We start from the raw sequence: 137,500 nt of genomic DNA, 5'->3' as shown, positions 1-137,500 counted from the left end.
CTCAAGGATGGATCAGGGGCACCTGGATGCTTGTTGGGGCCCTGAGAGCTTGGTTCTAAGCACCTGTAGCTCCAGGGTTGCCAGTTGCCATTCACTCGATACTTGGACAGTGGACCCCATCAATGTAATGTTTCATCTGGCAAAAGCACCAGCAATGTGATGCAGGGGTCTACAGAGGGCATGCAGTCCAGAGTATTATCGTATGACATATTAGCAAATCATCACAGAGCTCCTGTTGTGGCTGCTTTAACATTTGCCGGTTGTGTCTGTAAGTTGCTTGATTCTGAACCCTTCCTATTGCTGCCAGAGCCAACTATGTAAAGTGTAGCTCAGCTGTTGGTTTGGTTTCTGGTTAAAAAATATTCCAGAGGCGCTCATGGGCATGCCGTCCTTATGCATCTCAATCGAGCACTACCAGGGAGCTCAGATTTTTGGAGGGTGTAGTGTAGTGGCGTCTGAGCCACTGTTGGCAATGGCAGGAGTACCTTCAGGATTATTATTTCTGTTAGTTGGTTTTGTGAGGGGAGCTCCAGTCTGAACTGGTGCAGAACTGGTGCAGTCCTATGGGCAGATCAGTGTGCAGGAGAACAAGAAAAAGGCACAACATGTTGGGTACCTACAGTAATAACTACATCACTGTTGTCACATTACTTTGTGAAATGGTCTTGACATACGTGAAAAAGAGAATATCCAGGTGTGAATCACACTGCCCCTGGTGGTTAGGAGGGGTGAAATAGTACTACCACAAACATGCTAGGATGATACACAGACAGACATAGAGTGCATCCAGAAAGTATTCACAGCGCTTCACTTTTTCCACATTTTGTTTTGTTACAGCCCTATTCCAAAATGGATTAAATTCATTATTTTCCTCAAAATTCTACAAATAATACCCCATAATGACAATGTGAAAGAAGTTTGTTTGAAATCTTTGCAAATTTATTAAAAACGAAAAAAGCACATGTACATAAGTATTCACAGCCTTTGCTCAATACTTTGTTGAAGAACCTTTGGCACCAATTACAGCCTCAAGTCTTTTTGAGTATGATGCTACAAGCTTGGCACATCTATTTTTGGGCAGTTTCTCACATTCTTCTTGGCAGGACTTCTCAAGCTCCATCAGGTTGGATGGAGAGCGTCGGTGCACAGCCATTTTCAGATCTCTCCAGAGATGTTCAATCGGGTTCAAGTCTGGGCTCTGGCTGGGCCACTCAAGGACATTCACAGAGTTGTCCTGTAGCCACTCCTTTGTTATCTTGGCTGTGTGCTTAGGGTCGTTGTCCTGTTGTAAGATGAACCTTCGCCCCAGTCTGAGGTCCAGAGCACTCTGGAGCAGATTTTCATCAAGGATGTCTCTGTACATTGCTGCATTCATCTTTCGCTCAATCCTGACTAGTCTCCCAGTTCCTGCCTCTGAAAAACATCCCCACGGCATGATGCTGCCACCACCATGCTGAGTGATGAGTGGTGCCTGGTTTCCTCCAGACATGACACTTGTCATTCAGGCCAAAGAGTTCAATCTTTGTTTCATCAGACCAGAGAATTTTGTTTTTCATGGTCTGAGAGTCCTTCAGGTGCCTTTTGGCAAACTCCAGGCGGGCTGTCATGTGCCTTTCACTGAGGAGTGGCTTCCATCTGGTCACTCTACCATACAGGCCTGATTGGTGGAGTGCTGCAGAGATGGTTGTCCTTCTGGAAGGTTCTCCTCTCTCCACAGAGATGATGATGGAGGCCACTGTGCTCATTGGGACCTTCAATACTGCAGAAATGTTTCTGTACCCTTCCCCAGAGCTGTGCCTCGATACAATCCTGTCTCGGAGGTCTACAGACTATTTTTTTGTTTTGTTTTCCTCCAAACACATTCAACTTGTTTTTGTTGCATGACTTTCAAGCACATTTCTCATGGCTTGGTTTGTGCTCTGACATGCATTGTTAACTGTGGGACCTTATATAGACAGGTGTGTGCATTTCCTAATCATGTCCAATCAACTGAATTTACCACAGGTGGACTCCAATCAAGTTGTAGAAACATCTCAAGGATGATCAGTGGAAACAGGATGCACCTGAGCTCAATTTTGAGTGTGATGGCAAAAGCTGTGAATACTTATATACATGTGCTTTTTTTGTTTCTTATTTTCAATAAATTTGCAAAGATTTCAAACAAATTTCTTTCATGTTGTCATTATGGGGTATTGTTTGTAGAATTTTGAGGAAAATAATGAATTTAATCCATTTTGGAATAAGGCTGTAACATAAAAAAATGTGGGAAAAGTGAAGCGCTGTGAATACTTTCCGGATGCACTGTACAGACATACCGACTCATGATGAAGTGTGGATCCAATAAACACTCTGACAAAAATAAAAAACATAAATGTTAAAAAAATATAAATTAAATGTAAATGTACAGTTTAAACAAGATCATATTTATTTATTTATTTATTTATTTATTTGTTTGTATGTATGTATGTATGTATGTGTGTGTGTGTGTGTGTGTGTGTGTGTGTGTGTGTGTGTGTGTATTACGGAGCTATATTTCATTTGTCCTTATTCATTGTACTGTTTGACATTGTCATGGATATGCTGAAACAGGCACTGGACTACAATTCCCATTAGCCAGGGGCAACTCACATGATCACATCACGTGACTGTCTGCACCTGATTCATGTATGGGGTTAATTAGCACTTGTCTATGAGTCACATTTTGCACTGCACACGTTGTCTTGCGTTTGTCTTATGTTGTCGATTTGTGCGTTATGCTTTTATGGCCATGTGTCTTTTCTTAGTGTCATGTGTATAGTTTATGTTTATAGTTCGTAGTTTATGTTTGGTGTTTTGTTTGCGACTTAATAAATTATATCTGTACTTTCGTCCAACTCGCCTCCCATGGTGTAACAGGGATGAAAACCTTCAGCCACTTTAGTCGTTTACAAATAAATAAGGCTGGACTCTCCTGACCAAGCTCATCAACACTGTGCTGATGTTAATATAACTGTAAAACCTATAAAAATATAAACCCATCCCAAATTACTTTATCCATCAGTCTAGTAAACAACTCATGAAGACCTGTATAATTACACACAACTAGGACACTGACTATATAAATGGGGGTATAAGGATGCACAAAATTCAAATTCGGAATATACAGGTGCATCTCAAAAACTTTTTATATTGTGGAAAAGTACATTTTTTCTGTAATTTAATTGAAAAAGTGGAAGTTATAATCAAGATGAAAACAAAAAAGGGCTTCAAATATTTCACTTTATGTGTAATGAATCTAGAATATATGAAAGTAACCCACTTTTGAATTAAATTATGGAAAATATTATGATAGTAAAAATTTTTTGAGATGCACCTGTACAGCAAATACCGCATAAATAATCATTGCTATAAATCCTAAAAACAACCAACCACGAAATGTGTATAAAATTATTAATTTATTGACTTAACAGTATAATGTGAAGTCCATTTTTATTATTATTGCAATAAATATTTAATATACTGTATACATCCCCATTCTATACCACTTATCCTTCAGGGTCACAGGGAACCTGGAGCCTATCACAGGGAGCATCGGGCACGAGGCGGGGTACACCCTGGACAGGGAGCCAATCCATCACATGAAACAATCCCATACCCATTCACACACTACGAACACTTTGGACATGCCAATCAGCCTACCATTGGTCTTTGGACTGGGGGAGGAAACCTGAGTACCCAGAAGAAACCCACACAGCACGGGGAGAACATGCAAACTCCACACATTCTCTGGTGGGAATCGAACCCCCAACCCTGGTGGTGTGAGGCGAAAGTGCTAACAACTAAGCCACTGTGCTGCAAAAATTTCTATAACAACCAAAAAGATAAAATGGTTTAAATGGTTTAGGTGAATAATCTATGAATGGCCAAAACACAGATCTCAGCAGGGATCCAAAACCAGTACAGATAGAATTGCTGTTTATCCGGAAAATAGACAGATACAGCATGCGCATACAGCATCAACGTTAATTGTAAACAGTTTAATGTTTCAAAGTCTTAAAGCAGTATTTTAAGATCAGCAGCACATGCATTCTCTTTAACTGATAAACATGGATAAGAAGTAACTAGCAGGCCCTATCCATTAACAAAATCACAGTTTATCTGGCGAGGAGGCATTTTAATGTGATTGGACAATCATTTTAATGTAATTGTTAATTTATTCTGAAATACTCAACCCAATCGGGCAACAACAGCCATGCCACTGAAAAGTAATTGAGATCACGTTTTCCCCCATTCTCATGTTTGATATGAACATTACCTGAAGCTCCTGACCTCTATCTGCAGGATTTTAGGCTGCTGCCAATTTATTTATTCCAGCTGATTGGACAATTACATGAATGAGCAGGAGTACATATGTTCCTATTAAAGTGGCTGGTGAGTGTACAAACTGTTGCCCGTTTATAGATATCATTCCTCAGTCTTTTCTTTTGAACTTGGTGCTTGTCCCAGTTACATTTGTGATACAAAATGAAAACAGGTCTAATAACATGAGCAAATCAATCATTAATAAATGTAATATTTAATTGTCATTACTGTGTTGGAAAGTAATTATTTCACTCATAGTTTGTTGACTATTTGTCTTATATACAATTTATACACGCAATTCATTCATGTCTATAGTGGTCCATTTCTGTGTAAACCATTTTAATTGGCATCCAGACCTGCTTCCATCTATAGATTGAAATGATACTGAGGACTATCTGTCTAGAGACATACATTTACATTACATTTACATTTGTTATTTGGCAGACACCCTTATCCAGTGTGACAAATGCTTTGTAGTCTCTTTCAATAAATACATTCTGAAACCGTTTCACTAGTTCATGGACAAGGAATACTGGTCGAAAAATAGTTGGGAGGTAATATAGTAAGAAAAGCACACAGACAACACATTTATTTCTTACAGGGAAAGTTCACTCCACCACCTATAGGTGCCAAAACAGAGAATACTCTTGAAGCATGCCTTCTTTGTATCCTGAGAGATGGTGGGACCAGTTGAGCAGTGAAACATACATTTACAGTATTTGGCAGACGTCCTTATCCAGAGCAACTTACATTTATTTTATACAACTGAGCAGTTGAGGGTGAGGGGCTTGCTCAAGGGCCCAGCAGTGGCAGCTTCACAGTACTGGGATTTGAACTTTCAAAGTTTTAACCACTGAGCTACCACTTCAATTCAATTCAATTCAATTTTATTTGTATAGCGCTTTTTACAATAGACATTGTCTCAAAGCAGCTTTACAGAAATATCAACACGGTATACAGATATTAAAGGTGTGAATTTATCCCAACAGCAAACCACTGAGTGGCGACGGTGGCAAGGAAAAACTCCCTAAGATGTTTTAAGAGGAAGAAACCTTGAGAGGAACCCGACTCAGAAGGGAACCCATCCTCATCTGGGTAACAACAGATAATGTGAAAAAGTTCATTATGGATTTATATGTAGTCTGTATGGCCTTAGGAGTAGCCGTAGTCCCAGCAGTCTGGAATTAGAGAAGATTTGAGCTCCATCCAGAGGCAGAAAGGATCTGGATCTCTAGTATCTCCATAAATTCGTGTGGGGCTCGGCGAAAGGAGAGAGGGAGAAAAAAGATTATTATGACTGCGAAGTAGTAGAACAGAATCTAGTCAGGGTAGGCTTGACTTAACAAATACGTTTTAAGCCTAGACTTAAACACTGAGACTGTGTCTGAGTCCCGAACACTAATAGGAAGACTGTTCCATAACTGTGGGGCTCTATAAGCGAAAGTTCTCCCCCCTGCTGTAGCCTTCACTATTCGAGGTACCGTCAAATAGCCTGCATCTTTTGATCTAAGTAGGCGTGGTGGATCATATAAAACCAAAAGGTCACTTAGATATTGTCGCGCAAGACCATTTAGTGCTTTATAGGTTAATAAAAGTATTTTATAGTTAATGCGAGATTTTACTGGGAGCCAATGCAGTACTGATAATACCACTGCCCGTGTTTTTTGGGGTATTACAAACATGTCTGTCTTTTCTTTGGAAAAAAAACAACAACCCAAGAAACATCTTTAAGCACCACAAGATGGCAGCATGTTCGCATGCTGCAAATGTTTCTTGCCTTGCAGCGCTGGAAGAAAGCAGCAACTGTGGTGTCTAAGCTGCAGTGAGTCAACATTCATTGCCTATGAGATGTGTGAGGGGCCTCGGGAAGGGGAGTCAGAGGGAGGAGAGATGGAAAAGTGGGGAAGGAGAGAGGAAGAAAAGGAGAGGGAATAAGAGAGCTGAAGCACGAAGCAGCCGCAAAAAGTCCTCAAGACTCAACAGCTAATGGACAAAATATTACTGATGGTGGGTCCCTCATTATCTTATTCATCATCATGGTTCTCTGTGACTCTAGAGTCCGTATATTATATGACTTCTTTCTATTCATCCAGGTTTTGCTTTCTTAAACATTTCATTCTCAGAACCTAAATGTATCATACATATATAATATATGCTCTGACCTTTACCTGGATGTTATTTGATTTTATAACTGTTTTGTTTTGTTTTTGAAGAAAATGGGATCTTTCTGCAAAATCTAATTCAGGGATTCAGTGTTAAGTGAGCAGTTCCCAGCAGATGTTTCACTTTCATCAGTGAAGGTCAGTTTTCACTGGCACATACACATTAGAGAAATTGTCATATTTATGTTTTTTTTTTTTTTTTTTTTGCTCTGAGAGCCATCAAGGACAAATGCTGAATGTTTAGATGTTGGTACATTTTGGAGATCAAAGTAATATCTAGAAGTTGGGATATGTTGAACAAATTGTGTGGGTGTGTGGTTATAGAAAGGGTGGAAATGGGAATGTAAGGGTAGGTGCTTGTGTGGTTTTATGATGTCAGCTGACTGTCTGCCATCTTTTTTTCCAGTTCTCTCAAACCTACAAAGAGCATCTGTTAGCATTTTCAAGACTTACAGCTTTTTATCCGATTATATTTTGCATATATTCACGTAATATTCTTTTCTGCTTCTGCAAATATTAAAAGATACAATGCACCGCATGAATGACATAAAAATGAAAAGAAAAATAATATATTTGATATGTTTATTTGTGCCATCAAAAGCAGCAATGTGATTTTATATTATTCTCATTTTACTTAAATGTCTTTAATTTCTCAAATACATATCATATATCAAATCCTGCATGAATGCACAGGAATATTTTTAGTAAATTAATTATTAAGCATATTGATAATATTCTCACTATCAGTTCTTTACAGTTCAAATAATTACACCTATATATTTTTTTTAATGTAATTCTTGTTATTTTGATGGAACTTAAAGAAGTTTCATAAACAAGTCTGTTCAGCCAATTAAATCTGTTAAATGGGATAATTATATCAACATGGTAATTTCATTCTTCAAATTGATGAAAATAAGCTAGAACTAAAGCCCTATGTACTTCTGGTTCCTGTTTGGGCCAGTAGTTGTTGTTTTATATGCAGTGGGAAAAAACAATAGCAACCTTGCTCTCCTTATAAATCAGTTTATATAACTTCAAATCCATCCCATACATTTCTGTGCTCATGCAGCTTGAGTTAAATATGTCATTTTGCTCCACAGACTACAACATATGTTTAGAGAAGCTTTTCTGGGGGGTTAATGGTCCTGTACTTCAGGTTCTACCTGATTTACCAGTACCATGTAATTGGAAACAAATAACTATATTTTTCTCACAAAGTATGGTGCCTCACAAGGCTCTGAGTTATTTGTAATAATGTCCATGTCCAATGATGATAACACATGGCTATGTATGTATGGAACAGCCAAGCCATTCATATGCTTAAAGATAGATTTAAAAATAAATAAATAAATAACTTTTTTCTATGCAGATCTGTTTGTAATTTCTAGAGCCTTTTACTGACCAAAACTTCAATTCAACCTTTATGCCACCGCTTTATTTGCAAACAAAAATATTGAGACTTGAACCAATATACCACAAAGACCACAATAAATTACTTAGTAAAATAGGTTAATGTTAACCTTTATTGATATTCCTTTGTATTTCCCTCTCTAAAGGACTACCAACAGTTTATAACAGTTTATATTTATTTCAATGATGCATATTGTGGACCAGAGTTACTTGTTTTTTGTCTCGCAGAGACAGGTCATTGAAATGACTGGTGCTGTACTGCACTGTCTGAGCGGCATATTCCTAAAGTGAGTTTTCTCCAGGGTAAACATTAGCTGTTAGGAAAGTGACATAATCATGAAGCAGAAGGCAGTAAAGGATTCTTTGTGATCATGTCACGTGTTGAATCATTCAGATCAACCAACTCATTTGTCCTTTTAGGCCAATGGCAGCAATGGAAAGTCTGTCCTCCTTCCCCAGAAACTTTTATTATAGCAGACTTTTATTTCTTTTACTTTTCCTGCCAGTTTTAACAAGGCTGAATACAGCCGACTCAGAGCACAGTGTGTTTCAGTTTACGAATTTAATGGCCAGCTACAGTATAGACTATAGTACAGCTGGACTGAAAACTAGAACTTCTCCCTTACTCCTGGGTTAAGGGCCCAATAAAATATATCAAGATCTGCATGTAAGGTAAGGTTTTAATTGCCAGGCCTGTCAGTGGTGGAGCAACAGTTGGAATATGGCTTGTGTAGTGTTAATGTTTTTATGAGTGAGGGTGGAAACTGGCAGTCAGTGCAGAGTTCTGGAAATGATCATTGATGATGGCCTGTAATATATTCACAGTGTAGCCAGCATAAATACATTCGAAGAAAAAGCACATATCTAAAAGAATTAACAGAAATTCCATAGTATCATCAAAATTGGTCATTTACGCAAATACGGATTAGTGAAAAAAGAACATATAATGAAGTCAGTAAGGACAAACATCTTGACTTTACACAGAAAATCAAAATGTTGTATTAAAGGAAAATAGCCTTTATTCAATTTTTTAGGCCAACACTTTTTCAATAGTTAATCATGAGCTTATACTATGCAGTATATGGTATGTGGATTAATAAATGAAATGGGGAAGAATTGTAGAAGACGTTAAAACTCCCACAATAAATAACTTTATAACCTTCTCTTTTCCAGCAAATGTAAACAGGACTCAGGATGTAGGCCTGGTATTGGTGTGAAAATGCTGCTGTCTTGCTTATGGCATATCTTGTGCATCCTCCTCCCATTACACTTTGTGGAAACTCAGCATCCCCACCAAGCCAACAACACACTAGTGTTCGACAGCTCGGACCATGCCGACCGCTTATGCAGCTGCAGCTGTGCAACGGCGGTGCGCAGTTGTGATGAAGCTCTTGCCAACCTGATGTGCAGCTGTGCCACCGTGTGGCGCTCGGCTCTGTCGCCTAGCACCCTGGAGGCGGAGATGCTGACGGTGTGGGTGTGGCAGCCGTGGGTGCTGAGGGAGCTGCTGAACGGCAGCAGGGTTGCAGAGCTGCAGCTGTCTCTGTGTAGCCCTGCCTCATTTCTCGGACCCTCTCAATATCTCACTATTATGGGTCTGAGGAAGCTTCAGATCTCCAATAAAGGGGTGCTACAGCACAAGGGTGAAAGAGTCGTGAACTTCGGTCTGAATGTACAGGATGGGAATCTCAGCGTTGCGTTTTTGGACTTGTGGTCACTGAACAATCACTTGAAGGCCTACAGTGTCATTGGACCTCCGCTGCAGATGCTAATGAAGCACTTTCCTTACCTTCAGCAAGCGAATATAAAGATTACTGACTTAGAAGAGATCCACAAGCCATCCATCCTAACTTTTATTTACTAAATTAAATAAACTAAACAGTTTTGTACTAAACAGAACTTCAAGAGCCAATCAACTGTTCTTATGCTGAAGAACATAGAAAAAGAGCTTCTTTCTACACTGGACTAACAATATAATCATACCTGCCCAACAATGCCCTGCTCCTTATTCCAATCAAACCTATACAGTATATGCATTATGAGTATTCTGTCCCCTCTGGGGTATATTTGCACATGAACCCATCGCAATGGGATTTCATGAGTGTGTTGGATATTTCCTCACGTGGTTCTTCAGGCATGACTACAAAATAGAAAACCCCTCAATATCATTTACCTTTTAGTGAAGAGTGTGCCGTTTCAGACATGTGAAGGTTTACTGTAATGGAAATTTCTTCCAGTTTTAGATTTTCTACCAAAACCACAGCAAGATAAAAAAAGAAATAGGCATGAAGGCACTCGGAATCACTTCCTTTTTCCTTTGAAGCTGCACATTCAGATAAACAACATTTGTGGCATATTCCTGGCACCAATTAATTTCTGAAATTTTACCATTAAGGCTTAAATTCTTTTACTTCTTCACATTTTTGTGAAATCATATACAAAGGTCATGGAGACATAACCTGAACTGCTTCCTTATTTTCTCCATTTGAACCAGACGTATAAATTTTTCAGGTGAACTGCAGGTGTATTTTGTACGTAGAATCTTTGTTCCTGTGTGTCATGACAGGTATATTATCATACAAGCATTGCAATGTTTAGCAATAAGTTAAACATAAAACATTGATTGCACCTTATCATTTTAAAATTGGTCCTCTAATACTACTAGCACTACTAGCACTTAACTGAATCAACAAAAAATATTGTATGTGAAGGTATCTGAATGAAAAGTCTAGGTTTTCAGTTAAAAAGAAGAGAATTGTGCTTGGCATTGCAACATATTAGGGTGCACGGTGTTCACCTCACACCTCCAGGGTTGGGGGTTCAATTCCCACCGTGGCCCTGTGTGTGCGGAGTTTGCATGTTCTCCCCATGCTGCAGGGGTTTCCTCCGGGTACTCCGGTTTCTTCCCCCAGTCCCAAGACATGCATGGTAGGCTGTTTGGCATATCCAAAGTGTCCGTAGTGTGTGAATGTGTATGTGATTGTGCTCTGCGATGGACTGGCACCCTGTCCAGGGTGTACCCCGCTTTGTGCCCGATGCTCCCTGGGCCTATCCAGGTTTCCCTGTGACCCTGAAAAGGATAAAGCGGTATAGAAGATGGATGGATGGATGGATTGCAACATATCTGGTGATGAATCTTGCTCAGTTTATTATTGTTAGCATGTCAGGATGTAAATAGAGAAGTGTGATGTAGAAAATTGGCACAGTAATTGAACATTATTATTATTACAACTGAATATAGTGAGAAAATATTCTGTAAATCTTTGAAGCATATGTTGAGTAACTGACTGAAGCCCTAACTACAGCCTTGAATAAATGACAAAACAATGTCCACCACAATGTCTGATTTTTGTACAAGTGCCGAGTTTAAGGTTTTAGGATGTGTAAATAACAGAAAAACAATATGATAGCCACTAATATCAATGTTGCATCATAAATTAATCAGGCGTTTCAATTATTTTAAACATTAATCAGAGCTGTGGTATGAATTTAGATACCAGTTTCTCTTTCCGTTTCCCTCTGTGCCTTGCCATATATTACAATGACTAAGAAACAGTGAGTCTTAGGAACGATTCTTCTCTCTTGTTTTACATATAATCATAAGTCTGCAAAGTGACTACTACTGAATTGAGTAATCTGGGGATTTTTCCTCATCTAGGCAGCAATCATATCTTTCCCAGGAACTAATATTTTCATCTACAGCTCAGCCCCACACTTCTTTACTAAATAGCATTATATATTCTTTACCAAATAGTACATTATAATAGCCACTCTGACGCTTGTAACCATGGTAACTCATGGCGTAGTGTTATGATGTTTATGCAGGCGGTGTGCGACTGTGTTAGTGCGCTGACTGTGGATTTAATGCTGCGTTCATGGACTCGATGTGTGTTTTCCTTCTTGTAATCTTTTTTTTATTTATTTTTTTTTTTTTTATAAAGTCCTTACATTAAAAGCAGCTGGACTAAGCTATTTTAATCCCTACCTAAACTCAAAACTTGGGATTTCCCCACTGATAATGAAAGACTTTTTTTTTTTGCTTTTTTAAATAGCCCATACTGTACGAGACTGCTAAAAGTCATTTAGAAAGAGAACCGCCTACTGCAAACCACTGAAACTTACGCTGCTTTAAGTCATGACTAAAATGTAAAACGGCACGAAGTTAAACATTATTATCACTGTTTAGTTAGAAATTATTATTATTATTGTTTCTAAAGCTCCTACGTGTAATTACGACTTGACGGGATGTTTATGTGCAGCGTTCAGGTTGGGAACGTATGCGAGTATTTACCCAAATTCAGAGAGCAGTTGAATAGAGCACGAGGGAGGAACGCGAAGCATGGTCACGTGATTCGGGGGAAAGGAAAACGAGTTTGGTCAGATAGCCAGTCAGCTTGTGTTTTGGTATATTCACCGGTCAGCTGTCACTCACTCACCACATGCTTCTCTACGTTATACTCCAGGATTGTGAGACAGCCAGAAGAGGAACCCTAAAGCAGTGAGTGTGACCTTATATGACTGATTACAGATTACATGTATAAATTGTATAATGTAAATAACTGTGTGTGTGTGTGTGTGTGTGTGTGTGTGTGTGTGTGTGTGTGTGTGTGTGTAAGAGAGAGAGAGAGAGAGAGAGAGAGAGAGAATCAGCCAGCTCTTTCTATGCTTTCGTTATTTAAATCACTCTCATACACGGATCCTTTACATATTTAGTGTTGTTTTAGGATGTAGAATTCCACATTGTTTCATTTAAAACAATTCCTGTTTTCAATTCCAATCTCCTGTTTGTTTGTTCCTCTTCATTTCTTTTCTTTTTGGTTGAAAGTTTAGCCTTTTTTTTTTTTTTTTTTTTTTTTTTTTTTTTTTATATATATAAAGTTTAGAGGTTAATATTTAGATCCAAATTAACGGCATCCATTTATTTGTAATTATTAAAAATGTTTTAAAAAATAAATAAAAATACAACACCATACCAACGATATCTCAGAAAAATATATATCATGTAATCATTTAACACGATATCGATATTGTATTGATATATTGCCCAGCCCTACCTGTGGTGAAAACATCCAAACTTCCCAGTTTATTAAAACTCTCTAAGCTCCTGAACACTCAGATCTGCACCTTTACCTAAAAGAAAGAGAGGGAAAAAGAGGGGGAAAAAAGAAAGAGAGGGGGAAAAAATCAAAAGGCAGAATTAACAGAGGTGTCCAAATAGATTTAAAGAAAGGTAAACATATGTAGTTGCTATATTTACATGCACAGTAGTGGTCTGATATTAATCTAAACTACTATTGGGCATGATCAGTTGAAGAACTAAATAGTCTTACTGGAGAATGTCTTTAATTATTATGAACAGTTCACATTGGGATAAGACATTTCTGGGGGAAAAAAATGTTTCTGCATGATGTACACATTCTCACACTAAAGAGTTTTATTTACAAGCTATATGCCAATCCTACACAGACATGTCATATATTCAGTGTTTTGGCCTTTATTAAAACTGTCGAAGGGCTTGATTAATAATAGGCAACATGCCCATAAATTTGAAAAAGTCAGTATCTGTGATAGAAACATAAAACCTCTGACAAGTCCTTTTAAAAACTGTCTATATTTAATAGTTTGGTTTGTTAAAACTTGGCTCAGTTTCTGTAGGGGATTGAATGCACCGATGCTCTTTTGATTTCAGTGCAGTGTGTATCACCTGACACCCGATACTAATGTCCTCACAGTAACCCGATATAGTCACATGAAATATGTTCTTAAAGGAAAGATGTTTCCTTTGTTCAGTCTGATATAAAATACAGCGGTACTTGAAAGTTAAAACATCATCAGATTTTCACAGGAGTTCTAAAAGTAGACAGCAAGAACCCAGTGAAACAAATGAGACAAAAAATATTATTCTCGATCATTTATTTATTGAGGAAAATGAATTTTTGTCTCATTTGTTTAATTGGGTTCTCTTTGTCTACTTTTAGGACTTGTGTGAAAATCTGATGATGTTTTACGTCATTTATGCAGAAATGTAGCAAATTCTACAGGGTTCATAAACTTTCAAGCGCCACTGTACATCAGTGTATTAAAGATCCAATAGTGAACCAGGGCTTCAGATATCGATGCTCAGCATTGGATTGGTGCATCCCTAGCTATACAAAATAACTTGTTCTACAGTGTCTCTGTACATCTTTTTCACAGTGTCTTTGCCAAAATGTCAGATACAAGAACATAGACACTGTAAAAGAAAAGAAGAAAAAAAACTACTTGCATGATAGATTCTGACTAAAATCACAGAGGTACTACAGTAATACTCCCTACTTCGTCATGTATAACGAAACCCATCTGAAGAAAGGTTTATTAGATCTAAGCATAGCCTGTGGTACATGTGGTACAGACTGATTTTGGCCAGACTATTTAAATTAGATTTACATGTGTAAACACTTAGACTGCCTTATTGACTCTCAATCTCCGACTGTTTGTCAAGTAGCATCTTTCAGCTGTTGTTGCCTGACTTACATTCATTGTAAAGTAAAATTGCTGAATGTTTTAAATACCTACATCGCTATTCTTGTCCTGTTATTTGGATTTTTGGTATGTGGCACTTTCTGGTCTTTTGTTGTGCTTTGTTGTGTGGTGTGTGGTGATTATGTTACTTTAAAAAAGGTACAGGAAATGAAACCTGGAAGAAAATTCCTCATGAAACCTTTTCATGATAATCATGCTTGTCACTGCATATTTCTTACTTTAATGTTTGGATTACAACCACATTGACTGGCTGCCAGCCTACAACCTAACACTCAATACAATACAGGCGTTTTGCTTTTTGCGACACGGACGCAACCTAATATTTTGTAATAACAACAACAGAAAGTGAGATGCTTTGGCAGGAAAATGTTAGTTAGAAATGTTAATAATTAAAATGAAAATTTTATTTTAGATAACATCTTTAGTGAGGCATAGCTCTCTGGAAATGAAGGTCAGCATGATATTTTTTAAAGACCTTTGTGTGATTTATGAACAATAACGATAATGAAGGGAAATGCATTTTTATCAGAAAATAACACAGGTCTTCAACAGCAATATTTGAATATTTATTTGTACTTTAATGAAATTTGATATTGACCAGCATGAATAAGAACTGCATGATCGTTTGAAGCCAAAAGGGTGGACTTTTTTACAAGAATATTTTCAGATATTTTCACGTCACAGTAAAAGGGAGGATCTTTAAATAGTTATAAGTGAGTTATGACTTATGAACTAAAAAAGTACCATTTTAGGACAAGCAGAACAGGTTTGTGATCGATGATGTCATTAACAGTATATTCAGTCTCTCCCTAGACTCTCCCTATGTCAATAGAGGGAACGAAAATACCCACACGAATGACTAATGGCTAACAAGACTTACTACCAGCTATTGAACATCATAAATCAAATATAATATATATAATATGTGTGCACAGCTTGCGTTACATTTTGACATATTTTTATGTAGATATTTGTGTAAATCATAATGAAAGTGAGTTATGTTCAATTATTTACTGATTTTTGTCATTGTCTAATTTTGCTGCTACGTAGTGTATGATTTCTCTCATTTTCAAATATTCCTGAAAAAAAAAATCTTTCGAAATTTAAAACATCAGGAAGAAAACCCAAACATTGTTCAGTGAACATCACTGCTCCAAATAACAATAATGTTCTCAGTGTTTAGACTAGGGTTATGCAAGCTGTGTAATTTTAAGGTCTGGGCAGAGGAATATAAAAATTTACCTACGTGCAGTTTGTGTCTCTAAGGTTGCAGTTTCTTTCATGTGTAGAAACCAGTTTTACAACAATGGTCTAGACAGCCATCTCTAATGCGAAGCACTTTCCTTTAATTAAAAAAATTAAAGACTGCATTTTCCCCTTTGCTGTCACTGCAAGGGAGTGTAGGATAAAATCAAGAAAGAATATTAAATTCAGTTTAATTATAATTTGATAATATACAAATAGAGAAATAGGCAACGTAAACATATAAATAAACATTTAATGTAATATTAGTTATGTAATATTTTGCGAATGTATTAAGTCTGATTATCATGAACAGGACACAGAAAGTATCTCAGTTATGATCGTCATGTTACCACTGCAAGTTCTGGGCAGATTTATTGCCAGTCTATAAAATAGCTCTTGATACAGCACTTCCTCTTTTTACACAGTGAACTAGATGTAGGCCAATATTGTGTACTAATGTGCGAAAGCAGAATGTTTGAAATCAAAATGCAGAAGTGATGCACCATTTCTGTGCTTTCATTATGCTATTTTGAGATTTAGCATTAATGAATTGTGGCCATGTTTCGGGTAATGTGAGTGTTTTTTTTTTTCTCCAAAAGAAAATTGTACACAGTTTAATTGCTAAGCTAATGCTGCAGGGTGGAGTTCCTTATCTTACTTTGCCATGTAAAATGTGGTCTTTGAGTTACCATAAGCACTGTGTCCCATTAAGATAAAATAAAAAATGGTGTGTATATATCTAATATATCCAATACATATCTACAAAATACTTACACAAAATTTTTAGGCACCCTATTTTTTTTAGTACGAACTTTGTTATAGATGTTTTATTTTATGAATTTTACATTATCAAGTCTGTACAAAAAACATTTTAGATTCCCAAACATTAGTTTTCTAGCACAAAAGTAAGTTTACAGAAAAATGTTTGTATGTCAGTAAAGAAAGCAGCATATTACACACACACACACACACACACACACACACACACACATATATATATATATATATATATATATATATATATATATATATCCCATGTATCTGAGACACTCCTTTGTTTTCAGGCAGATGGTCCTATGTAAAAGAATTTATTGCATTGCCGATTGAATTGTTTTGTGTTAAAAAAAAACACACACAAAAAAACTTTTTTTCTCCCAAATTGAGGATTTTACTCTTTTGTTTAAATTAATCTTACATTTTTACATGACTAGATAAGTTGGTTTGTCAAATCAGTATTATGGCAAATTCGTGTTCTTCAACTGGAGTTTTTTTTTTTTCTCCCCCCCCCAGGGATAATATGACGTTGTGGATCTGATTCCCAGTTAATATGAGGATACTGTCCCTGCTATATGTTTATTTTATGGTTATTGACTCTCAAGGTATGTAATAATTCACAACACAAATCTCTTTAGCATTGACAATATACTGGTACAACAGTGCAAAATGTCAATATTAAGGTTTGTATATATACTGTATATGCTGTATCATGTATATCCTGTTTTATCTTTTAAAAAATAATATTCTTAATCCCTGGTTTTGCTATCTTTTTTTAGTGCAGTAAACACCTAGTTTAACTCAATGTAAAGTGCTGCTCTTTGTCAGAACATCATGTATATCATTGACGTTAAAGGTTATGTTATGCATAAGATATTATGGGAGACTGATTACTAACCTGATTACTTTTGTTTCATACCAACTTTATTTAGGTGAACTTTGACGTTTTTTGAATTAACTCTGTGAAAAACTATAATGCAATAGAATAAGCACACTGCTTTACACCTAATGACCAGTTGAAAGACTCACTGCCAGCTTGAAATAGCAACACTGTGATAAAACTTATTAGATGCACAAGTTACAGAACATTTGGTTGGTCTTGCTATATAAAATATATCTGAACATTTTTGGCTCTATCTGTTTAGGTATATGGTTTCAAAAGAAAAACTACACAAATAATTTATAGATTTATAATGGCTATGTAAGTGTATGTCAGATCTATTGGTTGTCCACAGTAGAGTAGTAACAGTAATTGTGGCCAAACACCTTTTTCTGGTTTGTTTTGTTTCATTTATTATTTATATATAAAAAAAACAACAACTCCTGCACCTTTCTAATGGCCCGAGGAAGTCCATGTCAGTTCTTCCGAAGGGGGCCTTGATTAATGGAAGATGGCACAATGGTCACGTTTGGGAGGGCTGGCGAATTGAACAGCTGACATTTGTGACATGCTGCACACCACCGATGAACATCTCAGCGAATGCCTGGCCAATGGAAACGGGCATGGAAGAGAGGTTCCCTACGGCAATAACATCTATGTCGTCTCTTCCTTAGTTTGAGTGTCACTCGATATATCCTATCCTTAACAATTGAAAAATGTCGGTGGAAGAGTGCAACATTAGGCTGAATTTACTGACCATCGATTACTTGGTCAAAGGCGTTGCCTCAGGGACTCGTCACGCGACTGTTCCGAGGGGAAATCCCTGAGGGAAATCCCTGCAAATCCCTAACCACCCTCCGTTTCCACTTTATGCTTTTGCCCCGCAATTTAATATAGACTGGCACCAGCGGATATTTGTGGACATCCCCGTTCCCATTCCTCTGACCTTCACCAATCATGCATTCCCCAATGCCCCACATTGAATCATGCTTTGATGGACGGTGGTCTGGTTACACCCCGAGTTCACCAAGGCCTGATGTTAACTCCCTAGTATACGCACTGACATGGCTTATGTTCCTGCTTGATCGGGAGAGGCCTGTGGTGCTTCAGAGATCTGGATCATTATTATGAAGGAACACTGATCCTGGAAATGCCCGGCCTCCCCACCGCTCCTGCAAACCTGCTGGGGTTTTGCCTTGGTCCGGTGGGCGCAGAAGGTTCTACATGTGTAGAGAGCCAAGAAGTTAAAGGAGACATCAGAGGTAAAGGACCAGGGGAAAAATTATGGGGAGGAAATGGGGTTTGGGGAGCTGATTTTGGGGGCCCTGCACCTAGGTTATGGGGAGCTGGGACAGGGAGAGGAGTAAGGGAAGAAAGTGAGGAAAATAAGAGAGGCCTGGCCTAGTGACTGCCTCCAAGTAATACTCCGCCAGCTGCAATGCTTGACCATGCCTTCGCTGTCACTAATATTGCTAAGAACATTAACGCGCATGTAACATTAATGTGTACCTCTTATGAAACGACTATCGGAAAGTCAAGTAGCTTTTACTTGTCCTTTTCAGGCATTGTTTTGGTTCCGGCACCGGTAAATGTTGATGTCTTGTCTAACAATTTCATCCACATCTTGCGGTGGAGTCCAGGAAATGGGACACAACCTGGTACAGTCTACAATGTGAATGTTAGGTGAGTTGATAAAGAAAATGTGTCAGAAATGATAATACTAGCCTAGAGAGGGTTCTGCTTATCCACAAAATTTGCTTTCTTACAGTCGTCATAATGCAGGTGATATAACTGCACCCAATGCACATTTATGTTATTGTAATCTCGGTATATTATAATGTAAGCAGACATGATCATAAGACATAATAAAACCTTGTTTTACTACTATTGATCTATTTAAATGTACTACGGTGACAAATTGAGTAAAAAAGAAAAAAAAAGTAAAATAAAAACAGATGTCTGTTATGCTGTGGGAGGAATTTTGTTAGCATGTTTTGAGTCCACTTAGAGACATGGGTCACCGCAAATCAATACAAACAAACATGAGAGACATGAGGGCTCACTGAATGGTTTGACGAGGGTGAAAATGGCGTGCAGTAAATGATATGATCTGGCCTTCACAGTCACCATGTCTCAGCCCAACTGAACACCTATCGGAGATTATGGAGTGATGTGTTAGACTGTTCTCTCCACCATCACCATAATTAAAACACCAGTTAAGGGAATATCTTTTGCAAGATTCGTGTTCTTCAAAGTTTATATGTGGAAGCCAATGAACCTTCCTTGGAAATCAGACACCTAAAGCTGGCCCTACAACATGCAACCAAACTGAAAACAAATAAAGAAAATCCAGCGTATTCAGCAGTTTTCTCAACTCAACATCCACTACTATATGAAAGAAAGCCGTCACATTTGTCCTACGTATAAAAAGCAACTGGAGAATCTGAAAGTGGATTTAAACACTCTGGAGCAGACACATTTTTGCAAAATCCCCTCATGGGATCTCAAAAAGCCCAAAATCCATCTGGATTTAATGAGAAACCAAAAATCAAAAGCTCATCTGAATAAGTATTACCAACAATTCCTGGATATAAGAGCAGCATTCCCACAACATATCCCAGGATACAAACATGGATCCAAATCTGGAAATCAAGTGGCAGCAGCCTTTGCACATGTAAACTGCGTCAAGGTATACACATTCCTGACCAAAGTTCAGTTTTTACTGCAGAGGCAAATGCTTTATTACATGCACTGAAGTAATAAACTGAAATCATGTCATCTCAAGCATTGGAGTCAATAAAAACTGATCACCTACAATCGTGAAGATGTTAAACAAATTGTCATCTCTGGAATCAAAGAATTTTAGTATCATTTTCTGCTGGGTACGTGACCACTCAGGAATCTCTCGTAATGAACAAGCAGATAGAGCTGCCAAAGAAGCATTATCCTCAGAATCAGTAAAATACTCTTTTCTGTTCACAGACCTAAAACAAACATTAAATGTATACAAATGGCAATTAGAATGGGATCAGTGTTTAAACAACAAATTACGGGAAATAAATCCTGTTGTTGGGACAAGACACGTATTCCCTTACACTTGCTGGCATGGCGTTAAAAAGGAAAGAAAGAAAGAAAAGTGTGCGCACACACACTCATGGCTGAGGCCAACTGAGCAAAACCTTGAAAGTAAAACCTTGAATAATAAATCAGAGCACAAATGAGACAATTTTTAAATAATTAACAAATTAATCTTTTTTTTCTCTGATATCCATTTCCTCATTTTTTGCTGTTCCTGGGTATTGGATTTATGCCATCTAAAAAATCATCTTGCAACCTAATGAAAAGTAAATAAATGATATCTGACTGTGATGAAGGTCATGTGATGTATGTACTGGGATATAAAAAGTCTACACACCCCAGTTAAAATGGCAGGTTTATGATGTAAAAAAAATAAATTAAAACAAGATATATAATGTCCGAATTTTTACTCTCAATGTGAAATTACAATGTATAAAATTAAGTGAAAAACAATCAAAACATTTTATGGAAAAATAAAAAAACTTACAATAAACTGGTTGCCTAAGTATGCACACTCTTTTATAATTGGGGATGTGGCTGTGTTCAAAATGAACCAATCACATCCAATCTCATGTTCAAAAGTAATTATTATACAGCTGTCATCAATTAAATTATTCAGATTAACCCCAAATAAAGATCAGCTGTTTCTGTATCTGGTCTTCTTGTTTCATCTGACTGCTGAAGCCATGGTCCACAAAGAGCTGACAAAGCATGCATGGCATTTCATTTGTTGAAAGGTATCAATCAGGTGTAAAAGAATTTCCAAAACATCAGATGTACCATGGAACACCATAAAGGCTATCATCAACAAATAGAGAAAATTGAACAACACAGTGACATCACCAAGAACAGGATGTCCCTCCAAAATTTACAAAAGGACAAGACAAACCTTACCAGGGAGGCCACCAAGAGACCAGCGGCAACGTTAAAGGAGCTGCAGGAATATCTGATAAGTACTGAGATTACTCTCTGCATGTGACAACAATCTCTCATATTCTTCACATGTCTAGGCTACGGGGTAGGGTGGCTAGACAGAAGTCCTTTCTCACAAAAAGCATCTAAACCCAACTAAATCACCCCAAACCATGTGGCAAAATGTGTTATGGTCTGATGAGACTAATTCCAAAAGTGATAATAATTCCATAATTTTAAAAGGTATGTTTGGTGCAAAAAAAAGCACATCACCAAAAGAACACCATACCCATGTGAAGCATGATGGTGGCAGCATCATGCTTTAGGGCTGCTTTTCTTCAGCCAGAACTGGTGGTGAATCCAACAAAAAAATCTGTGGGGTGACCTGAGGTGGACTGTGCACAGGAGATGTCCATTTAAATCTGATCGATCTAGAATGGGAAAATATTACCAAGTCAAGATGTGCCATGCTGATAGGCTCTTACCCAAAAAGACTGAGTCATGTAATTAAATCAAAAGGTGCTTCAACATAGTATTAGTTTAGGGTTGTGCATACTTATGTAGCCAGGTTATTGTAACTTTTTTATTCTCCCTATTTCCCACTAAAATGTTTCTGATTGTTTTTCATGTAATTTTTATACATTGTAATTTCACATTGAAGGTGGAAAAAGTTCTGACATGATTTATCTTAGTTTCATTTTTTGCATCACAAAAGCCTGCCATTTTAACAGCGTTGTGTAGACTTTTTATATCCATTGTATGTAAAGTTGTTTTTTCCCTTTCCGTCCTGATAGTAATAATCGGGCACGTAGCATCAGTGGTACATCTTTTGACATCTCTGAATACATGAAAGACATATACCGACGACACACGATCGAGCTTTGGGCATCATTTGGCAACAGTTCATCGTCCATAGTCAACACTCATTTTGAGCCGTACACTAGCAGTAAGTTGCACTTTTTCTTCTAAATACAATTGTGTGGCTTTACTTTAGTACTTTAGCAAGCACTCAATATTTCTGAAAGAAAACTCCTGCATTTGTTTGCATTAGTGTGTTGTATTTTTTCCTGTTTTTTTTCCAGCCACTATTGGGCCTCCCGAGTTAACTCTGTCTGGCTGTGGTGACTGCCTGAATATCAGCATTGATCTACCAACTCGCCAAGGTGCCTATGACAACTTTTACAAGGCAATAAACTTTGACATACGCTGGAGCAAAGTCACAGATGAAAAGGTAAACCTCAGCAGACTGCTCAAACGGTTATGCTGTAACTGTTTCACTGGAAGAAAATAAATAAACCCTATAATTGTCTAATGTAGAATCACCTTTAGCAACAATAACTTGAAGTAAACATTTTCTTTAGGAGTTTAGCAGTCTCACATCATTCTGGCCCACTCTTCTTTACAACATTGCTTCAGTTCATTGATGTTTGAGGGCATTCATTTATGCACAGCTCTATGACAGATCCTGCCACAGCATCTAAATGGGGTTGAGGTCTGGAATTTTACTTGGCCATTCCAACACCTTGATTCTTTTCTTCTTTAGCCATTCAGATGACAATTTGCTGGCATGTTTAGGATCATTGCCCTCTTGCAATTTTGGTCCAGTTTAAGCTACTGGGCAGATGGCCTCTCATTTGTCTTAAGAATATTCTGGTATAAAGTGGCATAGTGCAAGTTTCCCAGGTCCTGTGGCTACAAAACAAGCCCAAATCATCACCTCTCTACCACCATGCTTGACAGTTGAAATGAGGTGTTTGTGACAATACTCTGTATTTGGTTTTCCCCAAACATGGCACTGCGTGTGATGATTAAACATCAACACCATGGTCTCATCAGTCCAAAGGATATTGTTCCAGAACTTTTGTGGCAATTTTGCAAACCTCATGCTGCCATATTATTTTTGGAGAGAAAGGTCTTTTTCCTAATCACCCCTCCGTGAAAGCTATACTTGTTCAGTTTTATGTGATTGTGCTGTCATGAACATAAACATTTACTTACAGAGGCAAGATGTACACATGATGTAGCTCTTTAGGTTTTCTTTATATCGCTGAGCATTAAATGGTCTGTCCTTGGACTGAATTGGGGACACCCACTCCTGATTGGCAACTGTCTTGAAGGCTGTCCACTTGTAAACAGTCCTTCTTACTGTAGAGTGGTGAATTTCTCATTTGTTTGGAGATGGCCTTATAACCCTTCTCAGATCGATGAGCAGCAACAATTGTTTCTCTGGGGTCATGGCTGATGTCCTTTCTTTTTGGCATGGTATAGACACACACCTGAGTGCTGCAGAACACCAAACCTTTTTGACCTGAGGTTAATGGTTTATAGAAGTTGGGGAGGACCACACAATTGTTATTAAGGCCCTGAACAATAAAAACAGATAACTGAAGGATGGAGTACTTTCTTTTTCCGCATTACTGTACACGAACACCTACCAGACACTGACTGACGAAAGTCCTACTTGAACAGATTGTTACTCATTTAGAATTATATAATGATTTGCAAATGTGTAGATGATATAATTTTTGTTCCTTATTTGATGTTCATTCACCCTTTCATTCATCTATTCTAGGATGATTGCCATGAACCATTTACCAATTACCAGAGTATACATTCCCTGCCATACTCGTATGTTCTGCGATATCTTCAGCTGGGTGAGCGCTACTGTGTGCAAGTCCAGCCAGTGATCATGTCCATTCCCAAACATAAACTACTGAGCTCCTGCTCCTGTGAATTCACCAGTCGAATAGAGCCCAGGGGGGGTAAGCTGACTGAACTTTTAAACATTTTTGCTCAGATGTGTTACTTTTTATTCTCAGACATTTGTTTCTAGGTTCTATATTCTACACTGTCCTTCATGCACTCAAGCACTCATCTACTATGCTTACAGTGAATAATTATATGCATTAAAAAATTGGGCCTTGAGCTAAGTAAGCACTGACTCAGATTATGATTCTCTCTCTCTGATATCCTCCACATAAAAAGAAACTCCACCCTGTGTACATAATACTTGCATAACTTATGAATAGCAGTCTAGAGGTCTAAATAGCGATATGCACAATTTTGGTATTTAATCCTCACTACATGCTCATAACGGAACTCTGACCTGTAATGTCATGTACAAGTTAATGTAGAATTCAGACCTGTAGTTACAAACACATTACTACATTTAGTAAACTGTCTTCTTATTTCTATATTTCTGTGCTACATTTGACCCCATCGATAACAGTATACTGTACTCTGGAAATACAGTATATACACAATACTTGTTGATCTGAACACTTCTCTGAAAGACACAGTATTCTCTTCAGTGTATCTCAGGTCTTTGGTATTAGAATGACAGTTTGTTTACTTCTAAACAGGCTGAAAGAACATCCACAAGTGACACTGACACATTTTAAGATCTTAAACACGTTACAACAAAACTGCTTTAAATATGTAACCAGTCATACTTAAATTAAGCTAAACACCCAAGCCTCTAAACAGTACAGTGTACTCTGTCCTCATGTGAGGGGGCTGTACTGAGTGGAGGTAACAGCCATCAGTGCCCTTTCAAGCATTTGTTTTTTTTAGCATTTCAGTTAGAAAGAATCCCAACAGTAGCCACATTCTCCACTCAGTGTCCCCTGTGTAGGTTTCAGGGGTTTTTTGCAATTTCGCCTGCACTGTTGTGCTTTAGCAGGAAACACACTACTGAAGTTCTCAGAAGAAATTGTTTTCTTTGTGAAAGGCGATATGCACAAACCACAGTGAGGTATGCGAAAATATAAAGCTTGTTTCCTGAGTATACAAATATAGTCCAAAGGTACAAAAATGACAGCATTCGATGAGAGTGAAGAACTGCGTCTGTCAAATGATTCATGGATTTCTCCACCATTGTCATATATTGAAAAATGATCACATCATGGCCCAATCGTTTACATTTGCTTTGTTATTTTTGTGATCATCAGCACTTTCAGCAGTTTTCTATCACTAGATGTTATTTCAGTATTATAGTGGGAATGTCATAAACACAGAGAAATTGATAACAAGTGCTCATGATTTCATTTTGAATGCGAACATGGTTAAATATACATATTTTAGATGAATACAGAGATCTTAATTCGTTAAGGGGAAAATGTGATGAATAAAGAGAGAATGCCAGAGTTCACCAGCTGTGCACATGGCACAGTTCCCTTAGCATGGTTTACACAAAACACCTTAAAATACAAAATTCATGTTAAACTGCACAGTCTAGTCCTGGAATTAAAACTGTATAAACTATATTTAATCGTTAATCAGTTAACAAATTATACATGAATTCATGCCAGATTCATGCTTGGTGTTTTTAAGCAATGCAACTGAAAGGTCTGGTTACAGTATAGTGCGCTAATTATATGTAATCACATTACTTAACACCTGCACAAACAGCACACCACAATTTCATGCTGTAACTTAAAACAGAAAAAGTGAAAATCCTACAAACTGGTTTGTAAGGAATGGAATGTTGTGTAAAGCCTTTCTTCAAGCACGTAATAGGGGGTAATTTTGATTGTCGCTCCATGTCAGCACAGAGGGTTAGTTTATGATCAGGAAAATAGCAGCAGAGTGAAAACAAAATTTAGTAACATATCAGAGTTACCTAGCAGCTTATGCTTGCACAAAAGTAGAGCCTCATTTCTTTATCCATAAAACAAATGTTCCAACTGTTTTCTGACATTGCCTTGTCCTAGTCATTTATTTCCTTGTTCTTTTTTGTGTTGTTTTTTAATGTACTAATGTAGCATTATTAGATTCCGATTATTTCCCCTTTTTAAACAGTACCAAACATGAAACCTACTTTTGCCTGAATACACTGTACTGCCTTTAGTTGTGCCTCATGAGGTATTTTTATTCTTCTTTCTGTCACTCTGCAGTAGCGTTCTTGGCTGGTTGGGTTATCGGCTCTGTACTGGTGGGATTGTGTTTGCTGAGTCTCATATTCAGCCTCATCTACACTGGCTTTCTGTGCAAGTCGAATGTCAGACTTCCCAAAGCATTGGTAAGCGCTACAAGACTACAAAACCATTACAGACAAGCTGTACCCATTGTCTCTTTAAGTTTGAATGAACACATGTACTAGAGGTCAACTGTTAGTGGATTTTACCGCTACCAATAACTAAATTGGGCGGTACCTCCCGATGACCAATTGATCATTTTTAATATTGATACTGCATGAAAACACAACATTCATTTATTAATAAATACTAAATAAAAGATATACATCCAAACTGAACCAAAAAGTAACACTCAAAGTAACAAATAAAAATAGAGACATTCAAAATGAATTAAAAAACACTTCAAATAACACAACAAAATTTGTCAGTGATAGTTTGTATTTCGCCTCTAGAGGCCGCTTTCATACTCTATAATGACAGCGGACCCTTCTCAGCCGTTTCCACAGCGGACGCACCCAGGACAAACTGTTGGTATGGATTTTTGCAGATAGCCGGTAGTTCCAGCAATCAGTTATTGGTGCCGATTAATCGGCCGACCTCTACGCTGTATGTCCAGGGTGATGCTGGTTTATTAGGTATCCTGATCTATTCACTAATAAACATACACCACTTCATATGTGGTTAAGGCGGTTGGGAAATGCCTACATTTCTATGTCAATAAACATGACAAACTTTATTAAAACAGGGTCTCACAAAACGCATGTACTTCCAGTGAAGCAGCTTACCAGCTACATAAGGATGTGAACTCTTCTGTCAAAACACAATTCAAATCACACATTTCTACTTTCTATACATTATAGAAACTTTATAACACAGTGCTGTTGAACTGTCGATTCTGTTGATTAATTTCTTATCACAGCAGCTCTGACAGTAATTCCAGACTCCAATCTATGCCTGATAAAAAAAAGGACAAAATATTCCTGTATATAATATATTTTACGTAACGCATTCAATATTTCTGAATATATAATACAACCCCAATTCCAAAAAAGTTGGGACGCTGTGTAAAATGTAAATAAAAACAGAATCCAATGATTTGCAAATCTCATAAACCCATACGTTATTCATAATAGAACATAGAAAACATATCAAATGTTTAAACTGAGGAAATGTACAATTTTAAGAAATAAAATAATTTAATAATTTTGAATTTGATGGCCGCAATACGTCTCAAAAAAAGTTGGGACTGGAAAAGTAAATGTAAGAAAGTGATCTCCTTATTGTGGTAATAAAGAGCTCAGGTGTATCATATTAGTTATCATCACTCTAGCTTGTCCCCAGACACATTCCTTCCAGTCCACACACGTTCTAAACCACCTGCTGTATTAACTGACAATGTTCTCTTTGTGTTCTGTCACTGCAGTGCGGAGTGTGTGTACAATTATATTTAGCATTATTGTATATGGAGACTCATGTGATCACTTACAGCTGCCCCCACCCTCCATGTTTTACTAACATTGTTGTACAGATGTGATCCTTTTCTTGTTAAAAACAAAGCTCTTTTCCCATCAGCAGCGTGCTTATTAAAAGGAACTGTCGATGATCAACGTGGGTGAATGTTTCACATATGCTTATGGGTTACTTGTTGGAAATAAAGAATCAGAACTGAAACATGCAAAGAGGGAGACTAAAATCCATTATTAATAATCCTTTACACTCATCTCCCCCCACCCCCCTATGCTGTCATTCGCTTGGTTAGCATGCAGGATATTGCAGTAAAATGTACAGTAATTAAATTGATAAATCTGTTCTTTGCCTCTTCCCACCCAATTTATGTAATCATGTGATAGATAGATAGAGCTCTTATTCACCAGTAGTTAGTGGATCCAGTGGAGATTTACTAATTACAGAACAGAGCACAACGAAAGTCAACAAACAAGATAAAGAATATACTGACGAGCAAAATGCTGAAAGTTTAAGATTGCAAGAGGAGAGTCTGCGATTTCACTCCGTTTAATGGTACTTGCGAAATTTCCTTCAAAAGTAATATGATCATTTTCTAAAGCCCTATTCATTTTGGTTTAGTTTTACATTGGGAGATGGTGTAATGTAATTATTACTGCAGTATGTCTGGGATTGCATACTATATTTTACCTTGGTAACCTGCAAAAAGTTAATTGAGGCTAGGCAAAACACAAAAATCAGAGAACAAAGGTCAGGCCAGGATATCAGTGGCAGAGATAAACAGGCATGGTAATGTCAGAAACAGGTGAGCTGAGCATATACTTATACTTATTAACACGTACTTATGCGAGGTGTGAGTGAAAGTCTCATATAAAGGGTGACTGTGTGCGTGTGTGCTTAAGCAAATGTCTCTTGACTAAGAACGAGGTGTGTGTGTGTGTGTGTGTGTGTGCTTGTGCTTAAGCAAATGTCTCGTGACTGAGAACATCGTGACTGAGACTGAGGGGGGTGTGTGTGTGTGTGTGTGTGTGTGTGTGTGTGTGTGTGTGTGTGTGTTCATTCTGAGAAGTGGAGTTGAGTGCGGGCCAGCCATGATTGTAGGCCATGGTGCGTGTTGGGAACTGGAGTTTATTGTCTGGGTTGACCTGACGGCTATATGTGGACACCTGATCATCAGACCCACATGTCCTTGTTGAGCATCCCATTCCAGATTTATTATTTTTACTGTTTATTAAAGCTCCACTCTTCTGAGAAGGCTTTCTACTCAATTTTGGAGTGTGGCTGTGGGGACTTGTGTTTATTCAGCTACAAGAGCGTTAGTGTGGAGTTCTTGGGTGCAATCGGTGTTCCAGTTCATCCCAAAGGTGTTCAGTGGTGTTGATGTCAGGCCTCTGTGCAGGACACTTGAGTTCTTCAATTTGAAATGGTTATTTCAGTTACTTAAAAATGTCTTAATTAGAAACAGGCCATTCTAACTATTAGGCAACAGTTCATCACCATCCAGTATGCATGTGTTTGTGTGGTTTCTTTGTTGAGAAACCACATACGTGTATCTATTCTTACATTGAATATTGAATTAGACTGGACTGCAGTTACTCCCTTGATTTGTTTTTGCTAATAATGTAAAATAAAATTAAGAACAAAAATTCACAACTCAAAATAATTCAGAAGCAAAATCAGTGCTTTTATCAGGTTTTTCAGTACACACACATTGAGTACATAATGTTCAACAAGCATGACTTTGTGTGTGTGTGTGTGTGTGTGTGTGTGTGTGTGTGTGTGTGTGTGTGAGAGAGAGAGAGAGAAAGAAAGAAAGAAAGAAAGAAAGAAAGAAAGAAAGAAAGATAGAGAGAGAAACAGAACCATTCCAGCAGTTGAACATGTCTCCTAACAGATAATACAAGAACATATACACTGTTACTCAGAATATTATTTTTGTCTCAGGCTTCTTTTAATGTTTTTGAAATCTGGAGAGCCTAAATACTTATTTGTGTAATTAAACTTAATGGCTCCAGATAATAAAGGACACACACTTGCTTTTGGAAATGTAGTGAAGTAACTATTAACACTGACAGTGTTTTATAGATTTATAAGTGAAATAGAAATGTTGCCAAAGCCTCCTTGTTCAATTCAACTCGGTTTTAATTGTATAGCGCTTTTAACAATGGCAGCTTTACAGAAATAATTAAATGAAGGATGTTTATTCTAAATATATGAATTTATCCCTAATGAGCAAGCCAGAGGCACCGATGGTGAGGCAAAACTCCCTGAGATGCTATGAGGAAGAAACCTTGAGAGGAACCAGACTCAAAAGGGAACACATCCTCATCTGGGTGACACCGGATAGTGCGATTATAAATAAATAAATCCCTTCTATAAATTTGCTAATACTACAGTCAAATAGTGCAGTTGTGTAAACAGGAAAAATCAATAATGATCTTTAGGCTACACCGTGTGTGTGTGGGGGGGGTGGGGGTGGGGGGTGGGGGTGGGGGGGATGGGGCACCTATTGACCGAAGCAGGTGTAGCTAATTATAAAAGACCAAAAGTTCCATCGGGTACTGTGGCGCGAGACCATTTAGTGGTTTACAGGTCAATAGTAGTATTTTATAATCAATGTGAAATTTTACTTGGAACCAATTCGGTGTGGGTAAGACAGGGGTGATGTGGCCTTACCTTCTTTTGTTCAAAAAGGTCGTGAAATGACCGTAATTCAGTTAAGTTCATTTCAGTTGAGTTTTATTTGTTTTCAAGTTCTAGTTCAAGTGGCTTTGTTGTCATTTCAAACATATACAGTTGGTACAGTACACCGTGAAATGAAGCAATGTTCCTCCAGGACCATGGTGCTACATAAAACAACACACTAACCACATGAGAATACACAGAACTAAATAAGATCTAAAAACATTCTACATAAAGTGCACGTGCAAACGTGTGCTAACGACGCAGGACAATACAGTATTACTAAAACAGGACAATAGGAACAGCAAGTGACAGTGTAGCACCGAACAGTACACAGTTTTAGTGTGGAAATGTCCGATATAAAAGGTAGTGCAGATTATAGGTGCCAAATAGTAACAATATGATTTAAAAATTATATAAATATGAACATAACTTCATATGCTATGACTTAGTCTTCAGCAGATTATTTTATACCAAATATGGACATAACAGTTATTGTGGTAGCAGTCAGGTAAAGTGTAATTTATTATTTTAAAGCAGTTTTACAAATGTGGATCTGTAATTCGGATGTAGATTTAGATCCTAATGAGAGAGTCAGTGGTGACAGTGACGCAAAAACTTACTGAGACATGGACATACTTGAACCTTAGATATGTATTGTACAAATCATCCATTACCATTTACACTTATTATAACATTTTACACATTAAGTTTGAGGTGGGTTTTTTTTTGTGAAATTTGTGAATTTGATAAATGTCCAATCAAACATTTTGCAAATTTCTGTTCATTTATTTAGAGATTTGTCATTGTACACCAGCCCGTTTGCATTTTTCAGTTTTTTTTTTCCAGTCTCCCCTTCCACTCTGTCAAGTAAGTGATAAATGAATAATAAATGTTGACAAGATGAGTAAGAGGAGACAGAATATGTGCACAGAATGTCGAATAGGCCTTCAGACTCTTGGTCACCATTTAAAGGTCAGACCACAAGCATGAAAACAAGCGACACGTGAAAAGATTTTCCAGGAAAACCCATTACATCACCTCTTATTCTCGTGTGGTGTGAAAAATGTGCGTTGGCGGCACAATCACTTTTTCTATGTCTAAGGTTCGGTGTAACTGCACCTTGACTTTTTTGTGCTCTTTTTTTTTCTTCTTTCCAAAACCAGTTTCAACGATAAAAAAAAGATACATTTTTATTCTTCCATTTCCCCCCACAGATTGTTTATGGTCCTAGCTACTTCCTTTCCCCAGAGGAGACATGTATATCAGTAGCTGAAGTCGAGTATGGCATACAAATACACAAGCCCAAAGATCATCAGCACAAGAAAAAAGAAAAAGGAAATGGTCTCTATAAGGTCCGACTTTCTGTTGCTTCCTAATTTTGAATACTATCACTTTTTATTCAGTGAATAATAAAATAAAATAAAATAAATTGATATTCCCAATATTTATATCTCTGTCTCAGCAGAACAATGATGATGTAGACGAGGATGAGGATGAGGATGAAGAGAACCACCATGGCTACATGGACCGAGCAGTTCACAGTGAGTCAGAGAGCACTGGCAGCAGGAGATCAGTATCCATTTGTGAAGTTGCAGAGAATCTGGGAGGATGTAGCTTTGAGGACACACCTACAGATACCAAAGAAACTTTATTGCTCTCTCCGCTTCAGTACGACGGGGTCAAAGGTTACAACCAAGCAGCTTCACTTGATCCAGTTACGAAAAACATAAATCCTTCTAATGCAAGAAAAGGGAAAAAATTAAGAGGACAAATAAAGGAAGAAGAAGAAGAAGATGATGATGATGATTCTGGGAATGTTAACCTGTGGTCAGTGGTATTGAAATCCATGCAGCCGGAGGAAGAGGAGGCCAATGAACCGAGTGAAGCCAAAGAGCCTCTGTTACCTTTATTACTGAAAGAATTACATGAAGATTCGCTCACTGCAGCAAAGCCACAGACAGGAAGTTCTTCAGAACTTCACACATCTCTTTTGTTACATACACAGACAGAATTACAGACCAGTCAAGAAGATGAAAATGACATTTCTGATGCAAGTGTGTGTGACCACACGCGAACAGGATACATGGCCTCACACACAGGCACCATAGACACACAAAACTATTCATCTGATGATGAAGAGGAGGATTATGCATCAAGCTACATGAGCAGATGAAAATGTGAAGTGTTTTATCATTAATGTGGACTGTTTTGTGCTTTCAAGGCAGCATTTATGCGTATTTTACCAAATAATGTGTTGGGCTCTGTCAGCATGTTGAGCATGCTGTCCTCTGGTTTACAGCTTAAATTACTGAAGTGATTTATTTTTCTCTTGATTCTCTTGTCAGGATTTCCATGTTTTTAATATAATGCTCGGTAGAGCAAGAGTATATGGTCTTAGGTTAGTGCCTCAGTTTTAAATAGCTTTTAAGCTCCCAGGATCCAGAATGACATTCCTCACACTCATAAAAACACACCTTTCGTTTCACTGTATTTACAGAACAATATGCTTTTAAGGGGGGATTTTAAAAAGTGTAGGCCCATAATACAAATATAGATGATCTAAAACAGGCTGAAAACAGCTGCATGACCTGGCAGTACTGGCAGCTAATCGTATGTGCTTATGCCATGTAACTCAGGCAAAATATGCAGCTGGTCACTTGACCCTCAGAGGGGCTGTGATTTTTAAATTACTAATTGATTTATATTTTGGGAAATAGTATGAACTACGTATGAACTTTAAAAAACAGACTGGTGCACACACGTCTAAGTCAAGTAAGCTTCATGATGCGTGTAAGGTCCTGGTTTATTCAGTAGGTGTGGTTATGGATCAGATGTTCCATTTTGCAATTGTAGTTTATGAAATAAGCCTTATTTTAGGACCTGTATGCACCTGAAAAGGCAGGAATATAAACAGTTGCACAGAAAGAGGTAGACATTTTTTGCACTTTATTTAAGTTCTATTTAAATGTTTGTGTTTGCTACCTCTTTCTTAAGATCGTGATAATTACATAATTACAAAATAAAAACCAACACAGTAGGATTTTGCTGATATGGTTATCTAAAACTAAAACACCCGGTACATGAAGTAAGGCAACAAATAGCTATAATTTAAGATCACACTGGTAGGTGATTCTCTCTCTCTCTCACTCACGCACGCACGTACGCTTGCCTGTCAGTACAGAACTGTGAACTAGAGCCTACAAGATCTGCCCAAATCTGACATGACAGGATCAGACAATATGCAAACAAATGAGACTAAATTATTCCTTTTAAATGTGTTTTTTTAATTTTTAATTCAGAATCACAGTGTGACAGCTGTTTACCATGTAAATAACAGTTTATTCTCAGGTAGTTTGTGTGTCAGACTTTTTTGGCTGATAGAAAATTGTTCTGCTTTTGCACTTTTGGCTCCAGGTCTGAATTGAAGCTCAGTAATATTTTGGATGTCCTGTATAGTATAAACTACCCATAAACCATATTTCCCGTAACAGCTAATCCAGGAAGCTGGACTCACTATGGACCTTCATTTCATGACTGTTTGACTGAAGTAAATAGGACATTGATATAAATATTTTCATTCTGTTTGTGAATTGATGCTGAGCTGAATCTGGTTGCCTATAAATGTCTTTCATAAATGAGATGCCTGAAAGAGTAGCACAGTTTGCTTACTGAATTCAAACCAACATTGTGTCCAAAAATGTCTCAAGACATGGTTTAGTTTAGTTTATTAGTTATGGTCTTAAAAGAAATAACAAATAATAAATGTACTATTAAAATTAAACATAGAGCAGGGTCAAATGATGCCATGTACTGTGTAACTGTGTAAGTTTTATTTTGTTTTCTCTTTACGCACCTCAACCGTGTGTCAGCAAATAAAAAATAGAATACTAACTCTAAGTACTAAGTACATTTACTAGATGTAAATGAAAAGTTAAATGTGTTTTTATCTGGTATTTGCAAAACAACTGTTGAGGCAGAGATTTTTTGGGGCTTTAAAACATTAAGCGTGCTCATTTTTTAATGTGGTCATAATATTAAATTCCAATGCTATCCATCCATAAGCCGTAAGCTCTCCGTAATAAATAGTATACGAGATTAGAATTAGTGTGTCCCAGATTGCAGAATGTTGAAACGAGTATCCCAAAGGTGGTCTACTGTTTTCGGTAGATTTCTGTAGTGTGGGTCCATGGACACTATTTCATAGTGTAATAGCTAATATTGCCCACAACTCCATACGTGAGGGAGTAGGAGTTTTCTGACTGTTTGTTTTGCTGAATTCAAGGATGCATTTTTGAGAGGTGTAAATGAAATTTGCAAAAATAAATCAACTGAATGATAAATAATATAGTGTAAATTTTATAAGGAATAATGAATGAAGAAAAGCTGAAATGCAACAAGGAGTTTTTGTTTGCGGTGACCGTGGTTTCTCCTTGGCAACAACGTTCTCTTCCTTTGTATGACAGTAGAGAACAGAATGTCCCAGTACTTGCATACTCTTTTACTACATACTCAAAAGTTTGTACTTTTTCTTCACAGGAAGAGAACATAATTTTAGTACATAGTATAAGAGTATACCAATTATGACAAGAACTAGACTCTTTCACAGTCATGCTCACCAGAGTATTACATATATTACAGATACTATATGTAATTTTGGATCATTTTCCTTAATAAATAAATGACCAAGTATAATATTTTTATTCTCATTTGTTTAACTGGATTCTCTTTGTCAACTTTTATGACTTGTGTGAAAATCTGATGATGTTTTGATCATATTTATGCCAATAAAATATTCTAAAGGGTTCACAAACATTCAAGCACCACTGTAAGTGGAAGATGGCATTTAGCACCACCTCTGGTTACTTTGAGTACTGCGTAATGGGCTATCTTCTGCACCAGCAGTGTTCCAGTGCCTCATTAACAACATGCTGCAAATGGTGGGAAAGTTATTGCCTACATCGACAATATTCTTATTTACTCCACTGATGAAACCACCCATGTCCAGCATGTCGAGAGTGTTCTGTTGCAGGTACTCAAGCACCAGCTCTATGTGAAGTGGGGGAAAACGTGAATTATATGTGTGCAAGGGTGCCTTTCTAGGCTACATCATAGGACCAGAGGGGGTGCTCATGGACCAGAATAAGGTTTCAGCTGTAACCAGCTCGTTCCCACCTATGTCAAGGAACTACAACGGTTCTTGGGATTTGCCAACTTCTTTTGGTGGTTCATAAGGGGCTTCAGCAGCTTTTCAGCTCCCCTGACTGCCCTATTAAAGAAGGGTACCAAAAAGCTGCAATGGGATGTCTCAGCAAGTCAAGTCTTTGGGCAGCTGATGAAAGCCTTTACCACCACACCCATCCTGAGACATCCTAACCCCACCAAGCCCTTCATAGTAGAGGCTGATGCTTCAGAGACTGGAATAGGGGCCGTCCGTTCATAGCGATCAGGAGAGAAACACAAGCTCCACCTAGTGGACTTTGTTATGCCCGCCGAGAGGAACTATGACATCGGCAATTGGGAGCTCCTTGCAGTGAAACTCACTCCGGAAGAGTGGCACCACAGGGTGGAGGAAGGTCTCCAGCCATTCACCATTTATATGGACTACAAAAACCTGGAGTATATCAAGTTAAATTGCTAAATTCGAATCAGACATGCTGTGCACTATTTTTCTCCAGTTTCTAATTCACTCTCCATTGCCGCCCTAGATCATAAAACAGCCGACTCCCACCACGTGAAACCACGGAAGAATGCATCCTGCCCGAATCATTCTTTGTTGGGACACTCACATGGGCAACTGACAGAAGTATTGAAGAAGTTCAGGGAGTGAGAGTCCTCATTCAGTGTCCAGTGAGAAAGGTGTTTGTGCCCTTATAGATGTGGGACAAATTAATTACTTGGCCTCACACTCCCTCTTCCACATGACACCCGGCACTCACAAAACATACCAACTGCTTCAGGGCAAATACCGGTGGCCACGAATGACAAGAGACATACACCAATTCACCTCCTCCTGCTCAGTCTGTGCCAAGGTACCACAAACAGTACTTCTTCCAGGCAAATTATTCCTGCTGCTAACACCTCAAACACCATGGTCACACATTGCCATAGATTTCATTACCGACCTTTCCCATCTCTGTCAACAACACTGTCATCATGGTTGTTGTGGACCGGTTTTCCAAGTCTCTACGGCTGATTCCACTGCCAGGCCTGCCATGAGCTTTGAAACAGCCAAAATGGTCTTCAAGCATGTCTTCCTGAACTATGGCACCCCTGAGGATCCAGTGAGCTACTGGGGGCATCAGTTCACATCCTGTGTCTGGAAGGACTTCATGGAGAAGCTAGGTGTCTTGGTAAGCTTGACTTCTGGCTACCACCCTCTAGTAAACGTGCAACTGGAGAGGGCAAATCAAGAGATTGGCTATTTTGTAAGAACCTTCAGAGGACAGGGCATGATTTCTCCTATAGGGTGAGTATGCTCAAAACTCCCTAAAGTACTTCACCACTAACCTCACCCCTGTCCAACGCATCCTGGGGTTCCAGCCACCCCTACTTCTGTGGAACGCCAACCACAAAGACACTCGCTGTGGATAGCTGGTTCTAATGGAGTGAGCATGTGTGGGAACAGGCCCACCAACGTCTAGAGCATGTGGCCCAATCAAAGAGGAAATCTGCAGATAAGCAGCTTGGAGAGACACTCAGGTGACTGGGTATGGCGTTTAGTTTCGGTTCCCTTCGTGCAGTTACCTGAATTGTCCATCAGATGTCACGGTAGTGTAATCTTTCAGGACATTTCCACAGAACGAATGAACGCTTCATGATCTTTTTGTTAACAGAGTGAACATAAGCGCGTTTGACGAAAGCGTGTAATATTTTACACAAATAGGCATAATATTGTACAGATTTCTTTTTAGCATTCTGTTTGTCATTTGAGAAAATAATGACTCTAAAAGTTCTGCGCACATTTCGACTTGGAAACAAGCGTCGCAGATCAGGACTTTTATTTTGGATGAAGCAGGAATTGTTACTATTTTGTACCCGTAATCGAGGTCATATTTACAGTCACGTATCCAATCAAAAGAAGCAAGGGCGGTATTTCTCTGAATACAGGTGGGAGAAAAAAACGAAACATCATGTGAGGCTTCCGAGAAGTGTGCTGGTTTCTAACGATTTCCTAGATGTTTTCATTTCAGAAAACAGTTCGGTGTTGGTTGTTAGAGGCGTGCTAATGGACTGGTGAGAGCTAATTTAATTTGGTACAAGTAAATCTAGGTTATAAGGTGAAGTTAGTTGGAAGTTATGGTAACGTTATTATTATTTTTTTAATTCACTTGCGCAAAAGAGGATGCGGTGAAGATCTGGTTAGCTTCAGAGCTAAAGCTAATGAAGTTGGCGCATGAAGGCATATACAGTGGTGTAGGAGAAGCGAAATGACGGCGTTAGACGTGTAAAATGCAGAGAGCGCGGAGTGAGGGAGGGAGGTTTTACTGTCTCAACTCTCAGCTGCTATGGATCATGTTTACACACTGCTCATGCTGATTGTGCCATGCTCAGGTCTGTAACTCACTCCTCTCTTCCGGAGTTAATATTCACCACACTGACGTCACACTCCATCCACGTGTTTACAGGCTGATTCATCTGAATGAAACTTAAACTCGAGATCACTTTTTTTATTGAGTAAATTTAATCTAGTTTACTTTCTAGAGCAATAACATGACACGACACACTACGGTCCCCTTTAACACCTTTCTGCCTGCAGTGTTGTGTGGACACGTCCCTGCACCGGTCAACCTCACTATGGATTCCCAGAACTTTGTCCACCTGCTCACGTGGAAGGCTGGACCAGGGTCTCCTGCAGGACTGCAATACAGGGTCTTATTCCGCTCCTATAGGTATGGACCTTACACTTTAGTTCTTGAGAGAGACGCTTTAGTCCTTGAGAGAGACGCTTTAGTCCTTGAGAGAGACGCTATAGTCCATGAGAGAGAAGCTTTAGTCCATGAGAGAGACCCTTTAGTCCATGAGAGAGACGCTATAGTCCATGAGAGAGACACTATAGTCCATGAGAGAGACGCTTTACTCCATGAGAGAGACGATATAGTCCATGAGAGAGACCCTTTAGTCCATGAGAGAGACGCTTTAGTCCATGAGAGAGACGCTTTAGTCCATGAGAGAGACGCTTTAGTCCATAAGAGAGATGTTATAGTCCAGGAGAGAGAAAGTTTAGTGTATTAGAGAAACAGTTTAGTCTGTCTAACTTGTCTGTCCTGGGTTGTGTTTGTGTGAATGTGCAGTGTCGACTGGAAGATGGTGGACAGTTGTGCAGCAGTGTGTTACCCATTGCGCTGTAACCTAACAGATGTTTTCACCAATCTGGAAGAGGCCTACTACATCAAGGTTACAGCTGTGTTAGGGAAAGAGATGTCCGCACATACTTTCTACAGTCCGTTTAAACCAGAGTTTGATAGTGAGTATCACATGTTCACAAACTTGGTTTAGAGTTAACAACTTGCTTATGGGCCACGTGTAGACTTTTACACATGCATACAGCGACAACGGTTCACATTTTTGTGCTACACATTACAGCAAGCAGGTTTGAAGAATACAGCCCTATTCGAACTGGCTTAGTTTATCAGCGGGACGCCTGTAATCATTTTCTTTTCGCAGTGAAAAGATTCTTGCATCTGAGGGTACATTTACACGACAATGGAAAGTTTCGCGTACAGACGATAACGTTGTCAAAACGATCCCCATTCACACGGATCCGCAAAAATGACTAAAAACATTGTATTATGCATGACAGTCCAGTAGCTGGTGATGTCTCTTTGTAAAGAAACACTACACGCCTGCGCACATAAGCATTCACTTCAACGTTGCGCCATGTTGATCCGGTCAAGGCTGCCATATAAACAAATACAAGTGAACAAGTGTTTTTTCTAGATAAAAAGCACAATAATCTTTACATTTCTCAAACGGTTTCAGTGGTTTATGATCTATGTGGAGCACAAAAATAGTTCTGTCTCCAGTTACTTAGAATCTCGATAGTTAGACTTGGAAAATTATTAATTGTCATAAGGAATTGTGAAAACTCGCGCTTGTCAAGCTTATATTTGGCTTATTTTTCTTGGTTAATAATTGCAGAGACGTCCCTAATGTAATATAATTTAATGTACATGAACTGTGCATAAAGATTATTTCATTGTGAAAAAGGATTTTTCTGTCTTCAACCCCATCTTTTAGCTTTTCTTGTGCTCCAGGTCAGAATTCTGTTAATAAAGCGTGCTTTCATTATCGATATATTTAAAGCGACTCACGACAGCATCACTGTCGTGCTTCAGTGCCACACAAACTCTGCTTTGTAATGTTTGATTTTCTCCGTGGTGTTTAATATAAAATGCCTCCCTGCCTTAGAGGACTTGGAGGTCGCACACTTTCTTCCTCAGTCACTAGACAATTACTCCTCCGTCTGATGGAGACTGAGGTCATGTTGGGAATAGGTAAAAGGTAACATTGACATAAACAGTAAACTGAAGAAAGTCATTGTCGGTGACTCTGGGTATTCTGGCTAGCCGTATCAGATTACGTACGTATGATGTCATGCACCATTGAATAGGAAGTGGCTTATACTTCCCGTTATTGAAAAAAATAAAACGCTAGTGTTCTATTTGAGATGATATTACTTTTCTAAAATTCATACACTAGACGGAAGAATACATAGTGCATAGTGTAAGTGTGTAGTACGTCATTTGGGACACAACTTTAGTATCTACTTTCCAAAGTGTGTTTTTGGGAAGAGAAGTAACGTAGTGATTAAACATGTCCCGTGCTGTGCACAGACCAACTAATTGATAATGAGATTCGTTGACAACGATTTTCATAATCGATTACTATCACTAAGTCCCTATCATATTTTATGTCCCGGTTACAGTGTCACTTGAAAGTGTCTGACATTAAGGGAGACAAATGCATTATGATTTTATTTCACGTTGTCTTTAAAGTCTGTTCTGTAGGATGTAGCCTCATTACACACAAATAAGGAGGTAAAACGTTTGTGCTGTTTAATGATTTTAAGAATAATCATCACAAAAGTCCTTCCCAAAGATATGGAATTTTCAGTCAAACACATTTTTATATTTTTTCATTTCAAATTCAGTATTTTCACAAAAAATGCTATCCTGCAGAGCATGCACTAAACTCCACAGTATTGGTCTCAGCACTAACTGTTACCCAGAGTAATTTATACTGAACAGTTTAAATGTAATTAGCCAGTGAGGGAGTCTGAAAGCTTCATTACAGATGTTGGCAGGTGCCAGTCCTGGGTTTCTTCAAAATATCTTGAGATTTGAACTTATAACCTTCCTGGAACTGGCTCAGCACATTAGCACTGAATCCCTAAATGAATTTATAAATAATTTTGGACACCACCACAGCTCACCTATAAGTTTAATGTAGGCATTTTAGGTATTTATCATAAACGGGCAGTAGCATTGTGTGTTGTATTGTGGTATACCTAAGGGTTTATGTATGTACTTAGGGATGTCATGATACCAAAAAAATAGTAGTCGGTACTGATACCACCAAAAGTACACGATAATCGATACCAAAGTCGATACCACGGTGTGGTATAAAAATTTAAAAATAAAATTCAAATCTCTCCTGGAGGACAACCTCCAAAGGTACCTACGCTACTGCAGAAAAACAAGTACCGTCACGTTTTAAGAATGTTGGTACCGAAGTATTTGTTCTCGTGACATCCCTATATGTACTTTTTATCTGAATTGTAAACTGTGTTGGGTAATGTGAATGTTGTTATATTTACACTGTGTACTATAAGGAGTATATTCATTATTACATATGGACAAATTGCTTTCCAATGAACTTTTATTTATATTTTTCATTTTGTGTCTCGTAGCTTGGCTAGAGCCTCCATCACTGCGACTTTCACCGTGTAATGACTCCCTGTGCGTGTACCTTCAGTCTCCATCTGAGAGACTTGACACAGTTTATAAGAAATACAACTACGTGCTTAATGTGACCAACGAAAAAGGAGTTCAGGTGGTGAGTATTACTTCTTATATTATATTTGCCTGACTATTGGAATGATTATATTTGCTTAATTACAGAATGAATTCGGGAGTGTTTAATATGTTCTTGTGTCCTTGTGTCAGTATTTACGGACATCAGCCTGTGTCACAGAAAGGCTAACAGGAAGAGTCCTTATCATGGGAAAGCAGTTATTTATGTTACAGCACTTGTGAATAAGAACTACAAGCTAATCATAGTGTAGGAGGAGGAATTTGTCAGAACACCACTGCAGTGATTATGATTTAGTTGTAGAATGTCTGTAGAGTGCAATGTGTAGATTGTAAACTGTAATTTGGATACAAACACTTTATTATTATTATTATTATTCACATTTTTAAAATTACTTCTGCAACGGTATTACATTTTATCATAGTTAACATAATGTATTCGAAATAGAGCCCTTTCATAACATTTGTAACATGTTATGAATAAGGCATTATGCACATGCACTAAACTTAGCAAATCTGATGAATCATAAATTTTTAAGATGCATTATAATGCTTTATATCTAGTATTTGTGACACAATATATCACCAGTAACAATAAACTTGACCCCATGTTGCATTACAGTGCATTACTGAAAACACCATTAGTTTAGTAAAAGTCATAGGGAGGTTTTTTTTTTTTCCCTCTCGGTATTTAAATCTTGCTCTACAGATTCAGGTAGGCACATTGACAACAGGTTATTTTTATGTGTACACAGTTCTTGAACACCAGGGGACTGGGCACTGTAGTTCTGAAAGTGGTGCCGGGGCTGCAGTACTGTGTGTCCGTGAACATCACAGATCGAAAGTATACTTCAAAACCACCTGTGTGTGCTACTAAACCTGCAGCAGTGAACAGCATGGGTAACAGCAGGATGCAGATTTCCTTTATTTTAATTCTTTTATTTATACAGATCATATAAATAAGACTGCCATGTCATTTGCAGTAGGAACAAGTCCACAGAAATATCAAATACCTAAAAATACACATTAAGTGTATTGTGTAAAAAAAAAAAAAAAAAAAATTGTCAAGTTTTAGTTACTATATAACTTAATTCATAAGTTTTGCAAATCAAAGTTGTGCTTTTGCTCATTTTTCTGTTTCTGTTTTAGATCCAGTGATCTCGGGGGTTTTGTCTTTGCTGGGGCTGGTGATTGTGGTGACTGTTATTGTGCAGGCTTTTAAAAGGTCCATACTCTTGAAAACCCATCAACCATTAGTTCTGGTGAGACAAATTCACTCTCAGATTTATTTGTAGTTCACAAGCTAGTCTTAGTAGCACAAACAGTGATGCCTCAAATGTGAAAGAGGCATTATGAACAAGCAGGAGTAATGTGTTCAAATGTTAATCAGCTACATCAGAATGCCAATGTTCTTGTCAGTGTATCCTGTGATGAATACAGTCTAGCAGCATACTATGTTCAAACAGGTAATGAGTGTGAGTTTCCTTAGTTGTTAAAAATTGTCAAAATGGCAGCATGACAAAATATTTTAAAGATGAAATAAAGCCGCCATTTTTTTTCTTGCTTTCTTTTGCAAGACATTGCAAATATTACAAATCTGAATAGGACTCATTATAAATGGAAAGAAAAGGCTGCCACTTTACTGTGTTCAGAATTGTCACTGCATCCCAAAACTGTAATCGATGCTTTCTTGAATCATATAAATTCTTTAAATGATTGCAGAAGAATCCAGGAGAGAGATGGGGGGGCGTCTAGGTGAAGTGTACACAGGTGCTTCCAACATGGAAGACCTTTTTTTAATCGCAGTGTGAGATGTACACCAGCATTAACAGTCATTAACATCAACAAGAAGGCACAGTTAAGCACCCTATATTTGGCAAGGGGAAAGGATTATCGCTTGCCTCAGTTAAAGAAATATGTTAAATATGTCAAAGTTTTAAATGCTTCGTTATTAGACATACAAGGAACAGAGTGATGGAAGAAGACTTGTCTAATTTATTAAAATACATTTATATGATAATGTAGCAAGTGTTGAATAAGAGTTAGCAGCCTTCAAAGTTTTAAATAACTCTCTATAGTTTATATTTATTGCTTGTATATTTAAAGTAATGCTTTAGTTAATTTTTTGAGAATAGCACCTTGTGTTTTTCTCAATAATTTTTTTTTTTTATTATTTTTTTTTTTTTTTTAAGTAATGTACTTACTAATTTACTGCTGGCTCATTTTGCCCAGCTACATTGAAAATGGTGGCATCCTCATCACTAAGATCGTGTGACAAGAAATCTTGCTTGCCAAGATTGATCAGCATGTTGCAGTTGTGGTTACTAAACCGCAATTTTTAGTTTTATTTTTTTTTACTTTCAGAATTACTCATTGTCTATGTACAGCGCTGTCAGGCTGTCTGGTAGTTTATTTATATATATATATATATATATATATATATATATATATATATATATATATATATATATATATATATATATATAAAATATATTTGAGGTATAACAATCCACATATACATGCGAGTGTTTGTGGCTTCATGTTTTTGTCTAGTTTTACAAACCGTTACAGAAGGGTGATGTGGGACATGTTTGTGGTATTAATGCTGGTGTATTGTACACATGCTTTTCTGAACCTGTTATGTTAGTATATGGTTTGTGAAAAACGGCAAAGAGAGGGGTGCTTTTTTAAATTATTTTTATTTTTTCATTTAATATATATATATATATATATAAAAGATGAGGAGGAAGCTACCTCTTAGATGCTTAAATCTGTGTAGCTAAATAAACAAAATTATTATATATATGTTATATCAAAAATATACCAAAACATAACAAAGAAATAATTAAATTGCACCGATTTACATAACTTAAGCACTAATTTGTGCTCTTGCTTCTCTTCCCAGAGTTCCTTTAATGCCCCATATAAAGTGCAGCTTCTTACTTGGCCCAGTGTGGAGTCTCTCCACAAAAAGTGTATTTTGCTGGAGCACAACACAAATGAAGATGTTCAGGTCAATGAAGAGGTGGACCAAGAGAAAGCGGATGAAGAGGTGGCTTATGAGGGACGAAGGGGTTGTGAACAAATTGATTGTTGTGAAGAAATCTCAGAAGAAACAAAGTCTTCAATTCCAGGTTCCCCAGAGATCCCATATGAACATACCCATAATTCGGTCACTGAAACATACCCACATGTCCCCGGAACCTTTTTGAAAGAGCACACGTTAACACCAGACATGATCAGATTTAACCGGGAGGCAACAACTCCCCAAACTACAGGTCAAATCCGCACAACACACTTCTTACCTCTAAAAACTCCAATCCAAAAGATCAAAAAGAATGATTTGGCCTTGCTCAGGCATAAGAGAGGAGATGAAATCGGACAGGAGGAGGAGGGCAGTGACAATGTGAATTTCTTCTCCTTGACCCTGGGTGGCCAAAATTCAGAACAAGAAGAAGAGACAGAAGAGAATATGGAAAATGTGAAACAAGTGAAACCTGAGGTACCTTTATTTGTGTTCGGGCCACCAAAACCTGCCATGAACGTTCAGCCCACATATTCTGAGAGCACAAACAAATGCATTTCATACTCTGAGGAGGAAGACCAGGAAGATACGGAGGAAGAGGAAGCTTTCTGTGGATATATGATGCGGCGTTAAATGCCATGTTTTCTCTAAAACAGAATTTTCTCCATCTGTTATGCAAACGAGCTAATGAGCAGTCTTGTGCCTAACAATCTTATTATTCATATAAGAAAAGCTATCTCTTTGCGGTTTTATTTTAAATTCAGTTGATATTTCTTTAAACTATACCACTGGATCCCAGTGAAGTAGAGAGTTTTTTTTTTTTTTTTTTTTTTTTTTTTTTTAATTACAAAAATTGCCAAAAAGCAAACTGTATTCCAGGCTGCCAGTTACTAGAATCTTACTATCAAAGCATTAGGTATTGCCGCTCGATGTAAGCAACCAATTTTGAACCATGAGAGTACATATATTTTGAGAGTACATATATTTGCTTAATTGGAGACCGAACAGTATTATTCATTAATTCATTCAACTTCAGTAAGTGCCTTATCCTGGTCGGGGTCATGGTGGATTCGGAGCCTGTGAAGACTGGGTGTGAGGCAGAAATACACAATTAACTCCTATAGTTTCTATAACGTAGCCAGTCCTACTACTGTTGTGATTTTCAGAGAATTCTGAGGAAACTGAAGCAGACACTATCAGAATACACTTTACACAGACAGTACCCCAAGCTCAAGATCAAACTGGGGACCCTGAAGTTGCTTAATATTAGGGCTGCGGAAAAACCGACCTTTTGTTAAAAATAATTACTAATCGAATGATTATTCCCTGTTCCAAGGACAATAACAAACCTAAATTCCAAATAGAATTAGACTTTTAAACAACGACAAAATATGGTGTCTTGCCATTAATTTTATCAACTCTAAACAGGTAAAATTTATCAATCCTAATTAAACTGTGAAAGTTCTATGCTTTTTTACATGCAGTGGGTTCAGAAAGTATTCAGACCGCTTTGGTTTTTGCACCCTTTATTGTGTTATAGATTTAATCTAAAATGGATTGAATTGACCTTTTTGGCCATCAATCTACACAATCTATAATGAAAATTTTCAAATGTGTTTTTTTTTTTGTGTGCAAATTTATTAAAAATTAAAAACTGAAATCTCTCATTTAGAAAAGTATTCAGACCCTTTATTCAGTACTTAAGTCTCTACAAGCTTTGCTCACCTGGATTTGGGTAGATTTTCCCATTCTTCCTGGCAGATCCTCTCAAGCTCAATCAGATTTGGTTCAGCGTTTGTGAACTGCCAAGTTCAGCATTCTCCACAGATATTTTATGTGGTTCAAGTGTGGGCTTTGGCTGGGCTACTTAAAGACATTAAGAAACTTGTTCAGAAGCCCCTCCAGCATTGTCTTGGCTGTATGCTTGGCTTTATGCTTAGCTGAAAGTTCCTTGGACATCATGGCTTGTGGAATGTTGTACATACAGGTGTGTGCCTTTCCAAATCATGTCCAACCAATTGAATTTGCATTACAGGTTAAACTGAATTACAGGTGGACTCCAGTCAGGTTCCAAAGACATTCCAAGATAATCAAAGCAAACAGGATGCACTCGAAGGCTCTGAATACTTATCTAAGATCAATTTCAGTATTAATAAATGTCATCATAAATTTTTGCATAGATGGATGTCTAAAAACCTCAATTTAATCCAGTTTAAATTAAATCTATGACACAATAAAGTGTGCAATAACTGATGGGTTTGGAATACTTTCAGAACCCACTGTATTTGGCTTTGACCATGCCATAAAACATTTAATATCACCAGGAGCTTTCACTGACCAAGCAGGAGCTTTCATGTGCTTTCATTTTATTTTCATTTCTGTGCATTATTGATGTGTTGCTGTGAAAGGCTTCCCCTCGTTGCATACATAGTATTGCCTTACATTTATACTGTTTTAGTATTTTAGTTCTTGCCTTCTTTGCTCTCAAGTTGTGTCTATCATTGAAAGTTCCGTCTGTGGGATCATTGATTTCTTTAGTGGTGCTAGATCATGAGATCCATGCAGTGTATTTACTATCACATGGGTGCTCAGATATTTAGTTACAGCATTAGGTCCTTTTAGGTACGTTTTGCGATCACAGCTCTGCACAAATTCACCTATGTGAGCTTGGTTATTTTTGTTTTCCTACATTCAGTCTGGTCGCCTCTGGCTTGTTATAATCCATGCTAGCAGGCTATACGTTGTAAAAGAAATCAGCATGTAACCAATGGCAGTGCCGCCAGCACCTTAAGCCATGTGTTATATTCAACTCAGAAATATTTTGGCCTATGCAGTCTGATTATTTACTATAAAACACGCGACAGTGAATTTTCAATATCAACATAGTCGATTATCAATACTTTTTCATATATATGGTTAGATCAGTGTTGCAGATGGCTGTGATATGCACATAGGCTCTCTAACCCAGTACTCATGCTGCATTTGATTAAAACTCATGACTCAGTAATAAGTTCAGTAATAGACATTAAATGAGCATGGTTGCTCATAGCATCAGAAGAGACAACAGAAGATACATTGGCTTGTTAAACATTGACAGTACAGTTTGCCGGAAAATATACATCACTCCTCCCAGTTAGCAGACTAGCCAACGAAAGATGAACATGAAGGCATCCATGTTTTTCCTCCATTTTGTAGTTAAAAAATGCCGAAATTCCAAGTTCCACCTTCACACTTCCAAATCAAAAGCAGCATAAATGTTTTCATAAACACTTCGGTCTCTGGGAGGGTTTAATGTATTAAAACATTTCGCTTCATTAGTCATGTCAAAATAACACAGATCATCAATGTTGCATGAACTGTTCAACAGTATTTCATATTTACCGGATTAAATATTATTTTTTCACTTTTTTTCTTCACTTTTTCAATTGCAATATACTTTTCTTTGTTTTTCTGCCAGTCCTACAATATGTTCCAGGTCTTGTTACATACAACAACATATACATAGGAAATCATGATGTATTATTTTTTTTATATGATGTCAGAACTCTCTTGTAGTGTCATTTTTTTCCACTGATTGTGCTGCCTGGATCATGTTCAGTATTGACTATAATGTTGGTTGTAATTCAGTGTTAAACAGAAAAGCAGTTGGTTTCATTCCATGCTATGGTTTACACTTCACCATTACTAGCTCCTGTAGCTGTATCGGGATCTGTTATCACCAAGTCAAAGCACTTCAGGTTATTTCATGTACAGGAGTTAACAGTGCTAGCATTGTAACTTTGATGCATTTCAAAAAAATTTTATATGCTTTTTAAAAACGTTTGTATTAGTATCTTTGCAAGTGATATAATGGGAATAACTGCATGCTTATACAATAAACTTATATATTCAGCAGTACAAGTATAAGTCCTGTTGGTTAACTGGTATTTTTGAAACTCATTAGATTGTTATTCGAGTTGCAAATGATGCTAAAGGAACTATGGGTTCAAAAAGAGAAGGTATATTAAAGTAGTAGGGAACTACATGACTAAAAAAAACCCCATTATTTTATGTTTAACACACACTGGTTCACACACCTCACTTATGCATAAACACACACAATGCGGTCAGCCAGGGTGAATTGCGCATGACAGCAAGGGATACTGAGTGTGTCTGACGTGACCACACAGAAGACCAGGCTCTGCTGGTGCCTGAGACGTCACCACACGGACCATTGAGATCTGCTTGCACGTGAGCCGTGACTACACGGACCATCGGGATCTGCACGTGTCCGAGACGTGACCATGTGACCACATGGACAACCAGTTTCTGTTGGCACCCGAAACGTGACCACACGGAGCACAGGCCTCTGCTCACTCTCGAGACATGACCACATGGACCTGGGGGCTCTGATCGCGCCTGAGACATGACCACATGGACAACAAAGCTCTACTCATGCCAGAGACATGACCGCACGGACCACCGGGCTCTGCTCATGCCCGAGACGTGACCACACGGACCACTGGGCTCTGCTTGCACACGAGACGTGACCACGCAGACAACAAAACTCTACTGGCACCCGGGACATGACCACACGGACAACCAGTCTCTGTTGACACCCGAAACGTGACCACATTGACCACCAGGCTCTGCTCCCACCCAAGACATGACAACACGGTCCACTGGGCTCTGCTCGTGCCACAGACTTGACCTCACGGAACAGCGGGCTATGCTCATGCCAAAGACATGACAACATGGACCAGGGGGCTCTGATCACGTCTAAGACATGACCACACATACCAGTGGACTCTGCTCACACCCGAGACGCTACCACTCGGACAACCAAGCTCGGCTAGCACCCGAGACGTGACAACACCGACAACCGGACTCTGCTCACCGCCCGAGACATGACCACATGGAAGACCAGGCTCTGCTCGCGCTCGAGACATGACCATACAGACCAGTGGGCCCTGCACGCACGCAAGACGAGACCACACGTACCAGCAGGATCTGGATGCGCCCCAGACATCACCACATAACCACACAGACTAGTTGGCTCTGCTCCCGCCCGAGACATGATGACACGGGGCACGGGGCTCTGCTTGCGCATGATAGGTGACCACACGGACCTCTGCTCACTCTCGAGACTTGACCACACAGACCATCGGGCTCTGATCACGCCCCCACACAAGGACCAGCAGGCTCTGCTCGTGCCTGAGACATGACCACACAGACCAGCGGGCCCTACGAGACGTGACCACATGGACAACAAAGCTCTGCTCACGATAGAGACATGACCACATGGACCACTTTATTCTTTATTTTGTTATAATCTAAGTAAGACATATTAGATCAGTATACCTTGACCAAAAATAACATTATTTCTATAGATATTACACCCATTGTTACTCTAAAATATACATGACTAGAAAGATGTATGCCCAGACCCTCCTAAAAGAGGTTTTGCCCCGCCCATAAATCTTTAGTGGCTGCTTGACTTTCTCATAGTCGTTTCATCAGAGAAGTACACACAGTGTATGTTCATGTTATTAGCAGTATATTAGGTAAATGAGCAGGAATGTAATTTTTAAACCTGATAAATGAACCAAAATAAACCATCAAAAGGTGTTTGGTTACAATTACTGCTACTGCTCTACTGTGGACAACCAACAGATCTGACATACACTTAAATAGCCATTGTAAATATATAAATTATTTGTGTAGTTTTCATTTGAAACCCCATACCTAAACAGATAGTGTTTGCACAAGCGGGACCTACACAATATTAGGTGGACCAAAAATTATTAAAAAAAAAAAAAAAAGCAGCCAATGCAGTCAGGCATTGGTCAAATAAAACAGTCACAAGAGAAAATTAACAATAATCATAGGAGGACTGAGGCTTCCTGTATGAAGGGCAGGCTAGTACAACAGCACCAGCTTTACAAAAGGGAAAAGCACCCCACTAATAAGAATCATACCCACAAAATTCATTGCAAATAAACACAGCAATGATAACGACCCTTAATTAAGTAAAGCCTAAGGTGCAGCAAATAACTCTCCCCAGCCTCAGGAAGCACTCAGCTCCTACAAGGAGAAAACAAAAACACAAAGTCAATTACAATATGCTCAAAGCAGACAAAAAAACAAACAAAAACAAAACAAAAACAAAACAAGACAAAGAAACTTACTGTCACAAAAACACAGATAACCCCACACTCAAACTGATTACAGGTAGCAAGTTTACCAAGACTGACCAAAACCACTACTACCACATAGCAGTATCAGCATAATTGATTACAACACAGTTGAATTGAAGAAAACTGATCTTAGTGACAGTAACCAACACAAAGCAAAAGAACAAAACAAAATAAAACAAAGTAAAACCAAATCAAAGCACAAACAAGCAGCAATGTGGCTCGGCGAGTGAGTGGGAGGAGCTATACCGAAATGACCACATCTCACTCAGCCCGCCTTAACGCATGCAAATCGAGGATCCTAAGAACATACAGGTGTTACAACCTCAATTTGGAAAGCATGCAAGATAGTTTAGCTCGAGTAATAGAACTAAACTATTTACCTACCATGATCCGATGACATGATACTCACGATGGCACATACGACAATCATGATAGCTTCTTTAGTAGTTGTGACGGCAACAGTTGGTGCTCCGACCGGAGCTACATTAAATTACCACGCAACACAGTTGGGAGCCTTGATGGCACACGGCACTGAGAGTGAGTAGCACATCACACCTGCACACATTCTCGGTAGCCCAATGTCACACTAAACAAGTAAATTGCATGGTAAATGGACAACGCTAGAATCAAACAGCGAAGCAACAAAACTAAAAACACATACCTCTGTAGTCCATAGCTACGAAAGGAAGGGGTGGTTTTTCGACCATGACGCATTCTGGGAGGCATAAACAACCACTTATATACTATGGTAGGGAGAGAACCCATTGGCCACGTAGTTAATAAGGGTGACGTTTTAACCACGACACACCCCACTACATCTATAAAGAAGAGATTAAAGATGTTGGAGTGGCAACCGCCGAGGCCATCAGAGGAAGGCAAGAACACCCCGGCTGAAGAACTCGAGACCGGAGTGTCTGGAAAATAGAAGACAGGTTGATTAGGTGGGCCAAATATGCCAACATCCAGTGGCTGTACAAGCTTAAGAGGAAGGACGCGGCAGCCACTGTGTTGGATGGCCGCTGGAGAGAGAGGCTCATAAGAACAAAGATCAGTACTGTGATGGTCTGGAAGAATATTGGAAGGAGGTGTTTAGCAAGGAGTCTATGGCGATGCTGAGTGAGCCCAGGCATGGAGCTGTGGAGCAGGAGGAGCAGGAGTGGAGGATTTTGACACCAATCTCTGAAGGCGAGGTGACAGATGTGCTCCGGGGGATGGGTGCAACGGTGGCTGGGCTGGATAAAATTGAATTAAAAGACCTGCTTTGATGGCACCAGCCCACACTGGCGGGGTACCTAAACCTGGTCCTCGTGGTGGAAGAGCTCCCGGAAAACCTCACCACAGCCAGAGTGGTATTCTTACCAAAGACAGACAACCCGTTGGTTGTCTGTGACCAAGACCAATCTCCATCTCCTCTGCAATCATGAGCCTTCCACAGGATATTAGCCCACAGGACAAGCAACAACATCAGTTTCTCTCCATTGCAATACGCCTTCTTGCAGAAGGATGGGTGCTTGGAGGCAAGCTCCCTGCTACACGCTGTCCTGAGGAAGGCGCACAACAGTACACAGCCAGTGGCTATGGCCTTTCTAGATCTTTGACACAGTCTCACAGGAGGCCATTCTCGAGGCTGCCAAGGCCGCAGGCATTCCATCGCCATTGCTGAACTACTTGGAACATCTATATAAACACTCGACTATGTACTTGAAAGAGACAACAACTAAGTGTGGATGGGGAGTGCGACAGAGTGATCCACTGTCAACATGCTGTTCATTTTAGTGATGGACAGAGCTGTGAGGGCAGCTATTCTGGCTCTTGGAGTTGAACTGGGTGGGAACAGGGTTGACGCACTTGCCTATGAGGACGACCTACTTCTCTTTACTGAACGCCCGGAAAGGCTACAAGAGAAACTAGATGGGCTGGAGTAGGCCCTGAGAGTGAGAGGGATGTCGATAAACATCAAGAAGTCAGCTGGCCTTACCATTGCCAAGGACGGCAAGAGGAAGTGTATGGTGCTAGTGCCTTGGAAATACAAGACCTTAAATAGAAGCATCTCCCCGATGGGAGTGGAGACAGTCCAGAGTTATCTAGGCCTGAATTTCACCTGGAAGGGGAAGGTCGCTCCCAAGCATACAGGGAAGATGGACAAGATGCTGCGGGAAGTGTCGGAGGCACCATTGAAACCATACCAGCGATTAGACATCCTTAAGATCTTCCTCGTGCCGAAGCTGACTCACGATCTGGTATTGGGGAATGCGCACCGAAACACCATGAAGCGGATGGATACTCTTATTAGAGCTAGCATCCTAGTGGCCTTCCTCCATTCAAGAGTTCTTGATGGGGGATTGGGTATTCCCTGTATAAGCTTGACGGTTCCTCTAGCCTGGAGAACCAGATTTCAAAAACTTCTATCAAGTAAGGATACGCTCTGTGCATCGTCCCTTAACCAAAAGTCATTCAGGAAAATTGAACGGCAAATAAATATTCCATGTAGGGTGGCTGGAGTCGCGGTTACATCCAAAGTCGAGGCCTAACAGGTGTGCGCCTCGCAGTTGGGAGACTCTGTCAACGGTAGAGAGCTAACCATTGGCAGGGTTGACAAGACCAGCCACCTCTGGCCACAAAAACCAAACAGAGTCTTCCCCCGGCTACATCTTAGGGGAATTCAGCTGAGAGGTGGTGTGTTACCTACAAAGGCACGTAGGTCTCGCAGAAGATCCGATAAAACAGAGGACATCATATGTCGGGGGGCCTGCGCCATGTGGGAGACCCTGAACCATGTACTTCAGGTCTGTGACATCACGCATGACACTCGCTGCGCCCACCATAACTGTGTGATGAGGCTGGGGGAGAAGATATTAAAGAAGAAAAACCCGAGCATATGGATGGAACCGGTGATCCCAACCACATGTACTTTTATTAAGCCTGACCTGGTGATGGAGAGCACAGACAAAGTCTTGGTGATGGACGTGTCGGTAGTGGCTGTGTGCGGTATGATGGAGACCTTGGAATATGAAAGCAGAGAAATATGGGTCCTTAAATAACACAGAGGCCATAAGGAGTTGGAGGGAAACAGAGAGTCATTGAGCACTTACCGGTTATCTTTTCAAACAGGGGCCTACTATATAAGCCATCAGGGCCGGCCTTCATCAAGTGGGGCTGACGGAGAGAGACCTCAATGACCTATGTCTGTCAGTGATTAACGGGTCAATTCAATGCTACGAAAGGTACATGAGGGGGACAAGATGAGACGGAAAAAAAAAAAGGCCAAAGATGGAAATGGTCGGAGGAGGAGGAGGACAAAGAACTCCTCCATCAGGCGGCCCTCCTTTGGAAGGAAGGTATGCTAAGGACTTGGCATCCCTAATAGGGAAAGTTATACCTGGCCGGTTGCTGGAGTCAAAAAAGACTGCAGACATTGGCTTGGCTCCCCCTGGGGACCTCAGATGACAGAACTGGACTCGCCGGAGAAGTGCCTGATTTTTGGGTAAAATGAGCGAGCTCCATGCGGTTTTCCCCGGATGAGCTCCAGGCGCTGTGTTTCTCCAGAGAAGTGCCTGATTTTCGGGTTAAATATGCGAGCTCCAGACGGTTTTCCCCGGATGAGCTTCAGGCGGATGGGATAATGCTCATTTCCTCCTTGCCATGCCACACTGATGCAGTAATTCATGCAAAAAGAGCCCCAACCAAGCATTGAGGGCATAAATTAACATATTTTCAGAAGGTCAATATTTCTGTATTATAAATTCTTTGTTCTTGTCACGATTTCCCCATTAAGCAGCGCGCTGTGGAGCATGTGAGCGCGCAAGCACGAGCAGGTGCGCGAGCACCTGCTTTTCCCTTGTTGACAATCGTCACATTTCGACACGTGCAGTTGTTTATGTTTCTGTTATGTCTCCTCCCCATTCTGTCATTGGTTGTTGTTTCATGTGTGTCTGAATTGCCCTCAGCCGTCAGCTATTACAACACTGATTATGTTTGTATGTATACCGTGCGCCTCCCAGCACACGGCGCGGAATATTAGAATAGATAGATATAGTATAGTAGATAAGTTTAGAGTCTATTCGTTACCATAGTAGTCTAGTCTTAGTCTTAGTCTTAGTCTTAGTCATAGTTTAGATCCATGTTAGGTTCCTTGTTAAAGTTAATTAGGTTAAACATTAGATTTAGTCCACGCTGGTTTCTCCGCTCCCAGTCTCTCACTATTGTTTATGTTTCATATTGTTTATGTTCCTGCCTTGCCCCGTTTATGCCTGTTTGCCGATCACCTGACCTCTTGCATGTTTTGGATTACGTTTTTGGATCACGATTTGGATTAACCTGCCTGTTTCTACTGCACTTGCATCCGTCCTATCTTCCTTACGTCACGAGACGTGACAGTTCTAATATTTTGAGATACTGGATTTTTTATTTCCAGGAGCTGTAAGCCGTAATCATCAAGATTAAAATGTAAAAAGGCTTGAAAAATTTCACTTTATGTGTAATGAATCTAGACTATATGAAAGTTCCACTTTTCCATGATCTAATTTTTTGAGATGCACCTGTACTGTATATAATGTAGTTAATAATGTTGAAAATATAATATTAAATGTATAATCATTGATATGGTGAGGGTTTCTGTAAAGACATGTTTATTTAGCAATTATGGAAGCAGTCTCCAGTATCATTCTGTAACAGTGAGTAACAAGCTTTCTTGGTTTACCATGCAGGACCACAAATCGAACCAGGCAGTGATTGGTCTCATCACTGGGAAAATTAGGCATGGGAGACAACTCCAAAGTCATAATTCATCCCCTGGGACCAAGACTCCCCTGGACCAAAAATAAAAAATGTCAACATTCTGCAGACAGTCCACCAGGCAATGTGTGATTTACAAATCACCAGGCCCCTCCTCCACTGGGATGCACAACCCAGGGATGCAAAACCCTGTAGAATCCCAGACTTGATGAACACACTTCCTTGCTTGTTTCTTTGTTTTTATAAGACTGGCACATTATCACCATGGTGTTAAAGCAGAAGGTGAGCCCTATACAGTGAGCCAAGACAGACTCCCTGTCGAATGAACCCTTAGAACCCCCACATGGACAAAGGACAAAGACCCTCTTCATTGCATAAAGCCTACTTCTATGTAGCCAAATTTATCAAATCTCTACATAATGCCTAACCTAGTGATAAACCTGAAAATTATGTCATTATGTTCTGTAACCTATATTACCCATGCTTATAATCAAAATGTAACCATTATGCTTTTTATTTTGTATTCATGCCATCATACATGGCAAGGTAATTGTCATACCAAAGTATGTCTTTATCCATTCAAGTAGATTTTGTTTTCCATAAAGTATATTCGGTTAATTCTACACTGAAATCTTATAGACTTCGGCTGTGATCGACTTTGTCAGATCTCCAGATTCCACTAGACTTCCAGACCAGTGAACACACTGTAAGGATCCGGCTAGATCCTCACGGGTTGCTCAGGAACGTTAATATAACTCAGCTGGACACAGAGTGAAAGTGCTATTCTCCGTTAATTACAGTGAAGGATACCATAGGTTTACGCAGGGTTACAGGTCAGTCATTAGAAGAGTATTTAATCGAGCAAAACATCCCAAAAATGGTACCTTATATGAGGCCGCGTGTCAGCACACGAGAGAGAGCAGGGTGGCGACCACGCCCCCTGACCCCACATGACATCATCATAGCCGATCATTACAACACGTAAACACTCTCCTCCCACCAAACTAAGGCAATGTAAGTATGATACCTCCCAACTCTCTTTATGCTGGTGCAGTAAAGGTTAAGAACTTTATACCTAGTTCAAGATAATGTTCACGAGTTGAAATTGATGTACTGATGGTTTGCTCAGGTCATGGTCTAACTGAATTCCATAAATTACCTTAAAGTCTAACATTCTATCATTTTTCCACTGCAAAAATAATTTCTTCCGTGCCATTCCTGTATATGTGTGTGTATGCATGTGTGTATGTGTTAGATTAGTTTCTATGTGGCAGTTTACAATAGTATAATAAAGACTTCTTAATAAAGTCTATATTCAAAGTGAAGTTGTTCTGAGGTTTTTGCTCATGATTTAATGTACCTAAACGAGAATTCCATTCACTGCCCAATCTTGTTACCTTGCTAGGAAATAATTTTGTCATCATAATAAGATATTACTATCAAAGACCATAATAGTATTAATTTTGCAAAATTAACACACACCCTCAATAAAATCTTTGATGGATGAATAACTTGGGTAGTTGCTGTGAGTCTGATAATATTTCTCCCAAATTAATAATTTTTCCCTTTGAGCTCATGCTCAACAAAAAACATGTTCCCTTTCAAAGGGAACTTCGACGTTGCATTTAGTATAACAGTATGGGAAGCGCCTTACGCGCGTGACCGGTATCTGAAGCTTGTGTAAAATCATGCCTCTACTTATAGGCCTGCCATTATCAGGTGACGTGGCAATTAATCGCGTCGCATGATATATATATGGCACCTGTGAACCACGCCGCCAGCCTTATTATCTTCAGCGAGACTGCATGGCTGCTGTTTGTGTGACAAAAAACGCTTCATTTCTACTCTATATTTTCTCAAAATCTCCAAACTTTTCTTTCCCTTTTTTAGAAAAAAAGAAAAGAAAAGAGAGGGAAGTGATGAGCGAGAAAGAATTCAGGAAGTGTGTTACGGCTTGCTCCCATTTCATCGCGGGGAATAGCGCACACTTTCTGGGTGAAGTGTTTAGGAGTGTAGCATGCGATGGCAGCCTCGAAAGGCTGCACATGGTAATGCCTACATTAAGCAGCTCGGCTCGCGACTCGCGCTCTTCTCGGAAGCCGAAGCGAGTTGGATTTCGGAGCCTAGTGGATCTGGGCCGGCCGCAAAAGACGAGCGCTGCTCTATCTTTTGCTCTATCTTCCGGGTTCGGCTCTCCGCTGGATTTTGGAGCTTGCGTCGCGACTCCTCCTTCTGCTATGGAAAGCCAAAAGGAGGGGAGGGGGGTGGGGGGGGGGGGGTGGTGGAAAAAAAACCACACACAAACTAAGATTCCCATCTTCTGGGATCTACTGTCTCAAGCCGGAGTGCTGATTTATCACCCTCGGCCAGAACTATGGAAACTGTGGGTCTGACCCCTGAGGGGCACCAGCTCATACATTCTGGTCTCACAACTGAGGTTGTAGAGACCATGTTAAACATTAGAGCACCATCCACAAGAAAATTGTATGCGCTCAAGTGGCGACTTTTTGTCTTGTGGTGTGAGGAACGTCAGCTAGACCCAGTGAACTGCGCAATAGCTACAGTACTGGAGTTCTTACAAGAATGTTTCTCAGCAGGGTTGCCTCCTTCTACAAACAGGGTTATGTGGCTGCTGCTTCGGCCAGCCACGCCCCGGTTGGTGGAGCCTCTGTGGGGCAACATCCGCTAACTTCGAAGTTCATGCATGGTGTCAGACGGCTGAGGCCCATCTGCAGGCCGAGCATACCTTCCTGGGACCTTTCTGTGGTCTTGGAAGGTCTGTCAGGGGCCCCATTTGAGCCCTTAGAGTCAGCCTCTGAGAAGCTTCTGACACTAAAGTTAGCTCTTCTACTTGCCCTGACATCTCTCAAGTGAGTGGGAGGTCTACAAGCTCTCTCTGTTGCCCCTTCCTGCCTTGACTTTACCCCTGGATTATCCAAGGCCTTCCTGTATCCTAGGATACAGGATTATACGGATTATATTCTTAAAGTGCCTACATCGGCTGCCCACCCTGTGGTGTTGCAGGCTTTCTGCCCTCCTCTGTTCCTCACACCGGAACAAGAGAGGATGCACCTGCTATGTCCAGTAAGGGCTCTCTGTATTTACATCCACCGCTCCGGCCAGTGGCGTAAGTCGGAGCAGCTGCTGGTCTGTTTTGGCGGCGACAGTAAAGGTGATGCTGTGTCAAAGCAGCACATCTCTAATTGGATAGTGGAAGCAATCTCTATGGTTTACAAGGCGCGCGGTCTCGTCACGCCTCTGGGCATAAGAGCTCATTCCACTAGGGCGGTCGCCTCCTCAAAGGCTTTGTCCAAAGGAGTATCCTTGCAGGATGTGTGTGCTGCTGCAAGATGGTCTACACCACACACATTTATTCATTATTACAGCCTGGATATTCATTCCACCCCAGGCTCGAGTGTATTGCAGTGACCCTCGGGCTTGGGTCTTTTTGAACAGGCCGTACCTTCAGTATGACGGAGTGGGTATTCCCGTTCCCATACTATTATGCTAAATGCAACGTTGAAGTTCCCTTTGAAAGGGAACGTTGGGGTTACGCATGTAACCCTGTTCCCTGGGAAGGGAAAGAGACGTTGCATAGCTCTGTCATACCAGGGCAGGCCTGTGAATTGTGTCTTCGCTTCAGATAATAGAGGCTGGCAGCGTGGTTCACAGGTGCCATATATATATCATGCAACGCGCTTAATTGCCACGTCACCTGATCATGGCAGGCCTATAAGTAGAGGCATGATTTTACACAAGCTTCAGATACCGGTCACGCGTGCAAGGTGCTTCCCATACTGTTATGCTAAATGCAACGTCTCGTTCTCTTCTCAGGGAACAGGGTTACATGCGTAACCCCGATGTTTTTTGTCTAGTTTAATTCAGACTAGAGAAACAAAGCTGTTTATACTGTAGCTGTCACATAATGGAGGCTGAGATGGAAGCAAATGCAGGTATGGCAGCTTTAATGAGAATAACAACCCAAGGGAAAAGACCAAAAACGAAGACAGGCAAAGGTCAGGCAATCAAGCAAACAGACTAGAGCAGGTAAGGCAAATAATCAGAATCAAAAGAAAAACAAAACCAGAATATCAACAGCAAAGACCAGCTTGGTATAGACTAAAACAATAGTAACTGAATGCAAAGGTTGGGTGCCTGAGCAGTCTCTTTTAAAGGGTGGGGTGTGTGTGTGTGTGTGCTGCGCGTGTGTGAGTGATTGGAAAAAGGTGTGTTTGATTAGTATTCAGGAGAAGGTGAAGTGTCTGTGTGTTAGGTTGGGAGTTGTAGTCTGCGTCAGCCATGTTTGTAGTCTGAGGTGCATTCTGGTAAACAGAGTCGCTGGTTTGCTGTGACATGACAATAGCTGCTTTAATAATAGGAACTTTTCACTTGGTAACGATTGATTATATGTATGATATATACTTTGATTGATTAAGACAGATTTATTGATTTATTAAAATATTCCATAATTGGTGGATCACTGATGTAGGCCAACATAACTCCTGAAACCCTAGGGTTCACCTTTTCACAGTGGCATAAAACTGACAGAGACACTGGTTTAGGTCCATTTTGGTGATTGTTTTAAACTCAATAGCAAGATCTTTCTCAGCACACCAGCTGTGAAAACAGCAAACGGACCACACATTCTGTATAATGGTCCTGTACTAATAAACATCAAATGAAAATGGTTGCTCAGTGCATCAAAATTAAGAGACAACAGAAGACACACTGACTTGTTATACAGTTCACTGGAAAATATACATCACTCAACACAGTTAGCTGGCTAGCCAACAAAAGATGAACATGAAAGCATCTGTGGATTTTCCCCATTTTGTAGCTCGAAAATAATGAAATTCCAAGTTCCACCTTCCCACTTCTCAATTACGTCGAAGGCAGCATAAATGTTTTTATAGACACTTCAGTCTCTGGTAGGGTTTAATGTATTAAATTCATGTATTATTTCACTTCATCGGTCATCAGTGTTACATGAACTGTTCAACAGGGTGTAGTGTATTAAAACATTTTACTTTGTCAGTCACATATATCAAAATAACACTAATCATCAATGTTGCATGAACTGTTCAACAGTATTTCATGTTTACCACATGAAATATTACTTTTCACAGTGGAATCGCAATATACTTTTCTTTATTTTTATGCCAGTCCTGCAATATTTTCCAGGTCTTGTTATCTACATACATAGCAAATAATTGTTATGATGTCTTCACTTGCAGTGCTATTTTTTTCCACTGATTGTGCTGCCTAGATCATGCTCAGTATTGGCTATAATGTTGATTGTAACTCAATGTTAAACAGAAAGGCTGTTGGTTTCATTTCATGTTATGGTTTACACTTCCTTAGAAGCATGACCTCACCATTACTAGCTCCTGTAAGCTGTATCAGGATCTGTTGTCACCTCTTGACTGTTTTCTAAGTCAAAGGCAAAGGTTATTTCACATACAGGAGTGCTACCATTGTAACTCTGATGTTCAAAAAGGTTCGTCAACATGCTCGTGTGTTTATTTTTTTTCTTATGCTTTTTAAAAGCATGTTTGTATTAATATCTCTGTAAGTGATATAATAATATATATAGTTTTTTTTCTCTCTCTGTCTTTGGAATATCTTGGGAATAAACTATATGTATGTACAGCTGTATTTAGTTTGGGTAGTACAAGTCCTGTTTGTTAACTGGCATTTTAGAAAATTCGATTTTTATTTGAGTTGCAAATGATGCTAAAAAAAAAACTATGGGATCAAGAAGAGAAGGTATATTACAGTAGTAGGGAACTACATGGCTAAAGGGCTCACAGGGGTGAAATCAGTAGAAACAATTTCATGCTGCAGAAATCCTAAAGACAACCCAAAATCAGGTTTTCAAAGTTGATGAGTTGGCAGCAGGACAAATGGGAACGTGTAAGGATCTGAGCTACTTTGACATGGGCCAAATTGGATGGCTAGAGGACTGGGATAGAGAAGCTCCAAAATGATAGGTCTTGTGGGGTGTTCCCAGTATGCAGTACCTATCAAAATTCAAGCACACCAGGTGCAACTAATGAAGTCCTTGATTCGTTGCATCAGGTGTGCTTGAGACAACATCTGTTTTGCATATTTGTGCTGTTGTGAGGGATTCTATTCAGAGGGTTGAATAATTTTGAAACTGGAGAAATCATTATAAGTTTCATTTTCAGCTGAATTTGGGGAAACCACTTGAAGCATTCGTTGTGTTGAACTATTTCAATTGCTTTTGTTTGATTTGTTTATTGTAAACAGCTGAAAGTCAAAAAGCTAAATTTAGACAATAAACCTGATTTGCAATGGGGGTTGAATAATTTTGATTGCAACTGTATATAATGCCATAATGTTTTTCACATTCGTGATAATGGAATGAATTAGAACGTTGTCTTTTATCTTTGATCAGTACAGTATTTTAAAAAACACTTTTGGATTAGCAAAAGTTAAGGAAAGGACATTATATTTGTGAAATATGTGTGTGTATGCGTGTGTGTGTGTGTGTGGTAGTGTGTGTGTGTGTGTGTGTGTGGTAGTGTGTGTGGTGCTTATGATATCTCTGTGCAGGGAGGGACTTGTGGGGAAATGGAAACTTAGTTCTCCCCAGCACCAAAACAAACCCATCCTCTGATGTTTAACACACACTAGTTCACACACCTCACTTATGCAGAAACACATCCACACATGTTAAATAATAACAAACACCCACAATGCGGTCAACCAAGATGAACTGCACGCGACAGCACGGGATACTGATAGTGTGGACAATTTTTTTCTTTTTAATACTGGAAGGTATGGAAAACTTTTATGTTTATCTCTGATTGTTTTAAATGGGAGTTTTACAGATTGACAACTATTTTGGTTTCCTGCATCTAGGTTTGCAATTATTTATAAGAGAAAACATTAAACACCATTTAGTACTGATATAGCAGTGCAGAAATTATTTTCTTACAGTAAATTTATTGTATAAACATTTTCATTGTGCTCAGAGGATAAGATTTAGTCTTTTGTGTTTTATGTAACCCTGAAGCTGCATGACAAACCTGGATTTTTTTGCAATCTGAGTACATGCTACATGAGATTTAAACTTACATAATCAGCTCCTGAATAAGTATTCATGTGAACACACACAACATGACTATGCCTATAAAGCCCCTGGCAACACAATTTCAAATGTAAACAAACAAACAAACAAACAAACAAACAAAAAAACCTGTGAAAATAGAAATCTGACATTCAATAAGCATTTGTCAATGGTAAACTCAAGAAATACAGTCCCCCCTGATACTATTGGAACAGCAAGGCCAATTAATTTGTTTTTGCTGTAGACTGAAGACATTTGGGTTTGAGATCAAAAGAGGGATATGAGATTTCTTTTTTTATTTCCTATATATACATCTAGATGTGTTAAAGAACATAAAAGATATAACTTTTGTATCAGACCACCCAATTTTTAGGTGAGCATAAGTATATTAATAGTCTTAATTAATAGTATATTAATAGATAGTCTTGAAGCAAATTAAAGTTAGTAGCACTTGTATTTAGTTGCATATCCCTTACTTGCAATAATTGCATCAAGCCTGTAATGCACTATCATTGTTGGTTCCTTCTTTTGTATTGCTTTTCCAGGCTTTTACCACAGCCTCTTTCAATTGTTGTTGTTGTTTTTATCCAAAGCGACTTACAAATGAGAAAAATACAAGCAACGCGATATATCAAGCAGAGAACAATACAAGTAGTGCTACCATACAAAATCTATTAATTGAGTTCCAGAGGAAGCAAAGTGCACAGAGAAGAGGAATAAGTGCAATTTTTTATTATAATTTTTTTTTTTATTATTATGAGTTGGTTAGGTGTTCGTGGAAGTGGTGGGACTTTAGCTGTTTTTTGAAGATGGTGAGAGATTCTGCGGTCCGGATTGAGATTGGAAGTGCATTCCACCACTGTGGAACAGTTAGCGTGAAGGTTCTGGAAAGGGACCTTGTGCCAAGCTGAGTGGGAACTACTAAACGTGAGTCGCTAATCGATCGCAGATGGCGAGAGGGAACGTAGGCCTTCAGGAGAGAGTTGAGGTAGGAGGGTGCTGTTCCTGACAAGGTCTTGTAGGTGAGCATCAAGGCCTTGAACTTGATGCGGGCAGCTACAGGAAGCCAGTGGAGGGAGATGAAGAGGGGTGTGACATGGGTTCTCTTGGGCTGGTTGAAGACGAGGCGCGCTGTAGCATTCTGAATCATCTGAAGGGGTATGATGGAGCTGGCTGGGAGGCCTGAAAGCAGTGAGTTGCAGTAGTCCAGTTTAGAGATAACAAGGGCCTGGACTAGTATTTGTGTAGCCTGTTCGGTGATGTAGGGTTGGATTTTCTTGATGAGTTGGCAGTGTGTTTTGGATCATTGTCTTGCTGCATGATAAAGTTCCTCCTAATTAATTTGGATGCGTTTCTCTATAAATTGGCAGACAAAATGTTCCTGTAAATTTATGTAATCTGAATTCATTCTGCTGCTACCATCATAAGTTACATCATCAATAAAGATTAGTGAGCCTGTTCCAGAAGCAGCCATGCTGGGCTACTTCCTCCACCATGTTTCACAGATGAGCATGTATGTTTTGGATCATGTGCAGATCCTAACTTTCTTTCTCCACACTTTGGCCTTTCCATCACTTTGGTAGAGGTTAATCTTGGTTCCAGAACTTTTGTGTCTCATCTCTGTACTTCTTTGCAAATTCCAATCTGGCTTTCCAATTCTTACTGCTGATGAGCGGTTTGCATCTTGTGGTATGGACTCTAGATTTCTGCTCTTAAAGTCTTCTTTGAACAATGAACTTCTTTGAACTACTTTGAACTTCCCCTGCCATGTGGAAAATGGAAAAGCAAAACTAGTTTTAATTGTCATGATTTAGGGGCGGAGATGGATGCAAGTGCAGATAAATGTTTAATAATAATCAAAACAAACACAAAAGAAGCTATAAACACATGGCAAAAACACTAAGACATGGAATAAAAAATATATATATACACACAGTGCTTGTTAACTAGAATGTGTTTCAGGTGCAGGTGGCCATGTGACCATGATGTAATGCAGTGGTTCCTAGGAGCTGTAGTCCAGAGTAGCCTCCGGGGATATCCATGACAGAACCCCCCAGGAGGGGGTCCTGAATACCCAGAGCAGAGGTCCCCAAGTATTCGACAGTTCCCTTGAATGTCATCGCTTGCAGGACCACAAAGAGGATTCTTGGCATGTTCTCTGTGGTACGGACGTGGGGTGGTCTCTTCCATACCAGAGAGAGATCACAATGTCCCTAGCCTGGCTTGGGCATGGAGCGATAAGTCACCGCGTAGCCAGCATGGGGCTCGAAACTAAAGTGGGCCCCGATGGGGGAGAGACATTAACCACTGAGCTAGAGGGGAAGTGACGCTCTCCCGAGGCCCTAGAGGGGAGTACAGTACTCCACGAGGCCAGAGGAAGGAGAGAAGTTTTCCGCAAGGCCAGATGGGGGAGCGATGCTATCTGTGAAGCATGACGGGGGAGCGAAGCTCTCCGTGAAGCATGTGGTGGGACCGATGTCCTCCAAGGAGCAGGAAGGGGGAGCGAAGCAAAGAAAATGAGTGACATCTTCAGCCGAGCAGGAAGGCAGAGTGATGTCCTCAGCTGAGCAGGAAGGTGGAGCGATGTCCTCAACCAAGCAGGAAGTCGGAGCAATGTTCGAAGTGGAGCCTGGCGTAGTGACGTTTGAGGCGGAGCAGGGATGAAAAGCAGAGCTCTTGGCCGCACCGGGAGGTGGAGCAACATTTTCAGCTGAACAGGGAGACTGAGAGGTGTCTTCAGCTGAACAGGGATGCTGAGCGACGTCCTCAGACGAGCAGGGAGGCTGAACAACATTCTCCATCGACACAGCAGGCTGAACGAGATCCAAAGTGGGGGAGGGAAGGTGGGAGATGGTTCCAGCCTGGTTGGAAGGCTCCTCCTTGACATACCCCATGATGGTGTACATTATGTTGACTATCTATTACTATACTTATGCTCACCTCAAAAATTGGGTGGGCTGATACAAAAGGTCATATGTTTCATGTTGTTTAACACATCTAGATGTAAATATAGGAAATAAAAGATGAACTCTCATATCCCTCTTTTGATCTCAAACCCAAATGTCTTCAGTCTACAGAAAAAAAACTAATTAATTGGCCTTGCTGTTCCAATAGTATCCAATTTTCATTTTTTTTTTTTTTTTTTTTTTTTTTTTTACATTTGAAATTGTGTTTTTATAGGCATAGTCATGTTTTGTGTGTTTACATGAATCACTTATTTTTTTATTACATTTACAGAATTTAGCAGACGCCCGTATCCAGAGCAACTTATAGAAGTGCTTTGGCGTCTCTAACAAAAACACATCCTCATGCTGTGGTAAGAGCTATGAGAGCCGTGGTGTCAACTGTGGTGCCACAGTGAGCGCTGACTCTTATATGGCTGACGAGCTGAATACTTTCCATGTGTGCTTTGAGGCTGATCACGCTAGCATTAGCCTGCCAACTAGTGCTACGGAACGAAACATCTCTGTTAGCGATGATCGCACAAACACCATCTCGGAGGATGAGGTTCGGAGGGCTATGAAGCATGTGAACATCAGGAAAGCGGCCAGCCCTGAGAGCATTTCTGGCCGTGTACCTGTGCTGATCAACTAGCTGGCTTGTTTACTTATATCTTCAATGAGTCCCTAGCTAAGTGTGCGGTCCCCACCTGCTTTAAAAAAAATCTGTAGTTATTCCTGTGCCAAAGAACAATAAGCCCTCTTGCCTAAATGACAATCATCCTGTAGTTTTTTGAGAGGCTTATCAAAAACTCCATCTGATCAACCATTCCTGACACCATCGATCCACTCCAGTTCACCTACCACTCCAATTGTCTACTGAGGATGCAATCTCTCATGTCCTTCATACCACTCTCACCCACACAGACAAACTGCTCAATCCAGGATGCAAAGCCCTGCAGAGAATGGAACGCTTAGCTGAGTGCATCTCTGGGCAATGGCGGCATTTCACAAAAACCTAGGGTATGGCATAATTCCCTCTGGCCATACAACAACGAAATTCCCAAGTAACGGAACCATAAAACCACATTATATCTAAACAAAATGTGTACAAAAATCCACCATACTAAAAGAATGAACAGAGTCCATGGATATGCATGTGCCATGGACATGCACAGACGTGTACTATACAACAATACACAAGCAATGCTAACTCTGAAACAACCTAAGCTTTAGGCAGTGCAAAGTTGGTGACAAGCTTATACAAATCAAAACATTTCACCAACTCTTTCTCCACAGACATGAGCATTAAGTGACTTAGTCTCTTCTTATTATTCCTCGGTCCTCGTTCTTTTCATTGCTGCTTCCCCCATTCTCCTGCTTACTATTTAATTTCTTTGTTTAAAAAAATCTAGAGAGGATTGTTTAGGCCTGCTTCTTTTCATTTTTAATTTAGTATGTTGACGGCTAATCCAAAAGAACAAGTGATTAATTAATGCAAGTAACTTCAACTATGCAACAACACTGGAACTGGAAGTAAAATCTTGATTTATCCACAGAGAAAATTATTAAAACTATTACTTTTGCAGTAATGTTATACATCTGGCATGAGGATTGAGGGTGGGTGAGATTGATATGTGATTTTATATGCTCATATGTAAAATCTGCCATTGTGATTTCTACATTGTTTAAAAAAAAAAATTGTCAAATTGTCAAAAATACCCATAAAGAACTACACTACCCGCAATCATGAAGCGGGATCCAATCAGAGAAGTCGCCGTTAAGATCATAGCAGCAGCACTCATGATGTAAATCTTTTCTGGATGATTAAAATGCTTCAGCCTCACCAGAAGTAAGATGTTTGGAGAATCGGGAGACCAAGAGCGAGGGTATAGTCAAAGAGGTGGTTTATTATGCGCGCAGAGACACCCTGGGCACTACAGAGTATTGTAGTCTCAATCTTAGACCAAATATTAGTTGGATACAGTTGGCTTTTGTTCTCAGATGTACGTGCAAGCAACATACCCAAGGCCAGTTAAGGAAAACATGTGAGAAAAACACAAGACAAAAGACAAAACACCTTGACAAAAATATACTCAAGGACAGAAATCCAAAAACTTCATGAGAACATGAGGAAGCATAAATCACATTGAACTGATCTTAAATGATTGACTCATAATAATAGAAAATAAGGAAAAATATTTCACACTCATCATGAAAGACCTCCTGCTACCATGAATTGTCCCTATTAGGAACCTAGCAATGTTCAGAACTATTCTTCTAAAAATATTTGGATTATCTTTAACAAGCATCATCATGTTGCTGTTTATTTCCATTGTTTTTTCTGAATGCCAAGGTATGGCAACTGCCGTATTCTGCCATATGCAAACGCTGCCCCTGTCTCTGGGTCTACACCAGGTGGTGCAGTACAATAGCTGCTAAAATCAATAACTGTCTATTTTGCCTGCTGCAATCAGGAAAGCGCTACCATAGACTGATGGTTAAAACTGAGAGGCTCAGGAGGAGCTTCTTCCCTCAGGCCATTAGCCTCCTCAACACAGACATGTCCACCATACAGATCCCTTAGGACAGTGGTTCCCAAACTTTTCCAGGAGTTAAGCCCCCCTTAACTTTTCCAGCCCCCCCAAATGGCATTAAAATTTGATCGAGGCCCCCCTTTTGCAAGATGTCTTTAAAACACATTAAAAATACAGACTTCTGAATATATCCCCCTTTTTTTTTTTATTAATAATTACATCTTACATCTTTACATTACATTAGGAATTGATTGTGTGTGTGCGTTATATGTGTGTCTGAGAGTGAGAAAGAGAAAACATACATTTATTTTTCACACCAAATTGTTGAGGCCCCCCGGGCGCCCCTTGGCGGCCCCCAAGGGGCCGCAGCCCCCACTTTGAAAACCACTGCCTTAGGATTCCTTACTGACTCTACAGTCACTCTGCACTCCACCAACACTATGCACACTGCACTTTGAATTTTGTATTGTTACTATATATAACATACTGCATATTTTGTACATCCATTTTTTGCACATTCTCTGCTTACGTTGTACATCTCTTTTTGCACAACTTACTGTACATATACTTCTTATTTCTCATTTTATTTCTTATTATTTCTTATTCATTTCTGATTTTGTATATTTTAATTTAGTATTTAATGCACAACGTCAGTAAATGCAAATGAGCTTTGCTTTGTGTCAGGAATGGGTTTTGCACTTTACAGGTGATCAACATATGCATACGAGTAACAAGAAAGGCAGCGTTTCCAAAACTTTTGTAAATCTGTTGAAACATTTTAGTTTGCTTTGGCTTATTTAAAACCTTGTTTGAAGTCTTCTTTCCATAGATATTGGTAAGGCCACATTCTGGCTCTTTCCTTTGTGTGTGTGTGTGTGTGTGTGTGTGTGTGTGTGTGTGTGTGTGTACTCCATTTTAACTAGTTTATCTCCTTTTTTCTTTTTCTTTCTTTTTTTTTTATTTTATTTTTTTTAAATATTTCCCAGTGCACTGTTCACTCACCTCTCCCCAAAACGTATCCATCGTCTCCTTTAATCTGGAGCACAAGCTCACATGGACACCAGGTCCTGGCACAGCAGCTGTCACACACTTCAGAGTGCAGAGCTATAATCAGAAGTAAGTTGAAGCTCCTGTTACACCAGATCATTTCTCTAGATAGCAATACATTTGGAGCACTGATCTTTAACTCAAGTACAAGTTTAATATTGTTATGTGTTTATTAATACATCAATTAAATTGTGATTATTAGAGCTGAATAAGATTACCTATGTACTTCCACAATCTTCACTGTTCTATCCTGTAAATGTAAACAATTGTTCAAATAGAACATATCAGCAAACATGAATTTCATTGCCTGTTTATTGTTGCAGTACTTCATATTTTACTTATAATTTGTTATGCCTTCCACATCTAGATAAAAAGTTGTGGAAAAAGTATTTGCCCCTTCCTATTTTGTTCTATTTTTGCGTATTTGTCACACTTAATTGCTTCAGAACTTCAACTTCTATAAGACAAAGGCCACCTGAGTAAAAGCAAACTTTAGTTTTTAAATGAACATGTAATTTATTTAAGAAAAAAAGTTATCCAACACCAAAAAAGTAATTGCCCCCTTAGTTACTTGGCCAAATACTTAACCAAATTTAATTGTTAATTGGGTTCAGTTAGATTAGACACACCTAGGCTTGATTCCTGCCAGGCCTACTGAATCTAAACATCACTTAAATAGAAACTTTCCAGCAATGTTATGCAGGCTAAAATGTCTCAACAAGCAGCACACTATGCCACAGTCAAAAGAATTTCCAGAAGAGATGAAAAAAAAAATTATTGAAATATATCAGAAAAGGAAAAGGTTATAAAACCATCTGGTGAAAGGTGAAAACTAGTACTCACCAAAATAATAATAATTTTTTTTAAAAATTATTTTTAATAATTGTGACAGGCATGGTTCTGAGTGCTCTGAGTCTCTAAAATGGCCTTTTATGCAATTCAGTAAACAAAGTGACAGCTCTCCTATATGCCCACTCAAGGAGAAAGCTCTGGATTTCAGTGAAGAGCTGTTCTGACTTACAAATTGGCGAGTCTTGTGATTTGACCACAACTTTCAACGAAACGTTTGGTCATTATCAAGCCCGAGTGCAAGCATTCAGTCAGGACCAGGAATCTAACTGGACCACATCTAAATTCTTTACTCCCCTGGTGGACAGTAAGTAACTCTTACCTTGCAAATATTTTTCTAAGAATCTACAAGTTTTTGTAGATTATGCTGCTAAAAAAAAAGTTAACCGCATATAGAAAGTGTAATTGTGTGATTTCAATGGATTTATATGGAGTTTACATTTTACTCACACGTGTGAGTGAAAGGCTCACAGACTGTGAGGATTCAATCATGTGTGGATGCGCCAGTCTATAATCCACACCACAATCTGATAAACCTAATAAAGTGGATAGAATCTCCATGTCTCCAACTGATTTCTGACCTTTGACCTTTACAGCAACTCTGGGTCCTCCACTTGTGTCGCTAACCGGCTGTGGAAATTGCCTCCTGCTGAAACTAAGTCCACCGCTCAGTGTGGAGCAAAAACATGACCCACTGACATACCTTTATCAAAGGTATACTGTCAATGTGTCCAGAACTAGAGACAAAGCACAGGTGAGTCTGGCATGTTGTCCCAAATCAGCTTCATGATCACTAATGCATAAGAATTCACAAACGACAAACAATTACAGTAAATAAGAACTGGAGCAAGCTATGCAAGTTTCAGTTAGGAGGTGAAGCCAGGTGCATCACTTCCTGTTGGCTGTTTCCTGTATTGGGTATTGCACTCTTCATGATAGCTGTATAGATGAAAGCATTAGAGGCAACAGCAGAAACAAAAAACACTTAAAAATGAATTATTTTGAAGATATGAATTGATTGTAAATGTTGGTCTTGATGACATTTTAGTCATTTTCTAAAATGACATGAACATGAAAAGGAAAGATGTGAAAATAAGATATAATGCTTCAGACAATCTTAGAATTAAATAAAAGTTTACAAGTGGACTATTTTATAGCATGTTCTGTTATGTAGCTGAACTGAAATGAGATGCAGATAACCTATTTACACAGAGGCTTTAGTAGGCTTGCCATAAATATGTAGTGTCAGTGCACATCTCTCTTTAAGAACAACACTTTACCAGGTAAGTGCTGCTTCTTCTATGTTTTCATTGGTTGTCACAATTGTTTCTGCCCCTACACATGTACTCATAGGCTACTGTCTGTCAGAAGGATAGAGAAAGAGAAAATTTGGAATGCACTTATAATGAAACCATCAACAATATTGAATTGTCCAAAATAACACTGATAACTCAAACTCAAATGGCCACAGAACCCTTGACAGAGTTCAAAGAGGGTAGAAATGTCTTGTTGATGAGATAGGAAGACTATGGTAACTCAAATAAGCACTTTTTACAACTGTGATGAGCAGAAAAGCATCTCGGAATGCTCTTCAACCCTTGAGGTGGATGAGCTACAACAGCAGACAGTTCCTTTCATGTCAGACAAGAACAGGAATCTGAGGCTACCAAGGGCAGAGGCTCACCCAAACTGGACAGCTGGAAATTTTCTACATTTTCCTGTAGCCTCAGATTCTTGAACGAATAAGCAGGGTACGGGTGAAAGTGGCCAGTGTTTGTATTTAACACACTGAGCATGTTGTGGAACAGGGTAAAGCATCCAATCACTTGGTTATCAGTTTTTAAACTTTTAAAGGCACAACTACAACCAAGTAATTCATTATGTCTGCAACAGTGCAACCCAAGTGAGATAATCAGATCATATGACCTCAAGGCAAAGTGTAAATATCACAAAAAAGAACAACAGATTTTAGGGAAATTAATCCATTTGAACCTCTTTTTAGGAGCAGAATTGGGGAGTTACATATGTTCCAGTCAAGGTTAAGGTGAACGCTTGATAGCGTTAAGATTCCTTCAGATTTGTCATGAGATTGAGTTGAACATTACTATGTTTCTTTCTTCTTTATCTTTCAACTTAGTTTTATTTCTGTTCACTCATTTCATATAATTTAGCTTGATGGATCCAAGTAGTTTTACTAAACTCTATTAAAAGGGATATTTTTTTATATAACTCATGTTAAAAATTATATATATATATATATATATATATATATATATATATATATATATATATATATATATATATATATATATATATATATATATATATATATATATTCTGCATTCTTTGAAATTAACACTTGTCATTGTCAAAAAAAAAAAGTCACTTTGACTGTAAGCTCATGAGGCATCTTTTCCTCTCTATGTAGCACAAAATGAATTTCCTTTGCTTGTAAACAGCCTTCTCTATCTCCTAAGTCAGACATGGGGATTTCTACCTATTCACAGCACACGTTGGTTTGTGGTTGCTATGGAGAGACAAAGAGCAAGTCTGTAAAAGTCTTCATGGAAAATATGTTACTTTTTAAAGCAAGGCTTTTATGCAAATGCAAAGTGAGGGTGTTTTTATCTAAATTGTTCTTGCTACATACCATGATACAAATCTAAATATATACACCAGTATGTATCGGAAATTTTGTTCAGTATGTTGAAAATAAGCATTTCTTCATGCAGGTACAGACAGAACCCTACTGTTTGTATTTTTCTGCAAATGCTTATGGAACACTTCAAATATGCAATATTTGAGTGATTGTAATTTAAGATTATATGTTACTGATCTATTATTAAATGCTACTTAAATTTTAAAATATTTTGTTTGAATTTCTCAGTTTGTTATGAAGGCATCCAATGGAGAGAATCTGATCAACTATCTAGAGCCCGGAGTGGAGTACTGCATCACAGCCATTGCAGTAACAAGCTTTAAAAACCTTGTACTTCCTTCTGATCCTCAGTGCACCTACACAAGTTCTCAGCCACTCAACACAGGTACAGCTGAATTCATTAGCACAGAACATAGTTTTCTGTCACTTTTGTCTTTTGTCTTTTCTTTTCTTTTTTTATATGCTTAAAGACACAGAAAACAGTAGATCGTATTTATGATGTGATAACAGTACAACTTTATTTTTATTATTATTATTATTATTATTATTATTATTATCATCATCATCATCATCTTAACTGGTAACTTGTATACATCACATTATACCTAGTAAGGTTTTCTATGCAAAGTAATCTAATGTTTTATCTATTTTAAAAAATCTTTACAGCATAGAGAAAAGGCAAAAAATAACCATAGCCTACAACAGCTGAACTCATTTGCAAGACTCTGTACCTCCAGTATATGTGAGACAACAGATTCATTTTATTCCTTGTGTCCCACAGTGGCCATGTTTTTGAGCGCCCTGTGCGCAGTCTTCCTCTTGGTGTTGCTCCTCTGTGCAGGTCTGATCTACACTGGCCAGTTTGGTAACTTCCACACAACACTACTAAGAGCTTTAGTGAGTTTCTTACCTTTTCTGGAAAGAAAGTGAGAAACTTATGAAATGCCGTTGTATAATTGATTTTAACATGGACCAGATCCAGCACCAGATCCTTCACATAAAGGGTGAAGTGCTCTTAATGAAAAATAATGAAATATGAAGCTTTTGCTGATCTCTCTCTCTCTCTCTCTCTCTCTCTCTCTCTCTCTCTCTCTCTCTCCCTCTCTCTCTCTCACTGCAAAACATTCCATGTTTCTCTAATCCTTTGTGTGGTGGGCCTTCCAAACCCAAATAACATGACGAGGCTGCTAACATTTCTACATTTTTGTCCAGTTGAAGATGTTAGAAAAGGTTCTCCAGGAGACTTGTTTTTGCTGCTTTATTTTTGCTTCTCTTCTCTTGAGTACAAGAACAATGAAAAATAAAGAAATAAAAAATAGATGACAAACACTACTTTCATCAGGTCAGTTGCTTCCTACATCATGCATCATACATTTAAGGGCAATGTTGCAGTAGATGTGTTTCCTTACATTTAGATATATCAGTTGGAGTGGTTTTTGTCATAGAATCTTTTTTAACTGTGATCATAATCCATTTCCCCCAAAGTGAATATAAATATCTGTAACGTATACATTTACGATATGCCTTATTACATGAAGTATATTACATACTACTTGTACAATTTCAAACCACTGGGCCATCGGAGGATTCCACTGCAGCCATTTTGGAATAATAGCTTTTCTGCTCACTGCCAATAATATCTTACAAGACTTGGTCTCTCCAGCCAGTTTTCACACTAATCTCACTCAATTTTTCCAGCAGAATTCTCTGAAGGTCCTAGAGTTAATGCACTACCGAGACTATTACTGAGACTACTGAGTTAATGGTAGTACTCTGCCATATGTCTTCCAGTTCTACTTCTGCAATTTGAGGGTTCATTTCAGGGGGCAATTCTAAACCTGCACGTTGTCCTGCTCTCCATTCTTACCAGATTGACAGCATCTAGTTTAACATGCAAAACAAAACAGGATCAATGAAAATGGTATGGAACCATTTGAGGAAAATCTAACCTTTAGAATTTTAGATATTATTCCATTATTATTAATATTTTCTTGTTTATATAGGAATAATCATAAAATTATTTTAGATGGGTTTTTAATATCAACAATATACTTTGTATCACTGTTTACCAATAATGGTTGCTTCAACAATGCTGGAGTAATGTTGAGTGATGTTCATTGTAAGCGTAATGCCAGACCTCCAGTGAAAAATTTCAAACTATACATTCTCAGAGGGATAAAAAAAAAAATCTACTTCTTTTGTAAACATGCAATCAATACACATTTAAAGTCAAGAATAATGTAACTCATTTTCTGTCATTTTTTTCAGGCGTTGCATAATATAATCTTCAAGAATGGACCATAAACTTGAGTGAAACAATGAATTTTGGAAGCTCATCAATTATTCTTAGTTAAAGAGTTAAAGTCTTCGATAAAGTCACGAACTATAGTCAAGGCTCTGAGTTAGTGATCAGAAGGTCAGGGTTCAAGCCCCAGCACTGCTAAGCTGCCACTTTTGGGTCCTTGAGCAAGGACCTTAAGCCTTTCTGCTCCAGGGGCACCATATCATAGCTAACCCAGTACTCTGACCCCAAATTCCTAACATGCTGGGTTATGCTAAGAATTCATTTTACTGTGCTGTAATGTATATGTGACAAAGACTTTTTCTTCTTCTTCTAAGAGCTAATCTTTTTGGTTTGGTAAGTTATACAATGTGGAAAAATACAAAAAGAAAAAAACTGATGGATAACAGGTCATTGATGTGTCCGTATATCAAATGTGTCAATGGCAAAGTAATTTTTGACAAACAAACAAAATGGCAGAGGAAAGGTAGTGCAGTAAACTGCACATGTTCTCACAACTTCCTTGTAGTCATCCCAAAAATGGCAAAACATAATCGTAAATATCTTGGTGGTATACGTCTATTTATTTACATCATATTTTTTCTACACACAGTGTGTTTATCTCAGTCTATATGCTCTGGGATGATTGTAATTGATTCGCATCCTCAATAGGAAGTATAAACACAGCAGTATTGCAATCACCAATAAAGTACATTATCAGCACTGTTTAAGTGCTGTGTTACTGTCTGGCCAGATGCATCATTAAAACGTGTTACAACTCTACATTAGGACTTGGATATACGACCTACAATAATTCTGAAGGAAATCGCCCAGGAACCAAAAGAAGTACAACGGAAGGAAAAGATGTGTGAAGTATTGGTGATGAGCACCCCCAACTATCATGTTTCCTTTAACTGCACCTGCAACTGTTAATATAATAATAAAATATAGATAAATAAAGAAAGAAATGAAAAACTTTAAAACTGACTATTTTGTATGTCGGAGATAATATTCCTCTTATAGCACAGTGAGTTGCCAAGAATTACCGTGGTTAACTTATTTATGAATGACAAATGCTTTTTTGGTTTGTCAGTAACATGAGAAGCTGCAACTTTCAGTGCAATTGGAATTGGAATCTTTCCAATTATCCACTATGCTATAAACAGAATGCTATAGCCTGACTCGTGATTCAACATTTCTCAAGTCCAGGAAAACCTGTAGTCTGCAGAACTTATAAAAATGAAATTATACTTTGGTACAATGTAAAGTAGTGAGTGTACAGCTTGTGTAACAGTGTAAATTTGCTGTCCCATCAAAAATAACTCAACACACAGCCATTAATGTCTAAACCACTGGCAACAAAAGTGAGTACACCCCTAAGTGAAAATGTCCAAATTGGGCCCAATTACATTTTCCCTCCCCGGTGTCATGTGACTTGTTAGTGTTACAAGGTCTCCAGTGTGAATGGAGAGCAGGTGTGTTAAATTTGGTGTCATCGCTCTCACACTCCCTCATACTGGTCACTGGAAGTTCAACATGGCACCTCATGGCAAAGAACTCTCTGAGGAGCTGAAAAAAAGTGGGGCATCCTCAAATGGAAGGTGGAGGAGCACAAGGTCTCTAACATCCACCAGCTCTGTGATGTCGTCATGGAGGAGTGGAAGAGGACTCCAGTGGCAACCTGTGAAGCTCTGGTGAACTCCATGCCCAAGAATGTTAAGGCAGTGCTGGAAAATAATGGTGGCCACACAAAATATTGACACTTTGGGCCCAATTTGGACATTTTCACTTATGGGTGTACTCACTTTTGTTGGCAGCGGTTTAGACATTAATGGCTGTGTGTTGAGTTATTTTGAGAGGACAGCAAATTTACACTGTTATACAAGCTGTACACTCACTACTTTACATTGTAGCAAAGTATAATTTCATCAGTGTTGTCACATGAAAAGATATAATCAAATATTTACAAAAATGTGAGGGGTGTACTCACTTTTGTGAGGTACTGTATATATGTGTGTGTGTGTATATATATATATATATATATATATATATATATATATATAATGTATGTGTGTGTGTGTGTGTGTGTTTGTGTGTGTGTGTAATTCAATTCAATTTAACTTTGAATTGAATATTACATATACAGGGGGGTAGCGTATAGTGAAATGTCATTAAGCTAGCCTCAGGTATAAACGTACAGGTATAAACACTTGTTAGTGCAAAATAACATATGACATTGGACATGAAGTAAGTAGAATACACACCAGAACATAGTCACATAGTAACAGAAAGAGTTTTAATACTTTTTTACAGGGCAGTACTTATGTGATATGAAGTGTGGACTGACCCAACAAGGTCTTCTGTGATGTGTACTCCTAGGAAGTTGAAATTGTTCTCTCTTTCCACTGCTGTGCCCTGTTTGTATAGGTGTATGTGTGCTCACTTTTTCTGAAATCATCAATGATTCATTTGTTTGGCTGACATTAAGAAAGAAGTTATTGTCAGTGCACTTTGCAGTAATTAGAGCTACTTCCTTCCTGTAGGCAATTTGAACAATCCTGGTGATGAGGTGTACGATTGTGGTGTCATTAGCAAAAAACAAAATAAAAAAAAAACAAAAAAAAAAACAGTTGTGTGTACAGGGTGAAAAGGAGAAGATGAAGAAGACAGAAAATGAGAGAAAAAAGTTTATTTACATTAAAAGCCCAAAAGAAATTGTAGCGATTTTAATGGTTATAATGGGAATTGTATTTTGGAATTGCATTGGTTTTAACTGAAACTATAATGGCAGGCGTACGGTGGCTTAGCGGTTAGCATGTTTGTCTCACACCTCCAGGTTTGGGGGTTCAAGTTTGCATGCTCTCCCTGTGCTGCACGGTTTCTTCCCCCAGTACAAAGACATGTATGGTAGGCTGATTGCCATGTCCAAAGTGTCCATAGTGTATGAATGGGTGTGCGAATGTGTATTGTGATTGTGTCCTACGATGGATTGGCAACCCGTCCAGGGTGTACCCCACCTTGTGCCCCATGCTCCCTGGGATAGGCTCCAGGTTCCCCGTGACCCTGTAGGATACGTTGTATAGATAATGGATGGATGGATGAAATTGTAATGGTCCTTGTCAGTCTCTACTGGCCATTACCAATAATGGTAATGGTTTTAATGGTTAGCTGATGGTTTGTAATGGTTGTTGTAGTGGAAACCATTAGAATTTCTCTGATGGTTTACATTGTTTTTTCAGCAGGGACACACTGGTGTGGTGTTTATTCTGTACAATCCTTTAAACCCATTCAGTTAAAGGGTGCTAATAATTCTGTAGTTAACTGTAAGCGAATTCGGTGAAACTCAAACTGTTACTAGTTTCGTTTTTGTTTCCTTTCAGTCTCCGCCCCACAAAAATCCTGAACTTCAGAGGAACTATACAAACACGGAAGGAGAAGAAACCTGTTTTAGGACATGGTGGTCAACTTCGTCTGACTGGAATCATGATTTTAACACTAATAATCACTATATTGTTCTGTTTCGGGTGTGTTTTTACAGGTGAGTCTTTCTGTTTGATATTTTCTCCTGTTGTATTAAACTCCGTATCGTTTCTCTCAGCTCATAAACTCAGAACCTCATTTATTTATATAGATCTCCTGTTTTCTGCGTCCTCCTTTTCCTGATTGGTAATTTAGTGTCTCTTAGGACTTTGTAACCTAAACTAACCATAATCAAGGGATTTGTCCATCCGCGAAACTGTATGAGGGACTCGTGTACTTACCGTCATTTGAGCTGGACTTCTGTCTCCCACTTAAACCACACAGGTTAATAAACTGAAGCTCTGCGGGGAATAAATGCGGTTTAATAGCTAACTCGGGCTCTCTCAAAAAAGCCCAGAGTGATTGTACTAAACACTCTTTTGTTTTCCACCACAGTGTAGTGCCTTTAATGTTTTGTTGTATCTGTTTTGTGTTCTCTCACTTTGTGTTGTTACAGAAGAAAGCTTCCTTACTTTATAGTATATATGTATGCATGTATGTGTGTGTGTGTATATATATATATATATATATATATATATATATATATATATATATATATATATATATATATATACAAACCATGGGCATTAATCTGAAATTAACAGCCTCCATTGTCCTGGGAAGGCTTTCTACATGATTACTCAGCAAAAACCTACATTGGCCTATCATGGCCAGCCAATGCTATCAGGCCAATGCTGTGGGGCCAATGTCACACCAATGGTAAATGCCAAATGGTTAAATGTAGGCTGCTTGTATTGAATCATTGTGGGCAGCCTGCATCAAGCCAAGGGTGTGGGACAAATGTCACCCCAATTTGTAAATCCCCAATGGCTTGATGTGAGCTGCCCACACTGGATGATTGGTGATTTTCTTATTGGTGTGACATTTCCCCGATGACACTGGCCTAATGTGGGCTGCCCATAATGGGCCAATGTCGCACCAGTGGGCAAAATGGAGCCTGACTGGTCCGATGTGGGCAAAATTAAATGGAGGGAATTGTTCCAGGAAAATCATAATTGGCCATCCAATTGGCTGACCATGCCAGATAGACAGTTGGCTGACATTCTCTGTTTTGCTATGTCATCACTAATGATTCAGAAAAAATTTGAGATAATGAAAAAAGAATTTCATATATTAAGTACATTAATAAATTTTTAATAACATCAAATAAGCAATATAAATTAATGAAAAACAATAATTTGGACTGCAACAGACAAAATAACAAATAGCTTTGTTATTTTCATAAGAATAAAAGTATACATCTATAAGAAACAAATACAGGTGCATCTCAAAAAATTTGAATATCGTGGAAAAGTTGGTGACCGCCACTCACACAACAGGTTTCTCGTCTCATATGAAAGTTGCTGACCAACTGTTCCTGATCCCAGGTTTCTACAACGTGATCCCACCGATCGAGTCCTTTGCCTCATCCACATGCCCCTCTGAACCGATGTAGTAGCGAGCATTGCTATATTTGCCCAGGCTGTAACAAGGGCGCCTTAAGAGGCCGGTGTTTTAATTACCTTTAAATATGGTGCAGAAAGCAAAAGCTTGTATTATATTTTCATCATTTGCAAATTGCTCCTTTTTTACTTGCTTTTCAACCTAAGATTTTCCGGTGACATCTACCCATGGGTAGTGTAAATGCAGATATCAGATATGGGTCACTTTTAAAAGAAGATATAAAAAAAAAAATTGATATAGACAACAAATTGGAAGACCTGCAGTGTAAATGCAGCCGAACTGAACTAAATAATTTTTATTACTATAAAATAGCAACACAACAGTAGGGACAGTGCCACGGCGGGCAAGTGATGTAATCGGTGTGCGGCCGAACACCGTATAACACCGGGAACTGACTATCACAGCAAGCCCTTAGCTACAATGCCATATTATAAATTATGGTCTGACTGCAAGTTGAGGTTTCCATGGGGAAATGTGAAGGGAGGCAGAGCACAGTGAGTGGGGGCGGGGCTTATGATTGAAGAGGGTGCACAGGATATTTTTGCTTCAACTGACGTCACAATCGGCCTTCATGTTTTAAATCATACAAATTATGGAAATTATAACATCCAATGAATAGAAAAGCCTATTTTCATATGTAGCTACTGTAATCTACTTCATCAGACAATGATTTATCAGGAAAATTTTACTAGGGCACAGCGAAATTAGGGCACAGCAAAAAAGGGTCCAGCAACGCCCCTGCTTGGTGACCCCGCTCTGTGAGTTTGCGTGGTCTGCTGCTTCATTGCTGAGTTGTTGTTGCTCTGAGACACTTCCATTTCATAATAATAGCACTTACAGTTTACTGTAGCAGGTCATAGCAGGTGGCATCCTGTGTCATGTATAAACTCACTGAGCTCTTCACTACGACCCATTCTACTGCACAGGTTTGTCTATGGAGATTGCCTGGCTATGTGGTTAATTTTATGCACCTGTTAACAGTGGGTGTGGATGAAGCACCTGAACTCAAGCATTAGAAGGGGTGTCCACATACTTTTGGCCATGTAGTGCATGCTTAAGATTGTGGACTGTCTGCAAAGACAAGTTAGTTCCAGTTATCACTTACTTTACAGCATCCATAAATAGTTATTCCCTCACCAGGTCTTCAAAGTTAATAAGACAAAAAGCAGCTTGTCATGTTACTTAGAAACCACAAAGCCATTCACCATGACACATTCCCATGTCTGAATTTTCAGCTTGTGCTCTAACCTTTACAAAGTACTGACACCGGAGACATTTTGCACTTTCTATTGAAATTTATAAAGACGTTAGATTATATAGAGCATCTACCATACAAGTCCCAGTGAATGATAGAACTATAGATAATGTGTTCCTACAAGTGCATTATTATAAACCTGTGAAACAGCAACACGTTTTGACAAATTAGAATCGAGCATTGCAAAGCTCATTGGTATACATTGGTATGACAAAATTTAGTCAAAAGTATTTTTTTGATCCAGTTGTACAGATTTCTGGTATTTTATCAAAGGTTTCTTTTCTTGGCTCACACCTTACTTCACATAGGATTTTGCATCATTGCCATATGAATAATGAAATATGATACTTTAAAGTCCTATTTTGTGTGTGTGTGTGTGTGTGTGTGTGTGTGTGTGTGTGTGTGTGTGTGTGTTCTCACCTTCAGATGAAGTCCCTCCACCTCAGAATCCGAGAATAAAATCAGAGAATCTTGGTCTTGTTTTGGAATGGGATCCACCACAGACAACTACCGGGAAAGACTTTAGATATACAGCTGAGTACAGGTAAGCTGAAATGACTTGTACCTGAGAGAGCTTGAGGAGAAAAAAAATACTGCAGTAGTTATGAGAGTAATGTTATGACAGTATACAAGGACCTAGAAATTTGAAGGTGTGATACCGTTAACATCAATCTGTATGGGTACCAAAAAAAAAACAGTTTATTTTTTCCCCTGACCTTGAAATACACTGCAAGAATACCATACATTGCTTTGATCATCAGGTCCTTTAAAAAAAGCGTCTTCCCTTAATAATTGTGCATTTGTACTGCTGCAGCTTTATTAAATTTAATTTAAATAATAGATTTGTTAAAAATATGCACTGGCCTAGTAGATTGTTGATTTGCCTCTGGGTTTATGCCTTTCTGTTCAATGTGGCTATAAAGAGTGGTTGTTTGAGTTAGCCTTACCATCAGCTCCAAGACGATTTGCAGTTTCTGAAACCAGCCTGTCTGACACCAACAACCATGAAATTTTTTTCAACCAACCAACACATGTTTCCCCATTCTGATGTTTGATGTGCACTAGGCCTGGGCGATAGGGCGTTGATTGGCTGAGGGTGGTGGTGGTGGGGTTATAATTTTGTATTGTGTAACATTAGCAAACTGCATTAGTTTACAAAAGATAACGGTAAACAACAGTTTTCCATCACTTTTTAAGTTTGGTTAATGTTAATTCAAACATGCGCTAATGTATTTTAAACAATAACAGTAGTATTTGCTAACACTCTTAATTAACCAGATACAATGTCCACTAAAACCTCTTAGTGCTAAATCATGCAGACTATTTTTTAACAATGTTTGACTTTCTCCAACTTCACCAAACACAAGACGTTGTACGGACAAACGTTCCCAATTTTTCCACTAAGGAAATAACTGTAAGCATCCAGACTGCAATAGGCTTTTACTCAGTATCAACCAGTTAATGGTACATGTCTGGATAAGTTACTTCATCCATCCATCCATTTTCTATACCGCTTATCCTACTGAGCCGTGGGAATATCGGGCACAAGGCGGGGTACACCCTGGACGGGGTGCCAATCCCTCACGGGGCACAATCACATACACATTCACACACTATGGACACTCTGGACATGCATGTCTTTGGGAGGAAACCGGAGGAAATCCATGCAGCACAGAGAAAACATGCAAACACTGCACTCACAGGGCCATGCCAGGAATTGAACCCTCAACCCTGGAGGTGTGATATGTGAGGCAAACATGCTAACCACTAAGCCACTGTGCACCCTAAAGCCGGGTGCATGCTTTTTAATAGTCCTTTGCGACAGTTACTTGTCTGACTGTAGGATCTCAGTTGTCTCTAGTATCTCAGTTGTCATTAATGTCAGACTGTACCACAGTCAAGACGTGAAAAACTGACACACGCAAGAAGACTCGTATGGAGGAGGAGAAGCTAGACTACAGGACTGTGCCTCAGATCTTCTGACTCTGCTGGAATTTAATCGGAAGAAAAATTTTGTCGCAGCGGCCATTAATTGGCTGTCGGGGAACATGAAAAACTAGCGATCAAAGACTACAGATTTTGGCCTATTATAGGAATCTTTAGGATTCTCAAACTTTGTCCCAGACGACCAAATCGTGGCCAAAATCGTACAGTGTGAACCCGGCATTAGTTACTTCATGTAAACTGTTAATATTCTGTGTTCTGTGTTGTTGCCTTAGTCTTATTTAAAGTGCATTCACCTCACAACTCCAGGGTCAGGGGTTTGAGTCCCGCTGGGGCCATGTGTGTTGTTTGCATGTTCTCCCCGTGCTGTGGGGGTTTCCTCCCCCAGTCCAAAGACATGCATGGTAGGCTAATTGGTGTGTGATTGTGTGCCCTGTGATGGACTGGCACCCTGTCCAGGGTGTACCCCACCTTTTGCCTGATGCTCCAGGTTCCCTGTGACCCTGAAAAACGAGTAAGCGGTAGAAGATGGATGGATAGATATAAAAATATAAGAATGCGCTGGTGATTTTGTTTTGATGGGTCTGGGTTTAAAAATGGCACCACCGGAAATGCTTCAGGACCAGACATGCACAGTAGCGCTGAAACTCGTTTTTTCTTGTTTACGTCCTTGAAATGGTCTATAAAAACCAACTGAATATTGTTTTGAGCTGTGAGAGATGCTTTTTGCTTTGATTATAAATGCAGTGCAATTATTTCTCTTCTTAGATCATGGAATTTGTTTAATGCTGTTTGTGTGAACGTGTCATCACTGAGCTGCGATTTCACCAATGTTGTCACCCCTTTTGGAGCATACACTCTTCGTATACGGACAGAACTGAATGGAAAAAGCTCTGTTTGGATCGAAACTGAATGCGAACCTTTGGAGAAAATCAGTGAGTGGATTTTTTAATTAATGTTGGAGATAAATTTGTCCTTTTTCTTAAAAATCTGATTTGTTCTAGAATTATCTATCAAAATATCCATCATCTGTGAAATGAATGAGCATCTCTTTTTCTGCAGCTGTTATCGGGGCTCCAAATGTGAGGCTGCAGAGCAGAAGAGGGAAAATGGAGGTTGAAATCACTGGACCTGCCCTAAGGAAAAGCAGCCTTAAGGATGTTTATAACAAAATTTCATATCGCATTCGTTATTGGACCGAAGGAAATATGAAAATGGTAATGGTTTGAATTTACCTTCTTTCTTTTTTTTTGTTACTTCTGTACGTATAAATCATTGTGATAGGTGTTGAGATTGAAGCTCTTGAGCTTGAAGATCGTAGCAGCCAAAGAAAATCATAGTTTAGATCCTCCACTGTTTCTGAAGGGGAAAATGTCTTTTTTTTTACAATTTATCTACAAAAAGAGTTATTACAAAATGAAATTGTTGGTGAAATCTGCAGGAGGAGTTGGTGGACCATAGCAGGAAGATGCTTATGAACCTTTTACCAGAAACACGCTACTGCATGGAAGTGGAGATCTTTTTGGATCATACAAAAAACAGCCTCCCGAGTAACATAACCTGTGAAATGAACACTGCCAGTGGTGAGTGTCCATTTAGATCTATTAATGTTTTTTAATATAATATTCACACATATCTACTGTATACACTCATATGCACTTATATTTAGAAGAATGCTACAGAAGGTTTTACTGCACCAGGTGTCTAGATACCACCTTAAATTCTTAGTACTGAGGTTTATAAAAATTCTCAGTAATGTAAATGGAATGGTGCATGCAGTGTTGGAAAGATTCTGTCTCAAAAATCACCCTAAACCCTGAGCTCATCTAAATGTGGAATTGGGGTGTAATGGGAGCTCAAAGGCGTTGGGGTGTAACCGGAGCATTTAGAGTCATAATCATGATTTCATGACATGTTGCCCTTGGTGTTCAGAGAAGTGCTTTCACTTTGGCTCACCTTTCAGCAATACCAGCAGAGACTCACAAAGCCACATTGTCATTACTAACTGTGATGGTTTGGTAAAAATGATTGGTTTTGCCATTCTCCATTCAGAGTTCAAAGAGGTTTAGAGTCTTTTCATCAGATCATAGTGATGTATATAACTGATGAACCACAGTGAAAACCAATAATTTTTTATATACATATACAGAATAACATATACAGAATTGAATTCCTTATGTTGCTCAATGAGAAAATTCATTAATGACACTTAGAAGACCTTCACATTATTTCTGTATTGTTTTCTCTATAGTTTCTCTATAGTTGTTGTTGATGCTGTTGCTTCAGTTCTTAACAAACTCATCCTTTGTGATCACATTAAGAGAGCACAGAGCACCTCTTGAACAACCATTTTGAATCCCAAATAGAGAATTGGGAGACACATATAAAGGACTACAAGTGCCTCATTTAGGAATGAGTGATAGTCTATTGTGTGTGGGTCTGTGTGTGTGTGTGTGTGTGTGTGTGTGTGTGTGTGTGTGTTGGCTTTGTAGTTCAGCAGGTGTGTATTTGCATTTGAAGTCCGTTGTTATCCGATCCAGTGAGGAAGTAGTAATACCAGTAAAGCCAGCATGAGTATTAACAAAAGTAAATACATTATTCAGAGACATCAAAAATGAAACGTCAGTTAATTCTACACAGCAACTCATTTAATCGGATTTAGATATGGCTTTAGCTTGTTGGCTAAAGTTAAAGAACAAGTCTCTTTTCTGTGATCTCACTTTCTCTGTAGATGAGGTGGAGTCATGGCTGATCGCAGTGGTGCTGTTGGTCAGTTTCCTGGTCACTATGATAACAGTCCTCCTGATTTCCCTGGTTGTATGGTTTGGTTACAGAGGAATCAGATTTCTGCACCCACAGGCCAAATTACCTAAGCACTTTATACAGGTGAGTGTCTTTGTATATAGGCGTGTTGGAAAGGGGGGAGGGAGGTAGCAGAGAGAGAGAGAGAGAGAGATAAAGTAACAGAGAAGTAAGCTAAATAGAAAGATTGATTTTTTTCAGCATGAGATTGAGCTAATGTGAATATTGTAGCGTAAAGTCGGACAATACCTTTTCAATACTTCATTGCTGGTTGCTGCTGTTTTGTGATGACTATTGATGGTGCTAGATATTAAGACATACAGTATATATACAGTGCCCTCCATTAATATTTGCACCCTTGGTAAATATGAGCAAAGAAGGCTGTGAAAACTGTCTTTATTGTTTACCCTTTTGATCTTTTGTTCAAAAAAATCTGAAAAATACTCTCATGGATATCAAACAATTGCAAACACAATGCAGGTTTATCAAAAAAAAAAAAATCTTTGTTAAATATAGGTGTGCAACAATTATTTCCACCCTTGCCTGATGCAGTTGGAGAATACGTGGAAAGGGATCTGAGACCATTCCTCCATACAGAATCTCTACAGATCTTTCAAATTTGGAAGGTCCACTCCAGTGGACTTTCCGCTTCAGTTCACGCCACAGGTATTGTGTGGGTTTCTGTCATGGCCCCCAATAGCAATTCCACCGTGGACCACTAGAGAGCACCCTGTTCCCTGTGTCGAACTTTTTCCTCTATTGTCTTCCTCCATTTTCTGTGTAACCTTACTTATGTGTTTCTTATTTCCCTGGTAGGTTAGTGCTCTATTTAAGTTCCCTTTGTTTCTTCCTTAAGCCGGGTGCATACTGTGCGATTTTTAATAGTCATTTCCTACTGTTGCTTGTCAGAACTTGATCCCCGCTGTAAGCCATGTCACACTGTAGGATCTCATTTGTCTTTTAGGATTTTCAAAGTTTGTTTCAGACGACCAAATCGTGGCCAAATCATACAGTGTGAACCCAGCTTTAGTTGCTGGAGCATTAACTCATGTTAGTTTATGTTTGAGTGTCTGGTTTTCTTATGTTGCTTATGCTTGTTTTATTTGTACTATGCTTTTCTTAGTGTTTACTTTCTAGTTTATTCAGTTCTTATCCTGGTTCCTAGCGTGTCTACTCCTCATGTTGTTCCTTAAGTTTCAAGTCAGAGGACTGGGATGGTCATGGCAGGACCTTGATTTTGTGGTCAGTAAACCATTTTTGTGTTGATTTTGATGTATGTTTTGGATCATTGTCCTGCTGGAAGATCCAACCACGGCCCATTTTTAAGCTTTCTGGCAGAGGCAGTCACGTTTTCATTTCATATCTGTTGATATTTGAGTCCATGATGCCATGTATCCTAACAAAATGTCCAGGTCCTCTGGCAGAAAAATAGGTACTTTTCCATGTGGCTACCTCTCTGTGTGTGCTAAAGCTACCTCTGGTGTTTATTGCCAAAAAGCTCTATTTTGGTTTCATCTGACCATAGACCCCGATCCCATTTGAAGTTCCAGTAGTGTCTGGCAAACTGAAGATGCCTGAGAGAGTAGAGTAGAGGCTTTTTTCTTTTTTCTTTTTTTTTTTTGGTAAACCCTTCCAAACAACTTGTGGTGATGTAGGTGACTTCAGATTGTAGTTCTGGAGACTTTCTGACCCCAAAAAGCAACTAACTTCTGCAATTCTCCAGCTGTGATCCTTGGGGATTTTTTGGCCATTCGAACCATGCTACTCACAGTGCGTTGAGACAATATAGACACACGTCCAATTCCAAGTCGATTCATAATATTTCTAGTTTACTGGAACTTTTTACTTATTGCCCTGATGGTAGAAATGGGCATTTTCAATGCTTGTGCTATTTTCTTATAGCCACTTCCCATTTTGTGAAGCTCAACAACCTTTTGCTGCACATCACAGCTATATTCCTTGGTCTTACCCATTGTTATGAATGACTAAGGGAATTTAGCTTATGTATTGCCTCATATTTATACCCCTGTGAAACAGGAAGTCATGGTTGAACAGTTTCTTGTTCCTAGTCCCCCATGTGCACTACCAAAATGTAAAATATCAATGGGAATATACTTCAAATATATTTTTTCTCATATGAATCCATACAAATGCTAATAATTCTGGCATGCATATATTTAACAAAGATATACATTTTTTGGATAAAGCTGTTTTGTTTGCAATTGTTTTGATATCTATGAGAGCTGAGTATTTTTGTCAGTCTGACCAGGACCTTTGCTAGGCTGTTGTTTGAGTTGCTATGTAGCTAGTTCAGATTTTAACTGACTTAAACATGGTAATCAGAATAGATGCTGTCATTAAAGTTTGTTGAGTATTTAGTAGAGATGCACTGATACTAAATTTCTCAGCCGATACCGATAACCTATAATTCAGAGTGACATCGGCCGATACCGATACTGATAGTTCTGCCTTTTATGCCTTCTTTTAAATTAATAATAATTAATTCCACAATTCTGAAGGAAATGCAAATAAAAACTTTATTCTCTCCATTTCAACAAGTTGTTTCACAGTAACTGGTCTCATAAACAGAAAACACATTACTCAAATTAACATTAACACATGAACTAAATTCTGAAGATTAAACAAAGATTTCTTAAATTATTGAATGTTATTAATTCTTATTAACATTTCTAAAAAAAAAAAAACCCTTTTGTTAGTCTCACATTCACTCACCACAAACAAAAGCATTTCTACTTCATCATTAACATCAAACTGGTAATATATAATATAAACTTTTTATTATATATTAACATTAACTGGATATGATACACTTTTTTTGTCAGCTCATCTTCATTTAAATCTTTCAATGGTGTACTAGCCCTTTAATTCAGCACGAACAGCTCAAGCAGCACAGCAAAAAAATATATATATTTGACTCAACGCTGAAACTCCCGCTTCACTGCTGCTCACTTCCGGTGTAAAACTTTTGCAGTGCAGAGCTTACAGAGCTTACAAACTGCAGTTTTGTCAACATTCCACACAAGAGACATCATCTTTACAAACAGCACGAGATTGATGTGTTTTCCCGCCCTCTTTTGATTGACAGGATGTAATCGGCCCTGATCATCGGATGTTTTTAAACCATCGGCCGATGGCCGAAAGAGTGAAAAATAGCCTTTATCGGCCGAGACTGATTCTCGACTGATACATCGATGCATCTCTAGTATTTAGTGAATTGCACACATAGCACATAAAATGAGAATTCATAGTCACTCTTCATTTCAAGCACTTTTGAGCAAAACATGTACGTTTTAAGCACATCAAAGACCTGTGTGAGACCTGGTTAGACGGCACTCTTTACCACTATGATTAAAACACCAACCTTTGGAGGAATGGTATTTATTATTGCTCCAGTCCAGTTCCAGGGATTTGTCATTGCCATGGCACATTGCATCTGCAGGCTTATGGTGATCCAGCACCTTACTAATATACGTCATGCTGGTTTTCCCATTAAATTCTCACTTGTCTGTACTTTTTCTTTAGGAAATGTCTTATTGATAAAAATCTTTTTCTTGTTCAGTACCTGACCGAGCGTCCCAGTTCTGCCATACTGCTGGCCATGCAGAACAGCGCTCAGCCCAAGGAGCTTTACCATGAGTTCAGCATCATCACTGCTCAGGAAGTTCCTCCTGAATCCAAGCAGAAAGAAAGCTCAAAACCAACTCAGCTTAATGCACATATGAAGACTGTTCACTATGAACAAGAAGACAAACATGAAAGATTGTATTGTGAAAATGCACTTCAGGATTAGAGTCAGTCAGCAGATGCAGTGAAGGAGCTTCTTCTGCAATAACGTTTCTTAAGGTATATTCACTTTTATATTCAGAAGAACTTTTTCTAATTGAAAACTTTTCATATCCATTGTTAGCATGCAGAGGATCAAAACAAAACTGTTTACAAAGTTTTATGCATCCTTTAAAAAAAATTCAATTGGCCAGGGTTTTTAAGTTTGGCAAAAATTAATACTTCTCTTATTCAGTATTTACATGAGCTGTAAATATCCATTTATATAATCTCCACATCCAGGGACACTTTTTTTGCCAGGAAAAGTTTCTAAGTTTGGTTTTGTCTGCATTGCACTGTCTGATGAAAGTGGAGAATTTGGAAAAGTGAGTATAATGTTTAGAGGAGTTCATTTTTCATATTGCACTTTATAAGAAATGTACATTTTTATTTTATTTTAATACACTTCAAGACTACATACAGTATTGCTGATCTGTTGCTGGGTCAATTTAAAGCTAATATGCACTTATCAGTTATAATATTATAGACAATTTTGCATATATAATATGATTTTTATGTATGATTGTTTGTTTTTCCAACAGTTTGAATAATTAGCATGTACTTCTATTAGTATATTCATGTTTCCTCTGTTGTTGTTGTTGTTGTTGAGATTTTATGTGTAGTGCTGAATGATCAGCTAAGATTTTAGGATACTGACTTATAGGTTTTACCAGTGCAGAGTCTTTTAGCAACCCTCACCTGCTCAGCTATAAAAAATGCTAGTAAGTTTGGATAAGAGTGTTTGCTAAACTGTTTGCTAAATCCTGTTTAATTGTGACATTACTACTGCTTTGTTAATGGAGTGTTGATTATTAATGAGCTTGGCCTGTTGTAGAATTGCAGGTCGACTTGCCTACACTTTGTTTTATCATGAAGCTCTTTGTAAAATAAAGTGTGCAAAATAAATAAATGATTTTAAAGAAATAAGAAATGGTGGAGAAAGATTTGTGACTAATGTGTGCGGGAATGTTTAAAGCCCATTCAAACACACTCACGCAGTTTGTTTAGTTTGTACTCAACTGTAATATTTCCTATTTTCCAAAACATAAAGAAATATACCTAAAAACGACAATACTGACCTGGATAAAGGTAGTAAAGAGGAATCAGTGGGTGACGTCTAGTTTGCACCAGGTGCTCTCAAGCATCCAGTACACTTTTTTTTTTTTTCTGTCTCACTGGTTTTATATCTGAACACGTGCTCCTGGAAAATTTTGTTGAATTCTGTTGGATCCCAGTCCTGTCCTTCTTTTAATCAAAAGGGGTCTTTACCTTTTCTCACTTTTGTTGTTCAGCAGTGTGTTCATGGGTTAACTTTCCAATGATGAAAAAACAGTTGAAGCTAAATTTTTATGCTACTACAAAATTTTTGAAGCTAAATTTTTATACTGAAACAAGTTTATTAGTTTTGTATTTATGTAATTATGCAAGTTGTGTGCTCTGCCTAATTAAACAGGAGGAGACAAAATAATTTCCAACATTAACTTTAGCCTAACGTTAACCTGATCTTAGCCAAAATACGAAGAGAGGATTACCAGATAGCTTCTCCTACCAGTAGACCACCTCACTAAAAGGTGGTTATTCCACATATGTGGTTCTTCCCCAAACTGTTATTCTATCCAGTAGTATAGAATGTCTTTCTATGTTGTAGCATTACAATTTCCCTTCACTGGAACCAAGGAGCTAGAAGTCCTATTGTCTGATTATTGTTGTATATAGTTAATTCATTCATAAATGTTCACCAGATTATGGCAGGAACTCTAATATGCTGTGAATCTCTGTGAAAACCAAATAACTCAATGTGTAGTTTATATTCCTTCTGAATCACAGCTCGGTCATCTATTTCCATACAATAAACGAGAAAATAAGAACTTTTTATTCTGTTGTGCCAAAAAATATGTTGTAATGTATGATGTATGCATTAATTTAGATTTGAGTAGTTCCATCCCGGGATCGCTAGTTTGAATGACAGAATAAAATCGGCTTTTATATCTTATTGTAATAAAACATACAATGTAATATTACAATTTTAACAGCACAATAATAATTATATAATATTATATGTAATATCCATATATAATTATAATCACATTATACATTATGTAATATTATAGTAAACATATTATAATTATAAGGTATACTTTATTATTATACTTTTATATATAGCATTAAATTATAATATTAGATTTAATAATGAATCCTTTATTGAAAGATACTGCTGGAGGGAGTGAACAAACAGAAACCATCACAGAAATTCTAATTGTTTCCTTTACAAATACCATTACAAACCATCAGCTAATCATTAAAACCATTACCATTTCCATTATTGGTATTTAATGGAATCCACATGTATTTGTATTGTATGAGGGTCTCTGTTGTTTTATTTTCACCAGGGACTCCTTGTAAAGGCTTTAATTACACAAACTGCATTAATTACGTGGTGGAGCAGGTCAGAATGAATGACTTACTTTTGTAAATTAAATCTGAGTGTAAAACTGTAGTAATTGTGTGTCAACAGTGTGAAGTGTTGTTTTTGTTTCAGCGCTGAATATCACCACAGGATTGGTGCATCTCTCTCAGCTATTGGCGTGTTTTGTAAAACACGACTATAAATGGAATGTTGCATCTAGGTGTTTAAATCTATCCTTTTTTCGACTGGTGTTTACTGTATATAACTCTTTAAAAATTAAATAAATGCTGCTTTATTTAGGCCTATTGCTGACGCCGTGAGCGGCCATGTTGGTTTGGTGTCATGGGCCGAGCACAGTTTTTTTTGTTTCTTTTTTTCCCCAAGAGCTTTATTGAACAATATAAAGTTAACAAACAAAAATGGCCTTGTACAATATAGAAAATTTCTTAATCAGACAACAGACAAGCATCATAAAACAAGACGAAGAAAACAGACAATAAACAAAGAAGAATATAATTAAATAAGTACATAAAAGACAAAAATACATAAATAAATAAATAAAAAAAGAAAAATAAACAATAAATAACTATGGGGTCTTTGCAAGTTTAAGATCCTCTATTAAATTACAGAGATGTAAGGCATTCTTTTACTTCATTAATTTTAGCGATAAGAAGTAATGACAGTTCCATTCCCAAGATTTGGGAGTGTTTTCAGAAATCTATTCTTATGTAAAAAAGAAAGAAAGAAAGAAAGAAAGAAAGAAAGAAAGAAAGAAAGAAAGAAAGAAAAGAATTTCCCATGAATAATAATTGTATTAATTGATAAGTCATGTGTTTCATCATTCATAAATATGCCAAAAATCACATTTTCTTTAGTTAATTCAGGGAAATTTTCACATCTAGGAAATAACCAGTACATTTACATTTACATTTACATTTACATTTATACACTTAGCAGACACTTTTATCCAAAGCCAGTAATGCTGCAGTAATGCAACCAGTAATGCAGATCCTCCCAAAAGGTATGGGCAAATTTACAGTCATAAAAAAAAGGTTCTGTTGTTTCATTCTGATCAACACAAAAATAGCAATTGTTAAAATCTAAACCAAATTGACATCTTAAACATTCTCTGGAAGGATGTACTCCATTAATAATTTGAAGCGGATTGCTTTTGGTACAACTGGAAATTTAAAATATTTTGTTGTTAATTTTTTCTAGCTTCATCGTTGGAAAAGTATTGAAAAAAATTCATTTTTTATTTGAAGAAGGCTATAATTCCTTAACAAAGGCTTTCTGGATTGTAGTATTGGACAAATGTATGTTAGTGAGAGCGAGTACATTCACCAAAAACTTAGGGAAATAAGGGATTGCGTTACTTTGAAATAAATTGCAAGACATTTGAATTATACATTGTGGGATTGCTTTGACAATGTTACTGTACTGTTTTCTGTCATTTAAGTTAAATTTTGAAATAAAAAAATAAAAATCATAAGACATAATAATTCCAGTATTATCCAATATGTGCATCACAGACCATATTCCTTTCTTTCACTAACTTTTGTAGAATAACGATTTATTCCTCAATATCACATATCTACAATTCCATAGTGGGATGTTATGTGGGCTGAATTTATTCTTATAGATCATTTTCCAATATAGCAAAACCATGTGCTGAGCACATGCTGAGCTGTGGGGGTGTTTTCAGAACAACAAGTCAGGTGGCGCTATAAACACAACCCAGCAGCGTTCATAAACAGGAAGCAAGAACACACCTGATACGTGACTCCTGTTTTCCTCGCCCACATTCCGACAAATCCCGCCCCTCTGCGCTGGGATTGGCTAGTGGTGCAGATTGGCATGGTGTCCGCCATGTTGGATATATGAATCACTAACCAATCATATTGTAGGCAGCAAGATTTGCGGATGGGGAAATGCGGATGGGGAAAAATGAGCTCGAGCGTCGATACTTAAAACACAATCTCTCCGAAGTGACGTTGTTAATCAGAGATCCGACAGTTTGTTTGTGTTTGACAAACATGAAGCTTTTCGGTGTGTTGCGTGTTTCTGCTGTGTTGCTGTGCTGTTTGTCAGTAGGTAAGTTCGTGTAATTTTATTATACACAGTGTTTATCATCTTCAGATCTGCAGAGATAAATGGCTATATGGTGAAAAACATGAAACTGTTCGAGGCGCGTGAATGTAAACTTAGTGGTCGAGCTTAGTACAAAACTACTAAATAATTCATGAGACATGACGAGACTGTGGCTTTAAAACATCATCTGGAAGTCTGAGTGGAGCTGTGACATTTATTATTGTTAACACGGATGTGTTTTAAACGTCTAAATAGCTTCTGATGCACACCACACACACACACACACACACACACACACACACACACACACACACACACACACACACAGTGCTGTGAAAAACTATTTTTTCTGCTGTTTTTGTGTATATCTCGTACTAAATAGTTTCAGAAATTAAAACAAAGGCAGCCTGATTAAACACAAAATACAGTTTTTAAATTATAATATTATTTATTGAAGCTAAAAAATTATCCAATACCAACTGGGCCTGTGTGAAAATGTATTTGCCCGCATAGTTAGTAATTCCCCAAATCTGTAAAACTGCATTCATAATGAGGTTCAGCTGGACTATATGCAACCAGGCCTAGTCTGGTTCAGTCCGGGAAGGGTTACAAAGCTATTTCAAAATCTCTTGGACTCCAAAGAGCTACAGTGAGAGTCATTATCTCTGAATGGAAAAACTCGGCACAGTAGTGAACCTTCCCAGAAGTAGCCGACCTTCCAATATTCCTCCAAGAGCACAGCAACAACACATCCAGGAAGTCACAAAAGACCCATTGACAACATCATAGGAACTACAGGCCTCTCTGGCATCAATAAAGGTCACTGTTCATGACTGCACTATCAGAAAGACACTGGGCAAAAATGTCATCCATGGAAGAGTGGTGACGTGAAAACGACTGCTAACCCAGAAGAACATTAAGGCTTGTTTGAATTTTGCCAAAACACACTTTGATGATCCTCAAACCTTTTGGGAGAATGTTCTGTGGATTGAAGAGTCGAAAGTGGAACTGTTTGGAAGACCGGAGTCCCATTATATCTGATATAAACCACACTACAAAAAGAACATCATACCTGTGGTCAAGCATGGTGGTGGTAGTGTGATGGTGTGGGGATGCTTCACTGCTTCAGGGCCTGGGCAACTTGCAGTAATTGAGGGAAACATGAATTCTCCTCTCTACCTGAAAATCCTAAAGGAGAATGTCTGGTCTTCAGTCCATAACTTGAAACTCAGCATAGGACTAAGCATAGAAGTAAGTCCTAGTCCTAGAAGTAAGTGAAAAGTAAGTAAGTGAAAGACTGATCTCCACTTATCAGAAGTATTCAATTGTAGTTATTGTTGCCAAAGTTGGCACAATCAGATTTTTCAGTTTAAGGGGGCAATTAGTTTTATTTGTGATCGGTATTGGAGAACTTTTTTGCTTCAATTAAAAATAAATAAATAGATAAATTGTATTGTGTTTACTCAGGTTACCTTTGTTTTATGTTGTATTTAGTTTTGAAGATTTAAAACTATTTAGTGTGAGAGATACACACAAACATAAGAAATCACTTTTTCACAGCATTATAGATAGATAGATAGATAGATAGATAGATAAACAGCCTGCCCCTGAGGGAAATTGTATTGTCACAGCTGTGAACAATTAGACATTGCACATGACATTACACATCTCAAATACTAACAACCCTGCTGAATTTTTATCTTTTTAAAAAATTTTTTTTACCATCACAGAAATTCTAATGGTTTCCACTACAAATACCATTACAAACCATACCCTAACTATTACCCTTATTGGTCTTTAATGGTATTCACTAGACATAATATGCCACCAATAGAAGGCAACAAATTACCACTCAAAACCCACAGGGACCATTACAGTTTGTAATGGTAAAAGCCTTCAGTAAATAGTGCTTCCTCCCTCATTTATTCTTTTCCTCTGCTTGTTTCATTGTTATCTGTATAACAATGAAATATCTGTATACAGTATATCTACATGTATACAGTACTGTGCAAAAGTATTATGCACAAGAATTGCTGTAAACAATGATGCCTTCAAAATGAATAAAATGATAATTTTCTGTATTTAAAAAAAAATCTACTATAAAGAGCAGTAAACTAATAAAATATGCAATGTAGGTATTTGATCCAACATCTTTTTTTGCTTTGTAAAAATTCATCAGTAGTTTCGGGTAGAGTTTGTGTAGTTTTATAAGGAAAAGAGCTGGTAAGTTTTACTGAGCATCTTGGGGAATCTGCTACAGTTCTTCTGGAGACTGTCACACTGTTTTGTTGTTGTGATTGTTGAGGCCAAAAATGCTTGATTTTGCTGTAGTTGTTTTCAAAATTTGTGATACAACTTGTGCAGTTTTGTACTTTTGGGTTTTTTTTTTTTTTTTTTTTTTTTTTTTTTTTTGTGGAAAACTACTTAAATCGAACTACTTTCACAGTGATGTTTGTTGGTAAATGAGACCTTTTTAGCTGTGCTCCTGTTCGACGCACGTGAATTGAAGAGGGCTAATACAAATACTTTTGCACAGTACAGTGTATATATACTGTATATTTTTGCTGATCAGTTAATAGCTATATACTACATAATACCGTAGTAATAATTTAACGTTGGTGGACGTGTAATAATAACGTTGGTGGACTGATTACATTTTTATAATTCCTCAGTAAAATGTCTTCGGCTTGCCTCGAATTGCCTTGATGTAGCCCTAACTGGACTCTATACTAAGTACTTAGCTACATTTAGCACATTCTCCACTCCGATGCATGCAGTTATAGCAGCCTGCCAAACCCACCGAGAACACTACCACATCCTTAGAGTGTGGAAAGTATACAAATGTGATTGTGTAACCTCAAACACGAGTCACAAGATGAACAAACATGTCTCGATGCGGGAAGCTTTACCCTCAGGAGGTGCAACTTCTTTTCCATTTTCTTTTTTTCTTTTTTTTTCTTTTTTTTTTTCTTCAAAGCTCAGCAACCTTTCTGTATATTGACATGAAGTTTCAGGGTATTACTCACGATCTCCAGAGCCTCGACAGTAAAAACAAGTTAGTTCCTCTTCCTCTTGCTGAGTATGTTTATTTGCTGTTTTTTTTTTTTTTTCTAAGTTTGTTCTGTGTCTTGCTGGAAACTGCATTCATGCAAACATATAGTCCTGAGGTGTGACTGAGAAATGTGTCTTTTGTTACATATGAGAAACCAACACAATTTGTCATTCAGTTTTGCAGAAAATATTAGACTAACGGTTGTTTCACACATGATCCGTTTGCATTATGTATTTTTTTCCGTGTCCATGTTAACAGGTTAGAGCAGTCACACTGCACACGGATGTGGCACGGCCAGTGCGTTACAGGAGCGGTGCAGTGCAGCAGTCTATTTGTGCCGTGCTGCACGTGCTGAATTAAAGTGATGGCACATTGTTTGTGGTCAAAATGAATACGGATTGACACGGAAATGTAGTAATTTCACCATAAATGCGTATAATTAAAGTATACTGCTGTCTTTCACAGTCATCTTATTACTTTAAGCCTGGGGCAAAGCAAAATAAACCAAACACTTACCAAGAGTTGCAGAAATAACTAATGCAGTCAAAATTAGCTACATCTACAGTATATTTTCTTAATGTGAAATACACTACACAGCATGTTATATTGTGTGGGGGTGGACACTCGCATCTCAGCAGAAAATGGCAATCATGTGACATGTACCATGTTTAAATGTTTTGCCACCAGCTTGAGCAACATAATATATAAATCTAGCCTATACAATACAGTGGGGGGAAATGAGTATTGAACGGGTCAGCAGTTTTTTTTTGTTGTTTTTGTTTTTTTTCAGTAAATATTTTTCCAGTGAGGCTATTCACATGAAAGTTTCACCAGACATCAGCATTAACTCAAGAAATTCACACATATAAAGAAATCCAAACATTAAAGTCCATAAATGAAGTTTGTAATAAAGCGGAATAACACAGGAAAAAAGTATTGAACATGCTAACTGAAAGTTATTTAATACTTAGTGGAGAAGGCTTTGTTTGTAATGACAGCCTCTAGACACTTCCTGTATGAAGAAAATAATAGGCTGCAGTATTCAGGTGTGATTTTGGCCCATTCTTCTAAACATATTGTCTTTAAATCTTGTTCAACTTGATTCAAGTCAGGTGATTGACTGGGCCATTCTAACACCTTGATTTTTTTCTCTGAAACCAACTGAGAGTTTCCTTTGTTGTATGCTTTGGATCGTTGTCCTGCTGGAAGGTTCACCCACATCTCATCTTCATCATCCTGTTGGATGGCAGCAGATTCTTCTCAAGAATCTTCTGGTAAAGGGCTCCATTCATCATTCCTTCAATTATATGAAGTCTGCCAGTACCATGCGATGGAAAAACAGCCCCACACCATGATGCTTCCACCTCCAAACTTCACTGTTGGTATAGTGTTTTTAGGGTGATGTGCCATTTCTTCTCCAAACATGGTGTGTAGTATGACAGCTAAAAAGTTAAATTTTGCTCTCGTCTGACCAGACTACACTCTCCCAGTATTTCATAGGCTTGTCCAAATGAGTTGTAGCAAACTTTAAACGAGCTTCGACATGCCTTTTCTTTAGTAATGGAGTCTTGCGGAGTGAGCGTGAGAAGTGGAGTGCATTGCATATTGTTTTCTCTATGACAATGGTACCTGCTGCCTCCAAGTGTTTCTGGAGCTCTTTCCCAGTGGTCCTTGGCTCTTGGGCTACATTTCTCACTATTCTTCTGACTCCCTGGTCAGAAATCTTGCGAGGAGCTCCTGTGCGTTGCCGGTTGATGACAGAGTGATGTTGCTTCCAATTGTGGATAATGACACCAATGGTGCTTACTGGAGGATTCAGAAGTTTTGAAATACCTCTGTATCCGATTCCATCGATATGTTTCGCAACAATAAGGTTGCGAAGGTTTTGGGAGAGCTCTTTGCTTTTACACATCATGAGATGTTTCTTGTGACACCTTTATAAACGAAAAGCCTTTTTATAGACCATCAATTTACCAATCCAGCTGATATTAATTTGCACAGATAGGAGGTATAATTACTTACTGGTTCCTTGCCTTACCTTGCCTTGGAGAACTGCTTTTTCTTAGTGTGTTCAATACTTTTTTCCTGTGTCATTCCACTTTATTACACATTTATGGACTTTAATGTTGTGAATTCTTTATATTTCTTGTGTTAATGTCTGGTGAAAATTTCATGTGAATAACCTCATTGGAAATATATTTACTAAAAAAAAAAAATGTTGAAGCATTCAATACTTTTATGAATGATTGCATTACGGTACTGTGATGTTCTTTCAAAAACTTTATTCAAAGTCCTGTCACCCTCCACCTTCATGTCCTTTTCTGAATGTGTGTTCCACCGCGGATCAGCTGCGCATTGAAACATACAAACGCGTCTTATGTGAAAGCACAATGAGTGTGTTCTAAATTCCAGCACCGAGATGTGTAAATGAGATAAATGTAAATCGCTCTGGATAAGGGTGTCTGCCAAATATGCAATCCATTGTATTCATAACTTTGACACGGAAAGTCTGGCATTCGACACGGAAAAGTGCAATGGAGCGGTCGTTCAACTCAGAATTCCAAGTCTGAAACTTGACCAACATCTACCTTCCCCAGGTTCTCTAACATAAACAAACCTGTTGTCACAACCATTTATTTTACTTGATATGTAGCTTCTCTGTTGTGAAAAGGTGTTTTAACAGTTTGCTAAGTTTAGATTTGTAATGTAATTACACTGATGTCAACCTAAATTTACTAATGTGAGAAGGCCACTGTAGCCGAAATCATTTTTTGAGCAAAGATAAACAAGTCAGTTGACCTACATTATACATAATTTCTCCATTATTTCTTTTAAATCTTAAGTTCAACAGATTCAGAGACTGAGCATAAAAATATGAACATCAGCAACGGCAGTGGATTGCAGTGATGTAATCACGTGTCCACAAGTCTGTACTTCTTGATTTTGTTTTTGTGTTTTTGATAGGGATGCACCAAAATGAAAATTCTTGGCCGAAACCGAATATAATGAAAAACTCTGCCGAATAACGAACACGTTTTTTCCATTTATTTGACCATTTTTTTTTACCATTGCATAAATTAAATGGTCGAAATGTGATTTTTTTACTATTTTGTCTTGCTTTTCAAAGAATATTTTCAAAATTTACCAACAAGGCACAATATAACTTTAAATAAATAAATGAGTAAAATAAAAATATTTTGATGTGGTCATCTTTGAGCCCCCCTGAATAGCCTATGTTGGGCCTATAACTGACTGCTGAAAGAATGTAACAACTACAACTAAAACTACCACTAAAAAGTGCATTAAAAGGTGCATTGAGAAGAGTGCAAAAAATGGTTCTATTCGGTTCTATATGGCTGATTATATTGGGGATATATACCGCTCACGTCCCTGTACACCTCGCGGAGTATTATAGTAGATGTAGTATAGTTGGGTACGTTGTTAATGTTCTGTTCCCTTAAATAAATACGCCTTTACTCTACTCCCTTACGTCTCGCGACGTGACCGAATACTCCGGAACAGAAACAAAACAAATGCACGTGTCCACAGTAAACAATGTCACGGTTGTCAACATCCGAAAAGCATGCGCTCGTGCACGTTGCTCGTGCATGTGTGCGCCCACTCATCGCTCCGAGCACGCTGCTGGAAGTGGAGGTCGTGAAATTCGCACATCTCACTCTGGTTGCTAGGCTATTTGGCGCGTCATCAAACACGTCATTGTTCAGTCAAATTTATTCGGCCTTTTCACTTAATAATTTCGGTTGCCGAACATCTGGTGCATCCCTAGTTTTTGATAGTGATCTTGAAGCATTGTTTTGCAATCTATATCCATACATGACTGTGGAAGAATTATTCTTAGTACCAGGGCAGTGTATTTTGGTCTTAATATGGCATTACTATATTAATATAAATGTAAATATTTCTGTTTGTGTCTGCAGTGTGTGCTGTATTACCTGTCCCGCAGAATGTGATCATTCAGACGTGCAACATGAATTATGTACTGAAATGGGATTGGGATCCGAATCAGGCACCAGACGACGCAAACAACGTTACTTTCACTGCACAGTATCTGCCGTAAGATAACATCTGAACACTGCACCTAAATAAAAGGCCATCTGCCTTACCATTTATCATATACTGTTTTATTTAATGGCTACTTTTAATAATGCTAACAGGCGGTCTTATAAATAAATTTTTGTTTTAAGCAAATTTGCATCCATTATCTTATGCTGAGGCCATGATATATTAGTGTAGGATCTAAAACCACAATGTAATGATTAATTTCCTCACTGGGTTATTATTTCTGATTGCAACTCTACATAGCTATTCACCATATATGAATATTCTTGATATGCCAGTGGATTAGCATTATATCATGCAGTCTATATTGTAAACTTTAGCTTTTTAATTAACTTTTTTATTTAATTCTAAATAATGCAGTTTTGTAATAGTAGTGTTGAGCAATTCTATAGGGCGTCCCAAAAATCTCCACACACAGGAGAGTTTTTTTTTTTTTTTAGCAAGTAATGTTTAAATACTTTTTAGCTAAATGTAACTTTATTTGCAAAACATCCACTGCATGATTGCCATTTCTTTGCAAACACTAGAGTTATCTCTCCCAACTTTGGCTCCCATTTTGACAATAGTGTCGTGTGTGTGTGATGTGCTTGCCATGTTATCTGTTAAAGTCCAACCCAACCTTGCGACAGCTTCCCGATCCAGCCATGAGGATGATTTCAATACATTTTTCTTTTGTCAAAGGAATTCTTAAGGGCTATCTGACTCGCTTCACATTTGACGAGTTATGCAACAAAATGGGACCACTCGTCGCGCCTGCCGTATCATGACCGAGAAGTGCATAGCCATCACTCTGTATATAAAGTATATAAACTTTTTTGCGATGTTTGAGGGGTTTTTTTTTTCTTTTCGAAATTCACGCGTTTCCATTACCCGTTTTTTAATTTGCAATTTCAAATAGCGAATTTAACAGGTTAATGGAAACACAGCTATTGTTATTTTGTCATTCTTAAAAAGGTTAAGAACTGCTGCTTTAGATCAATCAACATACAGGTATATTCGATTGTTAAATCTGTAACACTGACTATACAGTTTGCTAAATATACATCGCTCATCACGGCTACCTGGCTTGCTTGTTGCTAAGAAACGATGAGCTTGGACATGTGCGTGTTTTCTTTCCACTTTGCAAATCAAATGTGCCGAGATGGAAAATGACATCATTCCAAGCTGCAAATTATCATTTGCTATGCAAGTCCAACGCGGCATTAGTAACTCATGGACGGAGCTTGCAACTTGCAAAATCATCACTCAGGTGAAAGAACCATAAAAAAAAACACTATCCAGCAAAGCAATCTTCAGTAGTAGTGTAGCAAATGCTAAATTTTCAAATGTCCATTTTGTGGCGGCCTTAGCATACAAGATCAGAGTTTTAAAATATTTAGCTAGATCATTTTATTGTAAAAAAAAAAAAAAAAAATCTATTTGGCTGAATCACAAATGTCTTCCAATTCACAATTACATAAATTATAATCGCGTATAACAGGTAACATGGACTGGTCATTTTTTTTTTAAATACTTGAAGCCCATGTAAATAAAGAAGTGACAGTATTTGTCTTTTAGCAGTTATTGGTGCTAGCTAGCTACTTTTCTATGAATGAATGTGTCTGTGAAATTTCTCCTTCCTGATTCCAGGATGTTTAAGATGAGTAAGCCCAAGCGCAAGCAGGACTGGAAGTCGGTGTGTGAGTCAACACCTGAACACGTCTGCGATTTTTCCTCAGCGAAACTGCATTATCTTGGCATGTGGCTGCTGCGTCTGAGGGCTCAAAGCGGCCAAAACTTTTCATCCTGGGTCAAGATTGAGTTCTGTCCCGACAGAGATGGTAAGAGTTCCATCATTTATTCAAACGTTCTGCTGTCAGTCAGAGGGAAAAATATGCACGAGGCTTCAGTGAGCTAGACTATTGTAGTGAATTTGGTTACAGACTTTAGTGGAAAAAATTTAATTCAAGTTTAAGTTGGTGCTGTACAATTAATCGAATATCGATCTCGATTTCAATTTTGACTGCCCACGATTACATGGACAGGATCGCCTGCAATATTGATGTTTGAAGTTCATCCTCCGCTCATAGAAAACTCCGCTGGAGCACTTCCAAAACTTACAGCCATTCACAATAGAGCGGTACAGGGATGACGTCACTTTGTAATGCCAAAACCCGGAAAAGAGTTAGCATTTTAGTTTTTTTTAGCTTTTTTTTTAGCTTCACTCATGCTCCAGCGCATGCGCTAGGGGAAATCGTGACACTAACAACTTGCTAAACGGGACTACAGACGTTGTCGGGGACATTAAACGTCATCACGCCGAACAGGAAAAAACTTTGCAGATAAACTGGTTCAGGTATGCTTTGCACAATTCCTCCCAAAGAATGTGGATGCAGATTCATCCACAGAGTAAATCTGTTTTATGGAAAATGTTTTTAAATCGAGTTTGGAAAAGTTGTCAGAGGCTTAATGACTGTGACGTTGAAGTCGAGTGACCGTGGTGTAGTTCATTTATAGCATACGGTTAGCTTTTATTACTGGAGATTGTATTTAGGCTTCAGACTTCAGAAAAGTCGTGTTCATTTGTGAAAATTATCTTGATGGACAAAATGTGTTAGTATTGTAATCTTTTGTTGGTCACAGAGCTTATTTTTTATAATCCAAAAGCCTATGGGAAAATACATATACCTATTGGGTTTTTGTCGAGGGAACCAGAGTGATGCTAACTTCCGGGTTCCGGTACAAAATGACGTCATCCCTGCACCACTGTTGGGTGATTTGGCTGCGTCTCTCTTCCTGTAAACACTGTTATTGACTTTTCTGCATTCGCCTGAATTGTTCTCATTTGGTTACATATTGTTATTGGATTGCATATTTTCATTTGGTCGATGGCATTTTTATTTTTACTTATCCTATATTATTTGTGCAATTTTATTTATATTTTGCTTCTACGAGATGACGCACTTTAACGACCAGTCTAATTTGACGCAAAGATTTCTACATTAGCAGGAATTTCTACATTAGCCCAACATGGAGGTGAAAGCAGCGGTCTGTTTATTTAAATGTGTAAGTGCAATAAAAATATGTTGCCCCTAAAATCAATAAATAATCGTGATTATCATTTTGGCCATAATCGTACATCCCTAGTTTAACTTAAAAGCACAAGTTGTCCAAAGTTATTGTTAGAGTTAATGAAAAAGCATAATCTAAACATGGTTTATATTAGATTGAACCTTTGGCAAACCCAGGTCCATTCTCTTTTGTGAGGAATCCTGTTTGATACTAATTGTACACAGGTACACCAGCATTAACTGAAGGGTAGGTCTTTACTAAACATCACATGCTCATTGCATATTGGACATGGTAAATGTCTATCTCAATGGGAAAAGTTAGCTCGGTGAAAGTGATTTAATGCTAGTAATTTATATTTATAGTGAGGAGTAATTCTTTCTTTGGAATAAACTGGCTTCCTTTAGGTGGGTTTTCAGCGTTTACATTCTCATATTAACACTGTGCATATTACAGCATATTTAAAATAACATCACACGAATGCCCTGGATAAAAGTGAGCACAAATAAAAGCATCAGTCGATTCATTAGGATTTATATTTTCTCTTACTGTAAACATCTTTCCAGCACTTTGTTTTCTGTCGTCTCTCAGACTCATGTGCGCTGTAGCTGAGCATGTGATGTCCAATAAGAACCCTTTCTGTTGTGTGTTTGTTTGTGTTTCTGATGTTGCTGTTGTGCTTTCACTGCTTGGTTTTGCTGTCAGGTTTTAGATTTTGCAGTTTATTCAGCTTGTTATGCACTTACAGCCCACCATGATTATATTGTTTATTGCACACCCTGACGCCGTGTTTTCACTGCTTACATACAAAACACAACTACTTTTTAAAAAAGTGCTGAATCACCATTATTTGCTGGATGGCTGGTTCCATATTCATACATGTATGCAGCGTTTCAAATATGCATTATACATGACATACAACACGCACTGGCTCTTACTCGTTAAAGATTTAACAAACTAACATTTGATTTGCAGCTAAATCATCAAAATCAATATTATCACTAATATAGCAAATATCGTAAGTAGTCAACTGCACACACATGGCGCACGAGAGATAGTGTCAGCGTGTAATGCGTAAATATGAGTCAGAGTCACAGCGTGGATCTTTATCAGCTCATTAATCCTGTAATTGAGTAACAGAAACTCTGAACCGGCTCTCATCTGAACCATGGACAGACAAACCACAGGCCCAGGAATATACTTTCATATCGATACTAAAATGTCAGATGTCACATTTTATTCATTCTTGTAGTCTGCTTTTCAGTGTTTGATGAATTTCTTTAGAAATCTTTTTAGATGAAATAAGGATTTCTTTGGTTTATAAGCTAAATCTCACAGCAGCTTTATTTAACTACGTTCTTCACTGTATTACCCGAGTATTAGTACTGCATTTCTGTATATATGTGATGTTGTACATTAAAAGCACACAGACCATAATGTTATTTTTTAACCCCTGCAGCTGTCATCGGGCCGCCCTCTGCAGTGAACGTGACCCCTGTTAATGGCTTCCTGCAGGTTGCAATCTCTGACCCTTTGACTATCACCAATGGCTCCATGAAGGAATGGCTACCCAATATGTATTACTTTATACAGTACTGGAAAAGGAGCTCTCCAACACAGGTATGTGTACACACACACACCGACCGAGCACTCCTTGCACATATTTGTAATTAACATTAACAGAAAGCCTTCGTCTACAGCCTTCGTCTTCGTCCTGTTTAATAAATAAATGAGTTTTAAAAGTAGAGATTGTGGTGGATGCTTAAAGGAGATGATGCTGATGATCAGTGATTGCATTCATTTGTTTTTCTGTGTTGGTAGTCTTTTCATGCTTTCACTTCTCAAGTTTTATTTAAAAATAATCTACCAACCCATATAACCTGACCACAGCCTTAAGACAGGTGCGTTTGCAGTTTCATTTTTTTTATTCCTCTTTTATTATCTTTTTTTTCCAGAAACTTTCCATGACACTACCGCATCACCTCTGCATGTGTCTTTAGAAATTGCTAAGAAAGTGCTTTGATGTCTTTTCTCCCTTTAGTTTAAACTCTAGTAAGAATTTAATGTGAGCATTACAGTTTCAACTCAGTTTTATTGCTGTGCTATTATTATTATTATTATTATTATTATTATTATTATATTATACACTCATTGGGCACTTTATTAGGAACACCTGTACACCTACTCATTCATGCAATTATCTAATCAGCCAATCTTGTGGCTGCGGTGCATAAAATCATGTAGATGTGGGCCAGCAGCTTCGAGTAATTTTCCCACCAACCATCAGAATGGGGAAAATGTGATCTCGGTGATTTTGACCGTGGCATTATTGTTGATGCCAGACAGTCTGGTTCGAGTGTTTCTATTCTTGCTGATCTCCTGGGATTTTCACATTCAACAGTTTCTAGAGTTAACTCAGAATGGCGCAATAAAGAAAAAAAAAACATCCAGTGAGCTGCAGTTCTGGAGATGGAAATGTCATGTTGATGAGAGAGGGTCAACGGAGAATGGCCAGACTGGTTTGAGCTGACAGAAAGGCTACTGTAACTCAGATAACCACGCTGTACAATTGTTGTGAGCAGAAAAGCATCTCAGAATGCAGAGCATGTCAAACCTTGAGGCGGGTGGGCTACAACAGCAGACGACCACGTCGGGGTCCATGTCTGTCAGCCAAGAACAGAAAGCTGAAGCTGCAGCTGACACAGGCTCACAAAAACATAGGCACACAGATGGTAGGGTCAGAATTTGGTGCCAACAGCATGAAGCTATGGACCCAACCCGCCTTGTGTCAACAGTCCAGGAGATTCTCAGCATGAAAGTGTACCTGAAAAATCTGCATTAATTGTGTGATGCAATCAAGTCAACATGGGCCAGAATCTCAAAGGAATGTTTCCAACATCTTATGAAATCCATGCCACGGCTGTTTTGAGAGTAAAGAGAGGCCTTACCCAGTATTTATTTACTGTTCTTAATAAAGTGCTCAGTGAGTGTATGATAATACTGATGTGATCAGTACCACTGTACTTGGTATATAATGCTGTATACCAAACACTATTTACTTTCTTGTATATTTAATCATATAAAAATATTTCTGCATCTGTGACTAATCAGTTTTCTTACTTAGTATTACATGGTGCTTTTAGTACTTGTGTATTTCCTTTAGTTTTTTTTGCAAGCACTTCTAATATTTTTCCTCATTTTCTAGCTAGTTGAGCTAGATTGTGGTTTGGTTGTGAAATGGAACTAGTTCGTCTCCATGTCTAACTAACGCACATAGTAATGAAATAATCAAACGCATCACATTCAGTTTCTGTTTTTAAACACCTGTGTTATCCTGAGATGTACAGGACAACCACTGTTAGCTAAAAATGAGGTACATTTCTTAAGAAAGATGCAGATGTAATAATATTTAAAGGATTATCATGTTAATGATCACGATCAAGCATTTGATAATTAAATCAATCTTCTGGTAAAGTAGATTCTGAAAGAAGTCATCAGCTTTCTGTAAGAAGAGTTCTGCTGTTTCCATCTAAATAACTAATGGGCTTTTTCTCTCACTTCCTTAAACATACAATTTCTCTCTCTCTCTTTCTCTCTGTACAAAAGCCTACTAATCTAACAAGTGCCAATAATCTGGTGATTCTGCCTGAGCTGGAGAGCTGGACATGGTACTGTGTGAGAGTGCAGTCTGTGGATGACTATTATAAGAAGGCCAGTGTCTTCAGTCCCACCTACTGCATACAGACGGATGGTAAGTAAAGAAACAGAAATGGTTGCAGTTTTTTTTGTTTTTATTTTAATGGTTGCTGTTTTGTAGTCTGGCAAAGTATTAAATTCACAAAATCCAGATAATGCTTTTTCATAAATTTTGGATATTGTTAAAGGCGATTTCACACCTATTAGTCCATTTGTCTGAATCAGTGCTAAATTGATACTTTTGCTTTGTTTGCCCATGTGGATGGGTTTGGTTTTATATTGTAAATCGTTAAAGAAGCAAAAAATAAAAAAAACCTCATCTGAGGTGAATGCAAGCCTGGAAATTCATTAAATTACTTACATTTATACAGAGAACTGCAGACAGAGGTGAAAGTGTGGAGCTTTCAAAATTTTGCTCCGTTTGTCCAGGGGTGTAACCTGGCATGGGCATTCAGGGCTGTAGCCCCGGAGACTTTTTTTTCTTTAGCCCCGAATAATGCTCCACTCGAAGCAGTTTGTCACTACGTACCTAAACGTGAGTAAAAGATGACGGCGATGTGGTAATAGTGAATGGAGGCGAGACCAATCAGACAGCGTTTACAGGAAAATACATCTAAACACTCGTGTCTTATTGGTTGCTCTCAATTCCGCCAAACGCTCGCCTACAAATTCAGTCTGAGGAAAAATGGATATAAGGGGTTGAACCTGAAACACTAACATCCTCTCATGCCAAGCAGGTAAACAAGGTGTGTAAATGTATGAGTTTCAGGTTACATGATATGAGCTGGGCATAAGGACAGCTTACACACTTTGCATGACGCTGTAGCAGCGAAACCCATACAGTGATGGCTTAGTTGTGCTTCACCTTGGTTATCGACACCAAACTAGCCCAGTCTCATGTTAGATAGCCAAAAAAGTTTTATATTTTATCGGTCTTTTAGTCCTGCAAACAGTGATAACACCCGAAGCAGGTTTTATGAGAAATCCAATATTTTTTTTTTGTCAAATTTTTAAGCAACTAGCTCTCACATGCAAGAAAAAAAATGCATGGAAACAGTCTAGTTAGAAGTACGTGCACCTAGAACATAGGCTTTAATTTCTATGGAGTTTGCAGGGGCGCTTGCCTCATTGTCATGGTAATGGTTTGTGCCCAGGTCAGATTACGCCAGTGTTTGTTGGAAAATAATACCACACTGCTCAGACATTAAACGACCCGACAGACGCTGATTGAACATGTTCAGTCGGTGAAAACAAACGCCAACAGGGTTAACACACTGATCCGACAAACGTATCTGTTGGCATTTGGCCAACGTTTGTCTGTGCAGTGTGAACTGGGCTAAAGGATTCCACTAGTGTCTTAAGTGACTATATCGAGATTCAACTAGAGTTTTTGGCCTGTCTTGGAATTTCACCTAATTCACCTAGTTCCACATATGTGAACAGATCACACACAGGGATAACACTCCACACCTTACAGTCATCATCCTGGCATCTGGGCGTGTCGGTATTGTGTTCTGCCTCAACATGACACCCTGGCTTTTTCAGGGCGTGCTACCTGTTACACAATAAGACACTGCTGTTTATAGAAGTGACTCATTTTTGTCCAGGCATCTTGCATACAAATACATTTTATCGTAAATAATACCATAGTATGTTGTTCTTTTGGCTGGTCCATTTCGGCGTCACCACAGCAGATGATTGGTCCGCAAATTTGATTTGGCACAGTTTTTACGCTGGACGCCCTTCCTGACGCAACCCTCCCATTTTATCCGGGCTTGGGACTGGCACTTAGTGCAACCCCCAGGGGCTGGGGTTCTCTGGGAACTAAACAATCCCATAGGGTATGTGCCTGTATAAAACTAACACCAGATAAACAAAAAGATGAAAACAACAAATAAGACAAAATGTCTAAAATGCTTTGGTAAATAATTTATAGTAGAGAGTGTAATGAGAAAGTCTCTATGATGAGCATGATGGGTATTTTGCTTATTTATGGTCAGGTATTTTCATTTGTTATATAAAATCTCTATGAAACGGCAATACATATTGACCCTTTTATTAAAGATGTTCAGTGGTACGTTTCGGAACAAGATCTGTTGTGTTTTTTTTTTGTTTGTTTGTTTGTTTGTTTTCAAACAATGTCATTTGGCTCTACGTTTATAAACATTGTTATATTAAGCATGGTGCTTTCTAACCTTATGGTTTTGATTTATTTTTTTGTAAATTATGCATTCTGCCTCTTTGAAAATGTAGAGCACCTTGCGTACTATTGAATGAAACTAAATCCTGAAATTAAATGAAGATGAGGAAGATCTTTAATCAGGGTGAGCGATAATATTTCTGGCACATGATTCCGAAACCACCTGCAAACCACAAGGCACCTGTGCCAACCAGTGAGGGAAGAAATAAGGGAAGAGTGCAAATTTAGATCGCGGGACACCTGGTAGAGCCACAAACACACTTGAAATAAAATGTTACAGGTGTGCTGTTTTGGAAAATAATCAAACACAAAGAGTTACTGTTTCCATGCAGAAGAAATTTGCCAATGTATTTTAAATTTATTAAAGAACAGCACATAATACTTTTTATTTATAGTTACATTTAATGTTGCGGCACATCCAAGTTAGTTTCTTCTATCACTTGCGGTACAGCAGCTTTTTTTGTCTGTCTCTTGAAGTTCATAATACAAAAAAATTCAGCTCATCTTGTTACCAAGAAACCACAAAGCCCTTTGTTACAAAGCGCTGACACTGGAGTCTCTCTTCATAAATACTCAACATCTCACAGAAAACTTCACCATACCACAGTTTCTGTGAAAATGATCGGTTACTGTAGAAACAATAAAGAGCAAGTGCACTAATACTAAACCTGTGTTTTGCTTACACAGTGGCACTGCTATCTGAGCCAAGCTGTGGTATAAAACACAATGACTGCAAACATTAACATTGTTGGTAATAGATGAGACACATACACAGGTGGTGATCTGTTTAAAATCCAGCTCTAGTGTACACTGCAAGCAAAGTGCTGAGAACAAGCACTAAATAGTAAAGAAGCTTCAGGAATCTTTCCATGTTTAGACTGCTTATGGAGATTTGTGTGCAAAATAGTTGTGAATGTACTGCACGCTTTTATAGTCAAACTAGCCGAGCGGATCTGTCTGCTTTAGATGTGATTTGCATGTGCCAGTAAGACATGGGACACAGTTTTATTGAAATTGTTTCAGTTAAAAAGCAAAACAAATCATAAAACAGTTGTAACAGAATCAAAATGATGCAGCGAAACTTTCTAAAAAAAACCAAACAAACAAACAAAAAACAGTCTGGTTGATATCAGCCTTATAAACATAAATCGCTTGTATTTTAGGGGATGTTCTGTTTTATTAGATTTCCTGCAACAAGTGAAATTTGTTTTTCAGGTCAGACCCCATACTGGCAGATTGTTGTGTACTTCCTGTTGTCGTTGGGGCTGAGTTTCCTGGTGTTGCTGGTGCTTTCCATGTGTATCTTCAGAGTGGTGAAGGTAGTCAAGAACACCTTCTATCCCTTAGTCCCACTGCCTCAACACATCCAGGAGGTACAAAAGCTTCATTTTTTAAATTTCTTTTCTTTTAAAACACAGGAAGTTCACCATGTATGCTTTCAGATAATCCTTCTTAGCTGTTTTTTTAACGGTATAAGCACATCCATAAGAGTATACACCAGTGCTAATCTAAATGTGGCATTGTATGTTCTGTGGTAAAGACTGACTTGTGTATATAACTTGAATGACTAAATCAAAGGTTAATCTTTTTGGAGGAACACAAACACACCAATATATCCTGATGCCTAGAAATCTTGGCTCATTTTGTCTCGACTTCCATGCTCACCTTTAGTGTACACTGCGGGCTCCTTCTCCCAGTCGTACAGACTTGTCTCTTGACTAATTATAACCCAGCACATTGCCTTCAAAGCAGACATTTTTATGCTTATAGAGTTGCCAGAATGTAATCAAGCAGCTGCATGGCATGTAGTTGAAACTTATTTCCTCTTCATTTAATCACTGAGAGGCTGAGTCTGTAATCGGCAGAGGCTTTACGGAAACACTTCCTTCCATAACCATTAAGACCAAATTCGAAAAGCTGCTCGTGTATACTAAACACCAAATATACAAACCAACCATGAACACAAAGGTGTAGAGTTCAAGGATGTTTCATTTTCATAAGGTATTGTCATTTTAAACAATTTAATCCAAAAATTCCTTTAAAATTATTCACTAAGAAAAATTTATTGTGCTTAACTCACAAGATAAAGATGAGGAATCTATTTTAAAGACGTTCAGCGAGTGATGTTTCACAGATATTGAGTGTCATGCTAACAAACAGGCTTAAATGTTTAATGTATTAATAGGAAAATAAATTATGTTTGTTAAAAAATTGGTATCTCCCTTTTTGAATATAACAAAGATTCTCTCATAAATTCCATGTTCACTCTACCTTAACACGGCTTTATGCCTCTAACCGGTTTTATAGCCTGTGCTTTCAATGTTCTACTATTTTCCCCAAAAAGACTTGTTCCTCCTGTAACACCATTCCTTGTTCAGAATAAGGTGTGGTTCCAACATAACACTGTATTTATTTGTTTGTTTGTTTGTTTTTCTTGGGGGGGTCTATATCTCTGTTTTTCTGTCTAGAATTCAATGAAGTTAAAAATGTGGAGGTGTACAACAGTACAAAACCTCTCAGTCTGAAGACCTGCACTTGTTGAGTGCATGATCAAAATGAGTTGGATCGTGTGTTTTATAGTGTAAAGTTGCTTTTGAACCATACATTGTGAGGAGTTGAAACCTCAATAACAGTGAGTCATAAACAGGAAATGCAGCACAAACCTTCACGGTCGAGGTCCAGGGAAGTGGTTATCATAACTGTAGATAAATGAACAAAACCAAAAAGGATTTGCAGTTAAATGGTGACCCACTTTATTCATCTGTTGTATTTGTAGTTTATACTTGTATGCGCTTATTCTCTAAGGGGTGTAATGCAACAATTCTTAATGGCAATAACTAACCCCTAAGTGCAACTTAATCTGCATTTCAATACATTGAACAGCAATCTAATATTACAGTAATAATAACCTTTTAAAATATTTGGCGATATGTCAATTTGATGCCATTTTGCACTAACTGAGGAATTAGCTTGCTGTGTTGGCTAATATTTAAAAAATCAAAAAGAATAAATAAATAAAAAAAACTCTATTTGTTGTGTTATAGTCCCTCATGTTTGTTATGTTACAGAAACCATATTTCTGCGAAGTGTCCATGTCCAGTGATCATATAGCATGACTATCCACATGGAGAAATCTTTTTTTAAATACTGAAACACAGCATGGATGTATACACGTAAATGCGCTTTTTAGTCTGCGCATGGTCATGTTCACTTTGAAGAGAATCACGGAGTAGTTCTATTTGTGGTGAATTTTGCACCTGCTAGAGGGTAGGTGTAAGTTTTGTGTTATAACTTAAGGCTACATTGAAATCATGGCCTTGGACAAAGTCCACAAGTTAGAAGGTAGTGGCCATTTGCGTTCAAATTTAGCTAGAATAAAGCTTGCTTGTAGCTGGTGAAACCGGCTACTTATTACGTAATGGGAGTCTGTGGGAATCTTCGTATTCCTGTTTAAAACCTATAGTAAGACAGTGAGTGGATGTTTATGGTGAATCGGATACACTTGGTGTGCGTTATTTATTTATTTATTTATTTATTTATTTATTTATTTATTTATTTATATTCAGTGCCTCAAGCAAATGCTTACTGCTGCGTCAGTGGATTTATTTGTTGTCTGTTTATTTTTGTCATCAGTACCTCGACTTTGGCAGCTCAGACGTGCCACGCTTGTTGAGTGCTGAGCCGGAGATCTGCTGTGACAGACTGAATCTTCTGACCCCTGTCACCGAGGTCATCTTGGAGGTCCACTTGCCACCTGAGATTTCGCAGCAGATGGACAGAACACACAGCCGACACAGCAGCTGCGATTCCGGCGTTTATTCCACAGAGGGTTCGGGCCCGAGGCCGAGCGAGCTTGGAGAGGTGACGGTGGAAAAACTGGGAAGGAAGATGCAAATCGAGGAGCTGGACGAAGGAGTGCAAGACGTGTGCGTCTAATCTGGGAATGAGAATGGCCTTGAACTGGCTTTCATGTTCGGTTTGTGCTGCAATCTCTTCCCCACATGCATCCTGCAGAGACATAAAAAGACTCCCAAACAAACTGCCTGTTAGAAGGGCAGGTTAGAGTGACCTGATCTCTCGGAAAGTCTTTTATGAAGTTGTAAGAAAAGATAATTGCGCTGCCCGCCCTGACTTTTCATACCAGTTTAAAAGATTTGCACTTTTAACACATCACATTTTCTTCCAGCATTTACTGTCATTACTCTACAACACGTCAATAAAGGGGAAAAAAACAGATGAAATAAATGGCACATATGGAATAAAAATGGCATTAAAAATCCCAAGGGGGAATTGTGTAACGTGAAGGACTGATCTGTATGCTGCTTATAAACAGTTAAATCTTTTTAAGCCATGATGTCAAAAACTGTCTGTTTTGAAACTGTTTTCTTACTGTTTAAAACCATATATACAGGCTCTTAAACAACAAAATCTCACTTTTACATTAACATTAAGATAATGGTATGTTTGTCAGGTTTTTGTGTATTTGTAGCTATGTTTATTCATTGTGTTTTGACAATAGTCTCGTTTTAATATGATTAATTATAGTATATCAATTTTAATGATTCTTATAGAATCTGATATTATTATGTCATAGATTACTTTCTTCATTTGCTTTTCTTTACTTCTGTTTCGAAGGTTCTGTTTCGTGATTATAAAAGCTCCATTTGTTTTTCTCATGAAAGAGAAGACAACTTGTACACATATATGCCTTTTACAACATGTTTTATTGTATGGATTATCGAAAGCTGTCGGTTTGACTGTTGTGAAGTTTCCATATTTTCTCTTACATAGTAAAACAATGTAATCAATACATTTTTCCTGCTGTGGCAGGAACAGCTGCAAGAGGGTCGAGGTCATTTTGTTGACCTTGATCACTTTTTGCTGGAATGTAACATTAAAGTACAGAAAAAGGATTCGCAGACGATTACTTTATTTTCATGTTCATTCATCTCTGCTCGGCATCCTTTGCATCTGTGTACATCCACACTGTAGACATATTATCAATCGAGTGCTGTGTAGCTCTAAGGTCTGGTTTATTAGAACAGTGGAGTGTAATGCAGTAGTAGAGCTTCTGTTAAAGTTTATCTTCTCATGTACGTTCATGTAAATCATTTCCCTCATTCATTTCCATAATTTCCCTCTGTGGTCTAATTTAGTGAAATGATGGGACTTGTTTTGTTTGTTTTCATTGTTGTTGACTCTTCACTTGTCATCACTTTAATAATGCAGACCACTCTATCTCTTTCTGTACCTAATTTCTTGTTTGAAGTTTTGTCTTCAGCCAAATAATTTATATAAATGCACGTGATAAACCAAAACAGAGGATCTGCTACAGAAGCCATACTAGCTCATATTTAGAAAATGTATATGTTGTTTATTTATTTATTTGTTTATTTATTTATTTATTTAGGGGGGGGTTCCCTCCTCCCCAAACATGGGTTGGTTCTGCAACAGTAGTTTTTGAATGCTTGGTTTGGTCTGCTGAAATACTTGGCTGGGTTTGCATCCAGATCACATTCCACTTAGTAGCGGCCTCTGGAGTATGAGTTTATTCTGTGCTCCAAGTTCAAAAAATGCATAGCATTAGTCATCTAAAAGTATACTTAATAAAAATAACAGCAATCATCATCATAACTTTCCAGGTAACATTTTATTTGAAAGGAAATCTTCATAAATTATTAATAATTGTGTAAATATTTTATAAAATTATGTTGGTTTGTTCATAAATTACTTTTTGTCATAAAATAATTTTGTCTTGTATACCATTAGGTGACATCAGCTTTTATATAGTACAGCCATCTTTAGATGAAAGCAGAGTTTTATGTGTAAGTGTACATTTTGTTTAGTGTACATTTGTCCAGATTCATAACATTTCCTGGTAGAGCCACCAGTGACCCTGACCAGGATGTCAAGTGCTGTATCAGACACTAGAGACACTACAGAGCATCCTTCAGACTAGCTGACCTTTCTTTGTTTTCCGAGTGAACCTCACCTGGCAACCTACGTACCTCATCACTATTATGTAAAAAATAAAACGCAGCAGGGTGTGCTTTTATAGGAAATTAATAAACAGTGGTGTGGTGTGATATTTTGTAATAAAAGTATGCCCTGATGTGTTTTAGTCCTATTCCATATCAATTTGCCAGTAATTACAAATTTTAATTATTCATGAATTACACATCATACATTTGATCCATTTGTAGCTACATTTAATGTACAAAACAAGTTAGTTCCTGTTAACACCAACATTGTAAGAGTAATAAACAATCATTCAACTACCTGTCATTTTTCACACTTTTAAAAGTTGTTCATTAGTACTTTTAGATTATGTTAAGCATAACACCGCCATTATGTTAATTGTTACTACTGTATAGAAGCCATAATGTATTAGAACGAGTGCATTAATATGAACCTGTGATTGGTCTTGCAGCCAACACTATTGTCAGAGCTGCTGTTATAGAAAATTAATCAACACCATCCGACCAGTCAGAATTGAGAAGCTTGTGGTATAAGTCAGTGGTTCACAAAATGGGGTCTGGGGACCACAGGGATCTGTGAAGAAAATATACAGTACAACACTCACTAAAAACATGCAGATACAGGTCAAGAGCTTCAGTTAATATTCAGAATGAAGAAAAATTGTGATCCCTTTGAGTTTATTTCTGGCATGGATGTTGGTACCAGATGGGTTAATTTGAATATTTCAGAAACTGATGATCTTTTGGGATTTTCACTCAATAGTTTTTACAGAATGGTGCAAAACACAAAAAACACCCTGTGTGCGGAGGGTCTGCAGCCTGAAACACCTTGTAGATGAGCGAGATCAGAGGAGATTGACAAGACTGATCTGAGCTGACAGGAAGTTTATAGTAACTCAAATAAACACTCTTTGCAACCGTGGTGAGCAGAAAAGCATCCCAGCGTGCACTACACATCAAACCTTGAAGGTGGATGAGCTACAACAGCAGAAGACCACATCAGGTTCCACTCCTGTCAGCCAACAACAAGAATCTGAGGCTATTATAGGTACAGACTCACTGAAACTGGACAGCTGAAGACTGGCAAAAAATGGTGTGGTGTGGTCCCCCCCATTTCTAATCTTCCATCCATCCATCTTCAATACCACTTTATCCTTTTCAGGGTCACGGGGAAACCTGGAGCCTATCCTAGTATCGGGCACACGGTGGGGTATACCCTGGACAGGGTGCCAATCCATCGCAGGGCACAATCACATACACATCTACACACCACGGACACACCAATCAGCCTACCATGCATGTGTTTTGACTGGGGGAGGAAACCATCCATGTTACTTGAGAACATGCAAACTCCGCACGCACAAGGCCCCAGTGGGAATTGAACACCTGACCCTGGAGATATGAGGCGAACGTGCTAACCACTAAGCCAATAACTCAAAGCTCAATAACTCAAAAACAAGCAGTCATAAAATACTACTACTACTACTACTAATACTACTACTAATAATAATACTAATACTAATAATAATAATGTGAATTTGAACCGTGTTCTTTCTGTGGAAAGTTCAGAAATCATTCATAAGTAAATAAGTAAGTAAGTGAGTAAATAAATAAATAAATAAATACATACATACATACATATATACATACATACATACATACATACATACATACATACATACATACATACATAAATAAATAAATAAACACTTATGACACCAATAAGCTATACATGTACAGCCAAAACATTATTTCTTTTTACTGATATAACGGTCTTTTACTGCAATCATTTTGGTATAAGTGACTGACACACCAGAAGTTCACTGAGCTCCAAAGAAAGTGATATATTCTGAATAAATAAATAAAAGACCTTCATGTAAAGTATTTAAAGCTGAACTGAATGTTGGTGCATAGAAGAAGAAGAAGAAGAAGAAGAAGAAGAAGAAGAAGAAGAAGAAGAAGAAGAAGGGAAAAAGTGCTTTCAGTTTCACTATGATGAGAACAATAATCATGTACATTCTTGTTTTTATTGAATGTAATGCAGTGTTGCAGTGTTTGATATTCACACGATTTGGTGTATAGTAAGCAGGCAGAGCAGGTGGAGTAACTCAACACGCGGAAGTGGATGACTGTCAGTGTGGGTTTGAGCACTTCAACCATCAGCTGCACTTCCAGCAAGCTCTGTTTCCTGTAGACTACCTGATGTGTGTGTGAGAGATCTGCGTCTGTATCTGAGCAGGAATGTCACTGCACCTCGACCTGAAGCTCACTCTGCTTCTCATAATGACTGGTAAGACAAAAGTGGAAAATGAATGAATGTATGGATGGATGGATGAGAAAGAGAGAGAGCTGATGTTCTTCATTCTTGTTCAGCTGAGTCTAATACCAAAACAAAGTTGTGATAGGCGAGATGTAGTGTAGGGTACTGTGAGTTGTTATGTTTTTCTTGTGTTTCTATCACACATACACACACACACACACACACCGCCATTGACTGATTTCATGTGTAAGGTGTATTTTTAACTTCATCTGTGCAGTGTGTTATGTTATGTAGACATATCTCCAGTGTGATTTAGTCGTTTCACTCAGAAAACACTAAACCATACTAAACGGAATGTTTGGATGTGAGCATGTTTGTCATTGAGGTGAAAAAGTTTTACTTTCTCTTTTGGGGGACGTCTCTTTTTGTCGTGTTAAATGGGATTATACATACATTTTCCCACTACAGAGATGACAAAGAACAAATTATAACCAAATGTAGTTTTAAACATATGGAATATAGGCTAGAACTACTCTCTTAAACCCCAATGAGTTTATTAATAATTATAGATCGGGTCAAATAATAAAGAAAGTATTAAGGGGCCGTCTAAAAAGTGCATAACGTACACGAACAAGCATCATTTCCTTCAGAATTGGCTAAAACAAAACAAAAGATGACGAAATTCGATTTTGGACAGGAAATGTACCTACTATACAATGACCTGAAGAGAGGAAAAAATAAACAGATATGTTAATATTATATATTCCATCAGAATTGACACGTTGGTATTCTAGATACCAATAGTAGATGGTCCCTAAATTGTTTCTTTATTATAATTCCATTAATATGCATTTGTGAAGCATTACAATTATATTTTGCAATAGATTTGACTGTAGTTTGTTCTTTGTTGGTTTTAGGTTTTATGGCGCACGGTGGCTTAGTGGTTAGCACGTTTGCCTCACACTGCCAGGATCAGGGTTTGATGCCTGTGGCCCTGTGTGGGCACCAACAATCCAACTGCACGTATATTAATTTCATACCTGATAAGAATGGTGAGTGTTTGCCAGTCATAGGCATGAACAAAAAGCAGAATGATCTCTTGGACCAAGATAGAAAGCCAACAGTGTATGAGAAATGTCTGTCTCTAAAGGTTTTCTATTCTAAAGAAAATTTCAATGCACTACTAAAGGTACAGTCCCCTCTGAGATTATTGAAATGGCAAGGCCAATTCATTTGAGATCAAAAGATGAATATGAAAAGAGAGTTTAAAATTTGAGCTTTTATTTCCTGTGTTGAACGACATAGATCATAGCACATTTTTTATTAGACCACCTAATTTGTAGGTGAGCAAAAATATTGGAACACGTGACTGGCAGTTGTTTCTTGTTACCCAGGTGTGTCCTGTTATATTGATTGTTTAAGCAATAAATAGCTCTGAATGTCTACTCTTGGTTTTAGCCTTCAGTTTCACCTGTGAAGACTGCATTTGTTGTTAAAAAGGATAAGCCAACACGAAGATCAAAGAGCTTTCTGTGGGAGAAAAGCAAGTAATTTTGAAACTGAGAAAAGATGGAAAATCAATCAGAAGCACTGCAGAAACATGGGCATAGCCAATACAACAATTTGGAATGTTCTGAAAAAGAAAGAAACCACTGGTGTACTGAGCAACAAACACCGAATGGGTTGGCCAAGGAAAACAACAACAGCTGATGACAAACATTTTGAGAGCTGTGAAGAAAAACAACAGTCAGTGACATCACCAACAACCTCCACAGGGCAGGTTTGAAGATATCACAATCCACCGTTCGAAGAAGACTTCAAGTGCAGAAATATAGATGCCATACCACAAGATGCAAACCATTCATCAGCAGCAAGAATTGGAAAGCCAGATTGGAATTCACAAAGAAATACAGAGATGATCCACAAAAGTTCTAGAACCAAGATTAAATTCTACCAAAGTGATGGAAAGGGCAAAGTGTGGAGAAAGAAAGGATCTGCTCATGATCCAAAACATACAAGCTCATCTGTGGTGGAGGTAGTGTCATGGCTTGGGCTGGCATGAATGCTTCTGGAACAGGCTCACTAATCTTTATTGATGATGGAACTCAGGAGAATGAATTCAGAAGTTTACAGAAACATTTTGTCTGCCAGTTTACAGAGACATGAATCCAAATTAATCAGGAGGAGCTTTATCATGCAGCAAGACAATGATCCAAAACACACTGCTAATACAACAAAGGACTTTATCGGGGGGGGGGGGGGGGGGGGGGGGAAGTGGCAGGTTTTAGACTGCTCCCTGGGATTGGCTCCAGGTTCCCCCGCGACCCTGAAAAGGAGTAAGCGGTTGAAGATGGATGGATGGATGGAAGATGTGGTTTTAATAAGACAAACACTGTTATAATTTTTCCCACTTGTGACATAGTGAGACAGATTGCGACACAGAAAAAGATAACTAAACTGGCTACTGTTTTTTTTTTCCATGAACATCTTTTTTTTTTTGTCAACCAATATTTATTCAAAATCTCATTAGCTTTTTCTATTGACATACATATTTTGTGTGTGTGTTTGTATAATTTCTGGTGAGGACAAGCTGTTTCCCTGCTTTTCCCTGTAGATATTCAGGTGTATTTGGATCCAGTGTTAGTCTTATATCTGACGTACATACCACTGACAGGGGGTCTGAGTCTAGCTTAGGCCAAAATTAAAATCCAAGATTTAAATATTATTATAATATTACATAATGGCTCAGATTCTAAACTCGTTGAAAACCTTCAATATGTCTGCTTACAACTTGGCCATTTTTGGTCAACAATACATTTAATATTTGTCTAAAATGACTTCCCTGTTCAGAAATTCAAACATATTTCTCCTAGAATTGTCTGAAAATAGCTTAAAAGTTATGCCTAACACTTAAGAAGCACTTTTATCCTAACCTGAAATTTAATTCATATTATATTTAGTTTTATTTGTATAGCAGTTTAGTCAATAGACATTGTCACAAGGCAGGAGAAATCCAGATTTAGATTTAGATCACAAGCCAGAGGCCCTGAAGCCTTGACATGAAGATGATGAGAGGCACCAGTAGAACTAGACTCAAAATAGTCTAGATAGTGGGATTTTTTTTTTTTTTATTACAGTATACAGATATAGATGGATGTTCAGTATGAGCATATTGTGAATAAGAGTCCTGGGAGTAGTAGCGCACAGTCTTTGTGATTACAACAGCAGCTCTTAGGTACAAATCTACAGTAAAATTATGAAACAAAATTTACAGTAATAATCATTTAATGTGAATTTGTTGTGATATCATATTGTTTCCCTGTCTCCCAGTTTCGGCTTTTCTGCCATGCCCACAGAATGTAAAAATGACTGCAATAGACATGAACTACATGCTGCATTGGGATTGGAATTACAAACATCTGGAAAACACAGTCAACTTCACCGCTGAGTATGCCTTGTAAGTTAAGTTTAAGTAGGTTTTCAGTCATTAAGATCATTTTGAATGTCCTCCTCCATTTTTAATGTGTCATAAGGCATCACCTGAAGCTGGTGCGAAATAATTGAAATTACTAAGTCCATATTTAAAACCCATTAGCTTACTGTGGCTTGTAGCTATGTCTTATTTGTGTGTATTCTCTGGAAATGAGATGTGCTATATTACTATTTTCCCCACTCTGTCTTTCCTTCCACTGTTTTTCACAGCCAATATAGTGAAGACGAAACCGAACCATATAAGCGGGCATGTGAATGTTCCAGGGAGAGTTGGTGTAATTTCACATGCTGTAAGCTGTGTTTTTCAGGAAGGTATTGGGTTAGAGTCAGAGCCGATGCTGGGCCCCAGCACTCCAACTGGACGTATATTAATTTCATACCTGATGAGGATGGTGAGTGTGTGCCAGTCATAGGCATGAACAAAAAGCTGAACAATCTCTTGGACCAAGATAGAAAGCCAACAGTGTATGAAAAAAACAAATGAGAAATGTCTGTCTCTAAATGTTGTCTGTTTTCTATTCTAAAGAAAATTTCAATGCATTACTAAAGGTACAGTCCCATCTGAGATTATTGAAATGGCAAGGCCAATTCATTTGAGATCAAAAGATGAATATGAAAAGAGAGTTTAAAATTTGAGCTTTTATTTCCTGTGTTGAACGACATAGATCATAGTACATTTTTTATTAGACCACCTAATTTGTAGGTGAGCAAAAATATTGGAACACGTGACTGGCAGTTGTTTCTTGTTACCCAGGTGTGTCCTGTTATATTGATTGTTTAAGCAATAAATAGCTCTGAATGTCTACTCTTGGTTTTAGCCTTCAGTTTCACCTGTGAAGACTGCATTTGTTGTTAAAAAGGATAAGCCAACACGAAGATCAAAGAGCTTTCTGTGGGAGAAAAGCAAGTAATTTTGAAACTGAGAAAAGATGGAAAATCAATCAGAAGCACTGCAGAAACATGGGCATAGCCAATACAACAATTTGGAATGTTCTGAAAAAGAAAGAAACCACTGGTGTACTGAGCAACAAACACCGAATGGGTTGGCCAAGGAAAACAACAACAGCTGATGACAAACATTTTGAGAGCTGTGAAGAAAAACAACAGTCAGTGACATCACCAACACCCTCCACAGGGCAGGTTTGAAGATATCACAATCCACCGTTCGAAGAAGACTTCAAGTGCAGAAATATAGATGCCATACCACAAGATGCAAACCATTCATCAGCAGCAAGAATTGGAAAGCCAGATTGGAATTCACAAAGAAATACAGAGATGATCCACAAAAGTTCTGGAACCAAGATTAAATTCTACCAAAGTGATGGAAAGGGCAAAGTGTGGAGAAAGAAAGGATCTGCTCATGATCCAAAACATACAAGCTCATCTGTGGTGGAGGTAGTGTCATGGCTTGGGCTGGCATGAATGCTTCTGGAACAGGCTCACTAATCTTTATTGATGATGGAACTCATGATTGTATCAGGAGAATGAATTCAGAAGTTTACAGAAACATTTTGTCTGCCAGTTTACAGAGACATGAATCCAAATTAATCAGGAGGAGCTTTATCATGCAGCAAGACAATGATCCAAAACACACTGCTAATACAACAAAGGACTTTATCGGGGGGGAAAGTGGCAGGTTTTAGACTGGCCAAGTCAATCACCAGACCTTAACCCAGTTGAGCAACATTTCTCCTCCTGAAGAGGAGACCGAAGGGAGAAATCCCCCGAAACAAACAGTAAAAGCCTGGAAAAGCATCACAAAAGAAGGAACCAACAATTTGGTGATGTTAAGGAGTCAAAGTCTTGATGTGGTTATTGCAAGCAAATATTAAGTGTTATTTACTTTAATTTACATCAAGGCTTATCTGCTTCTATATATTTGTTCACCTATAAATTGGGTCTGATAGAAAATGTTATTTTGTGTTGTTTAACACATCTAGAGGTAAATCAAGGAAATAAAAGCTGAAATCCTAAACTTTCATCTCATATCCATCTTTTCATCTCAAACCTAAATGTCTTTCATATATAGCACAAAGAAATTAAATGGCCTTGCTGTTCCAATAGTTTTGGAGGGGACTGTATAATGGATGCAAAATGCAAAATAGGTGGACAAAAATATTAAAAATAAAACATTAAGGCTGGCAAATTATTCTATTATACATACAGCATGTAGCATCACTAGTTGTTAGTGATGGCCTTGGATGTGTTTCTCCCTGGATTTTCCCCTTTCTTTCCATGAAATGTGATCTGCTGTCTGGTGTCTTAGAGCAGGGAAAGCACCAGAAATGTGCAGTACATCCAGTTCCTTGGACCACGATCATAAAACCATAAAAATCTGTGATAAAATTCATATAAAGAGCACTCTATTTTATCCCACCTAACCATCAGAGGTGGTGGCTGATGTGTGCTACAGTATCATGAGGAACTACCACACCTGATGTTTTGTTTTGTTTTGTTTTAATCGAGTATGTTATTAAATAAGGTGCTGTGTTGTTCAAATGTTGCAGTGCTGCTTTCTTCACCCAGCATAGTAAATGTGATGGCAGACATAGACGTGTTAACTCTTACAATATCCAAGTCAGTCATGAGTGACCAGATGAAGCTGAAATACAGGGTGCAATACTGGGAGAGGCGTAAACCTGAACAGGTAATACACCCACACACAAACACACACAAACGTATTTTAATTCAAAGATTTATAGACATTCACATCATGGCCAGTCCAAGACATAGTACAGGGGATTACATTTTGCCAATAAGAAAAACCAATAAATATTGTAGTATCTATAAACTCCTAAGCTATCCAGTGATGATCCTGAAGGGCAGACAAAATAACAGCTTCTACAAATAGAGAAACTACCTACAATAACACGACTACAAACTTGTGTACATGCCCCAGGATTCTAAACATTGGGGCATGTTTAACAGGAGCTGATATTGTACACTGGCAGTGAGGCACATCTTCATTTATAAATCAAATGAGCAGACAATTTTCATTGCTTTTAGAATATTCCTGTTTTTTTAATGTCACTTATACCAAAACACTGGGTCCCTAAAAATATGTTTCAGTAATGCTGATTTTCATCATACTTGTGTACATACAACATGTTTATAAATAACAATTACCAAGTGCTTACTGTATATACATATATTTAAAATGTAAAAAAAGAAGAAGAAAAGAAAACCTATATACATACACAGTATATATAGGTTTTATTATTTTTTTTAATTGCACTTTTTTATTTGTACTTTTAAAAAGTACACTATACTGTATCTCCATAAATACATATTTGTATGATTTGTAACATTTTTAACAGTACGGAGCTCCATTTTAAATCATGTAGGATATTTCAAGGGTTGTAATAAATAACATGATACATGCCTGTATATCATACTAAGAACAATATACAGTACTGTGCAAAAGTCTTCGGTGCATGCAAAGAAATGCTGTACGGCAAAGATGACTTCAAAAATAAAGAAATTTAATGTTTCTACATTTAAAAAATACTATAAAGTGCAGTAATAAAGAGTAATAAATGAAACAAAGTCAATATTTAGTTTGACGACCTTTTTCTTAAAAAAAAAAAAAAAAAGAGTAGTCTCAGGTACACTTTTTACAGTTTTATAATGAAATGAGCTGTAAGTTTTATTGAGCATCTTGCAGAACTAGCCATGGTTCTTCTGGAGACTTTGACTGTCGCACATGCTTCTTATTTTGGCGGCAAAAACCCAATAGCCTTCATTATGGTCTTTGTGTGGAAAGTGGCCTCTTATCTAATATGCTGCTTTCTTTACTGACCTACAAATCTTTTTCTGTACAGCTAAGTTTGTGCTGGAAAACTAATATTTGTAAATATAAAATGTTTTTGTACCGACTTGATAATGTAAAATTCATAAAATAAAAATCTATAACAAAGTTTGTTCAAAAAAAAAAAAAAAAAAAAAAAATAGGGTGCCTAAAACTTTTGCAAAGTACTGTGCATCTTTTTTATTTTTTTATTGTCATACTTCTATAGCATGCCTCTCATCATTCATATATTACCATTTATGGCTCTAATGCCACTTTAGACCTTTATTTGTAATTGTCCTTTCTTTCTGCTGTTCAATAGAAACACATGAAAGTTTATGACAGTCCACATGCTCCTCTGATCTCACTGACATCCAGGACTGAATACTGTGTGCAGGTTAGCTTCGTCAGTCAGATATATAACAAGAGCAGCAATTACACATCTCCGCAGTGTGTGTACACTAAAGGTAAAAGAACGCTGTTCTCTTCCTTCACTAAAGGTTTCTTTTTGGATGTGACTTTTGCATGGCATTAACCTGGTGTGTGATTTATAACATCCTGTTTGTGCTTCTTTTTCCAAAAAAAAAATTATTTCATTTTTTGTAGTTACATTGAGGTTACAAGTATCTTTCTTGTCACTTCTAGGTCGCCCCTTGGTGTGGCAGACAATTCTTGCGATGCTGTGCTGCATCCTTCTTTTAGGAACTTTTTTATACATGTGTCACAAATTCAGAAGAAACTCCTCAGTATATATAATACCTGAGAGCATACTAGTAAGGATTTCTTTCCTCTTTAGTTCCTAGATGTCTGTGTCCACTAACAAGAACTGTTTTAATTTCATCAGGGCCCCCCCCATATATATTCTTTATTCTTTATCCATAGTTTTTTTTTTTCACTGAGTGGTAGATAAAATAACACACATTTAAATTTAGATGTCACTGAAGATTTCTCAGACAAGTAAATAATAATTTCTTACCATTTAAAATGTTTAAATAATGTATTTTATAGTACGAAGTAAAAAAAAAAAAAACACAACCTTTTAAATCAGTGATGAAATGTAGACAAAACTTAGAATTGTGTGCGTGGATATATGTGTGTGTGTGTGTGTGTGTGTGTGTGTGTGTGTGTGTGTGTGTGTGTGTGTGTGTGTGTGTGTATATATATATACTACAAACTACTTACTAACTACATTTGCACTCGATTGTAAATTCTTCATATTGCATTTTCTTTTTCATGTTACAATATAAAAAATATCCTTTGTTTTCTGCCAGGCTTTTTCATCTGCTCCCTTGCTCCTAGAACTGCAGGAAGAGTGTTACACAATAGCACATGTGATCTCACCTGCCATACCGCTGACACACACACTGAAGGAACAGGAACACACACCAGAACTCCAGGCTTTACAGTCCATATGCCAGTGGAATGATGATTCTGTACAAGACTCAGGCTTCAGCTCTGGACTAGGGAGCTGAGCAGTTACAGTATAAGGAGCTCTAGTGAATGTCATAAAATATGCTGAAATGTTAAAATGAGTAGATAAAAACAGAAGCCCTGTGACAGGGCAGTGCATGAGGCCCCCGTCCTCGACAGTTTGTGCTTTGTCTTCTCAGTGCCCTCCTATCATAGAAGCAAAGACAGACACTATACGTTAATGGATATATGGGAAGAGTGCAGGCTCACATATGCTAACATGATATAATGCTGGTTAATGCATTTAAAGTACATACAAAATTCACTCATCCATATGCATGAGCCTTCTCGCTGTGATTGACAGGGAAGAGAATCACGCCATCCTTTTCATCCAGAGAACACAGATAGTTCTCTCATGGATTCCTGACCATAGAGGTCTGTGGTATCATCAGGGTTCAGAAAATATGGCACAGTGACATTGCAGTAATTGCTGTGATATACCACAGACTCTTCAAATAATAGCACAGTGATTGGATAACAAAAAACAAATGTACCATGTAATTATCTAATCAGCTAATTGTGTGGCCGCAGCACAATGCATAACATCATGCAGATGCAGACGAGCAGCTTCAGGTAATGTTCACATTGAATGGTGCAATAAAAAATGTCCAGTGAGCCGCAATTCTGCAGATTGTAATGACTTCTTGATGTGAGAGGTCAGCGGAGAATGGCCAGGCTACAGTAACTCAGATAACAATTCTGTACAATTGTGGTGAGCAGAAAAGCATCTCAGAACGCACAACATGTGGAACCTTGAGGCGGATGAGCTACAACAGCAGAAGACCATGTCAGGTTCCACTCCTGTCATCCAAGAACAGAAACCTGAAGCTGCAGTGGGCACAGACTCACCCAAACTGGACAGTTGAAGACTGGTGAAAGACCAGGTGATTTTTTAAAAATCTTCAAACTGTCCAGTTTCAGTGAATCTGTGCCCATGTTAGCCTCAGATTCTTGTTCTTTTGCTGTTGTAGCCCATCCACCAGAGAAATGGTAGCTCAGTGGGTAAGATGTTGGATTGCTGCTTAGAATGCCATTAGTTCAAATCCCATTGCTGCCAAGCTGCCACTGGTAGGCCCTTGAGCAAGGCCTTAACCCTTTCTATGGATAAGGACAGCTGACAAATGCCATAAATTTACACCCACCTCAAGGATTGATTTGTTGTGTATGTTGAAATGCTTTTCTGCTCGCCACAGTTGTAAAGAGTGATTATATGAGTTACTATAGCCTTGCTGGTAGCTCAAACCAATCTGGCCATTCTCCTCAGACCTCTTTTATCAACAAGGCATTTCATTCCATAGAACTGTCACTCACACAATGTTTTTTGCACCTTTCTATGTAAACTCTAGAGTAGTGGTCACCAACCCTGTTCCTAGAGATCTACCTTCCTGAATATTTTAGCTCCAACCATAATCGTGTCCACCTGACCATCTAACCATTGCCTTATATAGTCAGGTGGCCACGAATATGGTTGGAGCTAAAAATATTCAGGAAGGTAGAGCTCCAGGAACAGGGTTGGTGACCAGATCTCTAGATACTGTTGTTTGTGAAAATCCCAGGAGATCACCAGTTTCTAAAATACTTAAACTAGACCATCTGGTAACAACATCCATGCCATGATCAAGGTCACAGAGATCACACTTTTCCCCCATGCTGATGTTTGATGTGAACATAAACTGAAGCTCTTGACCTGTACCATGATTTTATGCCCTGTGCGGCTGCTACATGATTGTCTGATTAAATAACTCCATGAATGTGCAACTGTTCCTATTACAGTGGACAGTGAGTGTGTATATATATACATCTCTGGAAAACATTAAGAGATCACTGCAAAATTATCAGTTGATCTGGTTTTACTATTTATAGGTATGCATTTGAGTAAAATGAACATGTTTGTTTTATTCTATAAACTACTGACAACCATTCTCCCAAATTCCAAATAAAAATATTGTTATTTAGAGTATTTATTTGTAGAAAATGAGAACTAGTCAAAATAACAAAAAAGATGCAGTGTTGTCAGACCTCAAATAATGCAAAGAAAATAAGTTCATATTCATTTTTAAACAACACAATACTAATGTTTTCATTTAGGAAGAGTTCAGAAATCAATATTTGGTGGAATAAACTTGATTTTCAATCACAGCTTTCATGTGTCTTGGCATGCTCTCCACCAGTCTTTCACATTGATGTTGGGTGACTTATGCCACTCCTGGTGCAAAAATTCAAGCAGCTCAGCTTTGTTTGATGGCTTGGGACCATCCATCTTACTTCCATCATATTCCAGAGGTTTTCAATGGGGTTCAGGTCTGGAGATTGGGCTGGCCATGACAGGATCTTGATCTGGTGGTCCCCCATCCACACATTGATTGACCTGGCTGTGTGGTATGGAGCATTGTCCTGCTGGAGAAAACCATCCTCGGAGTTGGGGAATATTGTCAGAGCAGAAGGAAGCAAGTTTTCTTCCAGGAAAACCTTGTACGTGGCTTGATACATGCGTCCTTCACAAAGACAAATCTGCCAGATTCCAGCCTTGCTGAAGGACCTCCAGATCATCACTGATCCTCCACCAAATGTCACAGTGGGTGCAAGACACTGTGTTTTCTAGGCCTCTCCGTCTAAATATTAGATGACCTGACTTTGGGCAAAGTTGAAAATTGGTTTGAAAATCAGTTTGATGTATGAACTGGTATCAGGTTGCCTTATCCTCTAATACTGTACAAAGAAAATTTTCATCAGTTGAAAACTGAAACATTTACCTCCTAAATATGTTTCTAATGTACCTGTGCTACACCGCTACAGCAAATACAACCTCAATTTCAAAACCTTTTCATTTCATTTCTTTCTTTTTTTTTCTTCTTTTTTTTCAGGAGAAGAGGTAGTGTTTTATGAATTTCATTTCTGTAGAATTATTAACCAAATAAAGACACAAGAGAAACAATCTAGTAATAAACTGGCTTTGGTACAAAAGGCAGGTTGTACATACAGCAAGTGCAACAAGTACTTAGTCTAAAACAAGACATTTAGACCAAACATTGAATTAGGTTAAATGAGGAATAATACTACATTCCATACATCGATTTTCTATACCACTTATCCTACAGGGTCGTGGGGAACCAGGAGCCTATCCCAGAAAGCATGGGGCACAAGGTGGGGTACACCCTGGACAGAGTGCCAATTCATCACAGGGCACAATCACACACTATGGACATGCCAATCAGCCTACCATGCATGTCTTTGGACTGGGGGAGGAAACCCCCGCAGCACAGGGAGAACATGCAAGCTCCATTACACACAGGGCCATAATGGGAATCAAACCCCCATCCCTGGAGGTGTGAGGCAAACGTGCTAACCACTAAGCCACAGTGGACTCCTGAGTGGAAGGTCATGAGTTCAAATTCCAGCACTAGCAACCTGCCACTGCTGGGCCCTTGAGCAAGGCCCTTAACCCTCAACTGCTCAGTTGTATAAAATGAGATATAAATGTAAGTAGTTCTGAATAAGGATGTCTGCCAAATGCTGTAAATGTAAATTGTAAATGTTCACAGGACAACCATAGTCTGGACAGACCATAAAATCTTTATGAAAGAGTGATGAGGGCTAAAAGGCATGTTGGAGACTCAGTAAACATGTGGGAATAGGTTCTCTGGGGATTATTCCAGAAAGCAGGTATGCGACTTACCTGGGTAAGTTTACTCAGAGTTAACGGATAGCCTCAACTTTCAGTTTCAAAATTGGAGTTTATTTTCAGGGTATGTAAGTTGCCATAGCAACTTATTCGGTGAACATGACCTGCTCTGGAGTGTGGTGGAAAACAATCTTTCCAGCCTAACAAAAACATCAGAGGGTTTGTAGATGTCAAAAAGTAATTAAACTTTATTGAAACAATAAAGTGAGACAGTCTGCAGAAAATCTAAATTATGCAAACACACACAGCACTTTTTATACCTTTCTCCACAGCGTACTCATTTTAGGCGGGGTTTTGGCGTTTCTCATTAAAAACATACAAATCCTCTTCGCCACACTTAATTATTCATGTCTATATGTTATCTTAAATTTGTGGAGCGCAGTTAGTTGTTTTTCTTGAAAAGGTTTTATGATGTTTTTTAAAAAAAAGAAAGGTTTCACTCAGAGTCTTTGTTATTTTTCTCTCTGCTTCTATCTGCTGTACTAGCTGATATCTGCCTCCCTTCCTTAGGCTCTATCCTAACTCGGTAATTGGTATTGGCCTCAAGGTTGTTTACTTATAAAAGCAGTTTGAGCGAATGTCTAATGCCAATTTATTACTGTGCAGAAAGGTACAGGACGATACAGAAAAACAATTACTGTGCAGTAAGACACAGAATTCATCTAACTCAATACACACTTAGAATATAACTTGATTAAAAAGTGTTCTATGGTTTTAGATTATGCTTCTAAATATTGATTATACATGTTAGTTATACATATTGATTATACATTATTAATATATGCAAATGTTAGTTATACATATTGGTTACACTTTATCAATATTTTCTATAGGAGCAGGATATGTTCTAAGGTTAGTTTGTATCAGAGAGCTGACGGAGCGGAGCGTGCCATTTTGAAGATCCAGTGGACAAGGAAGCATGGATTATACAAAATCTTTTTCATACCCAGATGAATATTTGCGGGAGTGTTACAGTTTTTCGCGAGAATCTTTAATGTAACATTTTTAAACCTCACATCATCAACATGACACACCGTGGATCAGCGCTTAACACCGAGCACATTTCAAGTGTTTTGTATATATAACGTGGGTAATCCAGGAGCCTGATAAACCTGATAAACTATAAAGCCTATTAGTACCATGTACAATGTCAAGAAATTGATGGAAGGCTAAAAGTAAAGGCATATCTATTATATGTTAAGATATGATCCATGTTATATTTAACGTCATAATGTAAGAAAACTTTTCAGATATGAACTTAGAAATTCACGCGTTTACTAAATCCCAAAAATAACTTTTTTTCCAAGCAAGCTCTCTGTCTGAAGTAGCAGTTACTTTTTTTTTTGTATTAATGGCTTATATTCCTCATAAGCATGGATTAAAACCTTTAACTCTGCTTCGCTGAAGTATGCAGCTCGCTTTTTTTCGCCCTGGGTTTTCATGGTGACTCCTGAAATTGGCGATCCATTGATAATGTCTTTATGTACTCGCTGTGCACGCGCATTAATTGAGTAACCAATTAGAGGTTGATTAAACTAACTCCTAACCGGTGTTCTGGAACCGACATACTCCGAGTAAGCAAGATTTGGGTTAATCAACCGAGAGTTCAGGGTTTATGTGACGGTAAGTTAATCCTGCTTTCTGGAATACCCGCCTGGTCCGATGAGACAGAATACCCCAGGGTCCGATGAGAAGTTTTTGCTTTACACAAAGAGCTATGATTGGCAGAAACCCAACACAACTCTTCACCCTGAGAAAACAGTGAAGCATGCAGGTGGTAGCATAATGTTGAGAATTAGCCTTGACCTCTTGAATACTTATGCAATGTATTTTATTTGTAAATAATTTTGCAAAATGTTGTCCTAAGTGCTGGATGTGTTTAAAACAGGATATTTAAACACTTCATGGTCATGCAATTTAAGGAAGAAAAAGGAAGTATCATGCTAGATTTAAAGAAGTATTTTATGATATACTGTTACATAGTACATACACTGAAGACGTGGGTTTGAGATCAAAAGATTAATATGAGGTGATACATTCTCCTACCGAAACTATTGGAACGTCAAGGCTAATTCTTTTGTTTTTGCTGTAAATTTGGATTTGAGCTCAAAAGAGAAGGTGAGTGGTAAGGATTGCACACCTGCGGGGAATTAGACTAATGAATGTTGTGTGTTGCATTGAGCTGTGGCAAGGATAAAAAAGAGAAAGAAGTGCGCCTCGAGACAGAGAGAGCCAACCAGCACAGAGCCATGTGTGTGTGTGCACGTATGTGTTTATAAAATAAAGCCACTGAAAAGCGAAAGTAAAAGATAAAGACTAAAGTGCCTTTTGAGTTGGTCCAAGCCTGCCTCCAGCTTCCTCATTCCCTATCTGAACCTGCGAAATGTTACATAATCATTTCTGGTAACTGTTCATCAGTTCTGCACATCGGCGTGGAGGAATTTTAGCCCATTCCTCAGTATAGAACAGCTTGAACTCTGGGATGTTGGTGTGTTTCCTCACATGAACTGCTTGCTTCAATTCCTTCTACAACATTTCTATTGGATTAAGGTCAGGACTTTGACTTGGCCTTTCCAAAACATTAACTTTATTCTTCTTTAACCATTCTTTGGTAGAACGACTTGTGTTTCTGTTCCATCAAAGCAAAACAGGCCCAAACCATGATATTACCACCACCATGTTTCACAGATAAGGTCCTTATGCTGGAATGCAGTGTTTTCCTTTCTCCAAACATAACACATTTAACCCAAAATTTCTATTTCAGTCTCTTTTGTCCACAAAACATTTTTCCAATAGACTTCTAGCTTGTGATCTTTACCAAACTGCAGGAGGGCAGCAATGTTCTTTTTGGAGAGCAGTGGCTTTCTCCTTGCAACCCTGCCATGTACAGCATTCTCATACAGTGTTCTCCTGATGGTGGACTCATGAACATTAACATTAACCAATGTGAGAGAGACCTTTAGTTGACCTCTAGTTGCCGTTTAACACGACAACGACATTTATCTTTGCAATTGTCTGTTTTGGAGTATATCTGTATCCAGGTAAATAAAATACAGAAACAGACTGACTGCCATTGTCTCTCTATTTGATTTGTATTTGCAGATTTTGTTCTATTTTGGTACAATGATGGTCAATTATTAGTACTTAAAGATGCACTGTGTCAATTTTTTTCGGTATTTATAAATGAGCAAGCTTTGTTAACAGAATTCTGACCTGGAGCACAAGAAAAGCTAAAAGATGGGGTTGAAGACAGAAAAATCCTTTTCCACAATGAAAAAATCTTTATGCACATTTCATGTACATCAAATTATATTACATTAGGGACATCTCTGCAATTATTAACCAAGAAAAATAAGCCAAATATATGCTTGACAAGCGCGAGTTTTCACAATTCCTTATGACAATAATAATTAATAATTTTCCAAGTCTAACTATCGAGATTCTAAGTAACTGTAGACAGAACTATTTTTGTGCTCCACATAGATCATAAACCATTGAAATTGTTTGAGAAATGTAAACATTATTGTGCTTTTTATCCAGAAAAACCACTTGTTTACTTGTATTTGTTTATAGGGTAGTCTTGCCCATATCAATATGGCAGACACGTTGACGTGAATGCTTATTTGTGCAGGTGTGTAATGTTTTTTTTACAAAGTGACATCGCCACTCACTGGCCTGACATGCATAATACAACGTTTTTAGTCATTTTCACAGATCAGTGTGAATGGGGATCGTTTTGATAACGTTGTCGTCTGTATGCAAAACTTTTCAAAAACGCAAAGGAAAAACTTTTCTGTTTTTAGTAAGTCGATGTAGTGTAAACGTACCCTTAGAAGTTACCCTGGGTTCCTTTGTGACCTCAGAGACTATTACACATCTTGCTCTTGGCATAATCTTTGTTGGTCCCCACTTCTGGGGAGGGTAATAATGGTCTTAAATTTCTTCCACTTGTACAAAATCTGTCTGACGGTGGATTGATGGGGTCCAAACTCTTTAGAGATGGTTTTGTAAACTTTTCCAGCCTAATGAGCATCAACTCTTTATCTGAGGTTCTCAGAAGTCTCCTTTGTTCATGCCATGATAGACTTCAAGATCAGACCTTGATAGATCCCTGTACTTTAAATAAAACAGGGCGGTCACTCACACCTGATTGTCAGCCCATTGATTGAAAACACCTGTAAAAGAGTTATCTGATAATATTCGAGCTATTGACGACCAATATGCTCTCAACCTGACCCCTGAGCTGCATAAACAAAGGCTTAATTTGCAGGCGAAGTTTGATTTGTTATCGACAGGTGAGGCGGAAAGGCTGTTGTTACATACGCGTGGCAATTATTATGAATATGGAGATAAGGTCGGTCGGTTGTTGGCTCACCAATTGCGTAGCCGAGCGGCTTCGCACTCTATTACTCAGATTATGCAGTCCAGTGGTGCATTAACCTCGGATCCTATAGAAATTCAACTTTTAAAAGTTTTTACTCCTCTTTATACATAGCTGGGGCTCCTGACAATTCAGGTAACATGGACCATTTTCTTAGAAATATAGATTTTCCCAGAGTTGACCCTTTATTGGCATCTTGACAGCCCCATCACCTTAGATGAGATCATTAACTCAATCAATTCATTGCAATCTAAGAAATCACCTGGCCCGGACGGGTTTCCTTCTGAATTTTATAAGAAATTTCATGTTGCATTGGCCCCATTACTTCTGGCTGTATTCAAGGAATCCTTAGAACTAGGTACGTTGCCACAAACATTGAGACGAGCATCTATAACTCTATTGCTCAAAGATGGGAAGGACCCAACATTATGTAATTTGTATAGACCTATTAGCCTCCTCAATGTTGATGTCAAGATTTTAGCCAAACTTTTGGCTTCTCGTTTAGAGGGGATTCTTCCTAGCATTATTTCAGAGGAGCAAACCAGATTTATAAAAGGACAGCATTCCTTTTCTAATATTCGTACTCTACTTAGTATTTTGTATTCAAAACAAAACAGCGACTCCTCTGAAGTGGTCATCTCTTTGGACGCAGAAAAGGCGTTTGATAGGTTAGAATGGGAATATCTTTTTATAGTGCTAAAGAGGTTCAGCTTTGGGGATGGACTGATATCATGGATCCGTTTATTATATGTGGAACACCAAGCTTCCATATATACCAACGATGGTAAATCTGACTATTTTACTTTGTCACGGGGTACGCGCCAGGGATGCCTTCTGTCGCCCTTACTTTTTGCCATAGCGATTGAGCCTCTCTCGATAATGCTGAGAACTCTTCCTGTATTTCAGGGTATAATTTGCAAATGAATTAAACATAAACTAGCCCTGTATGCTGAGGACTTACTACTTTATTTTACAGATCCAACTGCATCTATTCCAGAGATAATACGTGTATTAAAAGACTTTGGGAAATTTTCTGGGGATAAACTGAACCTACAAAAGAGTGAATGCTTACCCATAAACCAATCTGGCCAAAAGATAAAACAGACTGAAATGCCTTTTCATTTGGAGGATTCAAAATTCAAATATCTTGGAGTTAATGTCACCCGTTCCTATTCTGCATTAATGGCGGCGAATTTTACACCCTTAATTTCATACATGAAGTCAGCCTTTCAAAGATGGGCAGCTCTACCATTATCCCCTCTTGGTAGAATAAACACAGTATAAATGAACATTCTTCCAAAATTCCTCTACCTTTTTCAATCCATCCCTTTGTTTTTACCCAAATCTTTCTTCAAGAATATAGGCCAATTAATCTCCTCTTTCATATGGGCAGGAAAAACTAAATGGTGGCCTCTCATTGCCCAATTTCATGTATTATTATTGGGCGGCTAATATTCAGAAACTGGTGCTCTGGGTGCAGGCCCCCTCTCTTCCATGGTGCCACTTAGAAGCAAAGTCTTGTATTTCAACCTCCCTCCCTGCTATGGTGTTCTCCTCTCTTCCTATAGCCCTTTCGCAACACACGGATAATCCAATAGTATATACCTCTCTAAAAATTTTCTATCAGTTTCGCCGTCATTTTAAATCTATCTCGGCCTCAACCTTGGCACCAATATGTAATAACCACCTCTTTCCCCCATTCTTTATGGATTCCACGTTCTCTTTGTGGGAAAAGAAGGGTCTGAAATGGTTTGAGGATCTTTTCATTAATAATGTGTTTGCAAACTTTTCTGAGTTGTCCTCGTCATTCAGCCTGCCTTCGTCTCACATTTCCTTTTCTTTCAAATTAGGCACTGTGTCTTCTCCCTATTCGCTGGTTTTCCCTCCTTACCTACAAAGTCTGCATGGGAAGAGGTGTTCAAGCTGAATCCTCATAAGGGTGGCATTATCTCACGGATATATGCAACGATCTGGTCACAGGATGATTTTTACAATATCAAAACCATTAGTGCTTGGGAAGAGGAATTGGGCCTGGAGCTTGAGGATGATTACTGGGGCAGAGCGTTAGATAATATATGTACCGCCACGTCATGTGCTAGACTTAGTTTCATACAATTTAAAGTGGTCCACAGAGCTCACCTCTCTAGGAGTAAACTGTCTAAAATATATCCCAATGTCCCTGACATGTGTGAAAAATGCAAACTTTCGCCCTGTAACCTGAGTGATATGTTTGCACTCTGTCCCAAACTGCAGAACTTTTGGAACTCTTTCTTTGAAACTATGTCCGACG

At 38.3% G+C, this 137,500-nt stretch overlaps 8 protein-coding genes across 13 annotated transcripts in view; all 8 read left to right on the top strand.

Moving 5' to 3' along the window:
* Nucleotides 1-730, top strand: part of LOC108266167 (serologically defined colon cancer antigen 8-like) — a 20,842-nt gene extending 20,112 nt beyond the window's left edge. The window contains exon 12 of the mRNA XM_017469205.3: nt 1-730. This exon is cut by the window's left edge and continues 197 nt beyond it. The gene's annotated coding sequence lies outside the window, so the exon portion shown is untranslated.
* A 5,461-nt stretch (nt 731-6,191) lies between these two features.
* On the top strand, nt 6,192-11,246 carry LOC108266787 (uncharacterized protein C21orf62 homolog). Its single transcript, XM_053680865.1, has 3 exons — nt 6,192-6,348; nt 6,555-6,641; nt 9,087-11,246. Exon 3 carries the CDS (start codon nt 9,133-9,135, stop codon nt 9,775-9,777), a length of 645 nt encoding a protein of 214 aa, XP_053536840.1. The 5' UTR covers nt 6,192-6,348; nt 6,555-6,641; nt 9,087-9,132; the 3' UTR covers nt 9,778-11,246.
* An 882-nt stretch (nt 11,247-12,128) lies between these two features.
* crfb1 (cytokine receptor family member b1) lies at nt 12,129-34,280 on the top strand. 4 transcript variants are annotated; one of them, XM_053680864.1, is made up of 9 exons: nt 12,129-12,411; nt 16,971-17,059; nt 18,897-19,017; nt 22,119-22,270; nt 22,407-22,555; nt 23,897-24,086; nt 26,220-26,344; nt 31,604-31,741; nt 31,852-34,280. In XM_053680864.1, the coding sequence occupies exons 2-9, from the start codon at nt 17,008-17,010 to the stop codon at nt 32,560-32,562; spliced, it is 1,638 nt and encodes a 545-aa protein (XP_053536839.1). In that variant the 5' UTR covers nt 12,129-12,411; nt 16,971-17,007; the 3' UTR covers nt 32,563-34,280. The 4 variants fall into 4 exon arrangements, with proteins under 4 accessions (XP_053536839.1, XP_047012146.1, XP_053536838.1 ...); XM_047156190.2 differs by having other exon boundaries at nt 12,134-12,411; nt 31,855-34,280; XM_053680863.1 differs by lacking the exons at nt 12,129-12,411; nt 16,971-17,059 and adding an exon at nt 17,077-18,596.
* Nucleotides 34,281-37,486: 3,206 nt separating this feature from the next.
* Nucleotides 37,487-48,350, top strand: crfb2 (cytokine receptor family member b2). The gene is made up of 8 exons (XM_017470793.3): nt 37,487-37,622; nt 37,729-37,940; nt 38,146-38,278; nt 38,681-38,853; nt 41,299-41,444; nt 42,175-42,319; nt 42,569-42,681; nt 44,325-48,350. The coding sequence occupies exons 2-8, from the start codon at nt 37,895-37,897 to the stop codon at nt 45,075-45,077; spliced, it is 1,509 nt and encodes a 502-aa protein (XP_017326282.1). The 5' UTR covers nt 37,487-37,622; nt 37,729-37,894; the 3' UTR covers nt 45,078-48,350.
* Nucleotides 48,351-61,978: 13,628 nt separating this feature from the next.
* On the top strand, nt 61,979-73,807 carry LOC108266841 (interferon alpha/beta receptor 2). Its single transcript, XM_017470627.3, has 6 exons — nt 61,979-62,155; nt 68,910-69,039; nt 69,951-70,126; nt 70,416-70,573; nt 72,707-72,863; nt 73,260-73,807. Exons 1-6 carry the CDS (start codon nt 62,074-62,076, stop codon nt 73,406-73,408), a joined length of 852 nt encoding a protein of 283 aa, XP_017326116.1. The 5' UTR covers nt 61,979-62,073; the 3' UTR covers nt 73,409-73,807.
* A 4,330-nt stretch (nt 73,808-78,137) lies between these two features.
* LOC108266840 (interleukin-10 receptor subunit beta) lies at nt 78,138-90,517 on the top strand. Its single transcript, XM_017470626.3, has 7 exons — nt 78,138-78,297; nt 81,424-81,541; nt 83,710-83,876; nt 84,004-84,158; nt 84,383-84,524; nt 85,673-85,827; nt 89,324-90,517. Exons 1-7 carry the CDS (start codon nt 78,243-78,245, stop codon nt 89,552-89,554), a joined length of 1,023 nt encoding a protein of 340 aa, XP_017326115.2. The 5' UTR covers nt 78,138-78,242; the 3' UTR covers nt 89,555-90,517.
* A 3,374-nt stretch (nt 90,518-93,891) lies between these two features.
* LOC108266839 (interferon alpha/beta receptor 1b) lies at nt 93,892-115,073 on the top strand. Its single transcript, XM_017470625.3, has 7 exons — nt 93,892-94,087; nt 101,075-101,210; nt 102,846-103,036; nt 105,724-105,884; nt 107,871-108,015; nt 111,376-111,533; nt 113,794-115,073. The coding sequence occupies exons 1-7, from the start codon at nt 93,925-93,927 to the stop codon at nt 114,094-114,096; spliced, it is 1,257 nt and encodes a 418-aa protein (XP_017326114.1). The 5' UTR covers nt 93,892-93,924; the 3' UTR covers nt 114,097-115,073.
* A 3,048-nt stretch (nt 115,074-118,121) lies between these two features.
* On the top strand, nt 118,122-128,559 carry LOC108267040 (interferon alpha/beta receptor 1a). Of its 3 annotated transcripts, none has more exons than XM_017470927.3 (8): nt 118,122-118,428; nt 119,316-119,450; nt 121,729-121,855; nt 122,101-122,282; nt 124,398-124,537; nt 126,075-126,144; nt 126,323-126,450; nt 126,949-128,559. In XM_017470927.3, exons 1-8 carry the CDS (start codon nt 118,380-118,382, stop codon nt 127,147-127,149), a joined length of 1,032 nt encoding a protein of 343 aa, XP_017326416.1. In that variant the 5' UTR covers nt 118,122-118,379; the 3' UTR covers nt 127,150-128,559. The 3 variants fall into 3 exon arrangements, with proteins under 3 accessions (XP_017326416.1, XP_017326417.1, XP_017326414.1); XM_017470925.3 differs by having other exon boundaries at nt 118,127-118,428; nt 126,000-126,144; nt 126,949-128,558; XM_017470928.3 differs by lacking the exon at nt 119,316-119,450 and having other exon boundaries at nt 118,126-118,428; nt 126,000-126,144.
* The last annotated feature ends 8,941 nt before the right edge of the window (nt 128,560-137,500 follow it).

Source organism: Ictalurus punctatus, chromosome 6 (genome assembly GCF_001660625.3).
Source record: "Ictalurus punctatus breed USDA103 chromosome 6, Coco_2.0, whole genome shotgun sequence".
In the NCBI taxonomy this organism is placed as follows: domain Eukaryota; kingdom Metazoa; phylum Chordata; class Actinopteri; order Siluriformes; family Ictaluridae; genus Ictalurus; species Ictalurus punctatus.
The sequence above is the reverse complement of the archived record's forward strand: the minus strand, read 5'-3'. Positions and strand labels throughout refer to the sequence as shown.

What these genes read in the sequence shown, in the direction of transcription:
- LOC108266787 (XM_053680865.1), top strand. Translation starts at nt 9,133, where the DNA reads ATGCTGCTGTCTTGCTTATGGCATATCTTGTGCATCCTCCTCCCATTA.
- crfb1 (XM_053680863.1), top strand. Translation starts at nt 18,485, where the DNA reads ATGCCCGGCCTCCCCACCGCTCCTGCAAACCTGCTGGGGTTTTGCCTT. An exon ending in GCAAAGTCACAGATGAAAAG is followed by an intron (nt 22,556 to 23,896) that starts GTAAACCTCAGC and finishes CATCTATTCTAG; the next exon opens with GATGATTGCCATGAACCATT. An exon ending in AAGGAAATGGTCTCTATAAG is followed by an intron (nt 31,742 to 31,851) that starts GTCCGACTTTCT and finishes TCTCTGTCTCAG; the next exon opens with CAGAACAATGATGATGTAGA.
- crfb2 (XM_017470793.3), top strand. Translation starts at nt 37,895, where the DNA reads ATGGATCATGTTTACACACTGCTCATGCTGATTGTGCCATGCTCAG. An exon ending in GCTGATTGTGCCATGCTCAG is followed by an intron (nt 37,941 to 38,145) that starts GTCTGTAACTCA and finishes TTCTGCCTGCAG; the next exon opens with TGTTGTGTGGACACGTCCCT. An exon ending in TGCAGCAGTGAACAGCATGG is followed by an intron (nt 42,320 to 42,568) that starts GTAACAGCAGGA and finishes TTTCTGTTTTAG; the next exon opens with ATCCAGTGATCTCGGGGGTT.
- LOC108266841 (XM_017470627.3), top strand. Translation starts at nt 62,074, where the DNA reads ATGCGGTCAACCAAGATGAACTGCACGCGACAGCACGGGATACTGATA. An exon ending in GTGCAGAGCTATAATCAGAA is followed by an intron (nt 69,040 to 69,950) that starts GTAAGTTGAAGC and finishes TGCCCACTCAAG; the next exon opens with GAGAAAGCTCTGGATTTCAG. An exon ending in TTCTCAGCCACTCAACACAG is followed by an intron (nt 72,864 to 73,259) that starts GTACAGCTGAAT and finishes TGTGTCCCACAG; the next exon opens with TGGCCATGTTTTTGAGCGCC.
- LOC108266840 (XM_017470626.3), top strand. Translation starts at nt 78,243, where the DNA reads ATGATTTTAACACTAATAATCACTATATTGTTCTGTTTCGGGTGTGTT. An exon ending in TTTCGGGTGTGTTTTTACAG is followed by an intron (nt 78,298 to 81,423) that starts GTGAGTCTTTCT and finishes TCTCACCTTCAG; the next exon opens with ATGAAGTCCCTCCACCTCAG. An exon ending in TGAAATGAACACTGCCAGTG is followed by an intron (nt 84,525 to 85,672) that starts GTGAGTGTCCAT and finishes CTTTCTCTGTAG; the next exon opens with ATGAGGTGGAGTCATGGCTG.
- LOC108266839 (XM_017470625.3), top strand. Translation starts at nt 93,925, where the DNA reads ATGCGGATGGGGAAAAATGAGCTCGAGCGTCGATACTTAAAACACAAT. An exon ending in GCTGTGCTGTTTGTCAGTAG is followed by an intron (nt 94,088 to 101,074) that starts GTAAGTTCGTGT and finishes TTGTGTCTGCAG; the next exon opens with TGTGTGCTGTATTACCTGTC. An exon ending in TGCCTCAACACATCCAGGAG is followed by an intron (nt 111,534 to 113,793) that starts GTACAAAAGCTT and finishes TTTTGTCATCAG; the next exon opens with TACCTCGACTTTGGCAGCTC.
- LOC108267040 (XM_017470925.3), top strand. Translation starts at nt 118,380, where the DNA reads ATGTCACTGCACCTCGACCTGAAGCTCACTCTGCTTCTCATAATGACT. An exon ending in TTTCATACCTGATAAGAATG is followed by an intron (nt 119,451 to 121,728) that starts GTGAGTGTTTGC and finishes CCTGTCTCCCAG; the next exon opens with TTTCGGCTTTTCTGCCATGC. An exon ending in AGAGGCGTAAACCTGAACAG is followed by an intron (nt 124,538 to 125,999) that starts GTAATACACCCA and finishes GCTGTTCAATAG; the next exon opens with AAACACATGAAAGTTTATGA.